This window comes from Eupeodes corollae, chromosome 3, assembly GCF_945859685.1.
Source record: "Eupeodes corollae chromosome 3, idEupCoro1.1, whole genome shotgun sequence".
NCBI lineage: Eukaryota > Metazoa > Arthropoda > Insecta > Diptera > Syrphidae > Eupeodes > Eupeodes corollae.
Window position 1 is genome coordinate 78,005,344 of NC_079149.1, and position 139,112 is coordinate 78,144,455.

Sequence of the window (139,112 nt, forward strand, 5' to 3'; positions counted from 1 at the left end):
ATTTTTACCAAATTTGCGTACTATTTTTTGTAGATTTTTTTTTTATAGAAAAAAACGGACTGTTGGATTCTTATATACAAATTACTGAATATCGAAAACAATATTTTCTGTGAAATAAAATAAGTTTCAAGCCAATATTTTTAAGTTTTGAAAAGCTATTTGAGTCGAAAGTAAATTTTTATGAAGTTTTAGTATTGTTTTTTTTTTTTTAAGTTTTATTTTTTGTAAAAAAACTGTCAATTCGATTTTTTTCAAAATTTTATCGAATATTGAAAATAATATTTCTTATAAGATTTGAGTCGAAAATCAATTTTTACCAACTTTTTTTTAGGTTTTTATTTTTTGTAAAAACACTGTCAATACGATTTTTCTCAAATTTTTTTAAAATGTTGAAAACAATATTCCTTATAAGATAAAATAAGTTTGAATCCTAAATTTTAAGTTTTTGAAAAGATATTTGAATCGATATTCAATTTTTACCAACTTTGAGTAATGTTTTTTTAGATTTTTATTTTTTATAAAAAAAAACTGTCAATTAGATTTTTCTCAAAATTTTGTCAGATATCAAAAACAGTATTATTCGTTGCACAAAATTGTTTTGGAGATGAAATCATATTTCAGTGGTAAAATTTTGGAGGTGAAAATTTTTTTTTTTTCAGTTTTATTGATTTATAAAAAAACCGTTATATTGATTTTTTTTCAAAAAATATACTTGTTTGGTATCACGTTACAATATATTATATAAAATTTAATTCAAGTCTCTAGCGTTTTTGGTTCGTAAGATATTTATTGTTAACCAAAATTTGCACCTTTTTTTCAAACTGCTATGGTAAAAAAACCACCCACGCAATTGTCTTCAGAGCCCTTTCTGCATCTTTCTGGCTTATTATCTGTATAACAAAATTTATTTGAAATCGATATCTCTTCTGGTTCTTGAGCTATGGACGACGAAAAAAACGTCGCGAACGTACGGACGTACGAACGTACGTACACACGCACGCACAGACATCTTTCTAAAAATCTTTTATTTCGACTCTAGGGACCTTGAAACGTCGAGAAATGTCAAAATTTTCAATTTGACAAATCGGAACCATTACAATAGCTTCCTATGGGAAGTTAAAAATAATTTTCGCGGGTACTGCCTCTTGCGAGGAATTAACAAATCCTTCAAGAGTAATTCTTGTCATGAAAAAGTGCTTTCTCAAACTAGCCGTTTGGATCCGGCCTTAAATTGTAGGTCCCTTCCATTCCTGAAAACAGTACTCGCACACAGGAATGGTTGAGAGTTGTAAGTCACTAGGCCCTGGTTCACAACGGACTGTTGCGCCACCCCATTTGATTTGATACATTTCAAACTGGCTTTGGAAATTAAGATTATAGAAATGTAGTTAGTTAAACAAATGCCGTATGCAGATGAACAAAGATACTGACAACATTGCTGTAATGAAACCCTGACACTCAAGTTATCCATTTAGTAAGCCCTTAATAAATTAAAAATATTTCGTTGTAAGCACAAGACATGTAAAAGTGATACCTACTCCATCACGGAAAACCACTTTAAACTAAGGACAAGACATTGCATGAAGACATTTTGTTAAGTCATCATATAGACAACTGTTAATACTGTCATATTACTGCAATAAGAACTTCAAATAGTCCCTTGAATCCGGATTTGCCTTTCAAATATGTAATATACTTCTTAACTTAGTTGGTGACCCCATAAATTGAATACTATTTGCAATGATAATTAAAGCAGCTGTAAACTGTCTACTAAATTATAAACTTCACAATATGAATGAAGTGTCAAAGAGATGATATAGGTCTGAGGTAAATTTTTTTAGCTTGGATTCAAAAACTCGATCGTTTGGTATAGACAACGAAAATGGTGTTAAACTGATTACAAACCCTGAAAAAGAAAATTCAAGTCTGGGTTCCACGAAATTGGAATTGGAATTTTATTTTTCCTATAAAATAAAATCCCTTCCTCTCTAACACCCATAACAATAATTCTTGTTTCTTCTCTGGGGTGGAATCGGCTAATTGACTATCATTTTCATTCCGTCTGTGTAAGATGATTTAACTTATTTCAATTCGATTGAACAATTTCAGATTCAAATTGTCAAAATTCGTTGTTGCCTTGGTGAAATTTTAAATTGATTCTTATAAAAATCTAAATAATAGTATCAAATTGGCTGATTTTGAATAAAATTCTTACTTTTCTCGCTATTTTCAAATGTCATAAGCTTTGTCGGCCACAGGAATGTATTTTTTTTAAGAAAAAAAGTGAACTAAGAAAATTTTCCAGTCGTTTGTGTAAGCGTCTGGTAGCTCTTTTCGGAGTAAACATGACTGAGTTCAAAAATGCAACTTATTGCACAAGTCATGCCTAAAAAATGCATGCAATGCATTTATGAACAGAAAAACTTTTGCAAGAATGCGGCAGTTATACAATATCAAAAGCCAGTTCATAAATGTCTTCAAATTACTCAGCTATGAAAAAGTATGATAGAAATAATTAAGTTGAGTTACGTGAGTTTTGGTTTTTTAGTGTTTTAAAAAAATTCTTTTAAAATGTCCAATAAAAATGTTTTATTAGGACTTATTTAAAATGTTTTGAATGGAACAAATACATTCATCTATTCATTTCTATGAAGATAAATATTATATTTCATCTTATTAATAACAAATCATTTAATTTTTTGCCAAAAATTTAATAAATATTCAATTATTTTACCTACTCATCTTGCTCTGACATTTTCCTGCAGACAGGCAACAGAATAAAATGACTGCAGGTTTGACCGCATTTCAACTGTCAGACTATTTTTTTGAACAGAGTTACCGACTGCAGTAATGCAGTGTTTTTACATTTATGAACAGCCATCCAAATCGGTTGGGCTGCAACTAATCGAACAAAAGACATAATGGGGTACTTTGAACGCGTTTTTCTCAGAACTGTCTTTTTGAATCTGATACCCACGATTTCTCGGGTTCTGCCTAACCGATTTACTTGAAATTTTAAGAGAGTCTTCTTTAGGGACTTGTCTACGTCAGGAACTACGGCCATCCCCAAATTTTCATTTTTACTATTTTTAACAAATCTAAGAATGTTAAAAAAGTGGTAAATTTTTTTTCCTTAAGGCAGTCGCCATTTTGTAAAAAAAATTTTGTAACTTTTCCGTAGTTCTAGACATTGCAACATTATTGTAGATTAATAATCTTTTTTAGTTTTTGATTTCAGATTTCTAGAAGAGTTAAAATCGTGGGTATGGTCACGCAGCAAATTTTTGAGACGCACCACTACATCAGCTGATAACTAACGGAATTTTGATTTTTTTTTACTTTTTTATTTTGTTTGTATGCTTCTAATGTGAAAAAATAATGTATACAAAAATTGATGGTAAAATTGTTGCTTGCTCTTTTTTACAGCACTTCAAAAATTACCTAAAATTCATGTTTCTAGACCCGAGTACCCCCTTAATGAACTTACTACATATTTGTTTGAAATTGACTATCACATTTTTTTGTGACAACTTTTTAGGTATCAATTTGAATATCAGATTACGTAGATCAAATTGGATCGTTTTGATAGTCATTTATCAAAAATCACTTTAGCCGATTCCACCCCTGACTTCAAACAATATCAAAACACATTCCATACTTTTAATTTATTATTTCAAATTCGGTTTTAAAAAGGACATAATAAGTTAAATTATATTTTTTTTACTTTTCTTATCAATTTTATACTGAATAAAAAACACAATTCCACTATTTGAATCACCATTTATTAACTTATTTTTGTATTTAAAAATTAGTTTATAAATAAACCTATAAAAAAAGAAGAGCAAAGCATTTATTTTATTTATTTATTAGAATTGATAACGATAAATAATAAATTTTAAAATTTCTTGCTTTGAAGTGCCTTTGCATTTGCAGCAAGTTCAAAAATTGATTCTTTTGGTTCATACTTATAAAATACATGCTTTTGTTAATAGATAAATAGAATATAAATAAGATCAAAAATATTTACCATCAACTGATTCAAATAGTATTCATAAGATATATTTCCAGTTTGAGGGTCGATAGCAACAGCCATCATTTCATCGAGTTCTTCCTAAAAGAATAAATTTTAAATTATTCTCGTTTTAATGTCTTTATTTTAACAAACCTGGGTAAATGGTTCACCCTCTTCCATCATAATCTTACTCATAAACTCTTTGGTCAAGAAGCCATTACCATCAGGGTCTAAGACTTGAAAAGCTTCTAGAAGTTTCTCTGGCGACACAGGTTCCATTCTTAAAGCAATTGTATATGCATATTATATTATGTACATGAGTGCTTAGGATAGGAAGTAAAGCCTTGTTCAAACGAAATGCTTATACAAATTAATGGTGATTTTTCAAAAATTGCATACAATTTTATTCAATAAATTTGGTGAAAGACTAGCGTTAGCTGGATTTGAAATACTTATAATTTCACTTCGCTTCAAAGTATTAACTACTTTTACTTGCTCCAGTTATTATTATTTAACTATTATATTAAAAGGTGCTACATACTTTCTCTCGGTCAAAAGTTGACAAACATGCGACAAAAAACGAGATAAATGTATTGTTCCTCTGGTGTCTTCAAATTCAGTCGCTGATATAATTTCGTTTATTTCCTGTTCCGTTGGTGTACAACCTAAAAATCTGAGAATGGTTCCAACTTCACGTACGTCTATAGTTTTGTTTCCAATATGATCGAACATGGAAAATGCTTCAGCAATTCTTTTTTCGAGATCATTTGTAACAACAACTAGAAATGTAAACGAGTATACGAGTAAAATGTTAAACAACATAAATAATTCTTCATAATAAAAATATTACCAGGAGTGTCAAAGTCCATTTCAAACGAAACACAATTTTGAATTGATTGTAAATCGATCAAACAAATTTGATTTTTGTAACTACGACTGTATATTTTTGTTGACTCTGTTTGTTATTGTTTTCATAATAAAGTCGTTGTTCACATTTGAATATTTTAAACCAGTGTTTTTCAACGAAGATTCTTACAAGGAATTCCAAAAGGTTGAGAAAATACTGCAGTGAAACAAATCAATAAAGTTAAAAAAGGTTTATTAAGAAAAATGATAATTAAAGGAAATATTCATTTGTGTCAAATAAACAAAAAATAAAAATAACCTATGAGATATAATCCATCTTAAACATTTGTATCAAATTAACAAAAAGTTATTCTTAATTTTTGTTTTTCAGAAATCAATTTCTCTAATCGTGGATCCGTTTTTGCTATATTGAGAGTTAAATCGTTTTCCAAATTTAAGCGATTTATTTTCTTACTTTTAATTTGGGCCTTGATGCAAATGTCAACTAGCACAGGTACTAGGTTGCAAATGGAATAAAACACTTCAAAGCCTCAAATATTAATCCAGGATATTCTAATTTCCTTTTTAACCAAAAGGTATCCAAATTGAATTGCATCCTTCCATCGGCAGATAAATCCAGCAGACTTTCCTTGAGCTTGATTGCCAATTTTGTCTCATTTACAGCTGCATTTAAAAACGGATAAAAGATCCACCTTGGCCCTATATTCTTCGATATCTCTTCCATTGAGAAGTAATGACACATTTCTTCTTTCAACTTTTCTAAAACCATTTTCATACCAGGAATAAATTCCTTAATATTTATCTCACATCCGACTTCTTCAACAAAAGATTGTGTCGATGAAAATGAATCTAAGTGGTTTTAATAAGAGACGATGACCAAAATTCAATTTTGTGTGTAAAGTCATTTATTTTTGTCTTTAGGAGTGATGACATTTTCATCCCGCCCTTAAAGACTTTTATTCAAGATATACAAGCAAAAAAGTTCGTGATGTCAAATTTTAAATGTATGAAAGAAAAGCTCTTAAGACTGTTGCCATATTGTTTTAATTACTTAAGTACGGAAAAGCAATGGATTGGGGGGTCGCGAAATATTTCTTCGTGCTAAAGGGTCCGTTTCATGTAAAAGCTTGAAAAACACTGCTTTAAACAATCTAATTTGTTTTCAGACAGAACTATGTCGCTCTTACCCCTAGGTTCTTAAAAATAATGAATAACTGGGACAAGTATTCAAAGATTTTAAAGAACAAAACACTCTAAGCCGTCCTAGAGCTCAGACTAGCATGGTACGCAATAAGCTGGAATCTCTACATTTCTTCACAACAGTAATATACGATTTAAATATTGTATTTCAAATATTTTTTTTATACGAATGTACGAGTATGTACTATGTATGTATGTATTTATTTGATATTTACAGCGCTATAACATTTAAAAAAGTGTTCTATTAATTCAAATATTTTACATTATTTACATTATTTTACTTTATTATTTACAAGAAGTGATTGAGAATAAGTAAATAAATAAATTGGGTGGCGCAACAGTCCGTTTGAGAACTAGGGCCTAGTGAATGACAACTCTCAACCCTTCCTGTGTGCGAGTGCTGTTGTCACGGATGGAAGGGACCTACAGTTTTAAGCCGAATCCGAACGACAAATTCGAGAAAGCACTTTTCATGACAAGAATTACTCTTGGAGAATTTGTCAATAGGCATAGGCAGGTTATAAACCCAAGACCTCTCGCATGACAGTCCAACGCACTAACCATCATGCCACGGGTACTACGATTGAAAATAAGTAGTAATTGAAATATTCAATTAATTGAAAATGTTTTCTGATATACAGTCCGTCACAAAAGTCTACGTATAGTGATAAAAAGTGTTAAATTACCGCTTTTAGTAAAATTCATTAATTGTATTAATTGAAAAGGGAGCATTTATTATTTAAAAACAATTAACAAAATTAGTCATTTTATTAGACAAAATTAAAGAAAAAACGAAAAAAGTTAAAAAAACGATACACGAAAGTACACATATGATCAAAATTAAATTAAATAAAAATTAAATAACGTCAGGGGTTATTGAAGACCAAGCATTCGCAAGAGCCCTCCGTTCCAGTTCATTCCAGATGTGCTGTATGATATTGAGATTTGGAGACTGCGGTGGTGGATGAAGCTGTTTTGGGACCCTAAATACCAGCTCTATAATCTTTGCCGTATGTTTGTGGTTGTTGTCTTGGCGCAGGATCCAGCTGCTTCCGAGCCCTACTGCTTCCGCAGAGACGTGCAAATTATTACGCAAAATGTCCAAATATTGAAAGCGATCCATATCAATTAAAAACTAGCCTCCCTACACCAGAGGCTGCTACGGCCCCCCGAAAAATTAAATTTTTTATTTCAATTTAAGTTTCACTCCTTTTTTCCATTTTTAACAATATTATTCAAATATCACACACGAAATAAACAAGATTATGAAAGATAACTAATCAGCAATGGTGATAAAATCAAATTTAATTTAATTAAAAAATTGTTTAAATGTACAGCACAATTTTAACCGTTTTCTGATCTCTTTGGAATATTATGAAAAAAAAATACCGTTAATGTCTTAATTCATATCTTTTAAATAATATTCCATTATTTAGTCAAACAAATATATTTGAATTTTGGCTAAAACCATTGATATACCATTTTTCATAGCTATATGTTGACTTTTGTGATTGACTGTAAGTATTTACCTATTTATTGCTCGCACGGTGTTTAATCATTATAAGGGTATTCATATCCCCTTGAGTGCGAGCACAATATACAAAAAAAACACATAGGAACTACATGTATGGCAAGTTTTGCATTCGTACTAAAAATTCGGAACTCGAGATTTCAATTAAACATCTTATTACGATGGTAGAGAAGTCGAAAAAAGTGGGTCCTGCGATTCCGTTTGGTCTGTTTTTTCTGTCTGTCCGCGCTCCTACAGCCTAAACCATTGGTCGATTTCAGCAGATTCGCGGTAGGCTTTTTTCATTTTTTTTAAGATCCCCCCATACAATTTTGTTGGTCAAAAAAAGATATTTCGAATTTTCTCAAAAACAAACCGATAGATTTCTTTAAATTTTCTCTAAAATTTTATTTTTTAACTTGGCTTATTTTAATAAGAAAAACATATTTTTGTATTGCTCAGGAAAGGTACCGCTCATAGACCTGTTATTTTGTTTGTTTTATTTTCTCAGCAACTTATAAACCGATTTCAATATTTTTTTTGAATAACAATATTTTATTATCAAAAGTACAATTTTTTAAATTTTGGATTTTTAAAAAAATATTGAATTTTTTTTTTCAAAATTCTATATCTCAAAAACGGGTCAACACTTTTTTACAAAATTCAAATGTATGACGTATATTTATAATCACTAAACAACTGCATACCAAAAATAATTTTAGACTTTAGAATTAAAAAATGTATATGTACAAAATTTATTTAATAAAAAACGCTGTAAAGATTTTTAAAACAAAAATTTGAAAATCAAGGGTTTTTTGATTTATAAAATGGCATTTAAATTTTTGAAGAGAAACTTATTTTTCAGGTGAAATTTTGAACATTAAAATATTTTTTTTTAAATTATTTTAACTGTACATGAGCCCGAAAGAGCGCATTATTTTGACAAAATTGTAATAACTAGGGCAACCAAAAATATGTTCGAACATATTTTTTGTTAGCATCACTACTAACACGAGACTGTGAGAGAAATGCGTTTCATTGCAATCTTCTTCTTTTAAACGTTATCTGTTAGGCGTTAGGGCATATTTTTGCATATTTCACTGAAAATGCATATTTTTGCATTTTTGCTTTTCTTTTTTTTGTAAAGGCAAGCAATAAGAACAAATCATTAATAGGAACGAAGAATGAAACGCACCAATCTTCGAGTGATTCAAAACATAAGGAGTTTGAAAGAGATTTGTGTGGTGCTTTTGTGGGTAAGATATATGTCTTTGTTCAAAATGTGCAATGAAATTATTCGGTCTTTTTTGGAAAAATATACCGAGTACAAAATTCCTTTAGAAACAGCTCTTTGCTAATCGTATGGATTTTTGTTTTTTTTGGCATCATGCTATGGGTTTTCTAATAACATCAATTTCAAAAATTAAATCACGTGGCTTATCGCTTTATTCTAGCACACAAATTATAAGTGATACGGTGAAGACAATCTACAGCTTTAACAGCAAGGTTGGGAAATCAGTGAAGAATAGAACAATTAATGGAAAGAAATGCTGGCTTCGAAAAACTAAAAATAATTGCAATGGCTTTGTTAGGAGAGAAATCCATAGCAGTTGAGGAATATACAATTGCTCGGATCACTTGTGTTACGTTGATCAAATAGACAAAGCTAGATTTTCAAAAATTTTAGTGCAATGTTAATTATTTACTGCAACAAAAATTTGCAATCATTTTTCTTACTGATCGCTGACACTAAAAAAAGAATTTGTTGAGAATTAAAATAAAGCTATTCAAAGGAAAAAGCTGTGAACGAACTAGTTGAATGAATACACAAATAATTGTTTTCATTAAGTATTATTACAAGTATTTTTTCATTTCCGGGATGAAATGTCCTAGGATAAGTTGTGTCTTGGGATGAATCGCGCCGTTTTTTTGACAAATCAAGTGGCGTTTATATCTTTGAAGGCAAACTTTTTAAACAGACTCTTTGCATGAAGGAGCAAGTTCGTGCGATCCAGTCTTGCATTTTATTTTTTCGTCAGTTGTTTCAACGGTATGCTCGACTCGTCGCGCCTATGTGTATTTTTATGATTTGAATAATTTAATTCCGCAAATAAAAATATCTTATAACCACATTTAATGAGAACATTATTGAATGATTCTTATAACAAAACCTCCTATTGCATTGCATGTTACTATTATCGGAAATATCCTGGGAGATTTAATTGTATTAAGACTCACGAATAAAGATAGTGCTCTTAAATTTTTTTAAAATTTAAAGTTAAGCATTTTAATTAATAGGTCCGTACAAGCGTATTTGTTATGTTTATTTTCATCAACTGTGACTTTTTAGAAATATTTGGATGCTCGTTTTTTAATAAAAGGCAATTAGCAATGTGCTAACAATAGGATCTTTAAAATTGTGCGCCTGTGTCTAGGAACTCGTTTGATCGAAATTATCGTTGCTACATCTTAAACATGAAGACTGATTTTTTCTAAAACCTTTTTGAAAGTATACGAAATGTGTGGTCAGTAAAATGTCTTTCTCTAGGCGGACAAATGTTTATTACATTTTATTTATTATTTTATATTTTTTATATTTTTATTATTAATATGGGCTTTAAAATTTCATATAATTAAAATCAATAGCAGTTTGTAAATTGCAATGGTAAATTCATTTATTTTCACCCATTCTGACTTCAAACTCAGATTAAAGAAGACAAAAATCAACCACAATACAATTCACAAATAATAAGGCTTATCAATTCTTTATTTTTATGTTATGATTTCAGACAAAATCAGCTGCTCAGAATACAATTTTCTTTGGTTTAAAGTTAGGAAAACAAATTTTTTGCTGAGCGAGTTGTATCGGAGTTGTTTAAATCTGATATCCACAAACTGAACTCCGGTGTGGCCCAGGGCGAGGGTTACTTTCTTTTTTTTTATAAATGGTCTCTTGCCTGAAACTTCTAACCCACTAAATTGTTTCGCTGATGACAGTACCCTTAGCTTTTAATATTCGTTTTTAGATTTTCATCTTTGATCTTCGGATGTGGACTATTAAGGGCAGTGTATAATAAGCTCATTAAATTCTGATCTTAACAGCATTTTCCAATTGGGAATCAAGAACGATCACATATCGTCAAAAATGCTGCTAAGTAAGTTACGGGAAACAGTGCTCAGCTCACTCCAATTTTCTTCCTTTATTTTTTACATCGACAAAAAATCTTTTAAGTGTTATACGTATTTTAAACACCTAGTTTGTTTTTAAAGTAGTTATTAATACATTTATGTTTTTATTAATCTGAAACTCGAATAGAATTTTAGTATTTGGCCAGATAACCAAAATTGTATGTTCTTTAAGAAAACCTAATAATAATACCTTTTTTAACAAAAAAATATAGTATAAATAAATGTAAAAACAAGTCGTCAGAGCAAGGCAAGATAAAGTTTAACCAAACAAAAGTTTTTATTAATGTATTTATTAATTAAATAATTTTAGTTACATCTCAGTTAATAAAACTTTTCTACAAGAACATTTCATTATCATTTAAATCTATATAAATGTTTAAGTATACTTTCCATAGATAACTATGTTCTAATTTTTTAATAATTTATGTAATGACAGGTTTTACTTTTTACAATTATATTAGTTAATCGAATCTACATTTAATTTAACAACTAATTTGATCATATTTTGTATTATGTTAAAGTTTGTTTTTATTGATTCCTCTACCTTCGCTTACAACGAATCTTCTATTAATTTGATAAATAATTTATTTTCAACGCTGTGTTACATTAAATTGAATTTTTATTCTTCTTGATGTTAAGTTTTAATCAGATATAAATATTTTTTTACTTTTGTGTAAATATTGTAGAATATTAGTAATTCAACATCAATTCAATGTTGATAGATTGACAAAGGCACAGATAAAATTTTGTATTATAATGAAATGGAGAAGGTTTCAGATTTGTTTAAAATATTATCGAGTGAGGTTTAAAAAAAAAAACACTCTTGCAAGAATTCTTAATATTCGTTGAATGTTAGTTGTGATAATTATTTTACATTAATTAACTCGTTTTAAACAACAATTGCTACATTATACTAAATTTTCCAAAAGGGATTGGCTTGAAAATTGCATTTTTTGTAAAAATATATACATACATTGTTGTATATGTATTACTTGAATATTTTTTTTCTTTTCACAAATCAAGCATAATGGGAAAGTTACTTTAACGCTTTACCGCTGATATGTTGTGGAATGTGTTCTTTAAGATTTACATAAATCGAATTTTTGCCGTAGACAAAATAATAAAACTAATACACATGTATGTATATGTATGCTCCAATTTGAAAATTCTGTGTGTTTCTTTTTATAATTCGTGTCAAAATAGATAGTTCGAAAAATGGAACATAGTGCGAATTTAACGGTAATTTTATTTGAATCTACTTAATTAATGTTAGTTCTATAATAGATCTCGGCTGGTATAATTTTTTTACTGTTCACTTCGGATAATTTAATTTTTCGGCAGACAAAAATGCTATTTCCTTTCTAGTCTCAAATGACTTATTTTATCCTAATTTAATTTATTTCAAAGTGTTGTTACTGTGAAGGATGGCGTTTATGGTGACGAGGTGACAGTGATGAAGTTCGTTGCTCAGGCTTGCTTGGCATTTTACTGCGCAGCATTTGTTCGTGAACATAAAGAAGGAGACCAATATCTCTATGGCCTGCCTGCCATGCGATTTTAAAGGCAGTACTTCCATCCTGAAAATAAATACACAACCAATTATGATTATTAGAATATTACGATGATAAAATTGTAAGCAATATTTTTTAGACACACATTCTTTTTTTAAATTTAAACTGGTCAGGAAAATGAATATATAGAAGGCATTCTTTTCGATTAAAAATCTTAAGCATTTTATCTTTTAATTGAAAACTTCTCACACTCACTTCTTAAATAATAAAAATTAAAATGGCAAAAACCCACTTACCACATCTTGAATTAATGAATCACAATCTGATTGCGATAACAAATGTTTGACAATATCCACTCTTCCGTGTTCTGCAGCACACATTAGAGCCGTACTACCATCCTCATCTTGAATGTTGATATCAGCGCCAGCGCCTAACAACATTTCAACCATATCCAGGTTTCCATGGGAAACAGCAAGCATTAGGGCAGTTTGACAGTGCTATAAAATAATTATAAAAAATTAGTCAAAAATTAGCACAATAATTAATTTTCTTAATCTGAGAACCTTTTTTGCGCGTATATTTACATCAGCCATCTGGAACAATCGTTGAACGACTGTCCGATGTGCTGAGTTTTGTAATTTAGCCAGTGAGACAAGCATAACACATGTGTATCCTGCGTTATTCATTTGGTTTACATTACAAACCTTAGAATCCAACAATATGGATACAACATCAAAATTACCATGCGAGACTGCGTAATGCATTGCTGTATTACCCTGTAAAAGAATAAATTTGAACATTTGAGCTTAAGAACAAAATTGATAGTAGGAAAATTTATAAATTCAGAAAAAATGTTTACTTAAATCGCAATTTAATCAACAATACCAGATTCTTAAGTCGGGCATAATTCGATAGTTTAAATCCCTTTTGAAACCTAAGAAACTACAATCGAAGCACGTAATATCTTAAACCCCCAAATATTTCAAAGCTCAAGTATACTTTTTATCAACAAGATCGGCTGGGAAAGATAGAATTTGTATGATTGTACAGAGACACGGAGATGATCAACTTTACGTAGAAGACTTAGCGGTTAACCCTCAGTAGCGTGTCTAAGTCACCTACGCAGGGCCGGATTTAGGGGAGGGCAATCGGGGCCTCCACAGACGGGGGTCCCTATAATAAAGACTTCGGACAGTTTTTGTTTCAAATTCCAACTAATAAACACTACTAAACATCTTTTCCTCTAATATGTATTTATTTATTTGCTCTTTTACCTTTACCTACAGCCTACAGTACTTTGTAGATACCCGATTATTTATTTATATTAATCTTAAATAACAGAAATCATTGATCTATGTTTGTTCACTCCAATCAGGCAATCAGTGAAATATCAAATGGCCCTGATAAGAAGCACTTCCAATTCACTACCCATCTTGAGGGAGTGCCCCAATCGGTTAATGGCTGAGTGGGGTGGTACTTGCCCGCAACCTCGTAGGTTGGGTATTCGATTCTGTGTGTCGACAATTTTATTTTATACATTAATTGGTGTTCTTCAATTCTTTTAAAAATCTATTGACTAATTGTTTAATTGTCCATCGGCTGTTCAATTCTTTGATTTCGTGAAGAATTTGTACAGGTTTTTCACAGCCAGTACAGAGCTGCACCGAATTCTGATTGAGAAATTATCGGAGAAGAAAAGGGATCAGTTTTTAGTCTTGAAAAAGCTCAGCGACACTAGTTGGTCTTGTCGAGCTAAAGCTACGAAAGCCTTAGTCAACTGCTAATCGAAGAAGCTCTAACCAGCATATCTTCCAATAAAAAGCAAAAAGACATCGTGAGAAATGAAGCAACAGAAGATGAGTGGTCATACAAGGAAAAATACAAAGTATCCGCCTTCATCCCAGTGATTGGCCAGCTATCAATTTCTCTTACTGAAAGATTGCATGCCTATGAAGCTGTACGTTCGAGATTTGGATTCCTGAATCACATCGAGAAGATGGAACAGAGGCATTGGTACAAGTGTATCTGGATGATTTAGAGCCTAGTCTTGGATGAGTTGGTTCAATCAGTGTCTTTGATTGACTCATACAAAAACGAAAAGGACTATGGAACAGATCAATCGCCAAAACTAGTTTACTAGGAAATTCTCGAAAATAAAAATTTCAGAGCTACATTCCCAAAACTCGACATTGCTTTGAGAATGTATTTTGTTTTGATGGTAACAAATTGCACTGGGTATAGTGCTCATTTTCAAAAATGAAAATTATAAAAAATAGACTTCGAACTACGATGGGACAAAACAGTCTATCGAAGCTTTCTCTCCTTTCATTTCAACGAAATTATCAACGATGTTTCGGCGAAAAAAGCTCGAAAGATTCCGTCCGCTAACCATAAAATTTAATTTCAGTTAATTCTTTTTTCCGCTTGTGTTTATATGTGTTTGTTCAATACTAAAGGAATCTACTTGGTTTCACAATAAATTATTAATTAAAAAACTCGAGTGAAACAAATGGTTTACTTTAATTTGAAAATAATTCGTGGCGAAGAGGCCTCCGCTCCTTTATTGCCCCCAGGCCTTTGGACCTCTAAATCCGGCCCTGCTTAAAGCAATCCACAAAAATTAACAATTGTAGCGAGAAAAATGTTTGATTCTTGAGCTTAAGGATGAAGGTGCATTTAAGTACAGATTTTTTTAAAACCTAATTAAATAAAAATAAGTTAATGTGAACAAATAAGTTCAAATAACTTCAATTCTCGAGATACTATAGCTTCTATATTATTGTTTTTGAAACATTAATATTCTTGAAATTCATGTCCAAATCTCAGTTTTTGAGCACCCAAAGCAAATTTACTTCAAGATCTACAATGATGGTCCAGTATAAAGAACGATATAATGTCCAGAGTCATTAATTTTTTATATCGAAAATTCTTTATATCGAAACATTTTGGTGGTGATATATTTTTTGAAACTGCAATGTCTTGGCCTTTAAAATGTTAACATTAATAGGAACATGACTCTCACGTTGGGCAATAAACCATTTGTACAATGGGGATATTGGATATTCACCCTTCTTTAATGATCGTCGACGAAAAGGTCCACTATTTGTATTTCTCAGATTTTTGAGAACCTTGCTCTCATTTTTCTTGATAGTACATTATGCTAGACTTTGGAATTTCAAACTTCTTCCAAATATCCGAAAGCAATACTCCTCTTTTATACTCGTCAATGATTTTAATTTTTGCTTCCATTGTAAGACTTTTGAGCGACGACATCTTGCAGAACTTTCTTATTCAGCATCAGACATGAAACTGAGAAACCATGTTAATTATTTCAGACCCAAAAAACGTAAAACAACAAAAATGGGAATAAAAGTCCATTACAGTTGTGTGCATAGAGCAACTGTTTACATACACGAAGACGAATACGTAGGACGTAACTAAAAAACACTTGTGTAATGGGAAATTGCATATGTATCTTAATATACATGATAGTAGAAATCAAGATATTTACAGTAATTTTGTTTAATATCAGAAATTCGTTATTTTGATCGTTATATAGAATACCTAATGGGCTTGAAAATGTGTTCGTAATATCGATCATTCGTTATACTGGACAACCACTGTATTTAATTTGTTTAAATTTTAAAAGTTTCTTTTATTTAATATAAAATCAGTTTCGAAAGGGAAAAACAATTTAAGAGGGTCTTACACTATATCAAATTAGCGATCTCTTTTTTAAGGTTTCTTCTTAAGAACCTAAATATTTGCCCTTTCTCTCAAAAAATGTCCTATACAAATAATTGAAAGCATTACTAAAGTTTTTCGAAATTATAAATTGTGTGAAAACAAAGATTTTTGTTGTTTTTGACACCAAACCGCATTTTTGTGAATATCGTTAAACTACTTTCATCTTTAGATGAAATCATTATTATACAACTTATATAAGCTTTATGTTTCTTATATCAGGGTCATTACCGCCCCCCCACCCCGGATCCAACATTGGTCCAAGTCTTCCTAAATCATTTTGTCTATATGATGACAGTTATTTACAATTCGGATTTACTATGATTGGGAATCAACTACAGTGTGTTATTTGTTCTGAAACTTTATCAAGAGAAAGTTATTACGCCACCTCAATACAAAGCATCCAAGTGAAAAAAATAAACCCATGGAATTTTTGAAAGAAAATGCAAAGCTCTTCAACTTTAAAAAACTGCGATAGTACAGATGTCCAAGGTAAATGAGAAAGCATTGCCAGATAGCTATCGAATAGATCTTCGTGTGGCTAAGGAAAACCTCATACTATTGCTGAGAAATTTGATTCTTCCAGCGGTTTTAGATATTGCGGAGATTATATTTGGCAAAGAAGAGGTCGAAAAATTCAAAACTACACCCCTGACAATACAACTCAACGCAGGATAAGTGATATGGCGGCTGATGTGTGTGATCAGTCATAAATAAAATAAAAGAAAGTAGTTTTGTGTCCTTGCAATTTGACGAGTCTACGGATATTGAGGATTTGTACGTAGCTTCTGTGCAATTCGAATCCAATGAAAAATTAATAGAAGAAATATTGTTTTGAAGAGCGCTTCCCACAAATACTACAGGCCAGTGCTTCCATAATATGTTTATTGAAGCTATGAAAAATATCGTGTGACTGTTTCGAAAAATGTGTGAAGATATGGAAGCACTCCACCAAAATTTACTTGACCATACTGAGGTCAAATGGTTGTCGAGAGGCAAAGTACTAGCCAGAGTGTTGGAACTTCACGCTGAACTTTTGATATAGTTGCAGCTACCCAAGTCAGAATACTCTAAATTTATTTATGACCCGGAATTCTTTTTGAAATTGGCTTTTCCTTCTGACTTATTTGAGCATTTAAATATCAAAAACAAAAGTCTATAAGGGCTAGATGAAAATGTCATCACTCCTAAGGACAAAATCTATGGCCTTAGAAACAAAATTGAATTTTGGTCATCGTCTCTTAATCAAAACCACTTGTATACTTCTCAATGGAAGAGATATAAAAGTATATTGGGCAAAGGTGGATCTTTAATCCGTTTTTAAATGCAGCTGCAATTGAGGCAAATTAGGCAATCAAGATCAAGGAAAGTCTGCTGGATCTGTCTCCCGATGGAATGCTGCAATTGGAATTCAAGTCTGTCAATTTAGATACCTTTTGGTTAAAAAGAAAATTAGAATACCCTGAATTAACATTAGAGGTTTTGACGTGTTTGATTCCATTTGCAACCTCGTAATAATATATTAAAAGTAAGGAAAGAAATCTCTTAAATTTGGAAAACGATTTAATTCTCAATGTAACAAAAACAGATCCACGATGGGAGAAATTGATTTCTGAAAAACAAGCGCAACCCTCGCATTAGGAATAGTTTTATTTGTTATTTAAAAACGTTTCAGATGGATTATATCTCAGAGGTTATTTATATTTTTTGTTTATATGTAATTAAATTATGTAATATGTAATTTATTTATTATTTTCCTTAATAAATCTTTTAAAACTTTATTGTTTTTTAACTACAGTATTTTCTCAACATTTTGGAATTCCTCTTAAGAAAGGTTGAAAAACTAAACTTTAACCCATACGTGAACGTCATTTCAACATTTGATGTTTTTTAGGCTCATTTGATTCTTATTTTTGTACACCAAATTTACTACATATTTCAGGTTTCAGCATCTCAACATAATTTGTTGTGAATAATAATATTGTGCTTAAAAAAACATATTTGCTTCCTCGAAAAAGCAATATCTTTTTGTTGTATCTTTATGTTCTTACTTGTACACCTTTAAATAAGTCTCCACAAAAATGCAAGAGCGGGAATTTTGGTTAAATTAAACTACTATTTCTGAACTATTACTACTTAGCGTTTTTTTTCGTAGAAAACAACCCAGAATCATGTGCCTTCTCAGGAAAACTTAAAAACATGGCTTAAAATTTTGAAAATTCAAAACTCTTAAGCAAAACTCGGAAGGAAATTTGGTTTCGAAGTGAGATTATACAAAATTAATCATGTGTTTCAAACTTTCTAGAAATGGATTCAGTTTCTCTTGCATTGCAATCTTGATCAAGAACTTTTGCAACCAAACTGGTCAAACATTAAAAAATGTTTTATTTTGAAAACGAATTTGCAGTTTATCTTTTTAAATAATCCGCATGGTCAAATGGCTGGATTGGTTTATGAATGTACATACAATTCGTCTATTAAACCGTAAGAATTGTTGGCATGATATGACCTGCTTTAGTGTATTAAAAAACACTTGTTTTCGTGGTTTTTGATTCTAATATTTTGATTTCTGTCAATTTTGGATTGGTAATTTAAAAATGTCAATTCTAAAAAAATTTATATTTAAGTAAAAATAGTTTTTAAGTTTTTTACTTAAAAATAAGTAGCTACTCACATTAGTATCCATTAAATTCACAACATACTTAAGCAAAGCTATTGAAAACTCTTCAAAACAATCTAGATAATCTTCAACAATCAATGGATTTGCCATATCAGTACTCGAAATGTGGAACCATTCCGTCTGAACAACTGCTGTAGCGCTTTTATGATCACTGGTCTTCGAGGCGAACTTTTGAAGTGAATCATTTATAACTTTAAGAGCAGCTTGCATTTCTTTTGAAGGGAAAATCCTAAAATAAATGTGTAAGCAACAATTTTAAATTACTTTAAGATATAAAATAAAGCTCACTTTTCCCTGGGAGCAGTTTCTTGTGATACAATTTGGTTCATTATCATCGTTTGCACTTCACGTTGATTTCTTTGACTAGTAGCTGGTTGAGGTTCAATTCTTGTATGGATATTTTCACTCATCAAACCCTCAGCAGGACATTCCTCAATTCCCTTAGCTATTTCTCCCTCTGCATCTTTCTTTTCTTCATCTTCATTTACAGCAAATTTCTCGACAACAGTCTGCACAGTAGATGAAGTCGAAGTGGACGGAGCTGGTGAATTTTCTCTCGACCATGATATCCTCACTCGGGTTTCTTCTTTTACAATAAGATCATCTTTGATATCACCAATGCCATCCTCATGGCACATTTCTCGAATTTTCTCATTTTCGCTAGAAATATTTTCAAGGATGCGTTTTTGTTTCATTTCGTTGCTTTCATTTCTCGCAATTGCACTTAATGGAGTTGCAAGTAAGCTTTTTGACTCCAGGCTGATAAGGTGAGATGAATTTTCATCAAAGATACTAAAAATAATAAATAAATTAAAATTATGTGTTACATAAAGTTTTTCTTTAAGTTCCCATACAACAAAAAAAACCTTCAAACTTCAAACTATTCTTTTTTAATGAAATAATTCAAGCAGTAAATTGTAATTATTAAAACGACGTTTGTAACTAAAATTGCAAGCAATTTAAATAAACATGGCGAAGCAGGATTCTTAAAGTGAAGCTACAAAAGTTGAAACAAAAAGAAAAACATTCCTAGATATTTTGAACCGGTCTTGCGCACTAAATTTTATTTAATATGCTCGCAATAAAATACATAATTTTGGATTATGCGTAGTGATAAAGTTTCCTATTTCAAGAGAGAGTAATTCAGTATAGAAATTAAGATTACTTAAGGGTTCGTTCAACGGTATATCTTTTGACTTTTATCCCCGGTCACACTATTTTTACTCTTAACATAAGATTTGCTCTAAATAACTTTTTTTTTTTACTTCACATACATATGTAAGAAGTTATTGCAACGTATTCTAGATGTCAAATTAAAACATTTAAAATTTCTCGATATTTCAAGGTTCTATTAAGGTACATTTTGACCAAGGCAACTAGTTAGTTTTCAAGTGCCATGAATTTCAAATTCAGACCTTTACTTCACAAACCTCTACTTTAAGTTCACAATACATAAATTACCAACAAAATTATTGTCTGAAAAACACAAATAAGGTAATCTACAAGTCCATCACGATTTGTATTTTGTATTGATAAGAAATGTTACTTATTTCTTTTACAAATTGACCGAACCCTTTATAGAAAGCATTAAGTGAAGTTGTGTAATAAAGTTTAGCTTTCACTTGAATAAAAAACATTATCAATTGTCATTTTGACAGAAGTAGACTTGACTTAATAGTTCGGGAAAGTTTTCTTGAGCAACTTTCCAGTCAACTTTCCATTAAAGTTGCCTTAATTGAAAGGTCATTTTTTCAGATAATAGAAACTTCCCTAACTTTTAAGTCCCTTACGTGTTGGCTGAACCTGCCCAAAGATTCTTAGAAATCTGCGATTTTGTGTGTACTTAAGTAATTGTTGATTTATAGTTCTAAAGTACGCTAAATCGCTAAATGACAGTTTGGCTTACTGCCGAAAAACAATTATTTTTAACTTTCAATTGGAAGCTATAAGTGCATGGGTCGCATCTCAGACTCTTTATCTCTCACCTTGGCATTGGCTTTTCCTCCGAAACAGAACTATTGCTTGGTGATGGTGATATGGTATAAGTGTTTTGACGTACAAATTTTTTTCTCACAGGACTGGGACTGGATAGATGTTTAGGTCTGGGAATCTTTGAGGAGTCTCTTGTCAGTGAAGAACTTCGTTGAGCTCTTGAAAAGTCCTTAGCCAAATTCTTTATGGCATCTTTGCACGAATCACAATAATTATCAGCACATGCAATGGAAATATGTGGTTTGACAATGTCACCACAGGCGATTTCACGAGTATGAAGTTTTTCGGTGTTGGACGAAGTATGTTTTAACACAACCTGCGGAACAGTATTTACGCCATGATCTATTGTTCTTATGAGGTCTGTGTTGGAGAAGCTATTTGTAGTGCTAGGTTTTATAGGCTTAGGTTGTTCATCAGTGTTGACGTGAGTTGTGCGAAGTTTAATAAGATCATTTGTGTCCGTTTGACGGCTTTCATTTTGTACACTACACTGGGAGGATTCACATATTTGATGGGGAACATTTTGAACTCCAATTGAAGTCACTGAGAACGATGTCTGCATTCCAATGGAATTGGTTGTCCATTGACTTTGAGTTCCAATAGTTTTTCGTTTAATGTCAAATTTTTCATTTTCTCCCAAGCTAAATGTATGACTGCGCCCCGGCATATCCAACAGTTTTAAGGAAAGCGGTCGTTTCTTTTCTTCGTCTAAATCAGGACCGCTCGCAACAGATCTTCTTGGTAAGGTGCATTTATCGCACAGCTGATCAGTTGTGCGGTGATCTGAACAGGAAATCGTTCGTACATCAGGTCTACATGAAACCATCACATCTCGAAGGCTTGGTCGCGCCATTACACCTATAGAAAACTTTGGAACTGGCCGTTCGGTAATAGTCTGAACCGAAATATGTCTTAATTCTTTCTTAGGTTCTGTTAGGACCTGTGTACCAACAGAGACCATTACCTTCTTCTGACTGTTCGACTTTTCTTTGTATTCCTTGATACAAATTTGAACGTGTTCATTGAGCTCTTGTTTTGTGTATAGTTTGTCAAAAATGTCCCCCGATTCCGAATGGGAAGACGAATTCGTGCCTACACTACGACGGAATATGGGAGTGCTTCCGCTACCAACATCTCGAGTATGTGAAACACACATAATGCCAACATCACGTTTAAGTACTTGATTAATAGTTCGTAATTGGTCACTTGGAGGGGAGGTGTTGCTTTTTAGTCGGGTGCCGAGACTTTCAAGTGAAATAGGACTGATGCGTTGTGGAGTAAAGTTGACAGGTGATGAATGCCTAGGACTTGAACTGCAATATGTTTGGTGTACTGGAGAGGCAGTGGCTTGTTCTTTGATTTTGACCAGTTCATCTTTGTTATGTTGAAGCTCTTTTTGAAGCTGCTGCTTTTCATAGCTTAATTGTGCTAGTTGGTTCTGTAATATAGAAATAGTAAATAAATATAAAAAAATGTGTATATTATGTATAATAAATTCAATTTCAAGAATGTTTTTGCAAATTTCTAATACAACATAATAAAGGTCATTAACATATCAAAACAAAATACTGCATCTACTATGACTGAATTTCTGTGAGACCTCATTATAGGTAATAAAAAGAAGATTGATGTGAAATTGTACTTGTATTAAATTAACTTGTAGATGTTTATTTAAGTTAAAGGTAGTGACTGTTATTAAGCCTAACATATGAATCAGTGTGCTTCTAAATAGGATAAACCACAACATATAAATATTATCCTAACCATTTATTCTCAACGAATTTTAAGATTCCTGCAAATTGAAGAATAATTCCCGACTTTCAATATGGAAAAGGGCAGAATTACTAGGACTTCAAAAAGCGATTATTCATGAAAAAAAAAGGATTTAAAGTTCCATCTATTCAAAATTCAAATCGTTTAAGAACTCAAGGAAAGTGATTTTATTTTACGCTAACACTTTTGTGTGACAATTATGGGGCAATTTCGTACTGAACTATTTTTGGGGCCAGTCGCCTGAAACAACAAAAGCCATTGCATTGCCCCAGGGTACCTGTTTGGTGCACTTTATCCAGGCATGTGATTATTTAAGAATGCTCGGGGCTAGGCCAGAAAGGATGTTTTTTATGGAGCTACCTCAAAGAGAGAGCTTACAGCTACAATCCCCGAACTCTAAAACATTTGTTGAGAAATCAGCGCATTTGAATCAAGTTTATTACAGTGTATGGCACGTAACACGGGGCTCCGTTTTGAAAAGTGCGTTCACCTCGACCGAAGACATTTGGATGACATATTGCTCAAAAATTGAAATCCACATTATTAGTTTGTCGTTTGATATTTAAGATAAAACAATAAAAATTGAGTTTCTATTAGCATACGTCAACGTCATAGCCTGAGATTATTTTATTTTAGAAAAGTTGTACAAATTTATTCAAACTTTGAAAGCTGCTTAAGTTCTTTTTTTTTTTTTGTATCTACAAACTTCACTAAAGTGAGACCTAGGGATCTAGTTTAACTAAATAAAATTTTTGACATTAGTTTTTCCCATTCTACACAATTAAAAGACTTAAACCGGTCTCCCGGCGCGACGAACGAGACATATTCTAAAGTATACACATAAACTATTTTTTTCGGAATTAAATATATTTCTCTTTTGCACTCAATTCAATCTGTGATCGTGCAGTAAATAAAAGACGTCACATCAATGTCATTCACTCTTTAAAAGCTGTACTGATAAGATTAGGAACGTATGTACATCATATGCAATAGAAACGAATGTATTCATATTACACAGAAATACTTACTTGTAGTCCAGGAATACTCTTGACTTGTTCTTCCAAATCTTTCATTCGATTTAGGCTGATGGCCATTTGTTGACGTATGCTGTGCAAAGTAAAAGCCTCCGAAACAGTTCCTCCTGGAGATATTTGGTTTTTCGTCGAGGAACCATCAGGATCTTTGAATCGTCTTGGAGGTGGCGGTGGTGGAACTTTTGAGCGAACAACTTCATTTTCTTGCTGCTTTTGCTTCGAGGCACGTGATTTGTGGCTAGCAACACATGAATCTATAAACGAACAAAAGAATAATGTTTTTTGTATTAATTTAGCCCCATAATAATTATAAATAAATTCAATTTTAGTGGTTGAAAGCTAAAAAAGCTACCAGTCAAAAATATTTTGATTTGAACCCAACGTTTGCCAACTGACATTATCTACTGCCAGCTAGCTCTAGTTTTTTCTCTCTGCTGCTATATTATTGGTGACTATGATGCGCCTTGAAGAAGCTTGTTTGAATAAATTTATTTATTTGCGAAAATACTATCAAGAAATGAGAGAAATGTAGTTACTCGTGCCATACATATATAAGTTCTTGTTAAGTGTGTGCGAATTAATGTTGTCAAACGGCACAAGAACAAAATTAAACTAATTAATTCATTTTATTTTAATTCGCTAGGTATATACAAAAGTATGTAAGATTAAGTTTTTAATATGTGCATACATTTATTTTAAAAGACTATCAACACATTAAGACTAAGAAATTTTTTTTGGATTCTATCATTCATCAATTGCATTTGAAACCAAGACGTGTTGGTAAAAAGTAATATAATGTATTTCATATTTTAAAGATCCTCATAAAATAAAATGCACGACTGGGTCGCACGAACTTGCTCCTGTATGCAAAAAGGCTGTTTAAATAAGTACCTATATAAGATTTTAAAATATACCTGTAAAATAAGTTTGTCTTCAAAGATATAAATGCCATTTGATTGGTCAAAAATAAACGCGCAATTCATCCCAAGACACAACTCATCCTAGGACATTTCATCCCGGAAGTGAAATGTACTTGTAAGCGTACTCAACGAAAACAATTGTTTGTGTATTCAACTATTTCGTTCAAAGCTTTTTCCTTTGCATAGCCTTATTTTAATTTCATATTAGAAGAACCAAGATTGAAAGTAAATTATCTGAAGTTAAGAAAGAGGAAGAATATGTATGTTTAAATTGTTAAGCCTATTGGTTGTGTAGTTAGGTAGGTGTCTAAAACGAACATAGAATAGTTCACTTGGCGTGCTCAGCTTTATGCAGATAGATAGATAATGACATGTTTATAATGATAGTGAAAGAATATTATTGGTAGGTAGAAGGTACCTTCTACAATCCAATGACATTCCTTCTTTCCTGCAAGTTTTCAGCGCAAACATGGAATTATTACGTTCAGTTTATTTTTTTCGTTAAAGTACAAGAAATTGCTATTCATGCTGGATTTTAGTTATGAAGTGACACGTAAGCAGTAGTTGTAAAGGTTGTACGTTTCTTTAACTAGTATTAAGAATTTATTCTTTTATATAGGCGAAGGAAAGTAAAATATGTGTGAAACAAGCTTATTCGTAAAGAATAATATTTTAAAATCACGTATAGAAAAGTACCAAGATATTAATTCTTGATAGACACTTTAAAATAGATTGTTGATTAAAAATATATCATATTCGTTAATCCGATGCAGTGGCGATACACAGCCATAGTGGGTATTTACAATAGTTATAGTTATAAAAATACATAAATATGTACCAAATGCATTAATTTGGATATAAGATAGGAATGTAATTAAAATTTTGTCAAAACAATTTACTTTAATGCAGTGAAAATAATTTAAAAAATAGTTTAAGATTCAAAATTTTATCTGAAAAATAAGTTTGTCTTCAAAAATTGAATTGCTATTTTATAAATCAAAAAACCCTTGATTTTTCATTTTTTTTGTTGAAAATCGTTCGAGCGGTTTTTTTTAAATTAATTTTTTATATATAAAATTTTTGAATTTTGTAAATATACGCTATACATTTGAATTTCGTAAAAAAATGTTGACCCCTTTTTGAGATATCGAATTTTAAAAAAAATTAAATTCAATATTTTTTAAAAATCCAAAAACTAAAAAAAAAACACTTTTGAAAATCAAACATTGTTAAGGCAATATAAGATCTTATTCAAACAAAATTATTGAAATCAGTTCATAAGTTGCTGAGAAAATTAAAAAACAAAATAACGGTTCTATGAGCGGTGCCATTCCTGAGCAATACAAAAATAGGTTTTTCTTATCAAAAGAAGCCAAGTTAAAAAATAAAATTTTAGAGAAAATGTAAAAAAAATCTATAGGTTTATTTTTGAGAAAATTCGAATTTTCGTTTTTTGACCAAAAAAATTGTATGGGGGCCACTGTTAGTTTTGATCTTAAAAAAAATAAAAAAAATCGCCTAACGCGAATTTGCTCAAAACCTTAACTTCCAAGTTTGAACTCAATCGACCCAATGGTTTAGGCTGTAGGAGCGTGGACAGACAGACAAAACCGACCGGACGGAATTGCGGGACCCCATCGTAATATCATATTTAAATAAAATCTCGAGTTCGAAAATTTGCACGAATGCAAAACTTGTTCCTATATGTCGCAAGTAAAAATGTATTAAAAATTGTATAAACTAACATATCTACAAGAACTGTTGGCGATACAGCTCGAAGAGAAACAAGGCCGAATGACTTACAATTTTCAACAATAATGCGGGTAATGTTAGGAATGGAGGGGACGAACAGATTTTATGTAGAATTAAAAAGCACTTTTCCAGCGGGGTTTGTCAAATTCTTGCAAAAAGTAATACGGTGAAAATAAACATTTTGGGAATACCGTTAAAGTTCGACATTCTCGTCGTCCAAATCAAAAAGAAGCCATGAAAGCTAAGCCAATATAAAAAACTGATGGTTAATTAGTTTAACGGTTAAGTTTGAGATGTTATATTTGATTTGATGTGTAATTTGTATTTTTGAAAAACAGTAAATAGTTGCAAACACATTCTAATCGAAGAATTCGTCCTTTGAATTATCAAAAAATAGAATTTGAATTAAAAATTCTCATAGGATATCTGTTTTAATTGTTGATTTTAAAGCACTTGACACAGAAAGTAAATAATAATAATTAAAAAGACGCATAAGTGGCCTTTTATATTGCCCCAGTTGCTCCAATGGACGTTGCGGCCCTGTCCGTGTGTGTTCAATTTGATTATTTGGCAGCAGGCGGTATGCACATCACTCTGGTTATAATGATGACGAAGATGATTATGTACTATGTAAAATCCTTATGTTTTATTTTAAGAATAAATTATTTTTAGTATTATTATGTATTAGCAGTTCCGTGAACATAGTTATAGAGAACCGTTAGTATAATGTTGTAAGAAGATAAATAGCATAAATAATTCCAAGTAATATGCACAATGTAAAGTAATGAAGAACGTTTAGAGATTTTGAACAAAGGTTGAAAATGCAAATGCTGACATGCTCAAAATGCAGACTGTTTTTGGCTTAAAAAATTTCAAATAAACAGAAATACAAAGAATGATTTCATGTGATCTATACTTTTTGCCAATGGACGATGTTAGCTTAATATATTTCTAGAGAGGTCAAAGACTGATGCTGTTTGGTTCTCTTTTTTTATAGATGAAAATTAATAATGAAGAACTTATTTCCCAAAATGATATAAAGACCATAACCACATGTCGACTCACCACCATTAGCCTTTGAGTGAAGATCCTAATGTTTTATTTAGTTTCGTTCCTGAAGGTGTTAAAGAAAGTGTTTTGTCTATAAATTCAGGGGCGATTGGTCCTGATGAGTAACAACCTTTATTTATTCCGTCTTTCCAGTCATTATTTTCTTTGTTACGTACCTGATTAACATAATTCTGACATATATGCTTCAATTTAAAGGAAAGTCTCCAACATTATCCTAAAACCTAAAGCAAGAAGAGGGTTGAGACCGAAATCAATACTACCTTTTATTAAAAGTAGCTAAAATCTTAAAGACTAAAGCATAAAGAATCCACCACTTGGCTTCAAAATAACATCCGTGCAACTAAAAGGAAAGTTTTGACATCTCTGAAGAAACATGAAAAACATTGTTTGAATATCAAGGCACATTTCTTATCTACTTCATTATTACAAGTCTTTTCATGCAAACGACCATTACATATAATGTTTAATATGCTTGGGCATATGTTTTCTTTCAGAACTACATATATCAGTAAAATGTGTTTGATGTTAATTGTCAGGAAGAACACAAGCCACAACTACAGGTGTCTACATATATCATCTTCTTTCTCTCGTCCGTGGAGTTCCTCAAGGATCAATTCTGGGTACACTTTTGTTTTCACCAATGATTTACTATTGGTTGTATAAGGGTAGTTCTGACTGAATCAATTTTAAAGGAATAATTAAATGGTTGATAATTACAGTGAAATATTGTTTCCAAAAATATTGCCACATTTTTACTTCACACACAAGGCCACACAGAGAATCGTTCAAATATAAATCCCACCATTCAACTGTCTGGGGTCAGAACTGCAATTTTGTGTTATTTTTTTTTTTTTGATTTGTGAATATGCATATATACGTGAAATTAGAGAAACACAGTAAATAGGCTTATTTACAAATCCTTGCAGCTTTTTTCATAGGATTAACTGTTCGTTGTCATCCGGAAAAATTTAGACTTAATATGTACTCTCTTTCTTGTTAACTTTCCATAGGAAGTTATTAAAATGGGTCCGACTTGTCAAATTGAAAATTTTGACATTTCTCGACGTTCAAAAGATTTTAAGAAAACGTACGTCCGTATGTCCGTACGTTCGCGACGTTTTTTTTTTTTTTGTCATCCAAATCTCAACAACCAGAAGCGATATAGGCTTCAAATTAATTTTGTTATACAGATAAAAAAGCATACAGATGCAGAAAGGGCTCTGAAGAAAATTGCGTAGGTGGTTTTTTTTACCATAGCAGTTTAAAAAAAATGCGAAAATTTAGTTAACCCTAAATATCTTACGAACCAAAAACGCTAGAGTCTTAAATTAAATTTTATATAGTATATTGTTACAAAAAAAATTGTCGCCTCGAAAGTTTTACGAATACAAAATGATTTTATCTCCAAAACCTGCAACGAAAAAAACGTTTTTAACATTTGGTAAAATGTTGAGAAAATCAAATTGGCAGTTTTTTTTTATAAAAAAAAAACCTAAAAAAAACATTGTACAAAGTTGGTAAAAATTGAATTTCGCCTCAAACCTCTCTTCAAAAATTTGAGATTATGGCTTCCAACTAATTTTAGCTTATAAGAAATATTGTTTTCAACATTTGGAAACATTTTGAGAAAAATCGAATTGACAGTTTTTTACAAAAAATAAAAACCTAAACAAAAAAATCAATAAAAGTTGGTAAAAATTGATTATTGTCTCAAATATCTTTTCAAAAATTTAAAATATTGGCTTTAAACTACTTTTATCTTTTCAAAAATATAGTTTTAAACATTTAGTAAAATTTTGGGAAAAATCTAATTGACAGTCTTTTTACAAAAAATAAAAACCTAACAAAAAAAGAATACTAAAACTTGGTAAAAATTTACTTTCGACTCAAATAGTTTTTCAAAAATTAAAAATATTGTTTTCAAACTTTTTTTATTTCACAGAAAATATTGTTTTCGATATCCAACAGTCCGTTTTTTCATAAGAAATAAAATCTTCAAGAAAAAGTACGAAAACTTGGTAAAAATTGATATTCGGTTCTTGATATCTCTCAAAGTAATTTCATTCATCCAATTTGTAAAAATTTAAAAATGCTACTTAAATTGGCAAACTAGATTTTTAAACTAAGCTATTTCTTTATATGAAACATTTTGTTAATGATTTTAAATTAATCTTTTTAAAAATTTATTTTCGCCTGTTGTATGAATCATATGTCTCTCTCACTATTCTAGGTTAATTAGTTATTAAGTTAGTTTAAGTATTGTCAGTCACACATTGTCTTTGTAACTAGCAACATCAAGCCTAATAAAGAATACTTATATTGTGACTAAAGAACGTTTTAATCTTTCATTTGACTTATACTACATCGCCTTAAATATCTCTTTGAAAATCCTAGATATTGGCTTTAGGCTAATTTGACCTTACAAACAAATTCATTTTCAACAGATTTTCAAATTTTAAGTAAAAACCAACTATATAATTACTCGTCAACTCAAAAAAAAAAAACAAAAAAACTGATAAGAAATGGTTTTCGACTCAAGTATTAGAACAAAGAAAGATATTGACTTTAAAGTATTTATCTCACACAAAATATTGTTATGATAATTTTGTTAAGTTTTTGGCAATTTATCAGTGTGGGTCCTATCCCAGTCTCTTTTTTTTAATTTACTATAATTTAAGTAATATTGTTTAATTTTAATTTTATTTATTCCAATTTGACTATCTTTAATTGAAATTCTTGATTATAAAAATATAGATTTTTAGATCTTTAAGTTGGGCATTTAAATTCAATTAATAAAATGCGCTATGGACGAAAAAATTGGCTCAAAACGATATTTTTTTATGAAATTTAAAAACTGTGTTAACATTTTCTATGTCTTCAAGGCAAACGTTTTGATGAAAACCTAGGGGGTCTATTTGTAGCGCATTGTGTGGGCAGGGTATTTCTTAAAGAGTGATTCAGAGTAAAGATTATTCTTAAAAGGCAATGGCACACATACAAACATAAATATAGGACAATTATGCTTTTTACATTTTAAAATTAAAGAAGCTTCATTCTTTTTATTTAAAAAAAAATATATTTTCGACTTTGACATTTGAAGGAAACTTTCGAATAAATAATAATTGTAGTAAAACCAATTTTTACGATTTTTGTTTAAATCATGGAACGATCTTTATATTTTGAAACGAATAATTTTATATAAAGTTGAATTAAAAGATTTGCGTTTGTGTATTCTACTCTAGGCACATAAAACAATGCATTATGACCTTTTAAAAAGAAGAAACACAATTAAGTGACATAAGTACAAAAGTGCTTTAAATGTGGTCAGATGTATTTAAATTTAAGTTTCGAATATGATTGTTCAAAAACGACTGAAGCGTCCTCTTTTCTTGGTTTCAATACTACCATAAAAGTACGCATTAAAAATAGTAAATACTTATTTTAGTTACGATTTTTTAAGTAAATACACACATTTAAATACAGCTTAATATTTTCTTCAAATAAGAGCACATATTTTTTTCGAGAATTTTTAAAAAGAGCTCTGAACTTTTTTGTAGTACTACAAATTTTTCAAGTTGTTTATATAAATATTTGAATTATGAACATAATTGTGACCCTTCCCCCATTCTGGCAAACGCCAAAAAGGTTTTGATTGTATCCTTGAATTCATTATCTTAATTAAAACTGTAAATAAAACGTATTCTATACAAACATAAAGAGTAAATATGTAATTGTTTTCTTAACAAGGGAACACGATTTTTCTTAAATAGTTAGCAATAAAAATAAAGATCATAAATCAACATACATTTCTTCCACCATTTGTTGTCAATAAAGTTTTCTTCGTAAGAAATATTATCATACATTGGTGCATACATAGCAAGTTTGTCACATATTATGACCAGAAAATTTAGAAAAGTTCATGCACTTGCAGCAGAGCGTTTTTATTTTGTTATCAAAGCACTCAATCCTTAGGTTCGAAAATATATGAACACTGTTTAATTTTAAATTTCACTCAATTGTTGCACTCACTCGTTTTTAATTTAGATTTAATATACTTTATGATTTTCATATCTTTCATTGTCGGCGTCATTGAAATCGTTTTAGATTTGAAATTTAATTTTAAAACAAACAAATTGTATTTATTATCCGCTAAATCTATATATGTATATGTAATTTGTTCGACTAACTTAATTTTAAAAAATCTATAAATATAGGTTATTCGTATTTCGGTTGTGTAACATCATAGAACACGTTACAACTAATATTCGTTGTCGACTAGCTCTGGCTATTAGAAAATAATATCGGCAGCTGAAGCTTCTTCAATTTTTTAGTGAGAGCTTAGATAATATACACATTCGCAAACACAGATAAAATTAATAATGAAAAAAAAAAAAACACTATGTGATGCAAGATAATTTTGTATTGTATTTTGTATAAAAGATATGCCTTGAGCACCTTTAAATATAAAAACCATCTTCTTCCGTTGATGAAAATTGTTCATTTTCAACTTTTGGTTTCGAAATTATTGTTTGGAATAAAGTAGTGAAATACTATTGCACTGCTAAATTAAATAAAGGCCACATTTCTAAATTTTAACATTTATCAATACTTTAAAATTCAGGTTCACATCAGTAGTGTTTTTATAATTATTTACTCTTAAGACTGAAGAGTCATGGATATTTTGGGCATTAAAAGGCTAAACAATTCTCATCATTATTGTCCTTAATGTGAAATATTATCTTGTAGTCAAATATTGAAAAACTAAGGTTTTTTACCTGTAAGTGGTTGTATATTATTTTAATACAATACGATTTTTAAGTCAATAATAAAATATATTTGTAAAATCACTTTCTTTTCTGACATACTGTGCATTTCGCAATCACACTTTTTTAATTTTTGTTGGCAAATCTCACGCTTGTTTATAGAACCAAAATAATCCATGCTAGTACTAGTAGCTCTCTTCAAAAGGCATATAAGTTAATATTCGTAGTGCGCCAACAACTTATGGCTTGCGTTACCCTTTTTTTAAAAAGAGATTAACAAGATAATATATTTCGTTTTAGGCTTTATACGATCTTTGAAGAGCTTATTATTTTTCAAAAATCAATACTTTCTTAATTTTAATGTACTTAGAAAAAAAGTCATGGGAGAAAACGAAGTTTGTTGAAAAGAAACACGATAAACTCGGAAAAGTCCCTTGTGCTGAAATTCAGCTTTCACTTTTCAAAAAAACAATCTGTAATTTGACAAAAAAATTATTATTTAAAAAATAAAAATTAATTGGTATGAGAAAAAATATTGCCTTTTTTTTGTTTTTATAAAGATTACTTATATTAATATTAAAAATTGTTAAAAATGAAGGCACATAGGTTGGGTTAAGTTAGGTTAAAGTTGCTGTCCAAGATGGAAACGGACACACTTAGGCCAGTTTAATGGCCCATTGGGGTACCACATGAATCTTGAGGCTTCCTCCTAAGCCCAATGGAACCAGTTTAAGTCCCTTACGAAACATGAGAGGCTGATTATGCTGATATGATTTAGATCGTTTAGATCGTTAAAGAAGAATTCTCCTAGGTAATTCTTGCTTTTTTGAGCCAGAGCAGGGCATGTACAGAGAAGATGAAGACTTAAGAATAAGGACTTGGCAATTCTGCCGTCTGCCTGATTTGACATTTTATAATACAAGAAAAATATTAAAACTAAAAGTAAAATAATTGAACTAAATAATTTATTTATAATTTAAAAATGTTAAACATTTTACAAAACCAACCATAATAATACAACAATTTGGTTAGATTCGTATACTAAAATAAATCAGCTAAGCAACAGAAAAAAACTAGATATGCAATCATTAACAATTTGGATATGATTTGAAACACAAAAAACATGTCAATTTTAATATGATTTGAAACATAAAAAGTTTACAATTTTAAAGTGATTTGAAACACAAAATTAAAATATTTTAAATAATGGTAGCCTGATAAGTAAACAATAACAATTTCGTTATGATTTGAAACACAAAAATAATAACAATTTTAATATGATTTGAGACATAAAAAAGATCAATTTCAAAGTGATTTGTAAACCAAAATTAAAAAGTTTTAAATAATGGTAACTGGCCGAATGATTAGACTTTACGTTGAGAAACTATTTCGGAAATGTAGGGCGTGCTTACAGAAATTATATAGAGTGGATCATCCTAGCAAACCATTTAATATCTCCTGAAGTCTGTTTGCAGTGAGATGGATTTCATTTAAATGTAATCGACGAATTTCCTGTAATATCGGGCATACCGCAATAAAATGATGTATATCTTTTATTTATCTTCTGTTACATAAATTACTAATTTGTGGAAGAACAGCACACAGTTAAGATTTCAAATTTCAAATCGTTAAAGATATAACTTAAAGCTTCGGTCGATTTTTCACTATTGAAATAGTTAGCTTCTGATGGTAATTGGTGATTGAGGTTCCCATAGGTTAAGGTGCTTTAGAGAGATGCTGATTGTAATTTCTTTCATCAATTTTAGCATTAACATTTGCAAATAAACATAGAGGTCCATTCTTCTACATTTGACTCCAATTAAGTTAAGTTAGCCTCATGTGAGATAGCTAGCTGACTCCATTCTTTGAATGGGGTGTCTTTAGATTGCAGTAGTCTTAGGAAGATGGTTTCATGAAGACTTCTTTCATCTCTCTTTATAACTCTTATTAAATAATTCGTGTTAATTTTGAGGCTTTGAGTATATATTAGCGTTACACCAGACTCCATAGCATAATTTGGTTTTGAATTGGGTAGTCTAAACAAGCGTTAGAAAAATTATTTACTCGAGAGCCAACTATTCAAAAACTGTAGCACCGTAGCTCATACAAGTGTTGACAGTTGCTTGAAAGACCCGATATTTTGCCACAAGATCGATTTTTGGATTAACAAAAATATTGGCCACAATAAACTCAACACAATTTTAGTCTCTTTGCTTTTTTGTTTGACATGCTTAGAAAAATTTAAATTTTGTGTAAGCAAAACTTCAAGATATTTAAACTCTTGTACTACTTCAATGCGTTCATTATTAAGTGACCAATTATCTTCTGGCAGCCTTCTTTTTTGACGCGCTTCAAAAATCATTATTTTCGTTTTGTTTGTGTTGGGGCTTGCACCAACTCTCGCAGAAGTAGTTCAATCTGTTTATTTGTAGCTGCAGAGTGAAAGGATTTTCAGCTAGTTCATCACAGATATCACCGATAAACAAAGCAAACATTTTTGGAGCTCAAAATGCAGCCTTGTGGACACACGCTGTGATTTCAAACCAATCCGAAAACTCTGATCCATCCCATATACAGGCGCTTGATGACTCTAACAATTTAAAATACATCATCAGGAATTTTCGGGAGATCCCTAGTAATGATACCTTGAACATTAAAGCCTGTCTGTTGGCCTTATCAAATGCTGCTTTAAAATCTACAAAACAAGCATACAATTTCTTTTTCTCTTTAATAGACTTCCTGGCCATACTGGTAAGTGCAAAAATGTGAATCATCGTTGCTCTATTGATATCAGGCAACAAACCAGGTAAAATTCAAATTTTTAATATCTTTTCAAACCTTCGTATTTGTGCTGTCAATATCCTGCTGGAGTGTCCACACTAATAGAAAATATGTTCTGCAAATGGAAGCATAACGTTTTATAATATTAGGAGGTACGTTTCTTTGATTATAATATGTAGGATCCAAAAGATTTGGCCTATTCCATTATAAGCAAAACACCCCCAAATTAGTATTTTGTTACGGTGTTTCTAGGATTAAGTGCTTCATTTTTTATTTCAACATAAATCCAGCCATCAGATCCAAACAAATTTATTTTGGTTCCGTCTTTGCATTAAATATTTTTCTAGTTTCTTGGACCTCCTGATGTTTGATTAAAGTTTGCGAATTAAGTTCGCTGCTTTACATATGTTAATTTTATTGAGCAACGGAACTTATCTATTCTCCCGTGTAATATTCATTCTGGCAAACGTTGGCGAATCGTTTGTGCGCTAACATCCAAAGACAAATTTGTTTTTATCAAATGGAACCTTAAGAGCTTCTCTAACTATTTTTCAATACCTTAGAAGTATCGGAACCGAACTAGGCGTCATCTGCCGCTTCAGCAAAGCAAAAGCGGCGTTCGGTATACTATCAAAAATTTGGGGGTAAATTCTTTCAGCTTAAGAACAAAGCTACGACTGTTTCGCACAAATGTCAAACCTGTGCTTCTTTATGGGTGCAGCTTTTGGAAGGTTACTTCAGCCATAACAAGGAAGCTGCAAACCTTCGTGAATAGATGTTTTCGTAACATCCTAAGAATTTTCTGGCCAAACCGTATATCAATCAAAGTTCCGTCAGGAACCTGTAGAATCTATAATACGAACACGTAATTGGCAATGGATTGGACATACGATTCAAAAAGGTAACGACTGCATTGCAGGCCAACCAATGCAGTGGAATCCGCTCACACAAGAAGGAAGAAGAGCTGGACGACCGAGAAGCACTTGGCGCAGGACAATCGAAGAGGAATCAGCGTCACTAGGCAAGAGTTGGAGGGATCTGAAACACATCTCCGTAAAACCGTACAACATGGCGCGTAGACATAGTAGAGGCGCAATGCCTTTTAAAGGGTTCCCAACGGGCTTAACAGATCTGAGGACCTAAGTAAGTAAGTAAGTAACTATTTTTCTATGGGGGTAGGTGAAGTTTTCTTTGGACGTCCTCTTTTTTTACTGGATTTTGTGTTTTATATCGTTATAACATTAAACAATTATTTGTTATGTTAATTTTAAATGTTTTTTTTTTCTATCATTCTCAGAGTAAAAACTGTTTTCAAATCTATTGATTTTTAATTGATTTATGAAGTTATCCACAAATCTCTTCACGTTTCTTATGCGTCGAAAATTTAAAATTTTTTTTTTAAAATTACTTCATTTAAACTGATTTATGTGCAGTGCAACTGCTAAGTCTAAGATAATATTTTGCAGGGTAATTTATTTTATTGCAGACTTTTTAATTTGAAATAAAGGTTTCGTAAAACGATTTATGATGTTGTGTTAATTTCATAACTTACAGAAATAAATTAGGTTTTTTTTAAATTTTGTTTCAGAGTTTTTTTGCAGAAAGAGTGCTTATGGAAAACGAAAGAGTGCGAATGTGGTCCAAACATTCATACACATCGTCTATGTACTGACAGTTTTTGTCAAATACAGTTTTTGTATTAACCTAACGTTTTACAAAAGTCTATCTGTTATCTAAAAATAAACGCTAAAGAATGAGTTTTTTCGAACTCAACACACAAAATGTGAACTTTCTGCACAATATGCGTACCTAAGCACACGATTTCCCATAAGGCACAAGTAATCCACCATCAACATAAACTCCACAAATATTATTCGTTTAAAAATGATACCGAGTACTAACGCGTAAAAAAGTTTTTTGTTTGGTTTTATTTTTATCATCACATGTATAGCTTACCAATGGCATCATTGAACTCATCCCAAGAATGGCAGCTGCGTTTTTGTTTCCTCTTGGTAGATGTACGTTCTAGAGTTCGTTCAAAGTCACTGACAACTTCATCCAGAGCGTCGTGCAAAAATATAGATGTTTCCTCAGGTGGACTCTGTGATGATGCTTCTGTATTTGGCTGAATGCCACTGAATTTATTTTTGTCTCCGGCACCAGTGATGGATGAAGCTGATGTCAATGAGTCACTTTTGTAGATACACTGTTGTACTTTAGGGTCAATAGCAACTAACCTTGGAGATTCTGGCTCTAAGGCCTTTAGTAAATTAAAACAAAAAGTTATATATTTTAAAGCATTTTCATAAATCATAATATTACTTAGTGTATAATAATCTAGTGCAGTGTATATAATCTACTCACCTCTGGTACAGGCTGAACTCTTTGAGCTGGTTCCCAATGCTCCAAGAGACTCTCTATTCCGAGCATAAACTCCATCGACTTTCTTGAACGACGTTTACTTCTGCGCCGCAGTTGTTCTTCTGTGGGTTTGGCGTTGGCCAGTGATTCGCAGTAGCGGACAAAGTCCAAATCAATATGATAGCCATATGGACAGCAATGACAATTACGTATCTTTATGTATTGCACACCTAAGAAATAAAAAGTTTTAAAGAATCATAATCTCTTTTAGAATCAAAAAAAAACCTAAGGACAAACAGAGTCGTTTCATATTTTTTAACTTAAATAAATTAAATGCGTTGCACATTTAACATAACATTTATGTTCTTGTTTTTCCTCACCACAATAACCTGTCATATGTACTTTTATATCCATATATTGAATTTAGGTTTCAGAAAATTACCTAGAAAGGATTACTCTACAAGATAAGGTACCTAGACTTTTAATATTATTTTTGCATAACGTTTCCTCTACGTTAAAGGACATCATCAAGTGAGGCTATGAATCTCTATTTCCATTGGAAGTTACAAATTAAAAATACGTATTTGCAAGTAAATTATTTCAGAGAAGTCAAACAACAAAATATGAAAATAAAAGTTAGAAAGAAGAATTTACAATTGAAACTGTGTTATTTTTTAAACGAATGTTTACTCACGTATCAATCAAGATTTTGAATCTGTGAAAATAAGCGCAGTGATGGAGGCTTGAAGGTGCGAAAACATTTCAATGACTTCTTCAAAGTAAATGACTCGATTACGATTTTCTAGCTAATTAATTTTAATCTTATTTTCTATTAATAATCACTATAAGTTGTATAGTGGGCCCTTAATGGGCTCCCAAAAATTTAAGAAAGAACGCTACGCAAAATTTTTGTATAAAAATATGCCAGAAATGTTTTAAATTATACCAATCAATAATGAAAAGAAGGCCAGAAATCAAAATGGAGACTAAGCCACAATCTCAAATAATATATCTATCTTTTCTTCAATCTCTTGGTTTAATTGTTTTAAACCAACAATTATTGTATACGACGTGTTAACAGGTTGGGTGGCATGATGGGTGCAAGTGCGTGCACATTTTTCTAGAAGAACTTGGTATTTTGTTTAAGGAAAAAATAAAGGAAACGGAGAAATGTATCGTCTGTCTGGAAGCCCTTTTGATGTTTTTATAATTAACGGGCACTCAAAGGGTTATTAATACCCATAACATATTAAAAGTTTAAACATAGTGCGAGCTTTAGGAAATTAGGGAGGGTTAAAGGGGACATACCGGTGCACATAGGCCTTAAAGTTTGGAGTTACACAATTATAGGGAAACACAGCGTGCACACAGCAAAGCATTCCGCATTCTCTATGTGTTATCGATAAATAATCTCTATACTTGACAGTACGTCGGAAATTAAGCTCAAGTTTAAACTAGTTCTATTGTCTATCATTTTTAAAGCTCTTTTTTGGATCCTATTCATAATACTAAAACTTGTTTTAGGGGCACCTGCCTTAATATGCGAGTTTTACTCAAGTTTTAGACGAATGAACTTTAAGAAAAAAAGAGGCTGGGATGCGACCCACACTGATAACTTCCCATCCCGTCTGTCGATTTGTCTTGCTTAAAAGTTTGTCTATATGTATTTTTACCAAATTTTGCGCACTATTTTTTGTAGATTCTTTTTTATGAAAAAACGGACTGTTGGATTTTTATATAAAAATTACTGAATATTGGAAACAATATTTTCTCTGAAATAAAATAAGTTTGAAGCCAATATTTTTAATTTTTGAAAAGCTATTTGACCCGAAAGTAAATTTTAACCAAGTTTTAGTATTGTTTTTTTTTAGAGTTTTATTTTTTGTAAAAAAACTGCCAATTCGAATATACCTGTTTGGTATCACGTTACCATATATTATATAAAATTTAATTCAAGTCTCTAGCGTTTTGGTTCGTAAGATATTTAAGGTTAACCAAAATTTTCACCTTTTTTTCAAACTGCTATGGTAAAAATACCACCCACGCAATTTTCTTGAGACGCCTTTCTACATCTTTCTGCCTTATTATCTGTATAACAAAATTTATTTGAAGTCGATATCTCTTCTGGTTCTTGAGCTATGGACGACGAAAAAGACGTCGCGAACGAACGGACGTACGGACGTACAAACGTACGTACACACGCACGCACAGACATCTTTCTAAAAATCTTTTATTTCGACTCTAGGGACCTTGAAACGTCGAGAAATGTCAAAATTTTCAATTTGACAAATCGGACCCATTACAATAACTTTCTATGTGAAGTTAAAAAGCCTTAACTAAACGGAGATATGGAGCATGTTTTTTTCCGAAATAATTTTGGTATGACATATTTCCAAATCTATAATTTGTGTTTTTTGCTTTCAGTTAAAATATTTATAGTATTTCATAATTTTTTCAAAAAACTTCATTACTTGTAAGATTTAACGTGTCTCAAATTAATCAGAAATAAAATAATCTGAACAATACAATACATTTTTTTTACCAGAAAAAGGTAAAACGGATCGAAAGCAATTTTCGTCTTGCAACGAATCATTTTTCTTAACAATTCTATTAGGTATATCAACATTGAAAACTGGCATTTTAAAAACATAAACAGATAGTTCAAATGAAAGTTTGGATTCGAAATCAGCTGGAAAAATTAACTTCAAAATGTATATTTAAAAACAATGAAAGTATTAAATTCAAAACTTTATACATAGTCAGATAAATGCTCATAACTTATGAGAATTTCCAGAAACTGAGTAAGGTACTGTATATACATATATGGAAGACAAATATTTGTAGTTTGCAAAATCATCAAACAAACTATTGTTGAGGGAAAAAAATGTGTTTGAACTTAGCCTTACAAACCTCATTTTTTGTTGTCTACATCATTTTTTAAAGAGTATGTTCTAAACCCTTGATGCCATAGAAAAGATTCGAATTCAGAAGATTGCGAACCTTTAAAAAGGTATTTATTTGTTTGTTCAACAAACAAAAGGCTGGGATGCGATCCACACTGATAACTTCCCATCTCATCTGTCGATTTGTCTTGCTTAAAAGTTTGTAGGTTTTCATGTTGGCTTAAAAAAAGTTGTCAGTTGAATTATTCTTAAACATTTTACAATTACCAACAATATTTATCATATAAAGAAATAGTTTAGTTTGGAAATCTAGTTTTGTTAAATAGATTTTTTAGTCGAAAACAAATTTTTACCAATTTTAGTAGCATTTCTTAAATTTTTACAAATTGGATGAATGAAATTAATTTGAGAGATATCAAGAACCGAACATCAGTTTTTCCCAAATTTGCGTACTATTTTTTGAAGATTTTATTTTATGAAAAAACGGACTGTTGGATTTTAATAAAAAAAACTACTGTATATGAAATAAAAAATCTGAAGACAATATTTTTAATTTTTGTAAAGCTATTTGAGTCGAAAGTAAATTTTTGCCAAGTTATAGTATTGATTTTTTTTGTCTAGGTTTTTATTTTTTGTAAACATATTTTTCAATTAGATTTTTCTCAAAATTGTACTTATTTTTTTAAAAGATAAAATTAGTTTAAAGCTAATATCTCAAAGTTTTGAAAAGATAATAGAGTTGAAAATCAATTTTTACCAACTCTCGTTAAATTTTTTGTTTAGATTTTTATTTTTTGTAAAAAAACTGTCAATTCGAGTTTTCTTAACATTTTATTGAATATTGACAACAATATTTTTTTAAAGGTTAAAGTAGTTTAAAGCCAATATCCAAAGTTTAAAAAAGATATTCAAGTCGAAAATCAATTATGAACAACTTTTTTTAATTTGTTTGTTTTGGTTTTTCTTTTTTCTAGAAAAACTATCAGTTCCATTTTCTGAAAATTTTACTGAATGTTGACAACATAACTTTTAAAAAGATAACCGTAGTTTAAAGCCAATATCTTAAAGTTTTGAAAAGATGTTTTTTTAAATTTATTTTAGGTTTTTAGTATTTTTTTAAAAAAACTGTCAATTCGATTTTTCTCAAAATTTGACTGAACAATATTTTTTAAAAGATAAAAGTAGTTTAAATCTAATATCTTAAAGTTTGAAAAGAAATTTGAGTCAAAAATCAATTGTTACCAACTTTTGTTTATTTTTTTGTTAAGGTTTTTATTTTTTGTAAAAAAAACTATCAATTCTATTTTCCTCAAAAATTTTTCCGAATGTTAAAAACAATATTTTTTATAATTGAAAATTAGTTGGAAGCCATAATCTCAAATTTTTGAAAAAAAAATTAAAAAAATTTGTGTCGAAAATCAATTTTTACCAACTTTTGTTAAATTTTCTTTTAAGTTTTTATTTTTTGTAAAAAAAAATGCAAAATCTATTTTTTTTTTTAATTTTTCCGAATGTTGAAAAAAATATTTCTTATAAGATAAAATAAGTTTGTAAATCTCTAGTTTTTGAAGAGATATTTGAGTCGAAATCCAATTTGTACCACCTTTGAGTAATAATACTGATGTGACTGGCCACCTTCTTCATTTAACATTTTTGCTTGACCAATTTTTGAGCTTTGCAATATTTTCACATTTATCTTCGCATAGATGTCTATCAATATCTATAAAAATATGTATATGGAAACACATATTTGAGTATAATTTATATGAGTATAGTATACCTTTTTGTGTTCAAGCAGAGGCAACCTAAACTGTACAAGTATTTGATATTACGTAGGTTGCATTTGGTTTTTGGCGATTATAAATATGTGGGTACCTACATTACATATGTTAAAAGCGTTAAGACATTTCAAGCTTATATCTACTAAATGTTTATATCAATCCAATCAAATCATTGTGGTAGATAGTTATGATAAAAACATGAAATAAATGGTAACAGGATTTGTTCAAATAGTTAAGATTTTCGTATCTTTTGATATTTGTAGTGAAATTATTTATGAAAAGTTAACAGATGTATGTATGTAGACCACTTGTTTGGCGTTTATAGTTATCAATTAAGAAACAAACTGTGTCATCGCCCAAGCAATCCACCGGAACTCCCACGTTAATTTCCACCCACGAAAATATATCCTCTTGTTGCGAAACAATTCATTTTTAGTTGAGGCAGCCAAGTATTGGTAGGTACCATTGAAATGATGACAAATATTTTTAAAAGATGTTGAACATTATTTTTTTCTTATACATTTATGTATACACATAACCCTTTTTCGGTTAAACAGCTAGTTTCTTCATTTCACTTTTACACGAAATTGATTGAATTATTGTATTCATTTGTGATTATTGATTTGATTTTGATATTGATTTGAATTGAATAATTTTGCGACATTTTTTAAGAATCAATCGAAATGTGCAACAGTTAAAACGATTTGTATTGTTTTTCAAATTGGATTTCTTGAACCCAGTCGAAATACTCGATTTATGTTTTTGTGAAGCAATGTGTATGTATGTGAAGATGCAGAATTTGTATTATATAAAACAAGATGGAAACGGAAGAACCATAGACAACGCCGGTATTACGACGTATTATTTTTTGCTTGGTACTCTTGAGCAACGTTTGTAAATCGTTCAAATGTATTATAAAAATATTGGTTGGGTTTGAGCGACGGAACGGAACATACAAACAATTTATTTAGGGAAGCTGATACTTCAACCTGATTTTATTGAGGTTGAAGATACAATCAATTATACGTCATATAAACATGAAACTATACACACTACACTTTAAAGTATGGCTATGTTTTATGAGAAGTTTTCTATGTTCATGTAATGTCAAGTTTTCTCAACTAAAATAATGATGAATGATTTGACTCTAAGATTTTTGTGTAAACAAAAGTCCGGGGTTATGCGAATAATAGCTAATTTCAAGTTATGGTTGACAAAACCCCCGAAATGCATGAAAAAGTTGTTAAAAATTACCTTAAAACCCTAGATTGCTGTCAATCTTTCCGAGGCGGCTTTTTGAATGTTTTTGTTTTTCGCACTTAAATACAAATTGAACTAAAATAATCATTTAAAGTTTATAGCTTTGTGTGGTTTTACTTTGTTTAGAACTTAGAGCTTAGACTTAAAAACGGATGTAACCCTATACAAAATATGAAAAATTACTTTGACCGGTTTATTCAAGAAGCTTTTTAATATTTGTCAAGAACATTTATGAAATATTTCATTTATGTGTACGGTTGCATGTAAATATGTAAACAAAAAATCACTCACTATTTTCATCTAGAAAAGCAGACGATGTTCGCATCATAACAGACCTGAAATGAAAGTAAAATATATATAAATATTTTATTTTAAGATTTATAGCATTAGTGAATATATTATCTCTGTATGTATGTGTAATGTGAAATAAAGTAAATTGATAAAATAAATTCTTTACGTACTTACGTATTTACATATAATACGTTTGAATGTTTTTAGTGTGTATAGTAACTTAAAAGGATATAATTAAGAAGTTTGTGCAAAGTTCATGCCCTCATTACTTTAACTCCCTGATTATATTTATGTACTTATACATCAAAATGTATATTATATTTTCCCCTGTTGGAAAAATTAAATATTATTAAAGAAATCGTTCAAAAATTAGACATAATGTCATCGAAATTTAATTCTAAAGGACAAAATCTCAAACTAATTATAATACAACAAAATTGGACACCGTGTAGTATACTCATCTTTTTCTGATTTTAACGGAACAACGACAATAGTTTTTGGTTTTTAAAACTGCTTTATTTTTTTTTTATTTATCAGATATTCATTTGATTTGAAGAACAATATGGATATAAAACGATAAAAATCTGTAAATGATGTTGCAGAAATTGTTAAAAGTAAAGCAAGTTTAAACATTTACAAAAATCTGGAAGACCTAAGAAGCTTACAGCAGGTTATGAAACTTTAATAGCAAAACAAGTTAAAAAAAAGTGGCTGGGATGCGATCAACCCTGATAACTTGAAACTTCCCACCTTTTCTGTCGATTTGTCTTGCTTAAAAGTTTGTAGGTTTTCGTGTTGGGTTAAAAAAGTTGTTAGTTGAATTATTTTTAAAAATTTTAAAACCACCAACAATATTTTTTATATAAAGAAATAGTTTAGTTTGTAAATCTAGTTTTGTTAAATAGATTTTTAGTCGACAAATTTTGTTTACCAACTTCTTAAATTTTTACAAATTGGATGAATGAAATTAATTTGAGATATATCAAGAACCGAACATCAATTTTAACAAAATTTGAGTACTATTTTTTGTAGATTTTATTTTTTTATGAAAAAACGGATTGTTGGATTTTTATAAAAAAAAAAGTACTGAATATCAAAAACTATATTTTCTGTGAAATAAGACAAGTTTGAAGACAATATTTATAATTTTTAAAAGCTTTTTGAATCGTAAGTAATTTTTTACCAAGTTTTAGTATTGGTTTTTTATTAGGTTTTTATTTTTTGGAAAAAAACTGATTTTCCTCTAAATTTAACTGAGTGTTGACAATATTATTTTTAAAAGAAGTAGTTTAAAGGCAATATCTCAAAGTTTTAAAAAGATATTTGGGTCGAAAATAAATTATTACCAACTTCTATTAATTTTTTTGTTTAGGTTTTTATTTATTGTAAGAAAGCTGTCAATTCGATTTTTTTTTTAAATTTTACAGAATTTTTGAAAACAATGTTTCTTATAAGATAAAAATAGTTGAAAGCCATAATCTCAAATTTTTGAAAAGATATTTGAGTCGAAATTCAATTTTTATCAACTTTTGTTAAATTTTCTTTTAAGTTTTTATTTTTTGTAAAAAAACTGTCAATTCGATTTTTCTCAAAATTTTACTGAATGTTGAAAAAAAAATTTTTTTAAGATAAAAGATATTTGAGTCGAAAAGTAATTTTTCCAACTTTTATTAATTTGTTTGTCTAGGTTTTTATTTTTTGTAAGAAAACTTTCAATTTGATTTTTCTAAATTTCTTACCAGATGTTAAAAACGTTTTTTTTCGTAGTACATAAAATCATTTTGTGTTCTCAAAATTTTCGAGGTCAACAATTTTTTTGTTTTCAGTTTTTTTAATTTATAAAAAAAACAGTTAATTGGATTTTTTTCAAAAAATATATTTGTTTGGTATCACGTTACAATATATAATATAAAATTTAATTCAAGTCTTTAGCGTTTTTGGTTCGTAAGGTATTTAGGGTTGAACAACATTTTCACCTTTTTTTAAACTGCTATGGAAAAAAAAACCACAACGCAATTTCCTTGAGTGCCCTTTCTGCATCTTTTTGCTTTTTTATGTGTATAACAAAATTCATTTGAAGTCGATATCTCTTTGGTTCTTGAGCTATGGGCAACAAAACAACGTCGCGAACGTATGTACGTAGGTACGCACACACAGACATCTTTCTAAAAATCTTTTATTTCGACACATTAAAATAACTTTCTATGGGAAGTTAAAAATCCCCTAATAAGTGCACCAAACCTGACTGCAGAAGTAATGAAATATTTGCCAAAAGACGTTTACTTTGAAACCGTTAGAATAGTGCTGCCGAAATGTAATTTTAATGGAAAAATGGCAAGAATGCCCAGAAATAAACCATTTATCAATACAAAAAACCAAGTCAAGAGTAAGGAGTTTGTAAGGGGCTACCAAAAGAAGGATTTGTCATTTGTATTCAATTGAAGTGCTAAAACTTGCAGACTAATCTAAAACATGCAGGTTGTATGGTCTGGAGATGAATGTCAGTTGCTGGTACAGGAAATCTTATTGTTGTGGATGGAATTATGGATCACTACAAGTATGTTCAAATTTGAAATCAGCGAAGAATATTACTTCTATCAAGACAACAACCCAAAACACAGGGCTATATGAAGCCTTATTTTTTAGTTAAGTTATTTTTATTATGCCCAACATTTATTGTCCGATTTCTTTTTTAACTTCCAATAGGAAGTTATTGTAATGGGTCCGATTTGTCAAATTGAAAATTTTGACATTTCTCGACGTTTCAAGGTCCCTAGAGTCGAAATAAAATATTTTTAGAAAGATGTCTGTGCGTGCGTGTGTACGTACGTTTGTACGTCCGTACGTTCGCGACGTTTTTTTCGTCGTCCATAGCTCAAGAACCAGAAGAGATATCGACTTCAAATAAATTTTGTTATACAGATAATAAGACACAAAGATGCAGAAAGGGCTATCAAGAAAATTGCGTGGGTGGTTTTTTTACCATAGCAGTTTGAAAAAAAGTTGAAAATTTTGGTTAACCCGAAATATCTTACGAACCAAAAACGATAGAGACTTGAATTAAATTTTATATAATAGATTGTATCGTAATACCAAACAGGAATATTTTTTGAAAAAAATCAATGTAACAGTTTTTTTTAAAAATCAATAAAACTGAAAAAAAAAATTGTCACCCCCAAAATTTTACGACCTAAATATTATTTCATCTCTAAAACAATTTTGTGCAACGAAGAATAATGTTTTTGACATCTGATACAATTTTAAGAAAAATCAAATTGACAGTTTTTATTACAAAAAATAAAAACCTAAAAAAAAATGTATAAAAGTTGGTAAAAATTGATTTTCGACTCAAATATCTTTTCATAACTTTGAGATTTTGGCTTAAATTTACTTTTATCTTTCAAAAAATTTTGTTGTCAACATTTAGTTAAAGTTTGAAAAAAATCGATTTGACAGTTTTTGTACAAACATTTAAAAACCGAAAAAAATGTATAAAAGTTGGTAAAAATTGATTTTCGACTCAAATATCTCTTTAAAAATTTTAAATATTGGCTTCAAAGTAATTTTATCTCATAAGAAATATTGTTTTCAACATTTGGTAAAATTTTTAAAAAATCGAATTGACAGTTTTTTTTACAAAAAATAAAACTCTAAAAAAAAACAATACTAAAACTTTGTAAAAATTTACTTTCGACTCAAATAGCTTTTCAAAACTTAAAAATATTGGCTTGAACCTTATTTTATTTCACAGAAAATATTGTTTTCGATATTCAGTAATTTTTATATAAAAATCCAACAGTCCGTTTTTTCATAAAAAATAAAATCTACAAAAAATAGTACGCAAATCTGGTAAAAATTGATACGAGTACATATAGACAAACTTTTAAGCAAGACAAATCAACAGACGGGATGGGAAGTTATCAGTGTGGGTCGCATCCCAGCCTCTTTTTTTAATATGAAATGGTTTCAATAGACAACTTAAAAGAAATTATTTTATTGTTATAAAGTATTGTTTTTTAGTAGTACCCGTGGCATATGGTTACTGCGTTGCACTGTCATGCGGGAGGTCTTGCGTTCGATCCCTGCCTATGCCACCTAAAGTTTTATTCACGGGTACTGCCTCTTGCGAGAAATTGACAAATTCTCCAAGTGTCATGAAAAGTGCTTTCTCAAAATTTGCCGTTTGGATTCGGTTTAAAACTGTAGGTCCCTTCCATCCCTGACAACAGTTCTCGCACACAGGAATGGTTGAGAGTTGTCAGTCACTAGGCCCTAGTTCTCAAACGGACTGTTGCGCCACCCAATTTATTTATTTATCATGCATTCTTATAGTTCATAGTAAATGGAACGTTAAAATATGCAAATGTATGTTTTCAAAACATTAGTTAGTATTATTTGATGGCTTCAAGAAAAAAAATCCGTATGTCCGATTTCTTTTTTGATCCACTGTACGTACGAGAATATTTAATTGAAATACATAGTTTTTCTTATTTTTGAAGGAAGTAAAATAAGGATGTTTATTTCCGGGTCAAATAATTGTACGACCGGTCTTAGATCTAACGACTTTTTCCAAGAAGGGAACGAGCAAAAAATCACTAATCTACACTTAGTTCATTATGGAAGAGTTCAACTGATGATAAATTATTATAAAATACACATACAAATATACATTTGTCTGTACAAAAACTTACAAATTGAAAATTTTTAAAATTTTCAAAATAAAATGATTTGTTTTAATCACAAATGCAGAAGACTTATTTAAAACACTTTAATTATAAACAATCTAATCATTTGACACACATATTTATAATCGTGTGTACAAATTTACTGACGTAATAATTTTGTACCCCATTAGTTTGTTGTTATAACAATGCATATGTATGCACATATACTATAAACACAGTATACAAATCTTTGAAAAATAAGATATTATTATTCATTCAGATAATATTAACCACAATTAAAACTTTTTTTTGATGAAACTATTTCAAAAAAAAAATGTTTTGCAAACTAACTCAACCAATAACATCCAAAAATTAACCAAAACCGCCTCAAACACTTACAAACGATTTTCATGGGTTTTGTTTATCTGTTATGACTGGTGATAATGACTAAAAATGAAGTTAACAAATTACAAGTCAACGCAACTTTTGTCTCTATAACACAAAATACAACAGCATAATAACCAACACAGTCGCAACATACTTGCACTGAAATACCATTTGATAAGCCTTATCACCTGTATTCATATAAAAACAAAAACTGTATGGGTCAACAATGCAGACAATTGATTTATAAATGTGATTTTTATTTTTTTTAAGAGAAGAGAATACGCCTGCACGCTCTTAAACCGAAACAAAGGGTAACAATTAATAAATACAAAATTCAACAACATAAACTTTAAAAAAATCATAAGTTGGTAAGCTAAGATCTTTTTATTTTTCTTGTAAAAAAGTTTTGTCTAATGAATAAAAAGGAAAAATTGAAGCGTTCCATTCGAAAAGTTAGTCCATGAGTATCATTGCCTAAAGAACAGCTCGAAGTGACTATGACGAGATAAATATATAATTTAAACAATATTTTTAGTGTGCAATTTTAAGAGGTTATTAACATATATTTTATATTTAATTAACGTCAACGAATATTACCCAGTTTTTGAGATATAGAATTTTGAAAACAAAAATTGAATATATATTTTTTGTATAATTATGTTATTAGTACCCTTAACATGTTTAAAGTTTAAACACAGTGCGAGCTTTAGGAAAATAGAGAAGGATTAAAGATTAGATACCGATGCACATTGGTCTAAAAATTTTGAATATCAAATTGATAGGGAAAAACAGAGCTGGCTTAAGCATTCCACATTCTCGATGTGCGGTTAAAAAAAGGATCTCTATACTTGACAGTACTTCTGAAATTGAGCTCAAGGTTAGATTGATGTGCATTCCTAGAAGTACGAGTATTACGGCTGAATTGTTTGAGGAGTGGAATGCAACTGGCTATTTTGACAGAACACTCTTTATACAAATATCGGTAGAACAACGAAAGGCATGAAACATTGCGGCAGTATTCAAGTGACGTAATTGTTTCGGTTATAGTTCTAGCGCCTATCATTTTCAAAGCACTTTTTTGGATCATGTCCAAAATACTTAAACTTTTTTTAGGGGCACCTGCCCAAATATATGAATTATATTCAAGTTTATGACGAATAAACTTACTTACTTACCTAAGATGGCGCTACAGTCCTGTGTGAACGAGGGGGCCTCACCCAACAAACTTCTCCATCTAGCACGCTCCCTAGCTAGATGTCTCCAATTTCGCGCTCCAAGTTGGTTGAGTTCACTTTCCACTTGTGCACACGAAGAACTTTTCTCTCGAATCGACAAAAGGTGCTTTTGCTTTTGTCATAGTCCATGCTTCTCCACTGTATAGCAGGGCGGGGATGATGAGGGTCTTATATAGCAACTCTTTGGTCCCTCGAGAGAGGACTTTACCACTCAATTGCTTTCTAAGTCCAAAGAAACAGCGGTAAGCAAGAGTTATTCTTCGTTTGATCTCAGCGCTAGTGTTGTTTTCTGCGTTTACAGCGAAGAGTAGGTAGAGGAAGTCCTTGACTACCTCAAAGTTACGTCTATCGATGGTGACATTTTGACCAAGACGTTGATGTTGTATGTCTTTTCATGACGACAGCATGTACTTTGTTTTGCCCTCATTAACCGTTTAACCCATTTTTGCCACCTCTGCCTCACAAAAGCCCCATTGACATCACGCTGAGTTCTTCCGATTATGTCAATGTCATCAGCATATGATAGTAACTGGACAGACTTTTGAAAGATAGTGCCTCTAGTGTTAACATGTGCGCTCTTTCTCTCTTTCGCTCTTCTTTTAAGCACGATGTTAAAAAAATCACATTACAGCGCATCACCTTGTCTAAGACCTTTTTTGACATCGAAAGGTTCTGTTAAGTTGTTTCCAACTTTTATGAAGCAGCGTGAATTCTCCATGGTCATCCTGCACAAACGGACGAGTTTGGCAGGGATGCCAAAACTAGACATGGATCTATACAGCTCATCCCTGTAGATACTGTCATGTGTGGCCTTGAAATCGATAAAAAGATGGTGGGTGTCGATTTGATGTTCTTGGGGTTTTTACAGGATCTGCCGTAATTTGAATACTTGATCAACTGTGGACTTTCCTGGTCTAAAACCATACTGATAAGGACCTATCAGGTTGTAGACGATGGGCTTTAGAAGTTCACATATTACGTCAGAGAAGATTTTATAGGCGATGTTAAGTAGTCTGATTCCTCTAAAGTTGGTGCAGTTTAGAGTGTCTCGTTTTTCAGGATCGGGCAAACAATACTGAAGTTCCATTCATCGCGTATGCTTTCTTCCGACCATATCTTACAGATAAGTTGGTGCATGCTCCTAACCAACTTATCTCCAGCTACTTTAAAAACTCTGCATTCAAGCCATCCGCTCCAGCGGCTTTATTAGACTTCAGCTTAGATATGGCAATCTTTACTTCGTCTAAGTCGGGAGGACGGGATTGTTGGCTTTCGTCGTCTATATTGAATGGATCATCCTGCCTGACAGCGAAATTCAGTTCGTCGTCGCCGTTATACAGTCTGCAGAAGTGGTCCTTCCATATTCTCAGCAATGACTGCGGTTCCACTATGATGTTTCCACTTTCGTCTTTGCAGCCTTCGGTTCTAGGTTTATGTACCTGCGAATTTCTTTTCACCAGGTCATAAAACTTTCGAACTTCATTCCTGCTTTTAAACCTCTCAACATCTTCGACCGAACGCTTCTCATGCCCCCTTTTTTTTTCTGAGAAGTCGGCGTTACCTCTCGCCTCTTCTGCTCATGAGCAGCTCTCGTCCTTTTTTGCAGCACCGCTTTGCGTGCCTGTTATTTGACTGCATTTGCCTGCCACTGTTGCCACTGGTTTTCGGTACATTGTGTTGGCGGCAGAAAACTTCGAAGAGGTTACTTGTAACTCGTCGGAAAAGGATTTGGTGATTTCTGGCGATTGTAGCCGTTCGACGTTGTACCTTCTCCCAGCACCTCCCTGTTTTGCCTTGGGTCTGGAAATCCGAAGTGCTACCTTGGCTACAACGAGCTAGTGGTCCGAGTCCATGTTAGCTCCTCAGAAAGTTCGTACATATTGGTTTTCGTGGTAGCAGTCACCATCGTAAATATCGCAGTTTTTCATCCTCTTTTTGCCCGGCCCATCCCATCGAATTTCCTGGATGGCGGTGATGTCTGCTTTATAGCAGCCTAGGTCCTCCGCTAATTCTTCGGCCACACGTAGTCTGTTAAGGGACCTAACATTCCACGTGCATATCCGAAGTTCGTTGTCCTTAATTCGTTTGCGTTGGTTGTCAACAGTAAATCCGTTCGTATCCGCGGCTTGTTGGTGCTTCTCAACTATGAAGCTTTTACATGGCCAGGAAGTCACCCCGACGGCACAACCCCCAACCTAGAGGGCCTGACGAATAAAAGCTTTGTAAATTACAGCCAGATCAGAAGGGGTGAAAAATAAGCACTTAGCAGCATTTTTGACTCGAATATGTGATAATTCCATAAAAGGTGATCTGTGATACGCATACCAAGTATTGACAGTTGATTAGTTTCTTGGATGCAAGTGCCACTCATATATAGTGGCATCGGGGGTGTGTTACGCTTTAACGACAGAAGACAGCATTGAGTTTTTGAAGCATTAAATTCTACACGGTTTTTGATTCCCCATTGTACAATGCTGTCAAGATCAGAATTCAATGAGCTTATCATACGCTGCCGTTGAAGTTCCACATCCAAAAGACAAGGATGAGAATGTAAAACCGAATATGAAAAGCGTTTATTTTGTGAATATCAGATTTGAACTCGTCCAATACTTCTTGAATTGAACGATCCAAAAGGTAATTTCGAACCCAACGAAGAATGGATTCATAATACCAAATGTACGCATTTACGATAAGAGAGCTTGGTGTCAAGCTCTATCAAATGCTTTTGAAATATCAAGTGCAATAATCTTACTTTCTCCAAAACGATATACAGATCTGTTCCACTGTTCGGTGAGATAAAACAATGAGAACAGCAGTGGACCTATTGCTACGAAAGCCATACTGCCGGTCATTAAGAAGCTTCCGTTCTTCAAGATATTTCTTAAGCTGATAATTAATCAGCTTGGTAAGAAGGGGCGCGAGTGCTATTGGACGATAGTTTGAAGGGGTGGGATGATTCGCTTTTTTTAGGGACATGCTGTACAAATGCTGTGTTCCATCCTCTCGGAAAGAGACATGTACACTAAGAAAGATGGAAAAACTTACGCAGTGGTTTTGCCAGCGTTGAAGAACACCTCTTCAGAATAATTGAGGGAATACTATCCGGGCCAGCAGGTTTGTGTATGTCAAGGTCTTTCAGTACTCTTGCAACTGTACGAGTGCGATACCCATAAAAACGCAGGAGGACTCAAGACACTCTCTGGTAGCGTCAAATTAACAGCAAACTATGCTGCAAGAAAATTGGCTTTATCAATCGAGCTTACTATAGAATGTCATTGTAGACGAGCGTTGGAACCGAGGATGACGTGGTGTTTCGTACGTTTTTTACAAATGATCAGACATTGTTACTACCTTTAGGACAGTGTATAGTATTTTTTGCCTTAATTTCTAGTCATGCGAAATTTGGTTCGTAGAATATGGCCGTTACAAGTCTTTCTATTCTGGATAATTTCTCATTCCACAGAGAATAACCATATCTGCGCTTGAATCTACGTCGCTATCTAAAAAGCATGGTAACCAGTTAAAGTTCCTGAAGAATTCATTGAGATCTTCCCAGTTGGCTTTCTCATGTTGCCAAACGGTGCTCATAGGAGTATTTTCTTTAACTGGGTTTCTTACATCTGAGAAATTTGCAGATACGATACAATGGTTTGATGTGGTTAGAGGCGGTAATACACTGATTGTGTATTTATTAGGATGAGAATTAAGAAACAAGTCTAGGGTGTTGGCGGATTGACCTTCAACGTCAGGGATTCGAGTTGGCTCATCGACTAGCTGAGTTAAATGATTTAACTCAGCAAAGACCTCAACATACCTTTCTTCGGGTGTTAACTGGCCAGAATATAGAAGCCAAGAAGAATTGTGTACAGTGAAATCGCCCAAATTTTATAATCGTGTCGAATTCAATCCTATCCACGAACAAAATTAAAGAAAACTCTGAATTAACCGCAAAACAGTTCGTAATATGTGCAAAAAATTGCCTTCACTTCAAAAAAATCCAACAGTTTTGAAACCAAGAATCCGAAATAAGCTCCTGCGGCAGTTAAGAGAAACATGGTGGTTTGTTTTAGTTTTGCATGTTTATCTCTAAAACTTTTTCTCGTATCAAAAAATATTGTTCTACAAAATTAAAGCTCATTAAATTTTATAAAAAGAAAAGCTTGAATGATTTTTTTCGTATCTGTTATAGTTTATAAAATAATTCTAGCGGCAGCTAAGAGAAAAATACGTTTATTTTGGTTCAAAAAATAATCTTTTACACAATTAATTGTGTACCTAAAATCCTAAAAACGTTTCTGGGAACTCTTATACTAAAGAAAACGAACATTGAAAATAGAAACAGGAAGTGCATCGCAATGGAGTATAGCATTATATCAGTTGTAGGTCCCAAATAAGGTCTCCAATACTAAGCAGCCTTGAATTATTTATATACAAAAAGCTTGGTTCTAAGAATTTGGTAAACCTTATATCAAGCTTAGGGTTTTGTTCTCAAACTATAAAACTCAGTTGTTGGAGATATGCATATTGCCACTCGTGACCAGATTCCAGCGGTTCATTTAACTAATTTGAGTTTAATAATGCGGAATTTAATGTCAGAACGTTAGATGGACTAAATACATTACATTCTTTCGGCGAAATAAGATGCATCGCTACTTTTATCTACTTTTATAGGAAAAGAAACCTATACACGAAGGCAAAAGCTGAAAAAACTACCTTGTGCTAAATCAACTAGATAACTTGGAGTACTTCCTTTGGAAACATTTCAGAAAACAGATGGCAGATTAAACAATTTAGTTTTTTGAGAATGTGAATGCGTACTCCGAAGAAATGTTACAGCCAAAACCGTATAACACTCTTTGGTTGGCATCAAAGTTTATTGGCATTTACGATCTTCCAGGTTGGAAAGGGTACATGCACTCAATAACAACAAGCTTGTTTAGTGCAAAAACTAAAATCATTCCTATTACGTTTATAAACTCTCCACCGTCTGAATATGTTACACTTTACACTGCATTGCACTATGCTGGCAGTTTGTATCGCACAATTTGACCAAAAATGTTTGGTGGTAACATTTGACCATCCTCTTTATATACAACGTAAAAAAATCATTGCCGCAGCTTCATCTGAGTCTCGTCTATCAAAATGCGTAGTCAGATGGGTGAATTTCACCTGTTAATGCCCCATACTGTTCCAATAGGTTTTCTAATAAGTGGAAGAGGCCTGCTAGAGTTAATGAGTACTATATACACCCGGTTTCTATTGAAAGCTTGCTGCAAGGCGCTCGTGAGGTTTAAACATTTCTGTCGATAAAAATATAAAATTGATTTCTTAACATTAATATAATTGAAAATATTTCGAGATGCCTTACGCGTAAAATTTAACAAGAGTAAGCACAGATATGTGAGGAACTAATTGTTTCGGCTTAAGAAACCAGGAAGACGAATTCCTTGCATTTATTAAAAGAAATTACATATGGGATTCATTAAAAAAAAAGAACCTTTGATGTTATTTTAAAATGTGTTGATATAACAAAGTACTAAAAATCAAAAAAAAAAACAAAACTATCAAAAACAAAAAACTTCAATAAAAAATCTCATTCATTTTTATAGTAATTTTGCAAGTGCAATGTTTTGATAATAAATGTGAAAAGCCCTGTACATTGACTAAGATTTATCAGTCATAATAGCATCCTGTTTTTGATTATTAATTTCTTTTACATTTTTACACCTAATATTTACATCTATTTTTATCCATCTTATCATTCTATTTAGCTTAAATTTATCTAGGCAAAATATATTTACATACTCCGTTGTACTCATCGCTCTAGTGTATCTAGAGTATTGCATATAGCACAATGCAAATTTTATTGAAATTTAATTAACTATTAACTGTAGACTATTGTGCAATAAAGCCTTGTTCTATGTTTTTAGTAAAACGTGTGTAGTATTTAAATTGTATTGTTTTGCTAGGCTTGTTCGTTAAATTTCGCTGGAGTATCTACAAGCGATCTGAATTCTGACTCGGCTATTGCTTAAAAGCTTTTTGGCTATTATTGTTTGTATTTAATCAATTGTGTGGGCCTTATCGATTTCCATTTTGCGTAGTTCTTGTATTCAAAATGTTCTTCTTGTGCTTCTTTTATTTTAAATGCTTTGCCTCAACAAATCTATTATATTTCTATTACGGTGAGGAAGTAATCAAATGAGTCGCTTTCAGGATTGAAATCTAATTCTCATGTATTATATTTTAGAATAAATTTACAATGCATCACAAAATTGCTTATTTCCGACTGTTGGCGTTTTGCTTTAAAAGCTGAACAACAAATAAACTTGAATTGACTGCTTTAGGAGACTAATCGCTTTTATGGGTAGGGTCACTGTACGTAACTCGATTAATATGCCTCTATTGAACATTATTATAACCTTTATGGACACAATTTTCGCATTCAAAGGTATAGAGACTTTAAGCAGTCTCTGTGTCGGTTTTATAAATACGAATGTTGATAATGTTTGCTCTGAGAAAGAGTTTATAGACTTCTACTTGATAAATCAATGTTCATAATAAACATTAACTGATATCGGCTAGGACTGTTAAAAAAACAGAACAATATGTATAATATTTATACACATGTATGTATAAGTTAAAGTGTCATACCTATTTATAAATGATAAGTTAAACTAAAATAGAGGCTGGGATACCACCCACACTGGTAACAAAGTTTTTGGTACTATTTTTTTTCTTGTTTGTTTTAAATTTAACCGAAAATAAAAAACAATATTTTGTATAAGATGAAATAAGTAAGAAAAGCAATATTTACCAATTGGATTGTAGTCATTTTTTTTAGTTTTCATATTTGTAAAAAAAAACTATCTATTTGATTATTCTAAAAATGTCAATAAATCCTTAAAACAATGTTTTTCATAATTCAAAGTCGATACCTTCATTCGTTTTCAGGATATTAAAGTCGAAAGACGATCAGGGGAACATCGTAGTAGAACAGCAATCTATGTTGAGAATTTGGGAAGACCGCTTCTCCAAATTATATAACGGCGATGACGAACCGAATTTCGCTGTAAAGGAGATAGAACCACTCAACTTAGGCAACGCAGATCAACAATTCCGCCTAGTCGACCTTGACGAAATGAAGATAGCTATATCTAAACTAAGTCAAAGAAAGCTGCTTGGGCTAACGCCAACTATTCAAAGCAGAAGGCGATGACTTGGTAGGGAGCATGAACCAACTCATCTGCAAAATAAGGTCGGAAGAAAGAATGCCGGATGAATGAAATCTCAGCATAGTGTGCCCGATACATAAGAAAGGAATTGCACCAACTACAGAGGCATCAGTCTCCTTAACATTGTATATAAGATCCTCTCTGCCATATTATGTGAACGTCTGAAGCCGTTCGTCAACAATCTGATTGGTCCTTATCATCTATAGGGAAGAGCTCTACAGAGCAATGTCTAGTTTTGGTTTCCCTGTCAAACTTATCCGTTTGTGCAAAATGACGATGGAGAATGTTCGTATATGTTCTATAAAGGTCGAAAAGATCTCACCGATGCATTTGATGTCAAAAAAAAGTTTTAGACAAGGCATTACACTGTCAAGCGACATCCTCAACATCGTTCTGGAAAGAATTGTGCAAAACTCAATCGTCAACATTAGAGGCACAATCTTCCAAAGGTCCATCCAATTACTCGTATACGCAGATGATATTTACATAATTGAAGATCAAAGCGTGGGTTTAGTAGTCAATGAGGGCAAGACCAAGTATATGCTGTCATCAAAAAAAGACATTGAACAAAGACGGCTTCGACAAAACGTCACCATGGACAGCTATAACTTTGAGGTAGTTAAGGACTTTGTCTACCGAGGAACGGCGCAATAGAGGAAGACCGCGACTAAGGTGGAGGACGCAGGTGGGTGAAGACCTCAACCTCAACTTGGCGTGCAAAACTGGAGACAGCTAGCTAGGGACCGAGCTGGCTGGAGACGCATGTTGGCTGAGTCCCTGGTCCTCCTCGGACACCAGCGCCATCTTAAGTAAGTAAGTATGTAAGTTAGTACTTGTGCTCTAGACATTCTAGTCAAAAATCAAAAAAATTAGTATTGTGTATACGTTTTTATTTTCTGTAAAAAGTTCCCGATTCGATTATTTTCTTAAAATTACACTAATGTCAAAAACGTTTTTTCTTCATAAAATATTCGAGTTGACAAATATTTGTTTTTAGTTTTTCTTCATCTTTTATAAAAACGTATCTTTGATTATATTCATTTATTTTCACACTTAAACTAATACAAGCGGAGCACCAAGAAAGAACGCCTTAAACGAGAAATTAATTAATTCTCATTTTCCTAATAATACGCATGGGACAAAGGTTATTTCTGACATTAATTCCATCAAACTTTGCACTTTTATACCATCGTATTTAATTCATCTTTATAATTTATTTTGATTAATGCTGTTTTGGATTAGCACAATCACAAGCTTTTCTCAATTACGCGGATGTAATATACCTTTAAACGGATTTGAAGGCCACCTTGTGTAAAAACATAAGTAGTACGTTTTTGCAACAAAAAAATGTCTTAAGAAAAACTACAGTCTCATCCGTAATTCCATCATGCGACACGTAATTGAAAGTTGGACTTAAATTACACGACAGACGACACGCATTACGAAAGATAGGTACACAAGCCTATCCATGAAACTCAACTGGTGTTTTGCATGTTTTGAAGACAGAGTTGTAATGTCCAAAGGCCAATAAACATTAGAAAATGAAATGAAAAAAAAATGGAAGGGCAAATCCTTATGGTGTGTTATACGAAATTAAAGAATGTTTAATAAATGTAATGGCACTTATATCCCAAGTAAAATGTGAAATATATTTTAATTATACTGCATTTAATTGTTTTCATCCATGCGTACCTAATCTTGGTCTATTTCAAATGATTTCAAAAGAAAGTTGCGTTATCTTTATCAGAATATTGTCCTTGACTGAAAGGAGGCAGATTCTTGCAGCATTATGCAATTTTATGGAAATAATAGCGTTGTGCCACTCCCTCATTTTGTTAAAATCTTGGCAACATATAAGAAGCTCGTTTTATCATTTTGTTTGTGTGTTTATAATTATTTTACACTTCGGTACATACCCACGTTTATGAAAGAACATTTTAAGCTATTCAGAAGAATTTAAAAGGTATCAAAACATTTTTGGAACTAATTTTATTTATTGTTGCATATGATCCCTGATGTGATTAGATCTTTTAGCTTTATCTTTTATTTGTTTGTTAGAAAATCAATGCACACTTTTGCGTATTAATCTTCAATTACTTTTTATTCCAATAAATCAAAAATTATTCTCCTTCAACATAAAACACATAATTAAATTTAGTATTTATAATAGTGATGGCGTGTTCACTTTGCTATTCGCTTACATCATATACTTGGAGTTGAGGTTTATTTATAAAATGTAGGAACTAGAAATAAAGAAACTATGAGAATTACACATACATAGTTTTATTTATTATCTTACTATATGAGTAAGTAATATTAAATAGTCAAATCGAATATACATATATGACACAACAAATTTGAATATTTTCAATGAACTTTTATCTATACAAGGTGAATAAATCCAAGTAGGCAAGATATGTGAACGTTTTACTTAATACGAAATTGCTATTTTTAAGCCCTCTAAATTTATTTTTTTTAATTTATAATAAGAACTTAAAGTATTTTACAGTCGATTAATGCTTTGATGCTTGTAGGTACTTATTTTCCATAAGAAAGTAGAACTGTTAAGCTTGAATACTCAAATAATTTCCTTAAGGCATCAACATTTTTTTAAACCAAATTACAAACAAGTTAACACAAATTACAATGAGTCAATATAAAAATAATTTGTATTAATTTGCTTTCTTGAAATTTCAATAAAGTATTTGTGGAATTGCAACACATTTAAGGATTTAACTTTAAACACCATGGAATATGCGGCGCATGTTTACCTCGCTATAATATCAAAATTATATTATGTTAATTTATTAATGGTTGACTGGTAGAAAATACTCATAAATTAAAAAATTATAACACAAACCGATATGATACCAGTATGTGCGGGGTTTGATACAATTAGGTACAAAAGTTTATGAGCCGAAATAGATAATTTCTTATTAACAAAAACAAGATCAAATACTCGCTTAAAATTATTCTTAATTTGATCACTGAGATCATTTAATCACAATTAACATTTACAGATAAAACTTTAAGTTTTGGGGTCACAGAAAGCTAGTAAGCTTCGTAAAAATAGCATGTTTATAAAATTTGCTAAAAAGAAGTTCTAGAGATTGTGAAAATATGCCATTTTAAAAATGCACAAGAGAACCAAATGGCTAAGTTAAGACACAACCTATCCCTTAACAATAAACTGTTTTATGATCTCGCAAAGTAGAAATCTTTATATTCTCGACTGATAATTTGAGTGTATCTCATTTAGTGTTCTGATTTTCTCATTAGTTATGAGATGAATTAAGGGTTTTCATTTCTTTTTGTCTAAAGTTTTGAAAAACCATAAAGTAATTCCTTTATGTTTCTGAATAACACTGGTTGAAAAGGGTTTCTTGCTAGCATTAAAATTGCACCTTTCCAATGGGTTTCAATGGCCTTAATTCGAGTCCAACTTCAAAACGAATGTATCACTTCAGGATTTTTCTATATCAACATTCGAAAAATCACTGTTTTTTGAAGCTATCTAAATTTATGAAGTAGGTACCTTTTTTCAATAAAATCCAAAGCTATAATCCTTTTCTTTCTTTTTTAATTTTCTCTAAAATTTTTCTTTTTAACTTATTTTCTTTTAATAAGAAAAATATATTTTTGTATGGCTCAGGAAAGGTTGTTTGAATAAGCTGTTATATTGCCTTAACAATATTTGATAATCAATAGGGCAATTTTTTATTGTTGGGATTTAAAAAAAAAATTGAATTTTTTTTCAAAGTTCTATATCTCCAAAACATGTCAACATTTTTTTACGAAATTCATACGTAGAGCGTATATATACAACCACTAAACAACTGCATACCAAAATATTTTTAGAACAAAATTGAAAAATTTTACATACAAAAAACTTAATTTTAAAAAACAGCAAAATCAAGGGTTTTTGATTTACAAAATGGCATCTACATTTTTCAGGTAAAGTTTTGAATCTTAAATTATTTTTTTTTAAATTATTTTAATTGTTTTAAATGTAACCACCTTCCATCTCCCCAGATCAAATCCTATGCATGAGCCCGAAAGAACGCATTATTTTGAAAACACTTTAATAACATTCCTATCTTTTATCGAAATTAATGCATTTGGTACATATTTATGTATTTTTATAATTATTACTATTGTAAATACCAACTATGGCCGTGTAGCGCCACTGCATAGGATTAACGAATATGATATGTTTGATCAACAATCTATTTTGAAGTGTATAGCAAGAAATATTATCTTGGTACCTTTGTATATATGATTTTAAAATATTATTCCTTAAGAATAAGGTTGTTACACACATATTTTACTTGCCTTCGCCTATATAAAAGAATAAATACTTAGTACAAGTTAAAGAAACGAAGTACGAGTATATTTATTTTCTATTCTATTCTACCTACCAAAAACATTCCTTCATTATCATCATAAACATGTCTTAATCTATCTATCTGCATAAAGCTGAGCACAGCAATCAACTATTCTTTATTCGTTTTAGACACCTACTTAACTACACAACCAACAGGCGATCGCTTTACAATTAAAACATACATGTTCTTTCTCTTTCTTATCTTCAGATAACTTATTTTCCATCCTGGTTCTTCTAATATGAAATTACAATAAAGCTATTCACAGAAAAAGGTTTTGAACGAACTAGTAAACAAACAATTGTTTTCGTTAAGTATGCTTACAAGTATTTTTCATTTCCGAGATGAGTTGTCCTAGGATGAGTTGTGTCTTGGAATGAATCACAAGTTTTTTGAAAAATCAAATGGCATTCATATCTTTGAAGACAAACTTATTTTGCAGGTATATTTTTAATTCTTATAAAGGTACTTTTTAAACAGACTCTTTGCATATAGGAGCAAGTTCGTGCGACCCAGTCGTGCATTTTATTTAAATTTATTATGATCCAGGTTATATCATTGTTCTGAAATAATTCGAGCTAAAACTTTTTTGCAATTATTTTTACTAAGAAGATAACTTTTGGTTTCTTTAAAACGCATGCCAATTTTACATAAAACTTAATCATATCTATGTATATTTACCTTTTAGAAGTAAAATTAAGTCATTAAGTCATTTAAGACAATATACACCAATACAAATACAAAATTTGTAAAAATTGTCAATTCTACAAAGAAGGTCGTTTACATAACTTCCAATAAGTTGTAAAAAATTAACATTTAAAAACCTGGGCAAATATAGAGTTTGTTTTTTATAGATGTATAGAACTTAGGGTTGGCAGCACTATTTTAACTGGGGTCATTTTGTCGTTAAAGAATTTAGAAGCCCAAACTCGAAATTATTTAAGCGGAAAAGTCCCATTAATTTGTCTAACGTCAAGAAGTAACTAGACTTTTCTTTTGTAATGGAAAACACCGAACAATAAAAAGTCGCTTGTCTTTTTACACCGGCTTCTTATGTTATACCTCTAAGTTAAAAAAATATAAGATAATCCTTTTTTATAGAAATACATACCTCCACAAATTTAAAAAGCATCTAGCTTCACCAAAGGTTGGTTGCATTCGTTTTCGTTTGTCCATTGGCTCATCTTTGTAATTCCCCCAACTTTAAAAACTGTTTAAAATAACTTTTTTTAACAACTTTTGAAACCCAAAAATATGAATTAAGTCTACTTACACCACCAAAAAATAACTAAGAACATTGGGAGCACCTACTCCAAATCAAATAATATGACAAGGCAGGGAGACAGCATGACTCAATACATACCACACTGTTTATAGGCCGTTAGGTTGTGTGCAAACTGTTAAAATAGGATGCCGTGAAATAAAGCCAAGTGAAATAAGACCAAACTTTAAGAGTTGTCCCTATTTCACTTTTGTGTAGTATGGTTTGTCATAAATGCAAATAAACTTTTCATACACTCATCCCCTCACCCACCTCAAAAACTGTAGTGGGCCCAAGCAGGCGGAATATGTTCGCCTTATTTCTCAAAATAATACATTTTTAAAAGTTGGTCATATTTCACTTGCCCTTATTTCACAACATCTCTAAAGTGAAATAAAAACATGAAGATTTATTTCACCTTTTAAGATTGTAGTAAGACCACCTCCTGAATATAGGACTTCATAGCACTTGGCCAGGCCCGAACAAAGCATATGTGTAACATGTGCAAATGCACAGGGCGCAGAATTCTGGGGGCGCATTACTAGGAGCAAGAAAATGTAATCTGTTCTTGCGCAAACAAATACATACTACTATTTGCCATTTGTTTAACCACAAGCATTCTTAAAATAATCTCAAAAAAACATCTATCACAACATCACTTTCATTCTTGCATTCAATGAAAATTTAACTCAAGATATGGCAGAACTAAAAATCCTACCTACCTTATTTCCAAATATTTTACCCTGTTCGTACAAGAGAAAAAAATAAAAAAAAAAAGTTCTATACTTCACACTACGTCCCAAAATTAACATAGAGAGTATGACAACGCAAAATTCTTATTCATATCGTATGGGCTAGAACGTGCAGGTTTTATTATTGCACATTGTATCTGTATAAGAGTTAAGTGGCTGCTTACAGGAGATGAAATTTTAAACAGAATGGAAAAGGAGCAAATAGTGTAAAAATTAAAGAGGGATAATTGTATGTGGAGTCGAATCGTTCTTCAGCAGCCAGTTTTTTTTTTTAATTTAATGATTGTTGTAACGTCTAGTTTTAGTGTATATCTAGTCTGATGCAGAATTCAGATTGTTTCAACTGATAAATAGCTATCGGTTTTTAATAGAAGTGACGTATTTTGTTACAAGACAAGACCGGAATGTGACTGACTCAGTTCGTTTTAGACAAGCTTGATTTACATGGAATTTTAATTAGTAATTGTCGAAGCTAAAGTTATGATAATGGTTCGAATATGAAAGGAAAGGAGCAGGTGTTCAGAATCGAATTCGAACCCTGGAACCAACAGAATTTTTAGTTCCATGTTGCTCGCATTCCTTAAATTTAGTGGTTAATGATGCTGCTAGGTACTCATTATATGCAGTCAAATTTTTCGATACAATTCAATGTTTGTATAACTTTTTTTCAAGTTCCACAACGAGATGGGATATTTATAAGCAAAAAATCCAAGTCTTACTTTAAAAACCCTTTCTGAGACTAGATTGGAGAGCAGGTTAGAAGCATTGAGGCCTTTGAAAACAAATTTAGAAGAAACACATGAAGCTCTTATAGAAATGGGAAAATCAAGAGGCAAAAAATGTTACAGAATCGTTAGGAAATAAAATTTTGGATTTTACATTTATTTACTGCCTGCGAAATTTGGTTTGATGTTTTGTAAAATATAAATAAAAATAGTAAATACAAAAAGCAGTTTAATTTTAATGCGTTCCGGTGAAAAATTTAATGGGTAGGTTTGTTTAATCAACCGAGCGTATTGCTACTTCCCTAGATACACTAAAAATGTTTCCTGAAGCTTCATCATTGCGATCTCAACGGAGAAAAAGACATGCTGATGAATGTCCTGAAACTATATTACCCCGAAACAAAGATTTAAAGTAGATTTTTTTTGTAATACTTAATCAAGCAATTCAATCAATTATAGAAAGGTTTGAACAGCTTGATACATATAACATCAATTTTTCATTTTTAAGTAACATAAGCGAATGTTTAAAAATAAAAGTGCACGTTTAGTTGTGCTAAATTGTATTTTCAGTTCAAACCTTGAAGATTTTGCTCCGAATTAAGTAATTGCTCTCCAAATACCTAATAAAATCCCGGTCAAGGTAGCTTCAGGAGAACGTAGTTTTTCTAAACTTTTTTCTAAAAATTATCTTAGGACAACCAAGAGAGATTGGTAGGCTTATCTATAATATCAATTGAAAAGCAATTATTAAATGCTTTAGACTTTGATAATCTCATTTCTGAATTTGCAAAATGTGCGGCCATAAAAGTTTGTTTCCAAGTTAAAACGTTTCCCCTCTCCTCATTTCATCGCTGCGTTTTAGTTTGTGATTTAGGGTTACTTGGGATACTTGGGATACCTCAATAACAAAAAACATACTGAACGTCTACCTCCTGGGTAATGTGGGAAAGGCTTTTGCTTGTGTATCAGTTTTCTTATCTTGCACAGGGGGCAAGTTTGACTGGGGCCGGCCCTGCTTTATTTCAATTTCACGGCGCTAACTTGGTAGTCAGTTTTTGACTTAAATCAGCAATACCCCGTATGGTTTTATTTTCTGGCGGTGACTGTACATTATATTTTTAAAATAGGTATACCAATCTACCTACCTGTTTATTTTATTTCATAATAAGACCGTATCGTTTGAATTATTGCGATAATACGATCAGCAAAAAAATATGCAAATGATCATTCATTCAATTCCGTCCATGAAACCAACATTTTAGTTTTTTTTTGCAAAATAAGAATTCAAGGTGTTAAGGAGTAAATAGGTACCTATTTAGAAAATTAGAAGGTACCTACATTCAATTTCTTTATCTTATTTTTTAAGGCACCTTACCTGTTTCTATTTTCTTAAAGATTAACAACAACAATAATTATCATTATTGTTAAAAATTGCACTCACGTCTCAGGTCAAACAAAACAAATTAAATTAAAACAAATCGTAGATGTTTCTGTGTCTATAAGTATGCTTAGATATTTATGGTGAGCAATATTGTTATTTTTACTTACATATTTTTCTTTTCGGTTTTGAGAGATACTTTTGAACAAGATGAAAACACAGATCGAAAACAGGTTGTAGATCCAGTAGCGGTATGTTATTTTGTTCTCTTTCCTTTTTTCTCTTCGCTTCGTAGGTATCTTTTTCGCGTATAGGTAGGTGCGTACCTACCTACACTACATACATATACATTAACTGGATTTATTTTGTAAACTACCACAGCCTTTAAAATTACAACCGATCTGAACACATTCCAAAGAAAAATAGGTATTTGTTCTTAATTTGCACCGAGAAATACAAAACAAAAAATCCGAACCTAAGTACATTGAAATAGTTAATCGTATTCTAAAATATTTGAGACACTAATCGATACTGAACGCATAAAGCCGAAGGTTCATAGAATTTGTTAGCGATACAAAGGTCCGATCACTGGGGATTGTGGAGTGGAGTGTGTGGAGTAAAGAAAACAGAATAAACCAACTTTCGTGACAAACTGAAAACTTTACGTCAAGACCTCCCAATACTCAAGTGTCTGATCGAATAGGTAGGTAGGTATAGCAATTTTGTATCTTTATCTATATCTATTATATCTATACGTGCAAACACATGAATGAAATCCAATTAAGTGCAGCCGGCTTCAAACGTTACAGACGAACTGAGCGACCGACTCGGCGGCGGTGTTGAAGGCAAAGCAAAATACAAGTTTATGTTTTGTTTGTCAGCTTCAATACCAACCAGATGGACTTTTGTGATTCTCGTAGGAGTTCCGCGTTTGCGTTGACCTATTCTTGTATGAATTAGCGTTACCGCGAAATCTTTTCACATATCTCACTTCACAGCACATGTATATAATCTTATAACCATTTTAAAAACATACCACATGCATTAACACTTAAAATCCCACACCTCGCTTAAGAATTCGCACGATCATTTTTCAAATTTTCAAACAAAAAAAACGACACAACAGAATAACAAAAAATCTTAACGAACGCAAAATCAACCCAGCATCTCCGCGTAATATTTTTAAACTAAATCTCAGACACCTACAAGCAAACACACTAAGCGATCATATTTTCAAAGAATTTTTGGTGAGGCCAATTTCATTCCATTTGGAGCTCTGAGTTCTAAACTATCTTGAAGGCATACCGTCGCATCGTCGTCGTCGTCGCGTCGTCTTTGTGTCACACTGTATCACCAAGTATCTAACATAGAATACATAGAAAATAGATCGGTGTTGTTGTTCCAGTGAAATGAAATTTTATCCATCTCACTAGGATCTTCCAGATTCTATTTGAATTTAGTATTCGTTATTAGATTTTGTATTTATAAACAAACAACTTATTTAATGTTTCGCTAAAGATCAATGCGAGCGCGATCGGCGTGATGACATGTTGAGTGTTGCGACGTGACTCTCCTATTCCTATCCTACTCCTCAATCAACACCATTCTTTGAAATGGAGTGTTACTATTACTATTTCAGTTTCAGCAACTTTACTCGGCGGCAGTACTGCCAAGCAAAAAATATTTGGGGGCGACTTTCCATTACCGCAACACGAATTCCCTTCTGATTTTTTTTTACAGTTAGGCGCCAGTTATGGCTATCATTGAAATCGATCCGGAAATTTTTTTGAATCGATATTTGACGTTGTTTCCCTTTCATTAGAAATGAAAATTATATACCTGTATATCGGAAATCACACAAAGATTTTTTTTGAGAAAAAAAAATTAAGTTGCTCTTTTATTTTTCTCTAAAAATGCATTTTTCTATTTTGTGGACGGAAATATATTTTCCTGAACAGCTGATACGTTTATGTTCAAAAGTGAAACCAATCCTTCCACTGATTTGTAATCCAATTTTACACAATTTCAATGACAAATTTCTGTCAGTAAAAATTTGTCGGTGTCTTTCAATGAGGACAAATTATTCATTGACAGACATTTTTAATGATAGCTATAAACGACCTGTCAAATATTAAGGCGAGGAATTACCTTTAAGTCATAAATACAATTATTTTTTTTCGAACTTAACAGAAATGTCAAATCAAACATTTTTGCGTGTGTTGTATGTGAAAATTGAACTTTAAAAATTAATTTAAAATATAAATAAATGTTTCCTCGCTCTTAAAATTCTATAAATGTTATTTATTTGCACATATCTATCAAATAAAAAAACCACAGATTCGAGCTGCAATAAAGGAAAGTTGAGCTAAAAAATAACTTAACAATTCAATAAACGCAAATTAAAATTAATCAAATCATAATGGTTTGTTTTTAATTTAGATCCCAATGTTTTATCATAAATATTTATATCATATGGCAAAGTTTCCAAACAAATATTCAAAAACTGCGTTCAACATTTGTTTGAGATTTTTTGAAAAACAAAATACTTTCTTATTACCAGTTCAGATTTATCGTACATTACTGGCAACGCTGTTCGGCGGGTGTATCAGGTAGCACTCCACTCAACTGGAATTAATGAACGAGAGTAATCATAATGAGTATAATCAAATGAAGTTGGAGTGAATTTAACTTATATTGAGTGATTCACTAACAGATCAGATCAGCTCAAGAATTCTTTTCATTCATGGTTTCATGATTGCCATGCCTTTAAAAAGGAAGAACGCAGAGTAAAGCCCGACCAATTGCACAAGGATCATAACTTTGCTTAGGAAAATCGAAAAATACTGATTATGGTCTCATTGGATTTGAAACAAAAATTATGTTTTAAATCTATAGATTCAAGTAAAAATGACTAATTAGGCCTTTTTTCTTAACCAATATTTTTAAATCCACTTACAAAATGTAAAAACAGGATGGGATGCGACCCACACTGATAACTTCCCATCCCGTCTGTCGATTTGTCTTGCTTAAAAGTTTGTAGGTTTTCGTGTTGGCTTAAAAAAGTTGTTAGTTGAATTATTTTTAAAAATTTTAAAATTACCAACAATATTTTTCATATAGGTAAAGAAATAGTTTGGTTTGAAAATCTAGTTTTGTTAAATAGATTTTTAAGTCGACAAATTTTGTTTACCAATTTCTTAAATTTTTACAAATTGCATGAATGAAATTAATTTGAGAAATATCAAGAACCGAACATCAATGTTCACCAAATTTGCGTACTACTTTTTGTAGATTTTATTTTTGTATGGAAAAAACGAACTGTTGGATTTGTATACAAAAAAACTTCTGATTATCGAAAACAATATTTTCTGTGATACAAGAAAAAAATTGAAGATAATGTTTTTAAGTTTTGAAAAGCTATTTGAGTCGAAAATCAATTTTTACCAACTTTGAGCAATGTTTTTTAGGTTTTTATTTATTATAAAAAACACTGTCAATTCGATTTTTCTCAAAATCATACCAAAAACGTTATTTTTCGTTGCCCAATATTGTTTAGGAGGTAAAATCAATATTTTTTCTTTTTTTGATTTATAAAAAAACTGTTAATTGCATTTGTTCAAAAAATATACTTGTTTGGTATAGATATAGAATATAAAATTTAATTCAAGGCTCTAGCGATTTTGGTTCATGAGATATTGAGGGCTAACCGAAATGTTCACCTTTTTTTAAACTGTCATGGTAAAAAAAACACCCACGCAATTTTCTTGAGAGCCCTACCTGCATCTGTCTGCCTTATGATCTGTTTAAAAAAATTATTTGAAGTCGATATTTCTTCTGGTTCTTGAACTATGGACAACGAAAAAAACGTCGCGGACGTATGGACGTACACAGGCACGCACAGGCATCTTTTATAAAATCTTTTATTTCGACTGTAGGGACCTTGAAACGTCGAGAAATGTCAAAATTTTTAATTTGACGAATCGGACCCATTACAATAATTTTCTACACAAACATTTTTGAAGATGCTTTGTACACTTTTCAAACATTAATGGGTATTATGCCTTCTTTTGATGCTAACTACTCCCTTAAGATGATAAAAAAATTTAAAAGCAAATAAACAAAAACAACAATTGTGTATCAGTTTTTTTTAGGTTTTCCTGTTCTGTCAATAAAGGTGTCAATTAAATTTTTCTAAAAAAACCTAACTAAAATTACCAACAATATTTTTTGCATATGTATGATAAAATAGTTTGATTTCAAAATCTATTTGTGCTAACCAGATTTTTAGTCGAAACCCCATTTTTACCAACTTTTGAAGCATTTCCTGAAATTGAAACATGTCCGATGTTTCTAAGAAAATTTAGCACAGAATAAAATCATTTTGAAGTCAATAATTTCATTTATTTACGAGATATCGAGAATCGAACACAGATGTTTATAGATTTTGGATACTATTTTTTGTAGATTTTAATTTTTATGTAAAGAACTGAGTGTTGTAATTTTATACAAACTTTACTAAATCAAGACAATATTTCTTATAAAATGAAATTAGTTTTAAGATAATATTTTAATTTTTGAAAAGATATTTGAGTCAAAAATCAACTTTACCAATTTTTAGTAATGTTTTTATGTTTGTAAGAAAAACTGTCACTTCGATAAACTGTTAAATAATGATGAAAACTATATTTTTAAAAAATCAAATAACTAGTTTGAAGGCAAAATCTTTAATTTTATAAAAGATATTTTAGTCGAAAATCAATTTTTACCAACATTAAGTAATTTTTATATTAGAAACTTATTTTTGTAAAAAAAAAATTAGAAAGATGTCTATGCGTGCGTGTGTACGTAGGTACGTCCGCGACGTTTTTTCGTTGTCCATAGCTCAAGAACCACAAGAGATATGGACTTAAAATAAATTTTGTTATACACATAAAAAGGCAGAAAGATGCAGAAAGGGCTATCAAGAAAATTGCGTGGGAGTTTTTTTTACCATAGCAGTTTAAAAAAAGGTGAAAATTTTGATTGACCCTAAATATCTTACGAACCAAAAACGCTAGAGACTTGAATTAAATTTTATATAATATGTTGTAATCTGATACCAAACAAGTATATTTTTTGAAAAAATGCAATTAACGGTTTTTATATAAATAAAAAAAATGTGTCACTTCGAAAATTTTATGAATACAAAATGATTTTATCTCAAAAGAATTGTGTGTAAAGAAAAAAGAGTTTTTAAAACCTGGTAAAATTTTGAGGAAAATCGAATTGGCAGTTTTTAAAAAATAAAAACCTAAGAAAAACATTACTCAAAGTTGGTAAAAACTGAATTTCGACTCAAATATCTTTTCACAAATTTGGTATTATGGCTTTCAACTTATTTTTTCTTATAAGAAATATTGTTTTTAATTATCTGAAAAAAAAAATGAGAAAAATCGCATTGACAGTTTTTTACAAAAAATACAAACCTAAACAAAAAAATTAATAAAAGTTGGGAAAAATTGAAATTCGACTTATACATATATCTTTTGGAAGCTTTGAAATATTGGCTTTAAGCTTCTTATAGCACAGATAATAAATTTAAATTCATCGACCTACTTATGAACATATGTATGGAAGCTCAATAATAACAATTATCTCACATACTATGCTGCCTGCTTATGGAAAAGAAAATAATATTTTCCCTTCGCTCCAGTGAATCCCTCCACTTTGCGACACCAACGCCAATAATGCGGAATGTGGTTACCCTAAAAGTTTCTGCTTATGAGAGTACTATGGTTTTCATAAATAAAAATAAATTAAAAATTATTATCTTTCTACGACTTTGAAAATTTGAACTTCTTAATGTTCACTTCGAAAAAAAATTGCAAGGTAGTTAAGTGATCAAATGTGTATAAATTATTGTATCTAGCTCCCTATTATGGTATAAGCATATGAAAAATAATTCAAATTACAATTCCCTAAAATAATCGTCCTATCATCAAAAATATAAAATTTCATCGAACGATACAAAATCTACACGAAATCGTAATTCACCGGCTTTTTTCTTTTCATCTTTATACAAAGACAAAGCAAAAATGCCATTTGTATTAATACCCCCTAAATATAGATACGTGTTTACGTTAAATATAGAATGTGTTTTTTTATTCAATCAGACTCTTGTTAATTTACCATAGTCTTTCCTTATTTTCGAATTATCACATTCGTAAGTTTTCTGGCTGAAAATAAATGTCTCCACTTCCACCATGAGAGTACTATGGTTATTATATACAAAGGTCCTACCTATGAATCAATTAAAAAAAAATTATTATACATATGTATATATAAGCCAAAATTGTTAATTCTTGTCTAATCGAAGAAAACATTGAACACGACAAAGGGTTGTGTTGCAAACCTGACTAATACAAAGTAGAATAAAATTGCTGCAGGTACAATTAAAAACAAAAATGTTATTGATTTTTATTTATACTATGCGTGCACTAAAAGGGTTATGAATACCCTTATAATAATTAAACATAAACATAATTAGGATTAGTAAGGAGAAAACGATCCACATTGGTTTTGAATGTCTGCACATCGTAATGGGTGGGAAGTACTGAGCCTGGTATGGCATTCCACATTCGTGTAGTGTGGCTAAAGAAAGAATCTCTGTACGTAACAGTACGTCCGAAATTGGGCTCTAGGGTAAACTGATGGGCATTCCTAGCAGTACGAGTATTACGGTTGAATTGTTTAAGTGGAGTAATGCAACTGGCTATTTCAATAGAGCATTGTTTATAAAAGTAACGATAAAACAATGACAGGCATGAGACCTTGCGGCGGAGAAGCAAATGTCTCGGTATGAGAACTATCTCCAATCATTTTAAGAGCAATTTTTTCAATTCTATCTAGAAGACTCAAGTACGTTATTGGAGCACTAACACAAATATGAGAGTTATACTCAAGTTTTGAAGGAATAAAGGCTTTCTAAATTATAGCAAGGTCAGAAGGGGTAAACAACTTCTTGCATTGTCGGAGAAAACCTAAACACTTAAGAGCATTTTTGGCGATGTCAACTACGTGATCTCCTCGATGCAAGTACCACCCATGGATAGAGGCATCGGGGGATAGTTTTCGAAGCATCAAGTTCTACACGGTTTTTGAATCCCCATTGAACATTGATGCCAAGATCAGAATTTAATGAGCTTATCACAAGCTGCCGTTGGTAGTCAACGTTCGAAGAACAAGGATGAGAATCTAAAAACGAATATGAAAAGCAGAAGGTACTGTCATCAGCGAAACAATGTAGTAGGTTAGAAGTTTCAGAGAAAAGATCATTTATGAATATAAGGAAGAGAGTTGAAGACAAAACGGAGCCTTGGCGCACACCATCGTTTATATTGTGTATATCAGATGTGAATCCGTCCAATACTACTTGAATTGAATGGTCGGAAAGGTACTTTCTAACCCAACAAAGAATAGATTCATCAATACCACAAACACGCATTTTCGATAAGAGAGCTTGATGCCAAACTCTATCAAATGCCTTTGAAATGTTAAGTGCAATAATCTTACTTTCTCTAAAGCTATAAAAGATTTGGTTCATTGTTCAGTAAGATGTACCATGAGATCACCAGTGGATATATTGCAACGAAAGCCATACTGCCAGTCATTAAGAAGCTTCCGTTCTTCAAGATATTTCTTAATCTGGAAATTGATAAGCGTTTTCATGACTTTGGAAAGAAGGACGTAAGTGCAATTGGACGATAGTTAGAGTTAGGACAAAATTTCCTCAAAAACAGTAATGTTAGTTAAAAATGGAAGTACTTAGTACTTACTTAAAAATAAAATTTTTGGGGAAATTAAATTAAAACAAAAATTTTTAAAATTATTAGTCGAATTTTACAAGACAAAAAAAAAGTTTTGATTTCAAAATGTTGAATAAATCTTTATGACTTAGTGAATTTTAAATTTAGAGCGTACTTCTATATAAATACAAAATACCAATAGAGTTTACACGTCATTAAGGAGCTAAGCTTAATAATTTGGTTTCTTCACTGCTCAAAGTGAAGCTGAAAAATAACAGTGGTCTAATCAGGAAGCGAATAGTTTATTTATACGCATAAAATTGAAAACGATTTTTTGTTTATGAATTCAAATCTATAGGTAAATTGTAGATATGAAAATGTCCCTACAAAATGGTTTTCAATTTTGAAATTGAGTAAATATAAAACAAAATAGGAAAAAGGTAATGAAGTATTAACAAGCCTTTTTTTTTCAAATAAAAAAATTCTCTTCGTGTTCTCTTATCAGTTCAACTATGTTCGAATCTTATACCAAAACACATTAAACACTGGTACTTATTGGATATAGCATATAAATTTACTGTATAATAAATTGGAACTAAACATTGATTACATTTTTGTAGATTGATTATAGTCTTCTAATGTAATTGTGCACAATGTGAGATTATAAAAATATATTTCTTATGACAGCCTAAAAAACAATAGTTTTTTTTTTTATATATAAAAGATATAATTTTAAACTACAACGTGTATTTTTATTTACACGTTTATTCGGTTCATTAGATTTTTACTGGGGCTGTAATGCGTTTCGAAAGCAAATATTTTCGAAAACGAATATTTTGTAATCTCTATTTCTTGTGCGGATAAGAAATCCGCATTCGGATTTTTCGTACCTGACAATGCGTTTCCGTATGTCATAAGCTTTCGAAAACAGAATTTTGGTTCTACACCAAGAGAGATAACAGATTGCAATTCGAAGGTAGTTTTTAAAGGACACAAATGTAAATTATATTATATCGTGTGAAATAGATGAAATGTGAGTAAGGAAATGATAATTTTATTCAAAATTTAAGCAAATAAATTTCATTACAGGGAATCATCAGAGAAAAATGTGCATATCATCAAAAGAAATTTGAAATTATGGTGAAATTGAAGTTTGATCATCCCGATTTAGCCAAGGGACGTTTGAACGCCTCAGACGCCAGAAACACTTAAAACAATTTTATATTTTCTCTTTAAAAATGTATTTCAACTTCATCGTCTTGTTTGTGATTTGTTTAGAGTTTTTTTTGCTTTGACACATCTCATGAGTACTTCAAGACTCGGAAAATCTATTACATACATAGTACTAGATGATTTTTTTGTTTAATTCAAACATTTTACATGTACGAATTCATAATTGAATCGAATATCAGATTCCAATCGAAACGCATTACGGAGTAGGGCCCCTGAAATCTATACTCGTGTTAACTATTATATAAACTTTAAACGTAGAAAACACAAAAGTGCTAGTTTAACCGTCTTAGACTTGCCTCTTTAATCAAATTTTGTTGGGAGCGTTTATTTTTTGTAATGCATTTATTAGAATCTTTGGCTTTTTTATTTAGGCTTTCTTCAAACTTCTAATTGTGAAAATAAAATTCATTAAGATAAAAAAAAAAAACACGAACAAATTATTCAGTAACGTTTAAAAAAGATACTCAAAATTGTCTCCTTCACATTCTTTCCCTTTCCAATCAATATTAATATTATTTAGTATTTAAATGCCATTTTTGATAAGTTTAAAAAAAATCATGTTACAAAAATTAAGGCTAGAAGTTTAAAATTATTTAGTTTTTGTGCGTACAATTTACAACTTTGCTTTAAGCAAAGGAATGAAATTATTTTCTTCCTCAATTCCAGGACGTAAGTTTCCTGCGGCGAATATATTTTTAGGGTCCAATTCCCTTTTGGCAGCTTCGTAAAGATTGCAACCAACCTCTGAAACTGTTTGTTTGTACCATTTGTTACGAATTTTCCCAACACCATGATGATGCGAAAGAGATCCACCTGATGAAAGAATCTCATCTCGAGCACTATTTTCGATGGCTTCGTATGTTTCAACGGGGTTTAGAATACCAGTGTACTTGAACGCAAAATAGAAATAAATACAACATCCAGCGTCATAAGTTTGAGTTACACGGCAAGAAATCAAAAAGTGTTTGATATTGTATCGGGAGCATTCCTGAAATAAAATACATTAGTAGATAAATTATGAAATTAGTAATATATCACAAAATAGTACATAAACAAAATAGTAAAAAAGTAATGCTATTGAACATACAAAAAATGAATCATAATTGTGTACCAAAATTATTAACAAAGATGAAATAGTATTTTTCTTGAAAAATCAATGAAAATAGTACTAATTATACAAATATTTTTTAAAGAGCTATTTCACTATATATCAATTAAATAACAGTTTTAAAGGAGTTTGAAAATTAGGCTATCCATTTTCGTTTCTGTCGTACACAACAGATACGAAAATATAAATGTATGTTCTAAAATGAAATGTGTGGATCAAATGATCCAATAAAAATTTCTTAAAAATAATTCTTTCTTAAATTATATCGATCTGATCTTTAATTGCATCTCAAATATCTAACATTTTGACTGATACAAATGATGAATTGTTTAAACACTTCCGAAGAATTTTCTTAAAGCAAAGCGCAAAAAGTTCTTTTGAAAACTTTCAATCCTATTTATATCACATTGAGTTGTAGAGTTCCATACAACACATGCATACTCCAACAAAGATCTTACAAAACTGCTGATCTTTAAAGTCTGCGAAATTGCTTTTTAAAAATTTCAATATTAAATTAGATTTGGAAATAACAGAATTAATATGAAGAAGTAAGTTTCTCGTAAAAGATCACACCAAAATCCTTAATTTAAGTTAAGTTCAAAATTTTTCAAACATTATAATGATATTATAAGATACAAACAAGTATTATACGAAATTTACACACATTTATCTACATTTAATTTAAGATTGTTTAGTTTAGAACACCTACCAAATTCATCTAGGTCATTTTAGAAGAGCAGGCAATCATTGATAACAGGAAAAACTTGATGCCATTTGCGAATAAGAGACATTTGAAGATTTCAGATTTTTAAACACATCATCTATATAAAGAAGAGAGATAGAAAGATCCATATTGCCTTCTTGGAACAAATTTCATCAACAATTACAAATTGTTTACTACCAAATAAATATGAACCAAACCACTTCAACAATGGCCCACGAATTAGACTCAAGTTTTCCTAAAAGAATTTTTACGTTGAACCTACTAAAAGCCTTTGTTAAATTCGTATATACTCTATGGATCACTTATTATCTTGTAAAGAGTTTATACAGAAGTTCGTAAATTGAACCATAGTAGATCTGCCGTTTCAAAACCCGTGTTGGAAATTTATGTGATTGATGTGTTTGTTAATGGAACACAAAGTATATTAGACAATGAAGCATGGAGTAGATTAAATATACTCATCATTAAATAAAATCAAATAAAGTCCCTTATGTTGTTTGCTCACATAAGGGACTTTATTTGCAGTCAACTGCATTCCTTGAACGTGCATTTGGACCAAGTCAACTAGTTAGTTTTTCAAGTGTCATAAACTTCAAACTCAGAACTTTACTTCCATAAGTTCTACCTTCAGTTTACCGTACAAAAACTATCAAAAACAATATTGTCTACAAAACAGTCCTTAGGCAAACTAAAAGTCCATCCCAATTTGCATTTCATATTGTAAAGAAATATTACTTGTTTCTTTTCCAATTTGACGAGAAACCATCCTACATAAAATATTAAATGAAATTGTGCGACAAATAAATGAATCGTAGATCGATTGTCATTCTGACTTAAGTTGACTTAACTAGATAGTTAGGGAGATTTTTCCTGACTAACTTTCCAGCCAAGTTTCTAATAAAGTTGCCTTAATTGGAAGGCAATTTTTTGGCAGCAGGCCAATCAGATGCTAGAAACTTGCCTTACTTTTAAGTCTTTTATGTCGCCTGAACTTGCCCATTTACTTTACCAGTATAAGTAAAATTATAAATATATACCTAGAAAGTTATCAAACATATAAGCGATTTCATTAGGTTCAGAGAAGAAGCTCGGATTAAAGTGTGCTGTTGCAGGAAAACCTAAACTTTTGCGCTTTGAGTTAAAATAAAAATCCAAACATTATTTTTATTAGATTTTCATTTCGATTTAATTGATTGAACATAATTACAACATTGAAACTTAGAAAAGAATACAAATTCTTAAATTAAACGACAGAAAAGAACATAGATTTTTTATATCGTTTGTGCGCTTAATTGTTTGCTCTTTAAGACTGTGCCACCCTTTTACTTAAGAAACAGAACTATTAAACTTACAACTTTTTAAATTTACAAAAATTTAAATTAAGCTTTTTAAATGCACAAATGCAGTTTATACCATTCAACTGAGTTTTCAATAAATCTAAGTTATTCATGTTCAATTTATGAAATATTGGGCAGAAATATTGGACGCAAAATTAAATGATGCATATTAAATCTAAACATGCAAATTGTTTCCATAAAAAGAGATCAAACATGGAATTTTTATCAGCTTGTTCATATTATTTTTCAGCTTGTTCATATTTTCAACAAAAAAATAAAGTCTATATTTCGATGATGTAGCTACCCTTGTTTTTTTGTTTTGCAAAAAGAGCTTGGTTTTATGAACAAAAACCAAAAAAGACTCAACTGTATTTGGTATGAAGATTAATTATTCCGGCATAGTATTCCTATTTTTGGAGAGACTAACATTTGTGTTCATTCCTAACCACATAACATTTATATAAAGATCATCTGATTTTAAAAATTGTATTGGAAAATCCGTTTGGTACTCGCCTATTTATTTAAAATATCTTAGTCCCGTGATATAAACAGTCTACAATATTGAAAAAGGAAAATAACTGTATAATAACTTACATCTTTGACTCGCCGCTTTACATTTCGACACACCGAACTGCATCGATCCCAAGACACAGATGTTTCAAAAGATTCTGCCACAATATCCTGATTCAGCGCAAAATCCTATAATTAGCGAATTTGTTTTAATATCAATTTGAAGTTTACTCTGATATTCATTATAAAAACAATAATTACTCTTATATATGCTATGACAAAGGTTAATATATAACCTCTTTCTCCATTCTGTCCTCCAGCTGGGAAACCTTTATACTTTTTGGCTATTTTATAGATTAAACTCTCCTGTCTCTGAACATCCTCCGATTCTCCCTCGAACAGTAAGGTCACTGCACAGATTTTTGTCAAATCTAATCCCTTGAAGTTGGTTATGTAAGATTTTTTTAAATAATCAATCGCACTTCCCAGCCAACCTTTGACGGGTTTCAAACTTTGTCCGAATATAAATTGCTCGTTGTCCATGAGGCGGACACTGGCTGGTTGACAACGCCTTTTCGCTACTTCTCTCATAAAAACAACTCCGTACTCGAAATCAGGAAATACTAAGGAACCATAACGTTTAACTGGAGGCAGGGGTCGAACTTTTAAAACCACTTCTGTCACTACTCCTAGAGTTCCTTCTGAACCCATAACCAAATGATTGAAGTCTGGTCCACAGCTTACTCGAGGCGCTGAACATTCGCGCTCGAGAACACCTTTAGGAGTAACCATCTTAACCTTTACAACAAGGTCTTCTATATTGCCATACACATTTTTCTTCATTCCTGAGGCTCGCGTAGCCACCCATCCTCCGAGAGTTGAAAACTCATAGCTGTCTGGTTCATGTCCTACAGTAAGATTAATCTTGTTTAACTCCCGCTCCAAGTCCTGACCCACAATGCCTGACTCGAAACAAACTGTAAGATTCTCCCTGCTAAGCCACAACATACGATTCATCTGCGATGTGTCTAAAACACAAATCATCCTCGTTTCCTTTTGGGGGCAGGTGATTGAACCTGACACTGATGTTCCTCCCCCATAAGGTATAACAACTACATTGTTTTTATCAGCAAGGTTAATAATTGTTACGACGTCATCGTGGCATTTGGGCCACACTACGAGATCAGGTATTCTCTCAAAAGCATTTCGCCATAAATTGTAAATATCGTGTAATGTTTGTCCATGACAACGTATCAAACGATCTTCGCCTTGATCTGAAAAACTTATTCCTGATGACTTTATTTCATTGAGGAAATCATCATTTATAACTGGCTTTGGGAAATCCACTGGTAACTCTGGGAACGGGATGCTAGGGTCTACTTTAAGATTAAATTTTTGGTAGACCCAGTCTGTGAAATAAGGCAACGCAGATCCTTTTAATGGATACCTTGAATAAGGATTGATTAATGAAAATTTAATAATTTATGGACACACAAATAAAAACTACCTATCTCCCTGGAAACATATAGTTTGCCCGTCTACATAAAATTGTGAGTCTCTATAGCCCCAACCGTACCACTTAAGAACATCTTGTCTAGAAAACAAATATTAAAAATTATTAAAACATATACATTTTCGAAAAGACTGGTTTTACCTTTTTTTTGGTATAGCACTAGATATTTCTTGTGTCATTCTTCCATCAATCGCCACATCCGAACACACAATTTGATTTCCTGGAGCACTCATTATGCTCAATTCCTAAGTTGATCTGTTTCCAAGAAAAAATTAATAGTAACGTTTTAGCGACTCCCTTTGTTGAGTTAAATTAATTGAAGTTGTTTGTAGGCGTTTATAATTAAAAAGAAAAAGGGTTCCCAATCCCGAAAGAATAATAACTACAAACTAAATTTCAAATACTAAGCACACCCGAATAGAATCCCTTTGGTAATGTAGAGTTCCAAAATAAAATTGAAAAGAAAAAACATTCAAAGTTATTCCGAAAATCGATTTTGTTGTTTATACAATGCTGTCTCTTGCTCACGCCACATTGGATGCTACTGAGTGAAATAAGCGACCACATGAAGTTCCACATAAATGTTCTTATCTCAGGGCAGATTATTTATCCACCATTCATAGCTTTTTTTGTAGGCATATCGGGGAGTACTAATGCGCAAGGCCAGAATGGGGTAGAAGAGTTTCACTAACCCACTCGTTTCGTCGTCGTGTCGGGCGTATCTGTTCTGTATTGTACAGTGGAGGTATCATTCATATTCTTTATCATAGCCGAACATGTGCGTGTTAATGGATGGGTTGATTTTGAATGTGCAAAATTACTTGGAGTACTATCCATCTTTGTCCCACCCTTGGATTGTTAATAGAACGATAATAAATACGATGACCGAATTTTCAATAATGATAACAATTAATAAATTTTTCTTTTCATCAAAGAGAGATTTTAAATAAATACATATATACTGAGAGAATTATAATAAAACAAGAACTTTTAGCCTTAAAGAAGCCTTTCGATGTTCTAAACTTGTATCTAAACGCTTATTATGTTGACTTGCCGGTCTTGCAATATACATAGATACAATTTTATATAAAGAAATCTTTTTAAAACACTTAATCACATATTATTAAGAATTTATCATTGTTATAACACATAACTAAAATAACATTATTTAGCGACTTTTATACCTACACTTGATTACAAAGAAAAGATTTAGAGAGATCTTTTCGAAAAAAATATATTCTTTTTATTTTAAGGAATTGATGAAACTAACCCTGAGAGTGGTGTGACTATAACTATTGTGACTACTTTCCCAATTTGAAATTTGAAGCTCAGTCTCTTATCTGATATTTTCAAATTCAAATTTATAAATTTAAACTCAAGATATGAATTTATCAATAAATAAAAGTACATACATACATAGGTAGAATAGATATACATATGTAGTTATATGTATGCATGTTGTTATAGATTCATAGCAAAGGGTTTTGGAGAGAGAAGATTAGGAAGGGAGGGCAATTTTATAAAAATTGACTTTAAATCTAAACAAAAATATTTAAAACCAACGGCAGCACTTGCAGTTATAAATTATACCTTTTTCAAAAGCCAGAGTTCTGCACTTTCTAAATAATTTTAAATAAAGTTGATTGAAAATCAATATTTTTTGAAATATGTAATTGACTTCAAAGTCAAACTTTATGAAAAAAAGTTTAAACAAATCACGTTGAGTATTATTTTGCTCGTGATTATAAATACATACCAGAAAAGGGCTGGGTGCGACCCACACTGATAACTTCCCATCCCGTCTGTCGATTTGTTTTGCTAAAAACTTTAACAAAACGCTCATAACAATATTCTTACTTACTTACGGTGGCGCTACAGTCCTGTGCGAACTAGGGCCTCACCCAACAAACTTCTCCATCTAGCACGGTCTCTAGCTAGATGTCTCCAGTTTCGCGCTCCAAGTTGGGTGAGTTCACTTTCCACTTGTGCGCGCCACCTGATTCGCGGTCTTCCTCAACTGCGCTGTCCTGTGGGTGTGGTTTCGAAGACTTTCTGGGCTGGAGCATTGGTTTCCATACGCTCTACGTGACCCAGACATCTTAGTCGTTGGTCTTTTACCCTTCCGGCTAAGTCTACGTCGCTGTACCGCTCGTACAGCTCGTCGTTTCATCTTCTCCTCCACTCCCCTTTGTTGCATACGTCACCGTAGACCACACGAAGAACTTTTCTCTCGAAGCGACCCAAGGTGCTTTCATCCACTTTTGTCATAGTCCATGCTTCTGCACCGTATAGCAGGACGGGGTTAATGAGGGTCATATATAGCGACACTTTGGTCCCTCGAGAGGACTTTACCACTCAATTGTTTTCTAAGCATAAAGAAACAGCGGTTAGCAAGAGTTATTCTGCGTTTGATCTCGGCGCTGGTGTTGCTTTCTGCGTCGCGTCGTTTACAGCGGACCCTAGGGAGACGAAGTTCTTGACTACCTCAAAGTTACGTCTCTCGATGGTGACGTTTTGACCAAGACGTCGGTGTTGTATGTCTTTTCTTGACAACAGCATGTACTTTGTTTTGTCCTCATTAACCGTTAAACCCATTTTTGCCGCCTCTGTCTCAATACTCACAAAAGACATCACGCTGATTTTTTCCGATTATTTCAATGTCATCAGCATATGCTAGTAATTGGACAGACTTTTGAAAGATAGTGCCTCTAGTGTTAACATGTGCGCTCTGCACTATTGTTTCAAGCACGATGTTAAAAAAATCGAATTATAGCGCATCACCTTGTCTTAAATCTTATTTGACATCGAAAAGTTCTGTTAAGTTGTTTCGAACCTTTATGGAGCAGCGTAAATTCTCCATGGTCATCCTGCACAAACGGACGAGATAACAATATTCTGTGTGAGATAAATAATTAGAAGTCAATATCTTTTTTGTTCTTCTAATTCTTGAGTCGAAAACCATTTGTTATCAGTTTTTGTTTTTGTTGTTTTTGTAGGTTTTCGTGTTTTGTTAAAAAAAAATTCAGTCGAATTTTTCTGAAAGATCGACTTAAGTTACCAACAATATAGGTAAGGTTAGGTTAGGTTAAATTGGCTTTCGATGCTGGAAACGGACACACTTAGGCCAGTTTAATGGCTCATTGTGATATCACATGAGTTTTTATGCTTCCTCCTAAGCTCAGTGCAACCAGTTTGAGTCCCTTGCAAAATGTGAGAGGCTGATAATGGAGATATGATTTAGATCGTTTAAATCGTTAAAGAAGAATTCTGCTAAGTAATTCTTGCGTTTTTGCATGTACAGAGAAGGTGAAGAACTGTTTCCTCCTCTTCCTCGTCCATACAGCTTCTGCAAAAGTCATTTGAGAATACGCCTGGTCGCGTGGCGGGCTTTCCTATTAGACAGTGTCCGGATATGACACCTATTATCGAGCTTATATGCTATCTGCTAAGAGATAGCAAACACCTTGAACGTTTTAAATCCAGTGTTGGCCAGATGTTTTTTGTGACTTGACACGTGGTGATGTTGTTCCACCTGGTGTTTGCATTCTTCATAGCGTCTTGCATCAGCAACAGTTTACAAGTAGCGATTGGTATGCCAGTATGAGCCAAACGTGGTAGGATGAGCTGCACTGTACCGTTCCTGGCGAGTTAATTTTCCTTAGAGTTACCTGGAATTTCTCTATGGCCCGGCACCCGGCATCTCGTTTAGATACGATCGACAGTTATGGACTGTTATAGAGTTTGTAGAGACAGAGTCCAGAGATTTGAAAGCGGCCTGACTATCTGAGAAAATACGGATATTAGAAGTTGACATCACGTTTTCTTTAAGCCAGGACAAGACTTCTTTTATCGTCAAAAGGAACACGCTACAATGATTGGGAAGGCGGAATGAGAGACTTAATTTCAGTCGTTCAGAGTACACACCTTCACCAACCCCTTCTTTTGTTTTTGATCCATCTGTGTAAAAATGGATTGACTCATCCTCCAAGAATGTCCTATCCTCCCAAAAACATCTGGAAGGAATAGAAATCTGGAAATTCCTTTCGAATTGCAGTTGGGGGATGGTGTAGTCTGTGTGCTTTGGAATTTATTCTAAATACCTAAGAATTACGGAGTGGCCAATGGTGTTGTTAATCCACTGTGACGAAGCTTTTTTTGCTAAATATGTCAAGAGGTGTAGAGTAAAGTGTCCAGTGCCTCAGATGGGATTCGCTTATACATAGGCAAGTTGAACGCTAGAGACTTGAATTAAATTTTATATTATATATTGTAAAGTATTACGAAACAATTATATTTTTGAAAAAATCCCATTAACGGTTTTTTTATAAATCAAAAAAACTGGAAAAACAAATTTGTCACCTCGAAAATTGGACGACTGAAATATGATTTTATTTGCAAAACAATTTTGTGCAACGAAGAATAATGTTTTTGACATCTGATAAAAATTTGAGAAAAATCTAATTGACAGTTTTTTTTTATAAAAAATAAAAACCTAAAAAAAAACATTACTGAATTCCGACTCAAATATCATTTCAAAAGCTTGAGATTAATGTTTCAAACTTATTTTATTTTATAAGAAATACTGTTGTAAACATTCTGAAAAATGTTGAGAAAAATCAAATTGACAGTTTTTCTTACAAAAAATGAAAACCTAAAAAAAAAAACTAATAAAAGTTGTTAAAAATCGATTTTCGACTCAAATATTTGCTCAAAACTTGTTACGCAAATTTGGTAAAATTTGATGTTAGGTTCTTGATATCTCTCAAATTAATTTCATTCATCCAACTTGTGAAAATTTAAGAAATTCAACTAAAATTGGTAAACATTTGATTACGACTAAAAATCTATTTAACAAAACTGGATTTTCAAACTAAACTATTTCTTTATATGAAAAGTAGTGTTGGTCATTTTAAAATTTTTAAAAATAATTCAACTGACAACTTCTTTAACCCAACACGTAAACCAACAAACTTTTAAGCAAGACAAATAGGCAGACGAGATGGGAAGTTATCAGTGTGGGTCGCATACCAGCCTCTTTTTTGATTTATAAAATACCCGTTGATTGAATTTTTTTAAATCTACTTGTTTTATATCACGTCACATTATGCTATATTAAATTTATTTCAAGTTGCTAGCATCATTGGTTCGTGAGATATTTTTGGGATAGCCAAAATTTTCTATTTTTTAAATTGCTGTGATAAGCAAACCACCGACTAATTTTTTGAGTTTTTTATGTGTTATTATCACAAAATTTATTTAAAATCGAATCTCTACCGGACGTACGTCTGTATGTCCAGTTCTATGTATGGGGACTGCTGTTATTTATTGTCTTAAGAAGAAAAAATAAAAAGCACCTAACGCGCATCCATTCAAAACATTAATATCCGAATTTGAAGTGTATCAACCCAATGCTTTGGGTTGTAGGGACGGAAGGAATCGGCTTTTCTACCATCGTAATGTCATGCTTGTTTAAAACCTTGCGTTTGTTAATTATCTTTTAAGTTTTTATTTTTTTCGATTTTTCTCAAAATTTTACTGAATTTTAACAACAATAATTTTTAAGAGAAAAAAGTAGTTTAAAGCCAATATGTCACAGTTTTGAAAAGATATTTGAGTCAAAAATCAATTTTTACCAACTTTTATTTTGTTTTCTTGTTGTGGTTTTTATTTTTTGTAAAAAAAACTATCAATTCGATTTTACTCAAAATTTTTCAGAATGTTAAAAACAATATTTCTTATGAATTAAATTCAGTTGGAAGCCATAATCTCAAATTTTTGAAAAGATATTTGAGTCAAAATTCAATTTTTACCAACTTTGAGTAATGTTTTTTTAGATTTTTATTTTTTATAAAAAAAAACAGTCATTTTTTTTAAATTTTACCAGATGTAAAAAACTTTGTTTTTTCGTTGCACAAAATTGTGTTGAAGGTAAAATCATTTTTTATTCGTAAAATTTTCGACGTGACAATTGTATCACGTTAAATATATTATATAAAGGTACGTACGATATTAAGGGTTAACCAAAATGTTCACATTTTTCTTAAACTGCTATTGTAAAAAAAACCTCCCACGCAATTTTCCTGCATCTCTCTGCCTTTTTATCTGTATAACAAAATTTATTTGAAGTCGATATCTCTTTTGGTTCTTGAGCTATGGACAACGAAAAAACGTCTAGAACGTAGGGACGTACGATAGTACATACGCAAGCATGCATATACATTTTTCTAAAAATCTTTTATTTCGACTCTAGAGACCTTTAAACGTCGAGAAATGTCAAATTTTCAAATTTGTCAAATCGGACCCATTACAATAACTTCCTATGAGAAGTGAAAAAAGAAAGAACAATTTATTGTTGTTGACAATTTATTATACAGTTCAAGAAATTATAAAAGTAAATTTATTTGCAGACTTTAAATATTCAAATTTGTATAAGAAAATGCCAAATATGATCCAACGACATTTTCAAAATGATACAAAAAATATCAACTCTTGAAATTAGGGATGTAAATTCAGTTCGAGAATTTACTAACCATAAATATCAATGTTCATTTTAAAACATTTTACCAGTTTTACTAATATCATAATATTTTCATAAAATTGATTGAAATGTTCATACTAAATCATTTATAAAACTATGTTCTTTAATTATGTTTTTCTACAAACAACCATATACATACATATGTATACATAAATTTACAATATTTTACAGAATTGAATTTAAAAGTTTAAGCAACAAATTTCGCAGGCTATTGAATCTTAGCTTGGTACGTCAATAATAAATATAATTTTATTAATTAATGTAAACAAGAATCACTCTTTTTGCACATGCTTACATATAAATATGTATAATTCTGCATGTTAAACTAACTACAACAAATCATTAGAAAATTAATATATGTGCATATGTATACACTAATGACAAAATTTGTGCATTTGCCATCTCAAACAATCAGCAACACGGCTACTTAAGCTTCAAGAAAATATAATAAATGCGCGATGCTAAGCATTCAAAAACTCCATTATTTGATCACATTAACAAAACGTGGGTAAGTCATTAGCAAAATAATTTAAAACCAAAAATAGATTTACACGAAAAGGCCATGCAATAGTTATCGTTTATGATCTTGTTAACTACTCTAATAAAGCATGCCATTAAGAGTAATGTTAAATTTTCAATGAATCTTTATGCTTCAAACTTTAACACAGACGATCAAAAGTCAAAACAATATTTAAAACATAGGAAGGATTTACACAATGATGGATTTTTGTTTGAAAAAAAAACTTTTTTTTTTAATTTTATAGAGTAATTATAAATAGGCATAAATTCTGTTACAAGACTTCAAGACCTTGTTGGGCAAAACATTCATTTGATATAAAATGGTTATCTATTTTTTGTTAATATTTTCATAAGCAAGCAATTAATAAATGTAAATTTGGTTCTGCTAATGTTAACATGGAGTGAGGCGCTAAAAAATATATAGAATTGCAATAGATGCCTAACAAAGGTAAGGAATGAGTTCTGAAAACTTCCTCGTTTTAAGAACCACTGGGGACCGCAATATTGTTCGGGAATCGGGTTCTCCTCGTGTTTCAAATATCTTCAAGAGAAGATGGCCAGGCCAAGAGAAGATGGCCAGGACAAAAATTAGTTAACCGGGCGTTGTCCACACTTGCACGTGATGAAAGCAGTACCAGAACGAATGCCACTTAAACCTCTTAGAAAGAGAAAGATAATTTCCACAGAAGTGGGAAGCCAGATCCATTTCAATACTGTTTAGGGAGGTCTACACATAGAGGGCTATCCACGCCCTACAGATCATTTGCAAACATCATGAATCCAAAAAGTTATCGCGGAAAGAATGAAAGGGCTTTTACTATGGCACTTGAGAAGTGAGCTTGAAATGATATGTTTTCTTCGATTGGAAACATTTTTAAAGTTAAAGTAAAAGGCACTCTAAAGTATCACATAAATCAAGTTTTGGAGCACATGTGAAGACGGTTGACAAGTTGTACTATAGAGAAGTGGTAGAGGGTTTGCTAAATTGTTTAACAAATACCCTTTCCAATAGAGGTAAATGAATTCTTCTACAAAATTCTGGTAAAACAAACAAATCCAAGATAACACTAAGAGTCTTAGGGTCAAAACAGTAGGTTTTCAAGAAGCTAAAGATCGTCGCTCGGGATGTCCATATTTAAATCCCTAAGATAGTAATAATTGAAGAACGTCACGGCTTTTAAGGGCTGGTATAAATGCTGAGGTTGCTACATTTGAGTAAAAATATTTTTTTAACTAAACCAATATTGTGACTAAATAAATAAAACAAAAATGAATAAAAAATATTATATATTTCTTATCTTATGGTGCCTTATGCTTGAACTTATGGCACGAATACGTACATATATTGCAAAACCCCAAAACTAAATTAATATGTTCCTAAAATTTAAGATATGCATTAAAAGCAGAATTTATTTTTAGTTATCCGAATCTTTCAAATCTATTTTTTCTAGAACAAAACTTGGCAAACATCTTCTTCGTGCATCATAAAATATGTGTAATGAAACATTTTAATGAAAAATGTGTGTGATGAACTCAAACAAGACTTTTAAAGGCTCTAGGACCAAAAACAAAGACATATTATGGTTTTGATTTATTGAATTCGTTAAACAAACTAACGTTAGAACTTAAGACTTATATAACATTTATTCTTAACTCTAAGATTTATAGATTTACAATGCTTTCTGCAATTTACTAAAAAAAGAAGTAAACTGAAGTATTGAAAAAATTTAGGTACTTTGAATGTTTTACTTTTAAAATCATCGCTTACGGAATATACCAAAAAGTAATACTTGTTGTAAACTGAAATCAATTGGTTGAGGGGACTGTTTTTACCATAGTTCGATCTGCTTGATATAGGACGTAAAGGAACTTGTGTTCTAATACTTGATCAGCTATAAATAAAGTTTAATTGTTCCAAAATTGATGGTGATATGACTGACCCATTGATTAATTTTATAATAAAGCACAGCTGAATGTACTCTCTGTATTTAGAAAACGATGGAAGATTTATGAGCGTGAGCCTATGATTGTACGGTGGAAGTTCGAGCCTATTGTACCATGGGAAGAAACGGAGGCAGAAGCGCATGAATCTTCTTTGTACTCCTCTATTCCGTTTATATGGACTGAATAAAAGGGAGCCCATATTATGCAGCCATATTCCAATATTATTCTTACAAATGATATATAAAGAAGTTTAAGAATATAAGGGTCGCGAAAATCATGTGAAAGCCGTTTTATATATCCGAGTGTCTTATTTGATTTTTTTATAATATAGTCATAATGATTTGTAAAAGTTAATTTTGAGTCAAGAATAATACCTAGGTCAGAGAAATTAGAGAGTTTAGTCAAATAAGAAGAGTCTAATTGATAATTGAAAGTCAAACCATTTTGTTTTGAGTGTAAAACACATTGATTTACATTTGTCTATGATTAGTGAAAGCTTATTTATAAAACACCATTCGCAAAAACTATTTAGATCATCTTGTAGGATCAAACAGTCGTTAAGTGAGCCAATTCGTTTGAAAATTTTAATGTCATGAGCGTAAATTAAAACAAACAGATGAGTGTTTTATAATAGAAGGTAAGTCGTTAACGTTCAAAATAAATAGTAAAGGTCCTAAGTGGCTACCTTGTGGTACGCCAGAGTTGGTATAAAAATATGAAGACCGCTCATTCCTAAAAACTACGCTGTATGATGTATTATAGAAGTACGACGAAGCCCAACAAACAAATTTATCGTTAAAGCCTTGGGATTTAAGTTTGGAAGTTAATGTTTTATGGCATAATTTATCAAAGGCCTTAATAGAGTCTGTAAAGACACAGTCAACTTGTTTCCGTTTTTCAAAGGAATCTATAAACAAAAAGAATTGAAATGAAAGAGATTAGTAACTGTTGACTTATTTTGAACAAAAACATGTTGACTGTCACAAATTATAGACTTACAATTAAACGATATGACTTTACAAATAATTGACTCAAATTACTTAGGAATGACAGACAGTTTTGCAATGGGACGATCATTTTGTATTTAATTTTGACCACCCTATGGTAATAAATACACGCAAAATTTAATTTTTTACTTTTAAGGCTATTTCCAGTTAGTTCATTCTATCTATAAAAAAAGTATTAACAATTTTAAACGTTAAGTTTCATTATTTTTTCAGAGCAAAACCATCAGTCTAAAAAAAAATAAAAAAAACATCAAACGCGAATTGGCGTTAATTTCCAAATTTGAAGTCAATCGATGGATTGGTTTTGAGCTGTAGGGGCGAGGGCGGAAAGACCATCGCAATAAAATATTTTATTAAAACTTCGAGTTTGAAATCATTTATGAATGCAATACTTGCCATATAGCTCCTTTATGTAGGAAGTAAAAAGTGAACAGTACAAATAACCTAATGAATGAATGAAATATTACTTTCAAAATATAGGGAAAGAGATCCCGAAGCTGATAAATAGCAAGTAAAACAGAAATGTATTATCCTTGCGCACCAATCATAGAAAAGAATTTTAAACGAAGTTCGGATTATGAAAAAAAGTGGTGCAGTTGTAGACGACATGGTGTTATTTTGACGCGATGCTGTTTCTTAGAAACTTGAAGGAACCATTCACGTTACAAAGCAGCATCAATAAAGAAAGTATCACTCAGAATGTTATCGAAACAAGCTTTCAACTAAATTATGGAATAAAGCATTGAATCGTCAATGATATCCAGCGCCTAAGGACCGCTCAAGTCCTTAAAACTCAATAAATTTACACTGAGTTCTAAGGAAATAATACAAATTGAATACAAAATTATCAAGTACTCAGTTATTAGATCGAGTTTAAAAATGATTTTAGAACTTTGTCAAGGAATTGGCTGTAACAGTATTATCTTTCTTTAATCAAACAAACATTTTGTAAACTTAAACTGCTTTTCATTAAATAAAGCAATATTATTATACTTCCTACTATAACACATCTTCTCAATCAGTATCTCACATTCGATGGTAACATAACAGGAGGGTTGTTCTTATCGAAAATAATATGTAAATATTTTGAATTTTTGTAGAATTTAAGACTACGAATAAAATAAGAAAAGACAAGTTTAAGATGTTGCACTTAATAAGGGTGACGCGAACTTGCTAGCAGAATTTATCATTTTTGTTATTAAATACACTTTGGGACGTTTAAAAATGAAACAGAAGTGTAACCGCCAGGGCTGCACTTTTAATTCTTTTTAAATGTTTATAAATATGTATAAGTAATAAATAAAAGTTTTCTCATGATCAAAAACACATTTTTCTGTAAATAGCAAAAAGTAATAAGTTTTTTTTTTCAGGTTAGGTATTTTGCTTAATTACATAGAACTCTATAAGTTCGTATGGCTTTAAACCGATTAATGCACTCACAACTTAAAGTCTTAATTTAAACTAATAGAACTCGTATCCGTTTATCGTACTAAACGCGCGCGTGGTCAAATAACTTTTGTGCAAGCACTACTCCAACATTACAACTTTAAAGCTTTCATGTGAAAAGTTGATCATAGGTATTACCATTTTATAACTTTGATAACTTTTTTTTTATAAACAAATAAACAACTGAGATATGCAACTGTTTGTATCCAATGTTTGTTTTGCTTTATTAAACGATGATTTCATACATAAATATTATGAACATTAGAGAAGATGTAAACATAGTGGCTTAAAACTAACACTTCAAAGGTCGAAAAGTTTAGCTTCGGACGACGACGTAACTGTGCTTTAAATGAAATAGTGTTTAGTGTTTATTTACAATACTCCATTGCAATCATGTTTACTATAGTCTCTTAAAGCACTTAATTATTATGAGATCATTATCACAACGCTATATGGAAAGTGAATCTCAGTAAAAATTGTCGGTAATAGTATGATACTTTGATGTTGTTAAGGCATTTAGAATCAGTAAAATATAGTTTGCAATTATTGTTCTGATGGCTTCTTCTTCTAATAAAAAAACTGAGTGGTTAGTTGTCCAAATTTTTTTTTTGTGATTTTTAAAATTTTCAAACTCACAATGGACCGGACTAGTTTGATGTTAAAAACAACTTAAAGTTTAAGACTTTGGGATATTGACATAGTCAACGCATGGCCTCTTTCACAATATAAATACAAGTTCAACATATATTTGTATATTTATAAATAATACAAAATTTAGCCACCCTTGGTACACGAAAGAATTACATTTACTGCGTAACAAAAGAAATAAGGCATGGAAAACTTATCTCAAAACTCTGTCTCACATCAACTTCTCTTTTTGTGTTCAACTTTTTAACGAATTTGTCTGTTTCTAATTTTGTATACGCTATTTATGTTACTGATATGGGCCCCTCTTTGAAAGAGAAGCCTAAAAAATTTTGGAAACTTGTAACTTAAAAAAAAAATCAGATGGCTTTCCAGTTAACTTTACTTACAAGAACCTTTCATTAGATAAAACTGTTATCTGTAACGCTTTTGGAACAAATTTACGTGAATAATTTGTTAATAGCCCTGAAGAAGTTAATGAAGTATCTTTTCATAATCTTCACTTCTTTTTGCAAACTGCTCAGCCGGTCCCGATGGTATTCCCTCGATAGTATTAAAAAAGTGTAGTAATGCTTTAATTGAACCCCTTACATTCTTATTCAAACTTTCTCTAAAAACAGGCAAATTTCCCAGTATATGGAAGAAGTCATTTCTAACACCAATTTTCAAGAAAGGTAACATGGCGGATATAACAAACTACAGGCTCATTTCAAAGCTTTTTTGCATTCCCAAATTGTTTGAACAAGTTGTTTGTGAAAGTGTAGCATTTCTTAGTAAAAATCCCATTTGCGAACAGCAACAAGGTTTTGTGAGAAAAACATCAACCGTTACAAATCTCCTCACATTCTCAAGCATATGTTCAAACGCTTTAGAACAAGGTTATGAAGTTGACTGTGTATACACTGACTTTTCTAAGGCTTTTGACCAATATTGACCAACGGAATTATTTTATTTAAACTTAAAGCTTTTGGTTTTCCACCATTTTTCTAAGCTTTGATCAAATCATACCTTGAAAACAAATCCTATGAAGTGAAATATAAAAACTGTCATTCTGAACCTTTTGTTACTCAATCTGGTGTTCCCCAGGGAAGCAATCTTGGCCCTTTTCTATTTATCTTGTCTATTAACGACGTATCGTCACGTCTACTCTCAAGTGATGTTCTTATTTTTGCTGATGACATGAACATTTTAAGGATAATAAAGTCCACCGAAGATCGTATCCTTTTACAAGCCGACATTGATAGTTTCATATTTTGGTGTGGCAAAAATAGCCTTACCCTGCACCTTTACTCTTTCTTTGTACAATTGTCATGTTCGTCCTGATCTTGAATATGCTTTGCAGGTTTGGACTCCCTACTATATTCATAAAAAACGTATTAAATCAATTCAACATAATCTCATTCGCTTTGCCTTAAAGGGTCTTCCTTGGGATGATCCTTATGATCTGCCTCCCTATGAACATCATATTCTACTTCTTCAAATGCAAGCTCTTCATCAAAGGCGTGTTAATAATGACTTAATATTTCTTCATTAAATCATTAATTGTGAAATTGATGCACCTTATCTGCTATTGTGTGAATTTGAATTTGAATTACCGAGGCGGAACTCATCACCTGCGTACATTTGACTTTATACATATTGACTTCCATAGAACCAACTAAGCTAAGAATAGAACTTTAAGTCGAATGAGTATTTTATATAACTTAAACTGCTCGTCGATTGATTTCAATTTAAATAAGGTGGGATTAAAATAATTTTTTAGAACCAGTGCTTCACTATCGTAAACGTCTTTATTTTAATTTTGTTTGTACTTTAATAATTCATGTTAAATGTTAGTAATAATTACGTTTTGTATTTTGTGCGTGTGTTATGCTATAATTGTATTATTTTCTTACTAAGAACTAACACATGCACTTTTGATGTGCCTCTGATAGTAGTTTGACCCTGTAAGCTTATTTTCTACTTTCTGAAAATTCTGAAGTGTAAAAAAAAATAATAATAAGTAATTTTGAAATAAAAATAAATAGTCTTAATGAATTTTCGGATGAATAAATTAAAAATTGTTTATTTTTCCTGTTTTTGCATGCAACTTTATAGTCTGTTCAAATATTTTCAGGAGAACGAATTAAAACTTAATTTCTTCACTTTCTATAATTCCTTTGGAACTCTGTTGAAATTTATTATTGAATTTTACTTGATTTAATAAAACATAGTTCTAACCAATGTGTTGGTTAAAAGTTTTATGACTTTGTCTGTCATTGAGAGCGTTTACTGATTCTATGGGGCCAATCTTTTTTCGCACTCTTACTGTGGGAGAACCCTAAAAGATATCAATATACATAAATAAACTGGACTCGGTAGTATCCCTACTATTGTTCCAACGCTGCTAAACCACTGCGTAAGCTTTTCCATCTGCCATACTCCTCAGGTCTCGTTCCGAGCGCCCATCCATAAAAAAGGTGAATTTACCTCACCTTTTAATTATCGACCGATTGCACTTACATGTGTCCCTTCTTTCCAAGATCATGGAAACGCTGATTAATTATCACCTCAAGAAATATCTCGATGATAGAAGCTTTTTAATGACCGGGAGTACAGCTTTCGGAGCAATAGGTCCACTGGTGATCTCATGTTTCATCTTACTGAAAAATGGACCACATCCTTTATCGTTTTAGGGAAAGTAAGATTATTGCACTTGATATTTCAAAATTATTTGATAGGTTTTGGCATCAGACTCTCTTATCGAAAATACGTGCTTTCGGTTTTGATGAATCAGGTCATTTTTGCTGATGACAACACTCTTTCTCATTTTTATTAATGATATCCTGTTTCGCTGACGATTATGCTCTTAGCTGTTCATAATCGTTTTTAGACTCACATCCCTCTTCTTCGGTTGTGGAACTGCAACAACAAAGTTCTTGGAAAACCCAATGCTGTCTTGTAACGTTGAAGCGAGATATAGCCCCTTGACATTATCCATGGATGGCACTTGCATCGAGGATCCTGACCATCTCGATATTCTCGGTGTGTTTATCACCAACCACCTCTTGTGGAACAATCACACATACGATGTCGCCAAAAATGCAGCAAGATCTTTTCTAAGGTGGTGCCCCTCTAATCTCCCTGTTATTTACAAGACTTATGTATATACGTTAAAAGCTTCTTAAGGCTCTTGGACAGTATTGAACGTAGAGCATTAAGATTCTTTCCCTTAAACAGTTCAACAGTAATGCTAGCGCTTATATGAATGATCATCAGTATACCCTCGAGCCCAACTTTGGTCGTACTGTCAAGTATCGAGAATCGCTCTTTAGCCGTACTATACGAATGTGGAATGCCTTACCACACTCTGTCTTCCTCATTCATTGCAATATTTAGCAATTCAAAACCAACGTGCACCGACACTTCCTTTCAACCCATCTTTTCCTTTCCTAGTGCTCATACTGTGTCTTTACATAGTAATAATACCCCTTGTGCGCTTATTATAAAAAAAGAAAAAGTTGTGAAGAAAGTAACACGGATTCTACTCCGCGATGTAATGTTATATAATGTAAACTTGTCTTTTGTTTTTCAAAATAAAATATAATAGAATAAAAGCCGGCAGCAAATTTTGGGAGTGAAGTATTAACCTTTCTTTCAATGAAGTGCAAGTTCAACCGTCTCACCATTTTTCCGATGTTGGCTTCGAAATGATAACCACATTGTGTGAACATTTAAACTTTTTAAAATGCATTTTCAACTCAAAAACACTGGTCGCATTCACAAAGCTAGTCGCTACGTAGTCAAGGGATTCTGATTGGCTAAATCTAACTACAAAAGTAGTTGAGAATGATTTTGAAGTTTCAGAATCAGCTGGTCGGTAAAGCTGGTCGGTAAAGTAACACGAATTCAAAATGAAATAAATTGTTCAATATTTAAATACAAATATAAATCATTCAAATTGTGTCTTAAATTTTATTGAATTAAAAATACAAAAGATAAGTTAAAGTTATCAAATCAAAAATGCTTATTTTATATATTTTCATTTGTCAATAATATGACAGTTCTAGATTGACTAGCTTTGTAGTGTAGTTTTGCATTCACAAAGCTAGTTGAATTTTGCCTACGTAGACACTAGCTTTTTAAATGCGACCATTGATAACTTTGTTCCTATAATATATAAGAAAACTTACCCTGATTACAAAAATGTGTGTTCAAGTCGTTTTGGTTGCCAGCCTTTTTTTCTTATAATTCATGTAAAGGAATGTTGGTTATCACACTACTCCCAAAATTTGCTGCTGGCTTTTAGACTAAAACCAAATGGACATTATGGTTTCTTGGAAGTACATAACGTCCAAACAGACAAATTGCCTCCTTGAAGCAAAAGAAATGTCTACGTATAGACATACACAGGAATTCTTAGATTCAATTTTATCGATATAGATTTCATTTTTTCCGAACTCCAAACGAAGTGAATTTTCCTGTTCTACATTTCGTTCTATTTATGATTTACAAACGATTTCAATTCGACCAGAGTAAGTTGGGGCGATTTGCATTCCAAACGAGCAAATAGTTTAAGAACGGAAGTATTTTCACTTAAGGGAAATAAACCTTAACTTTTTCATGTACTACACTTGGTTCATGAGAAATTGCAGATTGTACTCTGTAGTTGAGGGACCGGACAAAGCATTTAAAGTGATTTTTCAGGACGCCAAATATCTTTTCCAAAACATTTCGAGTAAAACAATTTTCTTTTAAAACTGACACATTCAAAAACTAACCTTCAACACAACATCGGTAACTTCTTATCGGAAAGAACTGCGAACCTACAGCTAGCTCGTATATTCATCAACGGAATAAACATAATGAATGCAAACCACTAATATTTACTTCATTGAACAAATAAAAACATAAGAATTTACACAAATTATGACGATCAACACAATTATTTATTGACTGATGTGATATTTGTATGTACGTATGTCAGCAGATTTAATTTCACTTGAAGTAATTTCGAAAAGCATTCGAAGTTATGGAATGGACGGAATAGTAGAACCCTGAAAACAATTTCACTCGATTTTAAATTTAAATTTCGATTTAATTTCACAATATTTTAGGATAATGTTTAAGATTTGAATCAATTTCCCGACGTAAGGTCTATGGCTTGCATGTGCTCTTGTGTAGTCTTATAGTCCAGAAGCTTATTATAAAAACCTACATATAATATATGTACATTTATACAATTATACATACACATATTATATGTATTCTAAAAAAATCTTCTGACTCCAAATTTAATAAAACAATATTCAGCTTATCACGAATTCCATCTTAATCGGAACCTTTTACATGTTTTTCGTTCAAAAAACACATTTATGTAACCGACAAAGCTTACGAGATTAAAAAAAATCAAGAAAAGTAAGAATATTATTCAAAAACAGCCAATTTGATATCTTTTATTTAGATGTTTTTTTTACACTGACGGAATGAAAATGATAGTCAAAAATATATAAGTCAATTATCACCTTAGCCGATTCCACCCCAATTTTTCTTTAAAATATTTTATATTTAATAATTTCAATATATACACATTTTTCAATTAAAATATCAAAATTACAAAATAAAATAAATAAAGAATACTACAACTCAAAAAATAACACTGCATTAATATTCAGTTTTTTTACATACTTATATTAACTTTTTAATTAACCTTTCTTACCATTGATTTAATATTTTGTTGGATACACTTGACTGGATAAAACTCCGTCCAGTTGCTTGGGCATATTTTTTTATAATTTTTTGAAGGTATTCAATGCCTATTTTGCTCCATTCTTCTTAAAGCCGATGCTTTAGTGCACTTATTGACGAGACAGGGTTTTCTCGAACTCGACGGTCCAATTTATACCAAAAAATTCTCGATTGGTTAAGGTCTGGAGATTGTGGAGGTGTTTGGATAACTTTTAGACAGTTATACAGAAGCCATTCCCTTACAACATGCGCCTTTTGCTTCGGGTCGTTGTCCTAGTAAAATTTGAAATTCCTTAAAATGCCCATTTTCTCAGCACTTCGCCCTAAATTTTCTTTTAGGATCCTCAAATAGTATTCTTTATGCAATATACCTTCGATGAACACTAAATTTCGCATGCTTCTTGCCGAAATGCACCCCCAAACTATGATGTGCCCACCTCCTTACTTCACTGTTGGCTTTGTTTTCCTGCTTTAAGATCTTCATTTGGCTTGCGCCACATCATCCCACCAAGTTGCATCCTTATCTTTGTTTTGCCTCGCAAATTTGATCCGAATTTGCCTGTTGCGCATATTAATAATTGTTTTTTTTTCGGGTAACACGACCATTGTAGCCATTTATCTTTATGGTTCGGCGTACTATTGCTGCAGATATTTTCTTTTTGCATTCCATTAACACTTCTTGAACAATTTTTGGTGCACTAAAATTAGGATTTGCTTTAATTTTTCTTACTATAAGCCGTTCTTTCTTCTTCTTTCGTTGTTAACTTTTTTGGTTGACCCATCTGCTTCTTTAGATCCTTTCTTCTTTTATACCTCCGAACAATATCACCGACATTGTTTGACTTCATGTCTAAAATATCAGAATTTTTTTTGTATGTTTCACCTGTATTATGGTGAAAAATAACAAGGTTTCTTTTTTGCTTTTATTCCTTTACGCCCCATGATTAACTTTTTAAATAAAACCAGAAGATCTTACACTAAATTGTTTTAAAGATGTATGCAAACGTCTAGTGAACAATCAATTTTAACGGTACTCTTGAATAGACAAACTGTTAATTGGGGCAAATGTCAAACTCAGCACACCAAAAGTATGCTTAAGAATAAAAACCGAATATTAATGACACTCACTGTATATTAAAAAAAAAGGCTGTTTAGATTTAAATTGAAGAAAACAAAAACAAACTCAAATTTTATTAGAAACGAGTAAGTTGTAGAAAATATTTAAATAGAAAAATTTTGAAAAAAGACTTCGAGTTAATATCGGATTTTAAGTTCTATGTAACAAAAAAATCAATGCTCATTGATAAATGATATTTACGTTTAGCTCTTGCATGCAGTTATGTCTACCGAGGCTTCAGCAATGCCAACTTATGTGGAAAACTGTTCGAAGACAAAATTTTAAGTTGGTAGAAGTATGCAAACTATCCTCAGTTTTTAACATTTGATCTATTTCTTACATAAATTTTTGCAAGGCAAAAATGTTGATAATCTTATCATTATTTTTTTGTAAAATTAAAAGTATTATAAAGAAATATAATAAAACAAAAAATTTGGGGTCACATAGGTTAAAGTGGCTGCGGATTCAGAATCCACACACTTAGGCCAAGAGAAAAGGCCTATTGTGATACCACATTAATCTAGATAATTACTTCTTACTAGTCGAACCATTATGAGCTTTTTATAAAGCGAGTGAAAGGGCATGGCAAGTGCAGAGAAGGTGAGAGATTGTTTCCTCTTCTTCTTCCTACATACAGCTCTTGCAGAATTCATTTGAGGCTACACCAAGTCGTATTGCGTGTCTGCCTATAAGACAGTGTCCCGAAAGGACACCTATTAGGGAGCTAATATGAATTCTGCTTTGAGATAACAAGTCTTTAGAGCGCTTTAGGTCCAGTGAAGGCCATATGAGTTTTGTGGCTGAGCATGTTGGTAAATTGTGCCACCTAGAGTTTGTTATCGCAAAAGCTGTTTCTTTTAGCAGAAGTTTACATGTAACTATCGGTATACCTATCTTCTCCCTTTCAGCTGAAATAGGCATTACGGTTCCATTTTTAGCGAGTTTAACGACTCTACAATTTCATGTGATGTCTCTGTGGCCCGGCACCCAACAAAGGTGAATGTTAAATTGCTGCGCCATCTCCATAAGAGAAGATCGACAATCGATGGCCGTTTGAGATTTGGTTGAGACACCGTCAAGAGATTTAATAGCAGCCTGACTGTCAGAGAAGATGCGGATATCAGAAGTTGATATCACGTTTTCTCTTAGTTACGAGAGAAACTCTTTGATCGCTAAAATTTCCGCTTGGAAGCCGCTACAATGATTAGGGAGGCGGAATAAGATGCTTAGATTAGATTAAGCTTTTCTGAGTACATACCAGTACCAACTCTCTCATTTGTCTTGGATCCATCTGTATAAAAATGAATGCGTTTGTCATCCAGGAGTTTTTTGTCTTCCCATTTATCTCTGGATGGAATGGATACCTGGAAGTTTTTTTCAAATTGGGGTTTTGGAATAGTGTCGTCTATGTACTTTGGTATAAAACCAAAGAGGTTCAAAATAATGGAGTGTCCCACATTGTTGTTCCGTTTAAAAAGGACGAGGTCTGTTTTTTGTCCGCAGTGATCAGCCCATTTGGTGAGCATATTGAGTGCGTTTTCGAGGAGGTCTCTCAGTGTATAAGGATGTTCTCCTGTGACGGCGATAGCAACATCATCGGCATACGCAATTACTCTGTAGCTTTCCCTCTCAAGGGATATTAGCAGTTCGTTAACCTCAGGAAAGGGGACAGACCACCACGTTTTCGAACAAAAAACGCCCATCTTAGAGTTGAGTTCTTTTGGCATTAAATTAATCAACTCACAGAGTGAGTATTCGACGTTTAGGGTCGTCAAAGCAGAAGTGATAGCGGATGTGTGAATGTTGTTGAAAGCGCCCTCAATATCCAGGAAGGCCACCATAGTATATTCCTTTTGCACTAGGGATTCTTCGATAGTTCTTACCAGAGTGTGCAAGGCTGTTTCTACCGATTTCCGTTTGTAGTAAGCATGATGAGACATCGATAGTCTCTTATCAATGCTATTACGTACATGTATATCAATCAATCGTTCCAGAGTTTTGAGAATGAATGATGATAGGCTAATAGGTCTTAGATATTTTGGGTTGACATGCGAGCTGGCCCATAAAACGACTATTGTCCACTTGAAACTTTGTTCCAATAACCCTTTGGTTTTGTTACTCTAACTAACCTGTCTAAGTATAATCTGTTCTCAACTTATGCATAACTTATATCTATTGGTAAGCCCCATTGACTGCTTTTCTATTTATGAGTGATCTTTCCATTCACCCATATCAGTTTTAGTTTTAAACTTAAATACTTGTTATCAACTATCAATTGGTAAATATATGAAAATTTTGGTGGCATACTATCAAATTCTATAAAAGTCACATTCATGATAGGAACACAATTGTCTTGTATTTAGAAATGTATCGAAATTCTTGGGCCTATTATTTGAATCTTTAATTCTCAATAGAACACTGAAACTCAATTTGGTTAATTTCAAAATATTTTTAATCAAAATTTAATGCTAACAACTTAAATTTAAGATAAAAACAAACGCGAATTTGTGGAAATTTTTTATTTTCAATGAAGCTGGAGCAAAAACTAGATGACATAAACATTTCGGAAAAGATTTTAAAGCTTGCAAATAAGATCTTACGAAATGCAAGACATTGCAGATGCAACCATTTAAATTAATTTTACAAAAATTACCATTGTAAAGCCATATGCTTAACGTGTATTAGCTTTAAACAATTATAAATATTATAAGCTTGTATAATTGAAAATGTTTGTTTCAAACTGAACATTTTTGAAGAAAAAGACTTTTTTTTTTTACTTATTATGACTTTCAAGCCTAAATACAAATGCTAGGCCAGAGTCAATTTTAATTCTTTATTTACAAATGGGCTAGTCAAACCAATAGTTGTTAAATTAAGTTTCACGTTATGTATAAACCATTGGCCTTCTGGTTTCGTTAATAAATTCCTTTTCAATTTGTGTGTCAGTTGGTACCACAAAGAATAGTAAAGATCCTCCACTCACATAAAAACTACAAAAATAACAATTAACTACTTTATAAACAAAATAAATATGTATAAACTTACTTTTTTGAGCTCACTATTTCTTTTATGCTTTTCGATAAATCAACTTTAATCACACTTGCTGCTTTCCTATTCTCAAAATAAACGCTTATTTTTCCTGGTTTATACTTTCCGTCCTTGTCACATGGAAGTGGTTCCGAAAACATTGTCACAATTACATCCTCCATTCTGTGTAAAAATATAAATATATAAAGAAAATAATTTCATAAGTTGAAAGTTTTCTTACAGAGCGTCTTCATTTAGATTTTGTTGAAAGTCGCTAAACATAAACTCAGGATAAGAGAATGCTGCTGGCCATATGAGGATGTTATCCTCATCCAGGTGAACAGGAAAGTCTTCCAAAGGCAAAAACTTTGGGCGAAGTAATTCTTCCGTCAGACGCGTATTAGGTTTCATGTCATCAAATTTGACTCCGCGATCCTTAATAGCGTCAATAGTACGATGGAATCGAGTCAGTTTTTTCTTAGCTTCTGCAGCTGCTTTTCGTTCGTTACGTTCTGCTTCTTGCTTCAGATACCAAACATTAATAACATGCATTTAAAAATTGTAACAAATGGTAATTTCTCACCATTTTAGTTTTTGTCTGTGAAATAAGTTCTTTTGCTGCGGTATTTTTGGGATCCTCTTCTAGTATTTCTTCACAGAGTTGTTTACAGACATCAAATTTGCTTATAAAGAATGCACTTTGAGCAGCTCTCCATCTGCACTTTGAATAGTTTGGTTTGTATTCTAGTGCTTTTTCGGCGTCTGAAAGCGCAGATCTATTTTCTACTATTAGCTTGACAAAGGTTATGTTAATATGTAAACTTTATTCTTTACCTGTAATTTTTCAAGAAAAAGTGCGATGCACTCCTATTGTTATAGAGAGTAGCCAGAACTTCGGGATTGTCGCACTTAGCTTTGAGCCCTTCAGTATAGCTATAGACACCCATCCGGAATTTCTTGTGCTTAACATAAAAGTTTCCATCTTCTTTGTAACTTAATGCCAAATCTTCGGCAGTGTTCTCATCAGGATCATATTTAAGCTTTTGAAGACCTTCGAAAAGTGGATGAACTTCATCACCTGGTTGAGGTGGTTTTTTCATGAAAAATGGATGTTTATCCATTTCCTAGAAATAAGGATTTTTATTTAAACTGTTTTTGTTTTGATTGAAACATAATAATGAACCTCTTGCCAGCGATCTTCTGGCCAACCTTCGGTATATCTTTTCTTTTCAAGTCCTTCGATAAAATCATCTAGTTCTTGGTCCAATTTAGCAGCAAGTTCCAGGCGCTCCTCGTCCGTTATTTGATTTTTTTTAGGCTTTTCAGTTTCGGTTTCGGACATGATGAAATTGTATTCTTTAAGAACAAAATTTTAAAAATCTTTGTTTTGTTTTATGTGCGGCAATGCAAATACAATTAATTTTAATTATTTGACACGATTTGGAATTTTCTTTTAAATGACATTCGTTTGGCTTTGTTGATAAATAAACCACGTGCTCTTAGAAATGGAAATGGAACACTAGTGAAATGCATTTTGTATGCTGTTCACACCATCAATAATGTTTGACATACGCTGATTTGAAAGGTATAGGATAGTCAAATGCCAATGGGCATTTTGGGCGTAAGACCGACGGAATTTAAATAAAAGCTTATTACTATTCACTACTACATAATTTCATTCTATGATAAGTCTAGAGGTCATCGGCTTGGTCCATCCAGGTTAGATGTTTTTGAATAAAGTGTGGTTTTATATACACTGAGGGTCATAAGGTTAGAAGCAGGCATTTTTGAGAAGTAAAATCGATATTTCTCCCGTTACTTGGTGGATTAGAAAAAAAACAAGTATAGTATATGAAAGACTACTTTGTTAACAACAAAATGTAAAATTTGGGAATTTTAGAGAATAAGCTAACGGATCTTTTATGACAAATTGTCAATTGAGTCGAAAATATGCGAAAAGAAATCGGGTCATAAGATTAGAAGCAGTGAACATATAAACGTTGTCTTGTGAAGTGAATTCATTTTATTTTCGGTATAAACGGTGCATTTCATAAATTAATTGTTGTTTATTGAGTTGTAATAAAAATGGGCAAGACAAAATTTTTGACAGTGGATGAAATGGCAAGAATAGATGTTTATTATTTGAAGGTCTTTCATGCCGTGCTATAGCCCGAAAAATAAATTGAAGTGATCATTGTGTCAGCAACTATTTAAAAAATCCATCGTCGTATCGAAAAAATTATAAAGGAAACACTTCCTCTGCCTTAACACTTTACGAAACGCGAAATATACTTAGAATAGCGTCAAATTCATCTTTATCGGCTGCTTAAATTAGGGATTAAGCTAATGTTAAGGCCAGCTTATCGACTGTCAAACGCACGATCCGCAAAGCTAAACACATAAAGCGTCTGAAGCTTTAAAAAAACCACCACTTAATGACGCAAGGAAGAAGCAACGCTTGTGTTTTGCGAAAGATCACATGAGCTGGGATGAGCAGAATTCAATGACTACAAATGATTCTCGGAAGGTTATTTTTCCAACGAAAAAAAAAATTAACCTAGATGGGCCACATGATTATAATTATTATTTCCATGACATGAGGAAAGAGGAGCGGTTTTTATACCGTCACCATAGCAGACAAGGAGGCGTTATGGTCTGGGGCTCAATTTCGTTTTATGGCACTATAGACTTGGTAGTCCAAGATAGTAAAATGACTGGAAAAACCTACAAAGCCTTACTGGAATCAGAATTCCCCAAAATTACCGGGCTTTTTGACCAATTTCATGGATTTTTCAACTGGACAACGCTCCGATACACACAGTCCGAGAGGTAAAATCCTTTATTGCAAACCAAAACATCTACTTGCTGCCTTGGCCACCATATTCCCCGGACCTTAACATAATGAAAAATGTGTGGAGCTGGCTTACACGTAAGGTGTATGAGGGAGGAAAGCAATACGATGACAAGGAAGCGCTTATTCATGGTATTAAATTATCCTGAAGTGAGATTTCACTGGACTTCTTGGAATCTCTTTATAAATCCCTAAAAGATAGAATGTTTGAAGTTATTTTAAAGGCTAGTGGCAGCACACATCATTAAATATTTAATAAAACCCAAAAAACTTAAACAAAATATGAATAACTGCATTTTTTTCTTATATTTTATGTGCTTCTAATCTAATGACCCGATTTATTTTCGCATATTCTTGACTTTATCAACAGTTTGTCTTAGAAGTTTAGTTAGCTTAATCTCTTCCATACCCAAAATGTATGTTGTCTTGTTAACAAAATAGTCTTTCATTAACCATTGTTATTTTTTTTTAATCCATTATGTAACGGGAGAAATATCGATTTTACTTCTCAAAAAATCCTGCTTCTAATCTTATGACCCGCAGTGTAAAGTTTACTATTCTCACTGTGAATGAAATACTCGATGACGTTGTAGATATATATCTTAATATAATATATAAACAATCAGAGTTTCTTACTCACCGTTGAACGAAGAAACTATATTTTCTCACCAGTTTTAGTTCACGTTTTTTAATTTAAGATTTAGTCAACGAATGGTTATTATGTACATATATCGAGAATTTCCCGCCATTTTATCGTAAGCGCCATTTTCAATAAAAACGACAACTAAATTATTAAAATTTGCTAGTAACATAACACATAGAGCCTCGAAGGCTATTGTCATGTCTTAACAACCATAATTTCCGAATCTGACTACGGGTACAAGTTGTATCAAGGACCAGCAGTAAGCTTTTGATTTGTCGTTTACGATAAAAATTATTTTGTCGCGTACGATAAATTGGCGGAAAGGGCTCGATATATTAATATATGGATAGTTAATATTTTATACAAAATATATAACGGTTCAATGCACAAATATATCTTTTAGGGATATATAACCGACTTATATTGTTTGCTCTCTTTTGACCTCAAACTGCACTCAGAAGATTTTGCTTGTTAACATAAGCATAGAGAAATATATCTACTAAGAGAACCGACTTATGGGGTTTACTCTCATTCGACCTACAATTTGCACTCAGAGGATAAGCATGTCTTTGTTTGTTGTCCCTTGCATTTCTTATGGAAAAGTCCAGATTATATGTGGTTTCTAAGGGCATTTGGGCTCAGTATGCAAAATTATGGGGAAAACAATGTGAGTTGAACTGAACTGAATTCGTTGAATTCGAAAATTGAAAAATTATTGCAATATTTTAAGAAAAATTAATTGTGCAACTTCGGTTCAGTGAAACCTGTTCTAAAAATAATATTTGACTGCTTTTGGAATACAAATTCTATGATTTTTATAAAAAGTTTCGCTAGAAACTGAAAAAATTATGCAGAAAGTAAAGTCACACCCTAGAACTGCAGTGCTAAATAGGCTCAATTTGGAGAAAGCTGAGTGCGACCAATTAAACCACAACCACGCATTCGGTCGCGCCAACTTTGACGAATCGAATAGACACAATGGACTGTTATGGGGAATTCTAAAATGTAACCTCAGGTTTTGCTACCGCTTCTGATCGTATATATTGTAAGCACGATTGCAACACAAAAATAGATTTTATTTTCTATAAAGCTGACCATTTTACAGCTGACAACTGCATTGTGAAGAATAACTTAAGAAAGTGTAAGTAAACTTTAGTAAAACATTCTTCTCAATACCCGAAGTTTGAAGCTACTTCAATATTGCAAATTGTTATGTAGCGCTTTATGACGTGTGATATCGTAAAATATCGTAAAGTTGGTAATAAGGGTATTGAAAGCCCGACAAACCCAAAGCGTGGTTGTAGCTTAGCCATATACCTGGATCGAAACTTCAATTTGGAATCGATTCGACTCCCTGATTTGCTCATGTAATCGGGTAAATCTACGCCGCCGTGTAATCTGTATAGTGTGTAACTGCACTTATTGTTTAAACCTGTCGAATATACATGAATTCATAAAATCATATTTTCTGTTGAGAATGTAAATCAACATGTCAAGTTTATGTTTCTAGAATCTCAGAGATTTCTGCATTCCCAGATATATAAACAATATTTCTCAATGAATTCCACAAAGTCTCAACAAACAGTGACTTGTTTTCGGTGTACCGGCTTATCAATGTATGCTTGTATGCGTGTGGGTTTTCTGTCCCCAAATGCAACAATTTTGCTTTTTTACATACCCGCCAAGATCAAAATATTTTTTTTTGAAAAATCGTCATCTCCCTAAGCGTTGTTCAAGCGCATGCACAACCAGATTCGTTTAGCGGAACGATAAGACTGTCAAATCAGACATGAGCTAAGTGTTACTATTCACGAAATAATCACTAGTTGAAAAAAACGTTAGATGGCGAAACGGGACAGTTCACCTCTGCGCGCCGGTTTACTTCTGCCAGTCTACCTCCACCGGTTTACCTCTGTCAGTTTACCTCTGCTGGTTTACCTCTGGACAGTTTACCACCGTCGGTTTACCTCCGGACAGTTTACCTCCAGAGCAGGTAAGGAAGTTTATTGTTTCCAAACTACCTTCTAATTGAAAACTTTTGACATTTCGTTTCGTGTTGTTTTTATTTTCATTCTTTATGAATTGAATAATGACACATCCAGAATGCAATTTTACAAATCAAAATAATCTATATGATATTTAAGTAGGTTTTTGTATTTTTTGTTTGTTTGAATATTTAACAGAATTCAATCATTTAAGGACAAAAATGTTCGTAAAAAATGAAATGAACCCACGACCGAGTGGCACTATAATATAAAACTCCAAAAACAGAAACATCGGCCTACACCTTATAACAAAATTAGTCACATTTCAAACTACCGTAACTTCTCTGGAGGTAAAGCGTCCAGAGGTAAACCGTCGGAGATAAACTGGCAGAGGTAAACCGCCGGCCGGAGGTAAATAATAGTCACGTACCGGCTCTAATAATTTACAAATATAAACTGTGCAATTTAATTTTCATGCTCTGTCAATATCACTGAGAAAAATCTCAGAAATGTTAGAAATATAAACTGGCCAAACACATACATGCACATGCATACAAAGTAAAATATTCCAGAATCAACAATTTAAATGAATAAGTTGGGACTGGAGAACGAAACTTCGAAAGTCTCCCATCTATGTATTTTATAGTTTCTGTTTCAATTGACATAACATTCCAATTTTTAAACTTTGGTTTTGGCGGTATTTTTATTTCAGCTCAGCTCTTTTAATTAATTATTGTTTGTGTTTTTTTATTTCACATTTTATCAGAATGAATGCTGAAAATGTAATGGAGGTAGACGAAACGAAAATTGAACCACCGTAAATGCAGTCAAGGATGTTATCCGCATAGACACTGATATGTTTCGTTTTTCTATTACCATCACAGGTACATTCGAACACCGGAAGATGTAAAGCAAATTATAGAGTTTGCTCGCATGGATGAACGGAATTTGACACCAGTAACACAGGTGAAAATTCCAGCTATTATAGTTTATAAAAGAGTTTATGCTCATCAATATTCTTCAGTCCTTCTATTTTCCATCCAATAACTGTTCGAATGAAAGGTTTCGTCTTTTAGAATTGAATCCGCATCTCTTAAAGACTATTCGTGATGGAGGCATTATGTCTTTCAAAGGAGGTCTTCATGAGAGCGCCGTTCTATGTACAAACGAAAAGACCTACGAAGTTAAGGAAACTGAAATATCAAACAGTCTCGTTTTGGTTCCCGAGCTCAAATTTGCGGCGCAAACGAGTTCTTCCCCCTTAAAGAGTCCAAGAATTGGAGCTGATTCCTCGATGGAACGTATTAATAACAAAGACGACAGTGATGACGACGAAGTTGCCATTGAAAGAGTCTTAGAACAGAAAAAAATTCTAAAAATATTTTATGAATACTACGAATGCCGAGAAATTCAACCTCGGTTTCGAAAGCTTAATGATCTGTTATTAATGACACGATTTTCTGGCCCAGAAAATGAATACATGATTGAGAAAAAACTCCTATTTACATTCAGTCAACTGCTGGACACTATCCAATGCAGTAGAAAACAGTTCGAGGAAGGTTTAAAGAAGGTTCGTGCTTTAATAATTGATGGATTCGTAAGAGTTTTAGATTGCGAATACGAATTTCGAATTATCAATTTGATGATGGCGGTTATAACTGAAAACTCGTGGCCATTAGACGGAATTGAAAAAGACGAAACGATAGCTGCCCTCGAAGGTATTGCGCCCAAGCAGATTGTGGAGGGTATTTTCAACATCTATACGCATCCAGTAGATTCAAATCCAGGAAAATTCCAGTATAAAGAAGAACTACTAGCTCGCATTATAGCTGTAAACATCCTCAAACCTGGTTTAAAGTTTCGAGTTGAAGAATTTATGTCAGATTGGCAAGATGCTTTGGTGGAAGGCTATAAAGTCGATGTAAGTATTGTGGTTTATTCCTAGAGCTATTTTAACATTAGTAACTTTTCTTAGCAAAAATATCTACAAGGAATTGGGATTATTGATTTGGAGTCAAAACCTCCATGTATAAGATCACTTAACGAAGAAAATCTAACAACTAATCTTCAAGATAGAATTGATTTGTTGTTTAAAATAAAAACGAGTTGGATACTTGAGGAGATCGAATCTTATTTGGAATACTTCACGACTCCCACCATGAATGTTTCGACTCTTTTAGCAAAATATGCCAGATCATTTGTCGTCGATGGAGTGCGGCGTTATGTTTCTAAGTATAAGTGAATTTAAACAAGTACCTGTTTCCAATCTCTATAAATAAAATATTATTTCTGTAATACAAACGAATTAGTATATAGTGTTCGATATGATTCGGTTTAAGCTTTAATTAATGCAAAGTAGTCTGAAGTTTTATATTATTCTTAATTAATAAAAAAATTAATGAATTATATATATATTAGATTTATATCATAAATGAAAAATTAGTTAAAGCAGTTTTAAATAATTTATAGGCAAAATAAGAGCAAGCAGCATACAATTTCGTAGACTTTTTCTGTGGTCATAAGTTTGCATGCAGTCATTCAAATATTGCAATAGGAAGCGAGTTATTTAAATGTTTGTTTTGAATAGGTGTACAAAGCATTATTTGGAGTCCCAATAAATTAGGACTTACCATTTGTGTTAGGGCTTGGCAAATTGTGCCCCTTTAAATGAATATTTTTTTGCAATAAGTCAAATTGTTATTCAAGAAATTGAAGTTTAACCGTTTGATAACCGATAATAACATGGTGAAACCTGCTTACCAAATATTTTATATGTGTTCCAGTAGTAGTCGTCAAATCACATATGCGCTGTCATATCAGAACGTTGAATTCACTTGGTGAGTTAATTCATTAAATGAGGACCAGCAGAGATTTCTGTCCCCTCCCAAGAAAGACTGCTTTATACAGGTATAAACTGCAACAAACAAAGCAAAGTCCAAAGTTCCGCTTGCATATGAATAAGCGGATCGCATCGAACGAACATCTTGCCTACCCTAGATTTAAAGCGCTTAAGGTGTTTAATAACTCTGATATGGTTTGAAGTTGGTAGGTAGGTAGGTAGAAATGGCGATCTCAAGGCAACATAGTCTGAGAGCCAATTAGTGCTGTAGTAGACAATTTCTCGAGATGGAATCAACGGTGGCGTCTACAGTTCCAGTAAGGTTGAACTTCTTAGTGAACACCTTATAGGGCTTCTTCGATATATTCGGAGCCCATTCCTGTAAGGAGCTGTTTATCCGGCTCCCATTCCTTGGAGTTATACTAAGGATCTGGCCCTCCAGGTTGGGGGTTGTGCCGTCGGGGTGACTTCCTGGCCACGTAAAAAATACCTTTAGTAGCAAAGCACCAACAAGCCTCGGATACGGACGGATTCACTGTTGACAACTCACGCAAACGAAAAAAGGACAACGTACTTCGGATATGTACGTGGAATATTAGGTCCCTTAACAGACCACGTGCAGCCGAACAATTAGCGGAAGCCCTAAACTGCTGCAAGGCAGATATTACAGCCATCCAAGAAGTGCGATGGGATGGACCGGGCAAACGCAAACTAAAAGACTGCGATATCTACTACGGTGACTGCTACCGAGAGCAAAGACAGAGTCTATTTGGGTGTGGATTTGTTGTTGGAACTAGGCTCAGACAAAAAGTCTTGAGTTTCAACAGTGTGAGCGAGCGCATCACGACAATCCGCATCAAGGCTAAATTCGCCAACATAAGCCTAATATACGTGCATACCCCAACAGAGAAGAAAGATGAAGACACCAAAGACATATTCTTCGAGCTCTTGGACAAGACATATGAGCAGTGCCCTGGCAATGACATTAAAATTGTCTTAGCAGATTTTAATGCCAAGCTAATCTGTGAGAAGATTCGACGTTAGGCGGTTACAATCGCAAGAGACTGCCATGTCCTTTTCCGATCGAGTCTCTAATAACCTCTTAAGGAGTCCTATGCTTCCTGCATTAAGCATTGAAAACCAGTGGCAACATTGCCTTGCAGCCATCAGAGATGCCGCCTCTGAATTGCTATGTTTCACACGGCCACCACAGCGAAACCACTGGTTTGACGACCAATGCCGGCAAGCACACGCAGCGAAACAAGAGGCATACAAAACGGCGCTGCACAAAAGGACTAGAGCTGCTCGCGAGCTCTACGAGCAGAAGAGGAGAGAGGAACACCGGCTTCTCAGACGGAAAAAAAGAGAGCATGAGAAGCGCGCGATCGAGGAGATAGAGGAATGTCACAACATGAATGAGGTTCGTAAATTTTTCCAAAAGGTAAAACAACCTCCCAAGGGTACCAGCCACGAACCGAAGACTGTATAAAGACGATCAGGGGAACATCGTAGTAGAACCGCAGTTGATGCTGAGAATATGGAAAGATCACTTCTCCAAAATATATAACGGCGATGACGAACCGAATTCCGCTGTAAGGGAGATAGAACCACTCAACCTCGGCGACGCAGATCAACAATTCCGCCTACCCGACCTTGACGAAGTGAAGATAGCTATATCTAAACTTAAGTCAAACAAAGCTGCTGGAGCTGACGGCATCGCTGCCGAACTATTCAAAGCAGCAGGCGATGACTTGGTACGGAGCATGCACCAACTCATCTGCAAAATATGGTCGGAAGAAAGCATGCCCGATGAAAAGAATCTCAGCATAGTGTGCCCGCTACATAAGAAAGGAGACCCTCTAAACTGCGCCAACTACAGAGGCATCAGTCTCCTTAACATTGCGTATAAGATCCTCTCTGCCGTATTATGTGAACGTCTGAAGCCATTCGTCAACAACCTGATTGGTCCTTATCAGTGTGGCTTCAGACCAGGAAAGTCCACTATCGACCAAATATTCACACTACGGCAGATCTTGGAAAAAACCCAGGAGATTCAAATCGATACCCACCATATCTTTATCGATTTTAAAGCCGCGTACCGAGCAATCTCTAGTTTTGGCATCCCTGTCAAACTTATCCGTTTGTGCAGAATGACGACGGAGAATGCACGCTGCTCTATTAAAGTCGGAAAAGATCTTACCGATGCATTTGATGTCAAAAAAGGTTTTAAACAAGGCGATGTACTGTCATGCGACTTTTTCAACATCGTTCTGGAAAGAATTGTGCAAAACTCAACTGTCAACACTAGAGGCACTATCTTCCAAAGGTCCATCCAATTACTCGGATATGCAGATGACATTGACATAATTGGAAGATGAAAGCGTGATGTCAGTGGAGCGTTTTTGAGCATTGCGACGGAAGCGAAGAAGATGGGTTTAGTGGTCAATGAGGGCAAGACCAAGTATATGCTGTCATCAAAAAAGGACACTAAACAACGACGTCTTGGACAAAACGTCACCATGGACTTTGAGGTAGTTAAGGTTTAAGGACTTTGTCTACCTAGGCACCGCTATTAATACAGACAACGACACCAGCGCTGAAATCAAACGAAGAATAATTTGCATATCGTTGCTTCTTTGGACTTAGAAGGCAATTGAGAAGTAAAGTCCTTTCTCGAGCATCTAAAATCACCATCTATAAGACACTCATTATCCCGGTTTTCATTTATGGCGCTGAGACCTGGACCCTGTCAAAGAAAGATGAGAGCGTCTTAGGATGCTTCGAGAGAAAATTTCTTCGGGTGAGTTTTGGTCCCGTACGCATAGATGGAGAATGGAGGAGAAGATATAACGACGAACTGTACGGTCTGTACAGCGACACTGACCTAGTTAGCAGAATTAAAGTCCAACGGCTAAGATGGCTAGGTCATGCAGAGCGGATGGACATCAACGCTCCAGCCCGGAAGGTCTTCGAATCCAATCCCGAGGGACGGCGCAGTAGAGGAAGACCGCGATTCAGGTGGCGCACACTGGTTGGAGAGGACCTCAACCAACTTGGTGTGCGAAACTGGAGACAGCTAGTTAGGGACCGAGCTGGCTGGAGACGCTTGTTGGTTGAGGCCCAGGTCCGCCCGGACTGTAGCGCCATCTTAAGTAAGTAAGTAAGTAGTTGGCTTTGCTGATGATATAGTGTGTGTTTACTCTAGTCCCAATTTTAATGATTTGTTTTCAGACATTAATCATAACTTAGAGTTATTAAGACATTGGTTTGGCGTACATAAACTAGTTATTAGTGAGAAAACAAGAGTTGTGTTTTTCAAATCACTTGCTTTAGATTTGAGTCTTGATCTTCTTATCCAGCATAGTTATGACTGCAAAAAGATCTCACCAGGTAGTATCTCTTGTTTTACCTCCGCAGATATACAAGCTAATTCGTTGCTAAATAATTGCTCTTCAAACTGTCTTGTTATTGAACCAATTACTGATTATAAATATCTTGGAATAAACGTTGGCAGTAAAATGGACTGGAAAATTCCCACTCAAGCATTAAAGAAATACTTACTTTCAACCACTTATATCTTGTTTCATTTGAAAAAACTATGTTATAGACTATTTATGGACACTATTTATTATGGGTTAGTAGAATCGAAACTTCAGTACGGTATAATCTGTTGGGGTGGTTGTTACAAAAATCTTGGTGCAACCTCTTTTGGTAATGCAAACAAATTTAATTAGAACCATTTTTTTTTTATCCGATGGAAATCTTCAAAAGACACTCGGTAAGAATCGGTACCGAGTAGTGTGGGACTCTTACCGCACTAAAACCACCGGTGAATCAGGACCAATCTATGAAAGATCGACAAATGATTTTTAAATCGCATTGGGGGAAGTTTAAGGTTATAACACTTTCCCGTAGCTTTTAGCCCATCAGCTCATGAGGCTTGGTTCTTCTTAATCTCCGAACATTGTCTCGTACATTTAATACGGTCTCCATTTCAGAGTTAGTATGACTTTGCAGTCGCTGATTGTGTGATACAGCGTGTTTCTTAACCACTTCTGTAACCATTTCAATTTGAAGGTCACGATGTAGATCGCTATTTCTTATATAGCAAGGGGCATTTATTATTCCACGAAGGACCTTGCTTTGGAATTTTTGGATGGGTTCAGCATTTGTTTTCTTTGTACAGCCCCATAGTTGGATGCCATATGTCCAAACGGGTTTAGACATAGAACCATTTGGAAGAAAAGAAAATATGAACATAGCTTTCCATTGTTTGTAAACTCTGGTATTCTTCCTCTCAAACACCTTTATTTTTATAAAGTTTTAAAAATATTTTTTGTGAGAAGTGGTTATCTTTTAAGTCACAATATACCAGCTTACGCTTTACGCAGTAATGATAGAAACCTTGTCATTATTCCAGCGCACAATACTCATCAATTTTTAAATTTTTGTTCCTCAATAGCACCTAGACTTTTAAACTTACTGCTTTTGAATTACGAAGTATTCGATCAACTCATTTGTTTAACAAAAACATAAAAAACGGCTTTTTAGATTTGATTTCAATGAAATCAATCGCATTATCAGGATTCTTATCTAATGGTTAGTTTACTCTTTTTTCCATTTATTAAGTTAAATATGTTTTTTTTTTGTATATATATCTATTGAAGTGTTCACCCCTCAACACTTTTAAAGTAAAATTATGTCAAATCCTATTATATCTTGATTTTTTTTCGGAACTTTTGATTCTTGTCTTTGGCAACAGATTGTACCTTCTTATTAACCAAATGGAAAACACTTAAATATAATAATTTAATATAAGTTAAATAAATAATATTATAAATCATGTTAAGTTAATTTTGTTATATTTAAATTTGAAATGTATTACATATTTATTATTCTATTTTGGTAATACGAAGAAAATAAAATAAATACAAAAAAATAACTTCTAGCATGGCAGTCCTACACACCAACCATCACGCCACGGGTACTACTCACATCTATGGTTCAATGCTTACGATAACTGTCTTATATCGTTAAAAAAGTTTCAAGTCTTTATTAAAGTTCAATATGATAACAAATTAATATTTTTTAGTTTCTTTGCAATATTTATATTTACATATTAATATTTCTTCTTTTTATTTCTTAGTTTTTTTGCTATATTCAAATCGACAATTGCTTTTTTCATAACTTTAACTGCGCTGTTAGCCGTATTCTCGTCGGTCGTTTCAGCTATAGTGGGCATTTCTAGCTTGCCTGAGCTTGTTGGGTATCTAAAGAAGAAGAACATAAATATATATTTAATACAAAATAAACAGAAATACATTTTAAATGCATGGTTTTTAGATTAAGAATTAGGTACCAAAACTTGTATCTAATCACATTTACGGGATACTTAATGTACCTTACATTTTCAAGCGCAAGAACATTTTTATTTTTCGATTAGGAAATAAAGAATTAATCATAGCTCTTGACAGTTTTTCAGTTAGTATTAGTGAATACAGTTAGAAGAGAGTACTTGTACTTAAAGATTTTTCTTGTTCAAACTCAGCACTTAAAAAGTACTGCATTACAGTATTGAAAATGTACTTAAATGCTTTACAGCTCAATCAATATACTTTTTTTTAATTTACTTACTTGTAGCTGAAGCCTCTTGGAAAGATTTGTTGTCCCAACAACTGTTTCAACTCTTCTCTAACACTGGATAGATGTTGACGATTTCGTCTTTTTTCAATAATAAAAGCATCATCGTCATCACTCTCTCCTCTTAAAAAATATAAATATAAAATAGATTAATTAGGTACTATTACAACTTCTTCGGGTCGATTATAAAATCCGTAATTCTGAATTCACAATGATTAACATTACAATGATTTTTATATCGAAGCACACAGGCAAAAACATACTGCACTGTATATCCAGATTAAAGGATTTGATAATCGACATGTTTAATTTATTTACGAATTGTCGTCCATATCTCCAAGAATCATTTCCATTTCATCTGCATTCTTTTTTATCCAACCAATTTCAGATTGGGTACGTCGAATTTTTAACTCCAGTTTATCAACTTCGCGAGCAAGATTGACACGCTGTTTAATAGGAATCAAGTATCTTTCCGCAACAGGAAAAATTGGAAGATCATCATCTAATGAATTATATGGTGTTAAACAAAATGATGAAATTTGAAATTCTTATACCTAATATACTCACTTCTTTCTAAAGTTTTACAGAGCTTCAAGTAACTTTTCACTTCTCCAGGCTCCATGAACATGACAGTAATTCCATCTCGATTAGCTCTTGCTGTTCTTCCTGATCTATGAACATAATTTTCACTAGTCCTTGGAACCTAAAAATGTCAGTTTTAAAATTTTAAAAGTTCGGACCAAACAAAATTATTTGTTTAACTTACCTGGTAATGAATAACATGCTCCACATTTGGAATATCTAAACCTCTTGCTGCAACATCTGTTGCAATGAGCAAGCCATCAACCTTATCTCTAAACTTGTCAAGGTTTTTCAATCGTTGTTTCTGAATCATACTTGCGTGAAGTGGCAATGGTTTGCATTCCAATAATCCAAAGAGAGTTGCTAACCTTTTGACACAATCTATAGAATTACAAAAAACAATTGTCCTTCCCGGATGACGTTGAATAAAATAATATAAATAATAATCTTTGTGATCGATGGGACAAATCAATCGACACTCAGTTAGGGTATGAGCAGTTTCTAAAAAATAAAAATAAAAAATAGTTTAATGGACCAGTGCAAGGATATTTGGTTCATACGTCCACTTGTTGTGACATCGACAACTTTAGGTTGGGAAATACCAAGCTCTTCAATAAGATTATGGATCTTTAAACCTGGAGTCGGTTTAACTAGTTTATTTTTTCTCCCGAAATTTTTTTCTGTAAAACAATAATGTAATATATTATGAAAACCATTTTTATTGAACATTTACTTTGAAAACAAAAAAATAGTTATGATCCTAACAGCGTAAAGTAAAATTCCTATAATTAATAATGGAAAAAAAATGAACAACAAACAAAGCCTAGATTCTACAGATTGAAATATTAAGGCGAAATCTCCGCATTTAAAACCGCAACAAATTTTTGCGTGCATTATTGCTAACATATGGCACAAATTAATGCAAAAAGTGGTCGAAAATTGTGCATTTAGGATGGAACTTGCAGAAAATCATTTTTTAAAACATAATGGCCAAACTTTGTCTTGTAAGAATATAGTTTAATTCTTGGTCATAAAATTAGATGAAATGCGTTTTATTTCTATTTGAAAACTATATTTCTAAAAGAAACTATCACTCCCACGACTATCGAACAAAGAGAATGAACATTTTCGCAATGCAATTTCTCCAAGAAAATCATTTTATCATATTACATAAGTTTAAATTAAAAAACTGGTTTCAAATTAGTAATTAGCAAATAAATTTTGAAAAACTTCTTAATTTAACCTCTTACACATAATCGGACACTAGCTGATTTTATTCTGTAGTAGCAGCAACGGTATTTTTTAGCGTGAAATGATAACGTTATTATTAGCCTTGTATTACGGAAGACTATTACTTAAATTTAAGGTAGTTCCCTGATCCACGTCTAAATAACATCAAAATGAAACCGTAGGTCTTTAAAAATTTAGAAAATTGTTTTTGCATAGGCAGGACGTTAAATCAGTACGAGAAAGAGCAACAATTGTGCAACGGAACCCTCCCACAGTCCATTACATAATTTCATTTCACGATTTAAAAACGAAAAAAGGATTCATAATTTGAAACGTTGGATGAGAAGCCTTTTATTAGGCTAATCAACTAAAATTCCTTCTTATTTACACTTCAGAATTTCAGAAAGTAGTTAGCTTATAGCAAGCGTCAAACTACGATCAGAGACTCATCATAAGTGCATGTGTTAGTTGTTAGTAAGATAATAATACAGTTAAAGCCTAAGACACGCACAAAACATAATTTACATCTAACATGAATTAATACAGAACAACAAAAGATAAAATAAAGACGTTTACGATAGTGGAGCACTGGTTCTAAACAATGATTTTAATCCCACCTTATTTAAATTTAAATCTATCGATGAGCAGTTTAAGTTAATATAAAATGCTCATTTGACTTAAAGCTTGTCTTCCCATAGTTAGTTCTATGGAAGTCAATATGTATAAAATCAAATGTACGCAGCTGATGAGTTCCGCCTTGGTAATTCAAATGTGCACAAGATAGCAAATAAGGTGCATCAATTTCACCATTAATGAGTTGATGAAGAAATATCAAATCATGATTAACACACCCTTTAGGTTAGGTTAGGTTGGAGTGGCTGTCCAGATGTCATTGACATACGTAGACCGCAAGGGTCCATTGTGATACCACTAATGAGGTTACTCATGGGAGAGTAATGAATTTAAACAAACCATTTTGTACTTTTAATAAAGTTAGAGAGAAGTTTTGTGTCAATCGTTGCCAGTTCACTGGTGTTATCGAAGAAGGGATTACCGAGGAAGTTATTCCTTCTAATGGAGAGTGCTGGACATGTACATAGAAGGTGTTGGACCGTTTCCTCTTCCTCCTCGTCCATGCAGCTTCTACAGAAGTCATTTGTGTAGACCCCTAGCCTCAGAGCATGTCTTCCTATGAGGCAGTGTCCCGTTATTACTCCAATTGTAGAGCTTATACTTTGTCTGCTCAGTGATATCAAGCTTTTTGACCGTTTTAAGTCAATATTTGGCCATATTTGCTTGGTTGCTAGGCAGGTGGTACTTTGTGACCATCTAGCATTTGTTGTTTCTAGAGCATATTGCTTCAGAAGATATTTGCATGTAGCAAGTGGTGTTCCTGTGTTATGTTTTTGTCTAACATGAGGCAGAAGTGTTCCGTTTTTGGCGAGCTCATAGGCTTTACAATTTCCCGGAATGTCTCTGTGGCCCGGCACCCAAATGAGGTGAAGGTTAAACTGTTCCGTCATCTCATTCAGAGATGATCGACAATCGTGGACTGTTCGAGAGTTTGTGGAGACAGACGCGAGAGATTTAAGAGCGGCCTTGCTGTCTGAGAAGATTCGTATATCCTTACAAGATATAACGTTTTCTTTGAGCCATGATAGTGCTTCTTTAATCGCCATTACTTCTGCCCGGAATACACTACATTGATTGGGAAGTCTATAGGATAGACTGAGATTCAGTTGTTCTGAATAGATACCACTTCCAACTCCGTGACCGGTCTTTGAACCGTCAGTATAGAAGTGTACCGCATCGTCTTCCAGTAGGATCTTGAAGGGAATGCAAGCTTTTACCGAATACCATTTTTGGGGTGGTATAGTCTAAGCGATCTGGGATAGATCTGAAACTTAGGGCAAAACGAATGAAATTATGTTGAATTGATTCAATACGTTTTTTATGAATTTCCTAATAGGGTGTCCATACCTGCGAAGCATATTCAAGATGAGGACGAACATGGCAATTGTACAAAGAAAGATTAACATAGGGATCATTGAAATCCTGTGGCGCGCGTTGTATAAAACCAAGCATAGAACTTGCCTTATTGACCATACAATTAATTTGATGTGTAAACACTAAGTTGGAACAGAAATAAACACCTAAATCTTTAAATGTGGAGACGCGACAGAGTTTTTGCTGTGATATAAAATAAACAAATACACTAACGATTCGTTTTTTAGTGAAAGAAATGAAAGAGTGACCTCATAGGATCTGTTTTCAAGGTATGATTTGATCTAAGCTTAGAAAAATTGTGGAAAACCAAGAGCTTTAAGTTTAAATAAAATAATTCCGTGGCTTAGTTGGTCGAAAGCCTTAGAAATGTCGGCGTATACACAGTCAACTTCATAACCTTGTTTTAAAACGTTTGAACATATGTTTGAGAATGTGAGGAGATTTGTAACGGTTGTTCTTTTTTCATAAAATCATGTTGCTGTTCTCAAATGAGATTTTTACTAAAAAATGCTACACTTTCACAAACAACTTGTTCAAACAATTTAGGAATGCAAGAAAGCTTTGCAATGGGCCTGTAGTTTGTTATATCGGCCTTTCATGAAAATTGGTGTTAGAAATGACTTCTACCATATACTGGGAAAATTTGACTGATTTTAGAGAAAGTTTGAATAAGAACGTAAGGGGTTCAACTAAAGCATTACTACACTTTTGTTGTACTATCGGGGGAATACTATCGGGACCGGCTGAGCAGTCATCATTCAACGCAGATTAAAGATGAAGGACCGTATCTTCGGAATCTCTAAAGATTTTTTTTAGAGACCAAGAGCAAAGAATTAAGCAACGGCACCATCAGAAGCATCGCCAAATGTCAACTGGAAGGATTTATTGGAAGGCAAGTCTCTAGATGATAGTTTTACAAGTTTAAAAAGCATTGTTAATGAAGGCATTGAACGATTTGTTGCTACCTTAACTAAGAAAAAGCCGTTTAAGCTTCCATGGTTTAACAAAAGTATACAAAATGTAGAGAATGCTAAAAATAAGGCATTTAAGCGTTATAAAGTAACAAATTCTTCGGAAGATCGTGCAGTATTTTTTCAGTTAAGAAAAGAATTAGATTTTCTCAACAAGTTTTTGTATAGACATTATATTATAAATACTGAATCAAATATAAAACATAATTCGAAATCTTTTTGGATATTTCTGAACTCTAAAAGAAATAGTTCATCTTTTCCTCAATCTATGAAATACGATGAAATTACATCCAATGATATTCAGTCCTTATGTAATATGTAACCTATTTGCTCAATTCTTTCAAACTTCTTATAATTGTAATATTTAAAAAAATATCAGCAGCTTGTATCCTGATATAACTCCTTTGATTGATTTTAAACTACAGAGTTTTTCAGAACAAGATGTTTTGGATAGCTTAAAAGAAATTGATGTGTCAAAAAAACCTGGCTTTGATATGATTTCTCCTATTCTTTTGTCAAAATGTACTTATTCAATTTGTAGTGTTTTAACCCTTATTTTTAATAAATCTTTACAAACTGGTGTTTTTCTTAATGAATGGAAAATATCTTATATAGATCTTAAGAGTGGTCTTAAGCACTTAGTGAAGAACTATAGACCAACATCAAAACTTTCAGTTATTCCCAAACTTAAATATATTTGCAAATTATTGTTATAATCATGTTCAAAAGGGTAGACAAGTTGATGTCCTGTATACTGATTTTGTTAAAGCCTTTGACCGCGTGCATCATGGTCTTCTCCTACAAAAGCTTAATATGATAGGATTGAATGCTTCATTTTTACAGTGGTTAGATTTAAACCTTTCTGATAGAAAATAGACTGTTAAAATATATGATTGTGTTTCAAATCTTAATGAAGTGGTGTCGCGTCTTCCACATGGCAGTCATTTGGGTCCACTTCTTTTTATAATCTTTATAAATGATTTACCATCTGTTCTTAAATTTTGCAACTGCTTGATGTGCGCCGATGATGTGAAAGTTTTCACAGCAACATCTTCACTTGAAGATTGCTTATTAATGCAGCTGGATATAAACAATTTTCTTAATTGGTGCAACTACAATCATCTTCAGTTGAATTACTCGAAGTGTAAAATTTGTAGTGCATCTAAGTCTTCATCCCTTATTGACTTTAATATAAATTCTATGATGTTAATCTACTAAGCGTAATTGAAGTAAATGATCTTGGGGTGATTTTTGATTCAAAGATTGACTTAGATCTTCTGTTGATTACATGATATTTAATGGTAATTCACTTTTAGGTTTCTTGAAGCGGAACTCCAAATATTTTAAGGACCCCTATACTTTGAAGACCTTATTTATTTCTATTGTTCTATCTGTTTTAGAATATTGTTGTACCGTCTGGTCTTCTTTTTATGAAAATAATATTTTGAGAATAGAAAGAGTTTAGAAAAGTTTCACTCGTTATGCACTTCGAAAACTTAACTGGGTTGGGCCTTTACCAGATTATAAATCAAAGCGAGCTCTTATTGTCTAAAAAACGCTTAAATGTCGGAGACAAGTCCAAAGTGTTGTGTTTTTTAAGTATATTATTGATAACAGAATAAATTCTTGTGATTTGCTTTCACTAATTCCATTCCATGTTCCATCACGAGTTTTTCGCAACATAAATGTATTATTTTATCTTCCTCTTCATAGGACTAATTATGGCCTAAATTTAATATGGTTTATAATGAAATTGACCTATGTATGAATAGAAATTGTTTTTAAAAAAAATTCTTGAAATATGTAATTGGTTAATTAATTAAATTTAATCTAAAATTCCTTGTATATGTGTATATATCTTATTAGCTTTAATATTTTGTAGTAATTTTGTAATCAGCAGATCTTCAATAAATTGATGAAATAACTCCATGCCCTGAGAAAGCGATATAATCAAAAAGATAATCAACTAACTACTAAATATGAAGTTTTTAATTTTGTGTGAATTGTTCAACTATAGACTTGCTTTTGTTTTTAATATTATTTGTTGTTTAATGGCTTCAATTGTTATTCTGGCCTATTTAAGATAGTAATGTGTTTAAATATAAAATGGTCATAAATGTTTTACGCTTTCCATACATTTTCTCGAAGAAAATGCATTGAGAAAATGTATATATTTTATATGTCGGATTATTCGTGTGGGCCACTGTAGATAAGATGCCAGCGAGCAAAACATAAATACTAAACAAAGACACAAATTAAAAGAATCGAGCTTAAAAGACTTTCTTTAGGACCCTGAATTAGCCAACCATAAATATTTGAAAATTGCCAATTTGATTTGGATGAGATGAAACTCGATAAAAAGAAGATCAATAGAAATTACAGTCACAGGTGTTGTTTATGTAATGACTTAAAATAATTAAAGTAAACTTAAAATAATTTACTTACTTTGCAAGTGATCCGGTAAATCATGAACCAGTGTCAAAGTTGCAGAAAAGATAAAATTTTGACGTACTTGTTTTCTAGCTTCGTCCGAATTCAAACGATTAAGAAGAAGTTTTAGCTCTTCAAAATGTCCTTTCTCCACCATTCGATCAGTTTCATCGATTACTAAGAAACTGATATCATCGATCTTACTAAGATGGGGATTGTCTTGTTGCAGCAGCTCCCATAACCTTCCCGGAGTTGCAACAACTATTTCTGGACAACTTTTAAGAACTCTTTCCTGTTTGGCTATTGACAATCCTCCAAAAACTGCTTCAACTTTGATATCTGTATATTGAGCAGCTGCTTTGAGATGATCCCTGACCTGAACAGCCAGTTCTCTTGTCGGAGTCAATACAAGCGCATAAAGGGGCTTAAAGTCATCTTTATTATCCTTTTCTTGACTATCTTCTTCTTCCTGTAGCAATGGGTAAACGTTTAATTCATCTGTAGGAGATAAATTCTCCCGATCTTCTCCGTTATTCTTGTTTAATGCTTGTTTAGGTGCCCTCCTAATACCACCTCTTGAGTTTTTTCTTTTTAATTCCATAATTCCAGCAAGGATCGGTATTCCAAACGCTAATGTCTTTCCACTTCCGGTTTCGGCAGCCCCCAAAATGTCTTTTTTCCCCATAATTGCCGCAGGAAGGGTTTTAGCTTGAATTTCAGTTGGAGATTTAAATCCTCTTTCTGCTAGACTTTTTAATATTTTAAATGGGACGCCGAGGCCTTCCCATCCCTTTAAAAAATGTTTTCCAGAACCCACTCAATTTAAATCAAATTATTTCAACTTACCTCCAGTTCCTTGACCCTATCGTTTTGTTCCTCATCGTCATCACTTTGAATGGGATTTAGAAGAACGAATCTACCAGGAGTGTTTTTTTGTGCTGCTTTCGTTTTGTCGGTAGATTTGTTCTTCGACTTCTTTTCTTTTTTTGATGGTATTGGACAGTCTCCATCATTTTCTATAAAATCTGAATTGTTTTCAATAAGTTTTCTTTTTCGATTCGAAGTTTCAGTTTTAAGTTGCTTTTTTTCTTTTTTTGAGAGCCTTTTGTTTTTCTAAAAAAAGAAATGCCTTTCTTGTTAAAAGTTTTTGCTTTAAATTAGAAAGAATTCAAACCTTTCCCTTTTCCACCAAAACTTTATCGTAATTTTCAAGAACTTCCAATCCAATTAGGCCTTCAAATCCTCCACCATCATCAGAAATAACATTTCCTTTAATTTTTACCTTTTCCCAAACATGATTATCAAATGATTTTGTTGAAATATTTCGAGAATTTTTGACCATTATTTTATGTTGATACTCTTAGGTTTATTTATTAGAAGAAAAGAAGAAAATATTGAAATGACAGTTCAACAGTATACGCTTGCACGTGGTTATGAAAATGGCGTTCCGGGGTGAGACAAAAAATAAACCGGGAATGAATTATCCAGTGAACATTTTTTAAAGTCTGACATAAACGATGTATTCTTCGGTAGATTTCTAAAATCTTCTATTGAGGATATCAAAACAATTAAAATTAATATGGTGGTTGTTGCACAAGAGTGACGCAAAATTTCAAATGATTTAGTAAAATGTTAAACCTGTTTTTAGCAATTTACTAAGCTTAAAAGATGATCAATGTAATTTTAAGCGATTTTAACATCTAACTAACTCTTAACAATTTACTAAATTTAAAATCACGGTATAGTTAATTTAACTTAAAGAAATTTGTTTAATCTATATCTTTAATCTATATGACATCCATGCAGTTATTCTCATAAAATGATCCTGACAAACAAAATAAAATAGAAATCCAATTAATAAGTCCGTTTAAGCGAATTTGCTTTGTTTATTTTCACGAAATATAACTTTTTAGACCTTTTTGTTCGCTTTAAAATGCAATTATCAATTTACTAAATAGCAAAACAAAAATAAAGGTTTATAATAATTTTGGACTCTCTTAGTAAATTGCTTGTAGTTCACGTGGCATGATGGTTAGTGCGGTGGACTGTTATGCCAGATGTCTGGCCTGCCTGTGCCATCTTAAGTTTCTTTTTTGACGGGTACTGCCTCTCGTGAGAAATCGACAAATCCTCCAAGAGTAGTTCTTGTCATAAAAAGTGGTTTCTCAAATTAGCCAGAGCCACTCGTAATCGGTTTAAAACTGTAAGTTCCTGACAACAGTACTACCACTCAGCTTGAGAGTTGTAAGTCCCTGGGCCCTAGTTCTCAACGGCCTAGTACATTTCTAAATATTTAACGAACTACTAAATAGTAAAAAAAACCCTTAACAATTGGTTGTTTAAAACTTCTCGTCATTGATTTTTAGTAAGAAATTGTAAATACATTTATGATATAAAAATAAATAAATTGGGTGGCGCAACAGTCCGTTTGAGAACTAGGGCCTAGTGACTGACAACTCTCAACCATTCTTGTGTGCGAGTACTGTTTTCAGGGATGGAACTAGTTTTAAGCTGAATCCGAACGCCAAATTTGAGAAAGCACTTTTCATGAAAGAAAGTGCAGTACCCGTGAAAACTTTAGTTGGCAGGGATCGAACCCAAGACCTCTAGCATGACAGTCCATCGTAAGGGTTTTTGTAATTTTCTTTACGCTTGCGGGACAACCGAATTTTTATTACATTTCTCCCGAATTTATTTCTTTTTTTACAGTCTGATTTTTTTGTTGAACATGTCTATATTGACAGATAATGACGTATCATTTTAAAGTACTAAACACAATTTTTGTACGCTTTTTCAGAAGAAGATGTCGCAACTATATATGTGTATTGCAACACGAAACTAAATATATAAGGCTTATTAAAATTAAAGCGGTTCGAAAAGTTAAATGTACACTTTACATCTATAGATTCATATTAGATCAACTTCCTTTAAAATGAACAGTTTAGTTAACTTGATTCTTAAGGATTGCAAAATGTTAACATAACTATTTTTGAAAATTATTTTACCAACGCTCTTGCCCGTTATTACCCACATTTTTAATTCCATCTTGGTACAAAATAAATTCGCAACACAATGGAAAAGGGCATTCCAAAAACTTCAAAAGGAGACGAATTTAGACCAATCTCAACATTGCCATTTTTATCAAAAGTTTTTGAGAAAATTATACAAAAACAAATGAATGAGTTTCTTAACCTGTTCAGTCTATTAACCCCAAGCAATCAGGCTTTCGAAAGAAAAACTGCTGCATTACAGCTTTGTTAAGTGTCTCGGAAGGTATAAGGAAAGCTATAGACGAGGATAATGTCACATTTTTATTACTCCTCGATTGCTTAAAAGTGTTTGACATGGTAAATCACATGGTACTTTGCGAAAAACTCTAACGTCATTTTAACTTTTCTTCTTCCGCAGTCAGGCTCTTATTTTCATACCTTACTGATCGAGTGCAAGCAGTAGAGGTTAACAGAACTCTTTCCAACTTCTTACCTGTCGTTAGGGGTGCTCCGCAAGGTTCGATTCTTGGCCCGTTGTTGTTTTCAATCTATGTTAACGAACTTCCTTCAATTGTAAGACAATGCTCAATACGCCTGTATGCTGATGACACCCAACTCTATTTGAGCTGCCTATATGGGACGTATTGAACACTCTGCAGCTTGTATAAATGAGGACTTAAGCTTGATTGAGCGTTGGTCGGTTGATAACTGCTTACTTCTTAACCTAAAGAAATCAAAGTGTCTCGTGGTTTCAAAAAACAAAATTGATGTGTCTTACTTTAAAGCAATCCTTTTGAATAACTGTCCTATTGCTTATGTCGACTCAGCTAAAAATGTAGGTGTCGTTTTTAACCGCAGCCTTACCTGGACACATCATATAAACAACACAATTGGGAAATCGTATGGTGTCCTACGCATGCTATGGTCAACACAGCACTTTGTTCCTTTAAAAATTAGAATTCTTCTAGTGAAAACGCTGATTTTACCTCTGCTTACTTACGGCTGTGAAATATTTTGTAAGTAGACTTCGAGAGTAAAAGGAAATTAACGGTTGCATTTAATAGCGCAATAAGATGTATTCACGGGCTGCGACGTTACGATAGAGTTTCGCAGTATACATCCCAACTTCTTGGGATGTCGTTTGAGAATTTTATGAAATTCCGCGCACAATAACCTTGTTCTCTGACATACTTCTAACCCGCCAACCTGAGGATCTTTACAATGAATTAAACTTTTTCAACTCTAACAGATGTCGTGATCTAGTAATTCCGCGTTTTCATTCATTCAAACATCTGAATGTCAGTTCTTTGTCAACTCAGTAAGAATTTGGAATTCATTGCCGCGAGAAATAAAAAGTATTAATAACACGAAAAAAATGGGAAAGAAACTTAAACTTTACTTTAATAATGCATAGATTAAGTTATATTCGCAAATTTGTAAAAATATGTAAAACTTGAATTAAAATCAATTATGTACGTAGCTACTGTACATTTTACAAGCTACACTATAAATAAGATATTGAGATATTGTATCTTAAAGTATAAGCTAATCAAGAAAATAAATAAATACTAAATACTAAAATACATTTGAACACTAAACGTATTTCCCTATACAAAGGTGCTAAAAAATAGTTAAGACTATCAATCATCAGCAACCTATAATTCATCATCAGTTTTTTTTTATTTTGTAGGTTTTTGAGCTTTGTTAAGAAAGTTGTCAGTTGAGTTTTCTAAAGGATTAATTTAAAATTGAGAACAATATTTCGCAAATGATGAAAAAGTTCGATTACAAAATCTATGTTAGCTAGCGAGATCTTAAGCCGAAAAAACAATTTTTACCAATTTTAGTAGCATTCCTTGAAAGTTTTTATTTCTCTTATAAACAAACACAGATTGCATTTTTTCTAAGAAAATTTAGCACTTAACAAAACTATTTTAAAGTCAATACCTTCATTTATTCACGAGATATCGAGAATCAAACATCAATTTTTACCAATTTTGTGTAGTGTTTTTTGTAGATTTTAGTTTTTATGAAAGAACTGTTTGTTGAAATTTAATACAAATCCTACAAAATGTCGAAAACAATACTTTCTATCAGATAAAATTAGTTTAAAGCCAATATTTTTAATTTTGAGAAGATATAACAGTCTAAAAAAAATTTTAACCACATTTTAGTTATGTTTTTTTTTTTTATATTTGTAAAAAAACTGTCATTTCGATCTTTCCAAAAAGGTTACCAGATGTCAAAAACGTTTGTTGCATAAAATTATTTTGGAGTTAAAATCATTGCTTTGCTTAAAATATTTAAGGTAACAATTTATTTTTTTTAGTTTTTTGATTTTTAAATTATGTAAGATTGGTAGAATGCCATATAACATACAATTAAATTTTATTCAAGTCGTTAGCTTAATTGGTTTTTGAGATATTTTGGGTTTTTAAATTGCTATGGTAGAAAAACCACCTATTTAATTTTTTTGAAAGTCCTTTCTGTATTATTATCTGTATAACAAAATGTATTTGAAGTCGATACCTCAACTGGCTCTTAAACTATGAACGACTAAAAAAACTTGTAAATGCACGAAGGTACGAACACGCACACACACACATGTCTCTAAAAATCTTTTGTTTAGATTCTAGAGACCTTGAAACGTCGAGAAATGTCAAAATTTTCAATTAGACAAATCGGGCCGATTACAATAACTTCCTATGGAAAGTTAATAAAGGTCGTTCATGCAAAATTTTGCGTAAACTACGACGTTGCATGAATACTTTTATTTTTATAACACTATTTATGATTTTTATTGTGTCTTCAACTTGTTTAGACTTTATGAAAATAACAACTCAAAAACACTAAATATTTTTGTATCAATTCATATTTCTATTCACAATATCAAGTCTTACGTCTTGCCCCTATTAGGCAGATACCATTTAATTTAGTTTTTTTTTGTTGGGTTTAAATAAAATGGTGCAATCAAAATATGTGAGCTCTAGGTCCCGCTTGTCGCGCGTCGCACTTAAGTTGTTTCGTCTTGTGTCTGGTGCTCGTCTGACTATGATTCATTTTCATTGCTTATTTGAAGTTTTTCCAAGAGTTCGATTAAGCAGGGAGACGTCAATGTTGAAGGTAACTCTTGGAGTATGATTTACCTTCAAATGTGCCTTGTCTTCAAGCGCAACAAATAGTGTTGTTGCATGGTAATTACGGCGCATAAGCCACAAATTGTTTTGAATTACTGCTTATGTACGTACCTGTGTACATATTTATGTATACATTATTGTGGATATTTCTGATAAAAAGTACATTTGGGTATAAGCCAATCAGGTCAGCCTACACCATGTTTATTAGAAACAAAGATGTATAAACTTGGTCAGAATTTCAAAACAAAGGTACCAAAAATACTTGTTTCATCAATTTTTCAGAATACTGATGCTTTTACAAAAACTGAAAATACATTTTTGTTTAAGAGAATATTTTTTTTCCAAAATTCGATAACACTGACGGCAAAGAGTTGCAAAGTAATTTACATTAATTTTTCTTTTTAATTTATATTTTGGTAGTTACAAACATAATTCGATTTTCCTGTAATTCATTTTATGTATTTAACGTAAGTAAAAAAAGAACTTTAAAAATAAACAGCTTCTACACCTGTCTATTCCTTTTACCTTATCGATACAACTTATAAGCCAAAATCTAGAAAGTAAGTAAGTTGGTTTATTTTATTCGATAAAACCTAATTTAATATGAAGGTGAATAAACACTTTCCTTACAAGTTTGGAGTTTTAAAAACTCAAGAAAATCGTTTTTTATATACCATATTAAGATATAACTTTCGAATTATATATACGTAGATACATATCATATCATGAATATAAAGGAATTTTAAACTGGTTGGAAAATTGAAATCTTCTCATATTCTCAAACAAATGTTCAAACGATTTAGAACAAGGTTATGAAATTGAATGTGCATTCCCTGACTTTTCTATAGATTTTGACCAACTAATCCACGAAATTATTGTATTTAAACTTAGATTCTTGGTTTTTCACCATTGTTCTTAGCCTTTTCTTTGAAAGTAGATCTAGAAATTGTATTTCAAAACTTTTGTTGCTCAATCTGGTGTTCCACAGGGAGGCCATCTTGGTCTTTTTTTGTTCTTCGTGCTGTCTATTAACAACTTAACGTCATGTTAACATTAAAGTGAGATTCTTATTTTTGCTATAATGACATGAAGATTATTATTTATTGATATTAATAGTATTAGATTCTGGTGTAAGAAAATGGCCTTTTACCTTAACCCTTTAAAATACAATATGAAAACTTCTATTAATGATCCCTATGTCACTTTTTTTTTGTTCAACTGCAATGTTTCTTTTTCACAAGTATGTACTTGTACTCCCCTTGACGAAATTCATAAAATTTTAAATGAATCAATTCAACACAGTTTCATTCGCTTTGCCCTAAAAGGGTCTTCCTTGAGAAGTACCATATGATCTGCCTCCCTATGAACATCGTATTTAGCTTTTTCAAATGCAATCTCTTCACCAAAGGCGTGTTAATAATGAATTAAATATTTCTTCATCAAATATTATTGACTGCGTTCAATTGTAAAGAGATAGGGTGTCCGGATACCTTTTTAATAGTGTTTTTTTTGAGTAAAAGAACAGCTCATCCAAAACGGCTGAGATGTCAGAAAGATGATTTGCCTAGTTGTAAACGACTTTAACTTCTTACTATCTCTTAACAATTCGCAATTATCACTTTTAAAATTCAATTAGCAATTTACTAGCTAGCAAAAGTTTAACATTTTGTACTTCTTCACTAAATTTCTAAATATTTAACAAATTGCTAACTATTAAATTGTAAAACGCCTATGTTTCATTAAAAAAAGTTATTAATCTAAAAAATCAGTTTACTTCATATTATTTACGGTGTATGTTTGTTTGGGAGTTGGATAAAATAACAAACCAAAAACTAAAAAAAAAGGCTGGGATGTGACCCACACTGAAAAGTTCCAATACCGTCTGTCGATTTGCCTTGCTTAAAAGGTTCCTAGGTTTTCGTGTTTTGTTAAAAAAGGTATCAGTTGAATTATTTAACAAAAAATGCCAATTTTTAAAAATTTTGCGTACTATTGTTTGTAGATTTTGTTTTTTTCTATGAAAATTTGACTGTTGGATTTTAATAAAAAATGTAGAGAAACAATATTTTATGTGAGATAAAAATACCTTGAAGGCAATATTTTTAGTTTTTGAAAAGATATTTGAGTCAAAAGTAAAATTTTACCAAGTTTTAGTATTGTTTTTTTTTTTTTTAGTTTTCTTGTTTTGTAAAAATAACTGTCAAAATTCAATTTTTCTCAAAATTTAACCTAATGTTGAAAACAATATTTCTTATAAAATAAAATAAGTTCAGATTGTCGAAAATTACTCAAGCTTCAATTTTTATCAACTTTTAGTAATGTTTTGTTTAGGTTTTTATTTTTTGATACAAAAATATCGATTTAATGTTTCTCAAAATTTAACTGGATGGTGAAAACAATATTATTTTTAAGATTAAATTAATTTGAAGATATTTGAGTCAAAAATTAGTTTTTACCAACCTTTATTAATTATTTAAAGGTTTTTATTTTTTGTAAAAAAAATTGTCAATTTGATTTTTTTAACAATAAAATAATTTATAAGCCATTATCTCAAATTTTTGAAAATATATTTGAGTCCAAAATCAATTGTTTACCAACTTTAAGTAATATTTTTTGTAGCATTTTATTTTTTATATAAAAACTGTCGATTCGTCTTTTCTCAAAACTATACCAGATTTACCAGACGGTTTGTTACACAAAATTATTTTGGAGATAAAATCAACAAAAATGTTGGAGGTGAAAAATATTTTTTGTTCAGTATTTTGTTAAAAAAAAACGTTAATTGGATTGTTTTCCATAAATATACTTTATTGGTATCACGTTACAATATTTAATATACAGTTTAATTTAAATCTCTAGTATTATTGGTTCGTGAGATATTCGGGGTTCCTTTTTTTTAAATTGCTATGGTATTCTTTTACCATATCACTCAATTTTTGCGAGAGTCCTTTCTGCATCTTTCTGCTTTATTATCTGTACAACGAAATTTATTTGAAGTTGATATATCTACTGGTTCTTGAGCTATGGACCACGAAACGAACGAACACACAGACGCACAGACAACTCTCTAAAAATCTTTTATTTCGACTCTAGGTACCTCGAACACTGCAAATTTGAATAACCAATTGTTTTATATTTTGTATAGGTATGTTTAAGAGAGTTTGTTAAAATTTTAATTATTTATGAGACGTCATACGACATTGAAGAGAAAAGGGCGTTTTCGCAGAGAAATGAGTCTACCTGTTCAGTGATGGCGTTCAAGATATGTTTCCCTAAGAAGGACGATTTTGATTTTGTTTTCATTAAAACTTATTAACTTATTCTTATTTATTTATTTATTCATCAATCAAAGGTATTACTCTCTTGTAGACTTATAGGGCCCATACACTATACAAAATGGTTTGAGCAAACGAATGTATTTTGTTGTTGTAAAAATGTTTGTGCAAACTGTTTGAGTAGTGTGTAGCGATGATGCATGCTTGCGCAAGCGGTTTGAACAAAATCAAAAAAATTTGAATTTTCCGTGCCTGCGCAAACATGTTTGTGTGGTGTGTATTGAATTTTGCTCAAACCGATGCCAATTTTCATAGAGTTAACATAAATATGACCTTTGAAAGATTGATTGATATCCATTTAAGGGCAACTGTAAAGGTAAATCGGTGGAAACAGCGTTACACTCTTTAGTACGCACCGTTGAATATTCCCTCCATCATAAAGAGTTCAATATGGTTGCTTTCCTTGACATCGAAGGTGCCTTTAAGAACGTGGACAAAATTCCATTTGTCAACCCTCCCTATATTAAAGGAATCCAATTAAAATTCTCAGACTAAATACCTAGGTCTTGTCTTAAATAAAAAACTAAATTGGAAACGCAACGTACAGGAAAGAGTCAAAAAAGCTAAGCTAGCTGTCTTTTCTTTCAAAAAAGCTATTGGTAATAAATGCGGCATACAACCCAGAATAACGCATTGGCTATACACATCGGTAATCAGACCGATTTCAATGTACGGTGTGGCAGTATGGTGGACTGCTTTAGAGAAAGGTAAAAACAGGGATAAGTTAAATAAAGTCGAATGTTCAGCTTGCCTTTGTATAAGCGGATCGCTTCGCACGACTCCATCTGCGGCACTGAACACCTTACTCTATCTAACACCTCTTGACATATTTAGCAAACAAATAGCGCTTCAAAGCTTCGTCGCAGTGGACTAACAACAAAATTGGCCACTCCGTAATTCTTAGGTATTTAGAATCAATTCCAAAGCACACAGACTACATCATTCCCCAACTGCAATTCGACAGGAATTTCCAGGACATTCTTGGAGGATGAGTCAATCCATTTTTACAAAGATGGGTCAAAAACAATCATTGTATCCTGTTCCAGGCGGAACTTTTGGCTATAAAGGAAGTCTTGCTTAAAGAAAACGAGATTTCTACATCTTATATCCGTATTTTCTCAGATAGCCAAGCCGTTATCAAATCTCTGGACTCTACAAACTCTATAACAGTCCATAACTGTCGATCCTAATGGAGATGGCACAACAGTTTAATATTCACCTTTAATAGGTGTCATAACCGGACACAGTCTAATAGGAAAGCACGCCACGAGACTAGGCGTATGCTCAATGTGTATGTAATAGCCAAGGCAATAATAAAATTTGCACATGCTAAATTAATCATTGCTTCGTGTCTGCAGGTAGGTCTGATTAAGATGAAAAACGTCACGCAACTAATATCTGTCGAAAATTTTTGTGAAGTGTGTGGCAAAACTAGGTTTGCTCAAACACACGTTTGAACAAACTTATTTTCGTAGTGTATGGGCCCTATAATAAGATATAATTATTATACATTAATTACTTATAAAATAGATAACAAATTTATTATAAATTTAACTTATTTATGAAAATTATTACAATATTAACATTTTCTAAAAATATCTACTCTTCAACAAACGGTATTAGTTTCCTAATAATATTTTATATTCACAAACATTTATGTGGAGAACACGAATTTTTATTAATTTAATAAATTTGGACATTTTACGTGGTACGTTAAAATATCTGTAATGAACATAACAGAGAAGCAAGGAAATCGACTTTCCAGAGATTTGATACCGAAGTTGGCCAGTTTAATTTACAGACCATATATTTAGCAAAGCTTTTTTGAATTTTCTCAGTTGTATTACACGAGTTTCTATAAAACGGATTCGAAACTATATTGGAGAATTCAAAAACAGATCTTTCAAGAAAAACGAAACTTATGCAAATGAGGATCTTTGACTTCTCTTTCAAAAAAACGAGAATTTGATTTTACTTATTGACGCTATAATTAGTATGTAGCAGGAAAGAGAGATTTACACCAAAGACTATTTCTAGACCTTTTTTACGATAAATGTTTTCTAAACGTACACTATTTAGTTCATAACTGAACATAATAGGCGTATTGTTTCTGAAACAAGACAAAACTTGACATTTGGATACATTACGATCATTACTTTGACACCATTCACACTTTATTTTACGATAAAACTTTCGATCATAGGAAAATGAAAGACATGCGGAAGATACAACGATTTATTATTAAATAATAGAAATAATAATGTACCCAAATAACCACCTTGAGGGACGCCAGATGGGGCTCATATGATATAAGAACAGAAATCTTCTATTTTTACTATCTGAGTCCTATTCAAGATAATAGGATTTTAACCAACTCAATAACTTAAAATGAAACCCAAGCGAAACAATCTATATTAATTAAAATATTATAAATTAAAAGCATCCCATGATGCAGACAGTAAAATTCTTTGGCAAAATCTGTGAATAATGCACCTGTTTGTATGTGATCTTTAACGTTATTTATGATGTATTTAGTCATTAAAGATATACCATGTTGGTATTACGATATATAGTTTATTAATTCAAAATGTAACCTATTACAGAAAAGTTTTTCCTTATAGTTAAGGCATTGCTGAAATTTTACATATTGGTCCGTAAAACATATCTTGCTTTGATCCAGATTTGAATATAAGGTGTTAAAACTACTTGCATCAAGATCTTCTTCTTCTGAGACACCTAAGAACATAGAACCTATATAGAAAAGCTTAGAAACAGTAAGCAATTCAAGATTAAAAATACCTAGCAAGTAGGTTGCATATTAAATAGACATCACTGGTTGTTGAATCTTAGAATTTCATGCAGCTTGGATAATGGATAGCCTATAGCCTTTTGCTGTTATTTGTTATATTAAATTCGATCGTGAACATGTATGAGTTATATAAAAATGTATTTGATATATCAACTTTAACTTGTTGTTTATACTTTACAAAAATAAATAATATAGTGAGACCATACTTGTAGCTCCACTTTCTCTAACCACTTTTGAATACGTCAATACAAAAAGCCAATAAGGTAATGGCACTTTGGGGTACTTGAAAACCTATTGAAAGTCTAGTTGACTTCTAGAGCATCGATTCCAACTACTATGTGGTTAGTAGTGAGGCTATTATTCCAAAACTAAATCGAACGAAAAACAGACTTTCATACTGTTAACCATTGCAATTACGTTTTGCTCTGGTTGCAATTTTCAACCTATGACATATACTGACCCATTCTTCATATTTGTGTGTCCATACATATACATATACTTTATCATTTACTTAATAACAATCTACAAAAGGCATCTACTAAAAATGTTGCCATGTTTAAAATAAGATTAACTCACCAGTAATCTGCCTAATGATATGTTGCTTGCTTTGCATCGCGTCGCCGTCAGACGCACGCTGTCTGTTCAACGCATGCTTAGCTTACTATTTGACACGCTATGAACAGATAAAGCTTGCCATGACATTGAACTTGATCCGTCTTTTTGCAAGAATATGTCGTCAACAATCTGAAGACTATTGAACCATTGCCCGATGATATTACAAAATATAAGGGGCAGATGAATACATAAGCAGGCCATAGAGGAGACTTGTCACCTACTGTACGTGATATTTCTGTACGTGGGTCATTGAGAAGCTTTCCGAAAATACACATTGTAAAATTATAAATGACGTGCCTTGCATACTTAACATTACAATTATTGCAGGATGCAGCAATTATTTTATTTAAAGGTATAAAAGCCAATAAGTGCTTTTTTAGTAAAATCAGTTTGGTAAACGCTGTTGTTTCGTTTAGTTACCATGTTTGAAAAGGTATTTTGCAATTTTTTTTTATTTTAAACAACATTATAAATTAATAAATTATTTTCCTTTTAGATTTTAATATTCAGTACTTTGTTATCAGTTTCTTTGGCTGAACTGCCATCTTTCGGGCCCTATGCAACATCTGGTTGGAGACCACAAGGTCCCTCTTTTGGCCTTCCAAATGAATACTTTGCAGTACAAGCAGCACAGAGAGCACCACGAGTTGAACTCGAGATTACCAAAGAACGTGTAGACTATGCGGGGCAGCTTACTGAAGCAAATGCTCCCCAAATTAGTCCAAACTACGCCTATCTACCTCCAGACGAAATTGATGAGACTTTAGGTGTAGACGTAGTTCAAGTCCAAGGCCTGCCAAATAAGCCTGGAGTACAGTTTAACCGTTTTAAAGCACCATTTCTTAATACTCGGGAGTACTATCCTTACCGTCGAATCAGTCAGTTCCGTAGGCCACAACAATTCTCCGGCAAAACAAAAATCATTAATTCCAATAGTCAACAATTTTCACCTGTTAAATTTCCTTCGACCCAATATGGAATACCTGTAGTAGATCAACCATCCGATACCTCCGAGAACCAAGCAAATGGCTATACATTTCCTCTTCCAGAAGAACCATTTAATGAAGGAAGTGAACAAATTGTAGAAGGCTCTGTGACCAAAGGGGAATACTTTGTATTGACACCAGAAAAGACTTTACAGAAAGTCAGCTATAAGACTTCTCAAACGGAGGAAGAAGCACGAACGAATGCTTTCACCGCCGAGTTAAAGTACACACCTGTTGACAAAATTGAAGGGCCATTGTATAAGTATAATGACCAAGGACAATTGGTTAGAATTTATAAGAAGTAGGTAATGTAAATTTCTTTGCATAATAATAATAATATTAATCTGGTTAATTAGTAAACAATATAATGTTTGTATGTATGTATCTATTTTTTCCTTGTTGAAAAAAAAGTTTGACTAAAATATTTAGAAAATATGTAATATTTTTTGTTGATTAGTAAATAATAAACGTTGTTATAATCGAAAAAACTACAATATTTATTTTTTATTTGTTAATATATTACGGAAATTAAGAGTTTAAATTGACTTAAAATAAACAAGACGTATGAGGGGTACTTCATTTTTCCAGGTCGTTTTAATTAAACTTAAACATTCACGGTTAGTGTACCTAAATATAGCTAAAATAATTTATTTATGTAGTTTATTCTTAATATAAGGGATCAACGGTTAGTGATTTGTTAGAACAATAAGTTTTATGGCCAAAGTTGGGAAACACCCAACAAGTAGCGCTGAGGCACACATTTCGTATCGGAAGAATTTGAAACATCAAAAAATAATATTTTGGAAAATGTTGTAATGTACGAGTATTGTTTTAAATGTAGCGGAAATCTTTTTGAATTTGATTATTTTTAAGAGTAAAAACAATGGTATTACTCTTTAATGTGCTCAAGTAAACGATTTGTTATTATCTTGCAGAGCTTTGGAATATCTCATAAACACATATTATTTATTTATTTATTTGTTTAATCTACGAGCTACAGGCTCAACCGATGCAAAAAAGAATAAATATATAGGTATATACGAGTACAAACAAAAATTATTTATAATTAATGATTAATTTCTTAAAAATAGATAATACAAATCAATTTTGAATTTGTTTCTAGGCCATGCTATCAATATGAATAATAACTTCTTTGAACTCCCTAATTGACCTTGAAATGATTTGGAAACGATTCTGAACTTTCTCAATTCTATCCAAAAATGTTTGTTGGAAAGGATTCCATATGATATCAGCATACTCAAGTAATGCTCTAACTAATGAGTTATATAGAGATGTAAGCGTATAGGGATCCGTTGATCAGTTGAGTTTCTTTTAATGAAACCAATCATAGAGTTGGCTTTAGCGACAATAGTATTCATGTGAGGAATAAATGTAAACTTGGAATCAAAGGAGACACCGAAATCCTTTACTGTAGCAGTTCTCTGAAGAGGGATACGATCAAGAGAATACGCAAACTCATAAGTTGAAAGTTTTTTTTTTTTTTTTTTTATAATAAGCGCACACTCATTATATATATATATATAATGAGGATATATTACCCTTATTATGTAGACACAGTGTGAGCACTAGGAAAGGGAGAGAGGGGTTGAAAGGAGATGTCGGTGTACATTGGTTTTGAATTCCTGAATATTGCAATAGCTGGGAAAGACAGAGTGTGGTAAGGCATTCCACATTCGCATAGTACGGCTAAAGAACGAATCTCTATACTTGACAGTACGACCGAAGATGGGCTCGAGGGTATATTGATGAGCATTCCTAGAAGCGCGAGTATTACGGTTGAACTGTTTAAGGGGAGGAATGCAGCTGGCTATTTCTCTAGAGCATAAACCATTAAAATAACGGTAAAACAGGGTGAGACAAGAAACATTTCGACGATGTTCAAGTGACGTAAATGATCTTATGATGGTAATATCACCAATCAATCTAAATGCTCTACGTTCAATACTATCCAAGAGGCTTAAGTAAGTTGCAGGAGCACCAGCCCAGATATGGGAGTTATACTCAAGCTTTAGACGTATATAAGACTTGTAAATAACAGCCAGATCAGAGGGGGAGAAAAACTTCTTGCATCGCCTTAGAAAACCCAAACATCTTGCGGCATTTTTGGCGACATCGCGTATGTGATCGTTCCACAAAAGGTGGTTGGTGATACACATACCAAGAATATCCAGATGTTCAGTTTCCTCGATGGATAATGGCAGCGGGGGTATATTTCGCTTTAACGATACAAGACAGCATTGCGTTTTCGAAGCATTAAATTCCACGCGGTTTCTTATTCCCCATTGTACAATGCTGTTTAGGTCGGAATTTAATGAGCTTATCATATTTTGTCGTTGCAGTTCCACATCCGAAGAAGAGGGGTGTGAATCTGAAAACGAATATGAAAAGCTAAGAGTACTATCGTCAACGAAACAATGTATTGGATTAGATGTTGCAGACAGGAGATCA

General features: G+C 32.2%; 7 protein-coding genes across 14 annotated transcripts; 2 read left to right on the forward strand and 5 right to left on the reverse strand.

Annotated features, from left to right (window-relative positions):
• Nucleotides 1–3,760: 3,760 nt before the first annotated feature.
• On the reverse strand, nt 3,761–5,229 carry LOC129951484 (dynein regulatory complex protein 8-like). 2 transcript variants are annotated; one of them, XM_056063651.1, is made up of 5 exons: nt 4,863–5,229; nt 4,554–4,791; nt 4,166–4,292; nt 4,028–4,111; nt 3,761–3,964 (listed from the first exon to the last, which is right to left on the reverse strand). In XM_056063651.1, the coding sequence occupies exons 1-5, from the start codon at nt 4,879–4,881 to the stop codon at nt 3,896–3,898; spliced, it is 537 nt and encodes a 178-aa protein (XP_055919626.1). In that variant the 5' UTR covers nt 4,882–5,229; the 3' UTR covers nt 3,761–3,895. The 2 variants fall into 2 exon arrangements, with proteins under 2 accessions (XP_055919626.1, XP_055919627.1); XM_056063652.1 differs by having other exon boundaries at nt 3,761–3,825; nt 4,863–5,018.
• A 5,807-nt stretch (nt 5,230–11,036) lies between these two features.
• LOC129948833 (KN motif and ankyrin repeat domain-containing protein 1) lies at nt 11,037–66,964 on the reverse strand. 4 transcript variants are annotated; one of them, XM_056059915.1, is made up of 11 exons: nt 65,585–66,964; nt 43,396–43,439; nt 37,164–37,390; nt 36,756–37,059; nt 23,507–23,766; nt 20,699–22,143; nt 19,002–19,505; nt 18,708–18,942; nt 12,853–13,065; nt 12,586–12,786; nt 11,037–12,355 (listed from the first exon to the last, which is right to left on the reverse strand). In XM_056059915.1, coding segments are annotated over exons 1-11 (3,600 nt in total). In that variant the 5' UTR covers nt 65,587–66,964; the 3' UTR covers nt 11,037–12,190. The 4 variants fall into 4 exon arrangements, with proteins under 4 accessions (XP_055915890.1, XP_055915892.1, XP_055915891.1 ...); XM_056059917.1 differs by lacking the exons at nt 36,756–37,059; nt 37,164–37,390; nt 43,396–43,439; nt 65,585–66,964 and adding an exon at nt 31,285–31,526; XM_056059916.1 differs by lacking the exons at nt 36,756–37,059; nt 37,164–37,390; nt 43,396–43,439; nt 65,585–66,964 and adding an exon at nt 31,061–31,526.
• A 7,902-nt stretch (nt 66,965–74,866) lies between these two features.
• LOC129949289 (alkyldihydroxyacetonephosphate synthase) lies at nt 74,867–91,202 on the reverse strand. 3 transcript variants are annotated; one of them, XM_056060656.1, is made up of 6 exons: nt 91,072–91,202; nt 79,765–79,878; nt 79,618–79,704; nt 78,372–79,557; nt 78,195–78,299; nt 74,867–75,419 (listed from the first exon to the last, which is right to left on the reverse strand). In XM_056060656.1, exons 2-6 carry the CDS (start codon nt 79,854–79,856, stop codon nt 75,045–75,047), a joined length of 1,845 nt encoding a protein of 614 aa, XP_055916631.1. In that variant the 5' UTR covers nt 79,857–79,878; nt 91,072–91,202; the 3' UTR covers nt 74,867–75,044. The 3 variants fall into 3 exon arrangements, with proteins under 3 accessions (XP_055916631.1, XP_055916632.1, XP_055916633.1); XM_056060657.1 differs by having other exon boundaries at nt 91,024–91,170; XM_056060658.1 differs by lacking the exon at nt 91,072–91,202 and adding an exon at nt 80,037–80,568.
• A 9,868-nt stretch (nt 91,203–101,070) lies between these two features.
• Nucleotides 101,071–103,023, reverse strand: LOC129949930 (DNA polymerase interacting tetratricopeptide repeat-containing, protein of 47 kDa). The gene is made up of 6 exons (XM_056061662.1): nt 102,777–103,023; nt 102,428–102,717; nt 102,177–102,369; nt 101,835–102,115; nt 101,612–101,776; nt 101,071–101,556 (listed from the first exon to the last, which is right to left on the reverse strand). The coding sequence occupies exons 1-6, from the start codon at nt 102,933–102,935 to the stop codon at nt 101,451–101,453; spliced, it is 1,194 nt and encodes a 397-aa protein (XP_055917637.1). The 5' UTR covers nt 102,936–103,023; the 3' UTR covers nt 101,071–101,450.
• Nucleotides 103,024–107,714: 4,691 nt separating this feature from the next.
• On the forward strand, nt 107,715–109,377 carry LOC129950212 (sister chromatid cohesion protein DCC1). Of its 2 annotated transcripts, XM_056062065.1 has the most exons (5): nt 107,715–107,769; nt 107,839–107,889; nt 107,957–108,038; nt 108,097–108,993; nt 109,048–109,377. In XM_056062065.1, the coding sequence occupies exons 2-5, from the start codon at nt 107,840–107,842 to the stop codon at nt 109,312–109,314; spliced, it is 1,296 nt and encodes a 431-aa protein (XP_055918040.1). In that variant the 5' UTR covers nt 107,715–107,769; nt 107,839; the 3' UTR covers nt 109,315–109,377. The 2 variants fall into 2 exon arrangements, with proteins under 2 accessions (XP_055918040.1, XP_055918039.1); XM_056062064.1 differs by having other exon boundaries at nt 107,719–107,889.
• Nucleotides 109,378–114,951: 5,574 nt separating this feature from the next.
• LOC129952160 (ATP-dependent RNA helicase DDX24) lies at nt 114,952–124,160 on the reverse strand. Its single transcript, XM_056064618.1, has 9 exons — nt 123,946–124,160; nt 123,618–123,884; nt 122,787–123,561; nt 116,694–116,813; nt 116,318–116,634; nt 116,119–116,254; nt 115,870–116,053; nt 115,546–115,674; nt 114,952–115,181 (listed from the first exon to the last, which is right to left on the reverse strand). The coding sequence occupies exons 1-9, from the start codon at nt 124,111–124,113 to the stop codon at nt 115,031–115,033; spliced, it is 2,247 nt and encodes a 748-aa protein (XP_055920593.1). The 5' UTR covers nt 124,114–124,160; the 3' UTR covers nt 114,952–115,030.
• Nucleotides 124,161–135,933: 11,773 nt separating this feature from the next.
• On the forward strand, nt 135,934–137,137 carry LOC129951380 (uncharacterized). The gene is made up of 2 exons (XM_056063501.1): nt 135,934–136,090; nt 136,154–137,137. The coding sequence occupies exons 1-2, from the start codon at nt 136,079–136,081 to the stop codon at nt 136,946–136,948; spliced, it is 807 nt and encodes a 268-aa protein (XP_055919476.1). The 5' UTR covers nt 135,934–136,078; the 3' UTR covers nt 136,949–137,137.
• Nucleotides 137,138–139,112: the final 1,975 nt, after the last annotated feature.

Excerpts from the sequence above, each read along its gene's own strand:
- LOC129951484 (XM_056063651.1), bottom strand. Across the intron at positions 4,112-4,165 it reads AGGGTGAACCATTTACCCAG|GAAGAACTCGATGAAATGAT; the intron begins GTTTGTTAAAAT and ends TTATTCTTTTAG. Across the intron at positions 3,965-4,027 it reads ACTATTTGAATCAGTTGATG|TATGAACCAAAAGAATCAAT; the intron begins GTAAATATTTTT and ends GTATTTTATAAG.
- LOC129948833 (XM_056059915.1), bottom strand. Across the intron at positions 23,767-36,755 it reads TGAGTTCAATGATGCCATTG|ATTCATGTGTTGCTAGCCAC; the intron begins GTAAGCTATACA and ends GTTCGTTTATAG. Across the intron at positions 12,356-12,585 it reads ATTCATTAATTCAAGATGTG|GATGGAAGTACTGCCTTTAA; the intron begins GTAAGTGGGTTT and ends ATTTATTTTCAG.
- LOC129949289 (XM_056060656.1), bottom strand. The coding sequence starts at position 79,856 with ATGAGTGCTCCAGGAAATCAAATTGTGTGTTCGGATGTGGCGATTGAT. Across the intron at positions 79,705-79,764 it reads AGTGCTATACCAAAAAAAAG|ACAAGATGTTCTTAAGTGGT; the intron begins GTAAAACCAGTC and ends TTTGTTTTCTAG. Across the intron at positions 78,300-78,371 it reads TTGTCATAGCATATATAAGA|GATTTTGCGCTGAATCAGGA; the intron begins GTAATTATTGTT and ends CGCTAATTATAG.
- LOC129949930 (XM_056061662.1), bottom strand. The coding sequence starts at position 102,935 with ATGTCCGAAACCGAAACTGAAAAGCCTAAAAAAAATCAAATAACGGAC. Across the intron at positions 101,777-101,834 it reads AATCTAAATGAAGACGCTCT|AATGGAGGATGTAATTGTGA; the intron begins GTAAGAAAACTT and ends ATTTTTACACAG. Across the intron at positions 101,557-101,611 it reads GAAATAGTGAGCTCAAAAAA|TTTTTATGTGAGTGGAGGAT; the intron begins GTAAGTTTATAC and ends TTATTTTTGTAG.
- LOC129950212 (XM_056062065.1), top strand. The coding sequence starts at position 107,840 with ATGAATGCTGAAAATGTAATGGAGGTAGACGAAACGAAAATTGAACCA. Across the intron at positions 108,039-108,096 it reads ATTTGACACCAGTAACACAG|TCCTTCTATTTTCCATCCAA; the intron begins GTGAAAATTCCA and ends AATATTCTTCAG. Across the intron at positions 108,994-109,047 it reads TGGAAGGCTATAAAGTCGAT|CAAAAATATCTACAAGGAAT; the intron begins GTAAGTATTGTG and ends AACTTTTCTTAG.
- LOC129952160 (XM_056064618.1), bottom strand. The coding sequence starts at position 124,113 with ATGGTCAAAAATTCTCGAAATATTTCAACAAAATCATTTGATAATCAT. Across the intron at positions 116,054-116,118 it reads CTGTAAAACTTTAGAAAGAA|ATGATGATCTTCCAATTTTT; the intron begins GTGAGTATATTA and ends ATAATTCATTAG. Across the intron at positions 115,182-115,545 it reads CCAAGAGGCTTCAGCTACAA|ATACCCAACAAGCTCAGGCA; the intron begins GTAAGTAAATTA and ends CTTCTTCTTTAG.